Consider the following 144,179-nt stretch of genomic DNA (forward strand, 5'->3'; position numbering starts at 1 on the left):
AACCACTGGAAAAAGTGACGATGTGCATCTAGTACACGGCATGATGATTTTTTATTTGTTCGGTCTGACGTTGTTCGTTGTGCACTTCCAGCCTTCCAGATTCATTTAATCGAACGTACTCATACTAGAACTGAATGACCCAAGTTGCTGTTGCATATGCAAGCTGAAAAAGACATCTAGTTTCCCTGTCAACACTGCTTCCATTGCATTCTTAGCTGTTCCTGAATACCGCGCGTTCTGCACAAAAATCATTGAAAACATATCTTGTCAGTCTATCTATTTAACAATCAGTCCACCTAATTTTCAACATTCGTCTGCCACACCATATCTCAAACGCTTCCATTCTCTTCTTTTCCGATTTCCCCACTGTACATGTTTCACAATTATACAATGCTGTGCTCCAAACGTACATTCTTAGAAATTTCTTACTCAATTTAAGGTCGATGTTCGATACTAAGTAGATTTTTTTTTTTTTTTTTGGATAGGAATGACCTCTTCGCCTGTGCTGGTCTGCTTTTTATTTCCCCCTCACTTCGTCCGTCATGTGTTATTTTGCTTGCGAAGTAGCAGAAATCATATGCTTCGCTTCCTTTGTGGTCTTCAATTTTGATGTTAAGGTTCACTCTAATTTAATTTCTCCTTCTCCTCATTACTTTCGTCTTTGTTCGGTTTACCTTCAATCCATATTCTATACTCTTTAGGCTGTGCATTTCATTCGACGGGTCTTATAGTTCTTGTTCACTTTCACTGAGGATAGCAATATCGCAGCGAATGTTATCACTGATATCCTTTCACCTGGAATTTTAATCCCTCTTTCGAAACTTTCGTTTATTTCCACCATTGCTTTCTCGACGTATGTATTGAATAGTAGGAGCGAAAGACTGCATCCCTGTCTTACATCTTTTTAATCCGAACACTTTGTCCTAGTCTCCCATTCTTATTTTTCTCTGTTGGTACTTATACACATTGTATATAACTCAGATACTTATACACATTGTATATAACTCACCTTTCCGTATAACTTATTCCTATATTCCTAACAATTTCGAACATCTTGGGTCATTTTACACTGTCTAATGTTTTTTCTAGGTCAAGATAAAACGTAAGGATCATTCATAGGCTGTGCCATATGCCTGTTCCGACTGGCCGAGTGCTGCATACGAGACAGTATGAGGAATGGCCTATGATGGTGGGACATGTGATGAGCATGCCGCCAATGCCTCCAGCTGTTATTGTTTTCTAGGTCGACAAGTCTTCATTTTTCTTAACTCTTGTTCCCAGTAGTAAGTTAGTTAATTGTTCCACAGATCATTTGAACGATTATTTTATCGAAATGATATGGAACGAGTCAGGTTGCGGGATATGTAGAGATGACTGATATTAACATTAATAAATACATTATTTTTATGTCTAGTCGTGTAACTACACTAAAAAAAAGTTTTTTCTGGCTACCGGTTTTTAGATGGTAATTCGTCCATGGAATAGGAGAAGCTGTCCATAAGAAATGATTTTAGGTTAGATTTAAAACTTCCTTTGGAACCTGTCATACATTTTACGTTTTTGGGCAAATGATAAAAAATTTTTGTTGCTGCATATGGGACTCCTTTCTTAGCCACTGACGGCTTTAGTGGGTAATAAAGGTCGTTTCTTCTTCTATATTCCGTTCATCATAAGAACAACCCTGATGTAAACAAACACAAACGCAGTCATTGGTCAGAAGCAGTAGCACACGTACACTGGTGTTGATACGCTCTTGGAAGTAATCAGGCGTATTATTACTAAGTTAGGTCAAATGAAACTTTAAGAAACTCAAATGTATCAACAGTCATCAACGTTTTTCTTAATCACGCTTTAGATAGGTAGTTTTTATTTCAAAAATCGAGAACAATCGCAGACTCTGTACTATTGTGCTTTGATTGTCGCGCCATTAATGCGTAGTATGAAAACGGTTGAGGATGCTTATTGTTCCTTAGTAATACACGCGCGTGGAACACGGTTAAAATGAGCCGAGAAATAGGTTGTTCTTAATGTTTGTCATGAATTTCATGACTTTAAAGAGATGATCGGCTTTGAAGTTTTCCCAGGATTGTATTACAAACAATTGAAACAAACATTCGTCGTGGGCGTTTAGCGGAATCGGTAACGTAATGCATAGATGACTTCTGACAGTTCATGTTTTGTTGGTTCAAATCTCGTTTGAGTAATTTTATTTCTCGCTTGGTTTGAAATACCTTCCTCTCGTAGTTGTAAATTTCATGATCATTTTCTATGAATAATGCACGTCTTCTTGTTGCTAATTACATATTGCACGCGAAATTCCTGTTTTTATTTCAAATATAAATTCTTAATTATCATTGTTTTGTGAAAGACTTAATAAAAGTTGTTTAAATTAAGAAAACATAACAATTTAATTTTTTAAGGCAAAATGAAAAACCAATACTCTTTATTTGGACTATGTGCATCGTTTTATACCATGGATGTAGATAAGTGTGGTAGAAACATGAAAAACAATCATTCTCACAGCATCGAGCACACCACCATATAAATGCTGCATTTTTACGTTTGCCACTGTACCATTACGATATGTGAACCCAACAGAACTGACCTGGAGCCAATTTAAGGGATTTGATCCGAGAAGTAACGACACTGTTAAGCCGCCAGACGTACTGTAACTAACGCACGCAGTTTTTTCACGTGTCACTGCCGAACATTTGCAAGATATAGATCGGTTCGTCATAAGAGGAGAAAATGCGGTTCCTGGTTGGCTTCGTAGATTCTGTTGTGGATAAGCTCATTATCAATGTAGCAGATGGCACTTCCAGAACTAAAATGTACTTTCTCGGATTCAGATAAGGAAGGAGCTAAGAGATTACCAGACAGCTGACAGTAATTAATACCTTCAGTGGCTTCAGTATTCAACTGTACGGTGAAATCCCTGTAATATGCATTAACATCACACACGGCTTGCTCGGAAAAACTACACAGTGTTAGAAATTCACTCATTTTTGTAATTAGAATACTATATCGGATGAGAACGAGAGCATTCTATGCTTTCCGACTGGCCTCCGAAAAAGCTCGCGGTATTTCATTCTCTTTAAAAATTAAATGAGATTCGAAGCTATATTGCTGCTTTGCTCGTCTCTTTTTACACCTGAATTGCAACTGCTCACATCATTGCAGGTTAGCAACGTCAGACCTGCCTGTGTGGTGCTTTTTATTTCCCCTAAAGCCAAACTGATCGTCATGTAACAGGATCTCAGTTTTATTTTCTATTGTCTATTCTTCTTGCCAACAACTTTGATGTGTAAGCTGTTAAGCTGATTGCACGACAGTTTTCGCTCTTCTTTGCCCTCGCTATCTTATGGACCGTGTGGACGATATTTTTGCCGAAAGTCTGACGGTATTTCTACAGCGTCATATATTCTAACAACTAAGCCGAGTAGTCGATTGGTTGCCACTTCCCCTAATTCTGAGGGAATTTATCCATCGCTTCTGCCTAATTTCATCACAAGTCTACCAGTGCTCTGTTAAACGCTGACTCTATAGTGCATCCGCTCTCTTCCATTTTGACTCCTGTTTTTCCTTCACGCTCGTCATGACACAAGTCCTCCCACTCATACAGTGGCCCTCAACGTGCTCTTTCTACTTATTTGCTCCCTCCTTTGTGTTTGGTGATGGAATTCCCACTGCGTTCTTAATGTTGACACCCTTGTTTTTAATTTCACCTAAGGTTGTTTTGGCTTTTTTAGACGTTGACTCAGTCCTTCCGATAACCATGTCTTTTTCGATTTCTTCACATTTTTCTTGCCGGCTTTTCGTTTCCTTTCCCTGCTCTTTCTGTTTATTCCAGTTCTAAGTGACTTCTCTGTTGTATTTCTGTCTTCCCTAATCGATGTTCTGTTTCCCTCTGTCGCCGTAAGCTGAAGTATTTTTTAGTTACTTAAGTTTTTTTCGCAGTTACCTTAGTTATACTTATATTTGTCTGTCCAGTTTCTGTGATTGCAGTGTTTATTTATATCCAATCCCCTTCACCTGAAATGCCTACCATCGTATTTACTACCACACTGTCTACAGCTTCAGAGAACTTCAACACAAAAATTTTCGTTTGATAAAAACAAAATAAAATAAATATTTCTCACTTGCCTTTATCAAAAATAATGAACTATTAAAACACTGAGATGGAAGTTAAAATTTCAGACCTCGGAAACATATCTGTTTGTTTCAGATGTCTATGTGCAAAGACAACCAAGCAACACACTCCCCCCGTTTCTTGTCTTTCTCTGGCCAAGTCTAAGATACTCCCCAGAATAACAGTCGCGCAATACTGTGAATGGAATCCCGTCTTTTCGGCTTGCTTTCATGTTTCCTTACAAGTAACACGCTATAATACGTCCACCCCATTTGTCAACAATTGTTTTAAAATATTTGCTTTCTAATATCGAGCAGTTATAAAGAATAATCCGCGACACAACTAAGCCGACTGTTACAGACTACCTCAATACTTTTTTTTTTTTTAATGTAACAGCGGTGTGGTTTAAGATTTCAGTAAAATTGTTTTCACGTAATCTGAATTGCTAGCGATTTGTTGGTTGAGACAATGGCTTTGAAAGACACGAGAGCTTGTATTGTAGACAGAAGGGTTCTTACCGCATTAATAGCTAACACAAAGAAGAGGGCCAACTGACGGGATGCGTACAGCAAAAGCTCTTCGTCGGGCAAAAATTTTCGTCGCTTTCACACGTTGCCCGGTTACTGGACGCGTGAGAAAAGCTGGAACACCATATTGATTGTCGCTTCTATACATAATTTCGAATTCGAACGGTTTCCTAGTCGCTATAGATAAATTTGTCATACTTTGTCGTCATCGTCACAGGTGGATATTGGCAGGTCATGCCAAGAGGGATGTAAAAACACATTTCCTTGGATTCATTACGACAAAAGAATTGGACAAAGCGTTCTGTAGTGTATGTAAAAACGCATTTGATTTCAGTATAGTCCTTCCGTTGGCAGCTGTTACTTCCGCAGACAGAGAATCGTGTAACGCATTTGTTGGAAATGGATTTTCCCAGTGGCAAAGGCAGTTGAACGCTTCAGAGTTCGTGAATAATGTACACGTCACCGTTCGTCCGTAACTGCTCTGGCAACTACGAAATAAGGTACCAATGATCTCTTGTCTCAACACCTAAATTAGAATATATGAAAAATGCCTGCAAGGTAATTTTAAAGATAATAACGTCAGTCCAATTTTTAAGTCAACAAGGAATAGAAATTCGTGGTCACAACGATGATGCATCAACTATTCATCAGTTTCTTCTGCTTAGAGCAGAAGATGCTCCTAACTTGAAATCTTGGCTACAGCAAACTTCATATAAGTGGGTTTCTCACAATATATTGAATGAAATTGTCTCGTTACTGTCTAGCTATATACAGGAAAACAGTGTGAAATCTATTAAGGAGGCACTATATTTTTCTCCTAGTGCAAATGAGACTTCGGACATGCCAGTGAAGGAACACTCCGTCTGTTTGAGATATGTCGACAAAAATCTTCATGGTGAAGAAGTTTTTACGGGTTTCTATAAAGTAGCTTCAACATGTTCTAGGACATTGTTTGAAGTTGTCCGGCATGTCATTAGGCGTTTATCCCTCGACGTAAAATACTGTCGTGGCCAATGCGCGAGCAAAGCTAGTGGACGTTTAACAGGACTACAAAGTAGGACTACTCAGTTGGAGCCGAGAGCTATATTAGTTCACTGTTCGGCACGTAATTTGAATATGGTAGTACAAAATGCTATGCAAGGTATTAGTTACCTGCGAGACTTTCTGGTGATTTTTCGTGAATTAATATCTTTTGTAAGAAATTTGCCAAAGACCCCCTAGCGGTGTTTCAATCGCTACAAGAAGACAACGAAGATAGTGTTGTAAAAAGCGTCCACAGACCGACTTTGCGACCATCAAATCCATCAGCTTGGAGGGAAGTGGTTCAAGATAGGAGGTGGCCAACTAGAAACATAGTGTGACACGAAACTATATGCAAGTCTGAAGGCAACGGTGTATTCAGTTTGCGCTGTAAGTAAACCACAGTTGACTCCGATGTGTATTCATAACTATATAAGGAAAAGTGAAAAAGTGTAAAAATAGGTGCTCGAGTTTATTTTGAATTTGACGATAACACTGGAATCCATTAGTCCAGCTTTTTGGGAACATAGGGATAAAATAAGAAAACCAAATACTGAAAACTCTACACTAACCATCAAACTTCTAGCAAGGTACAATCTGGTATTACGTGATCTAATAAATAAACAAAGTAAGTTTTACACGCAAAAATACCTTAGCCCTTCAATTTAAACTGTCCTGGCTCGTGCAGTTGAAAAAGAAATTATTAATGACATTAACACTGCCTCATTACATTCTATTATTATACATGCAACATAGGATATTACAAAAAGAGATCAATTAACTCCTTTAAGATATGATACAGTGGAAAGCCTTGTAACGTGAAGATAAATGAAAGCTTTTTAAGATTTCGTGAAACAAAAGATCAAAGTGCGTTAGGAACAGAAAAGGAAATACTAAGTAGAAGAGATGAAAAGGGACTTTGTAACCAAATGCTGAGGTCAGGGTTATGACGGTTATGTCTATATGTCAGGCATACACAAAGCTATCAAAACGAGAGTTCAACAAAGACAAAAGACTGTATGTATGTGCATTGTGCAGTGCGTACATTAAGTCCAGCACTTACCAATGCTACGTATGGAATTAAAGAAATCAGGTCCTTTTACGAAGCTGTAGAAATGTTGTATCATTTCGTCAGTAATAAAATTAAGGGGTGGGAACTTTGGTATCTTTCGTGTACCTTAAAAACGCTTGATCCAACACGTTCGTCTTCGAGAGACTAGTCTGTAAAAGCCCTTCGTTATGCTCACGTCCATTAGGCCACTTAAGGCTCTGTAAAAAAATAATATTGACATCTAAGTAAAGGGAAGAAAGAGAGCAAGCTATTGTTTTGAAAAACCATTAGAGAAATGTGATTTCATTTTTCAGATAGCGCTGCAATCAAAGCTTTGCTGTTTAGCATCTCAAATTATGCAACCGGAAAATGTAGAGCTTGATAAAGCGTGTTGTATTGTTCAGATGTAGCTGACAATTTATCTTGCTACAGACACAGTTTTTAAAAAGCAATGTCATCGGTTGCATCTTTGGCAAAGAAATGGAACATGTTAATGGCTGTTTGCATATCATTGTTGCCAAGTAAAAGAGCAAATCTGTTGGTATGCATAACGTTAACCATTTCTTCAAAATTATTTTCCCAAAATTTATAAATTCTGCTTCCAACGAAGAGAGTCACATTGCAGTAATAATTTGTGGCGACGTCATTTATCCACTGCGCCAAAAACAGCGGGTGAAAGCTGCAGCTGATAGATATTTATCTTTGCCGTAGTCGGCTTGGTTTACGAGTTGTTTATTCTTGTTAGTTTTTGATCTGTGCTTGAAAAATAAAATGTTTTCTCATCTCATGAAAAAGCTGTTACTTCATAAAATATAAAGGCTCCCATAGTGATGACCCCGAAAAATCGTAGCAGAAGCATAAAGAAAATATATATACCGACGAGAATAATGAATTCAGAGACAAAAGCATGGGGCAGTGGAATCAAGATTGAAGACTACAGTCTGTTCGACCAAGGATCGCGGTCCACGCCCTTTGATTCGCCACAAAACGGAACGACAGATGTTAGCGCAAAAGATGGGAGTACCTACGCGCGACACGGAAATGTTAAGCTTTCCGCGTTCTGGCCGACGCGCCCCCAGCTTTGGTTTACGCAGGCTGAATGCATATTTCGGCAGCGTGGGGTGTCTAACAACATTGACAAATTTAATATAGTGGTTTCACATCCAAATTTAGAAGTGATAGAGCAAGTAGAAGAAACCTTGTCGCAACAAAATTACTTTGTGCTAAAGGAAGCTCTCATACGTTGTCACCAGATTTGCGACTACAAAAAATTTTCGCATATGAAGATTTGGGCGACAAGACTCCGTCACAAGTACTCAAAGCCTTGCGTACATTAGCCGGCCCGGAACTCCTACCTGAAGAGTCTTTACGTCTAATATGGCTTCGTAAACATCCTGCCAACATCCGTGCCGTCATTGCAGCAGAAACAGACTTACCATTGCAAGTCTTAGCAAAAAAGGCAGACACCATCGCAAACACCTTAACCGAAGTATCTGCGTGTTCCAAATTCAACTACAGCCAGGATAGAGGCCCAAGAACGTGTAGTGTGATGGAATCTGACGTCAGTGAGCCAGGAACATGCAATAATACTTCCCAACAGCAGTGCTCATCGACCAACCCACCCTACAGCAACTGGCAGCGCAAGTGGCAAAACTCAACGTGCAAGTAACTTCACACCACCAGCAGCTACGAAGTCGCAGTTGGAAAAGACGAAGAAATGCTACCCAACAGGATTTGACAGATCAATGGTGCTGGTACCACAGACGCTTCGGTAACACTGCCCGTCAATGTATTCAACCCTGCAGCTACCCAAACTTAAAAGCGGGCGTTAAAGGGCGCTAACGTTCGTCAACAACAACATAGGCGCCCGAGTCATAGCGTGATTCAAAGAGGTAAAAACGCAACGGTATCTGCAGTCAACCAATCACACCGATTGTTCGTGTTGGACCTCTCTTCAGGTGAGAAGTTTCTGATTGACACGGGTTCAGAAGTCAGTGTTCATCCGAGAAAGAGAGGTGATATACTCACGACAACAACGCAATATGTGCTGACTGCGGCAAACAATTCCAGAATATCTACTTATGGTGAGAAACAGTTGGCATTACATCTGAATTCCAACTTCCATCCAAAATGGACTTATGTGGTTGCTGATGTGCCGAGTCCTATAATTGGAGCGGACTTTTTACAGAACTACCGACTTATGCCCGACCTGGTTAACCGTCGTTTGGTGACAGTTCCCACAGAAGGGATATTGCCTACTGCGTCTTCCGCGTCGGTTCAAGTGCAGTGCGATGTGCCCGTGTCTTTCTCACGAAGATTTCCGGCTCCTCTATCGCGTCATCCGCGTCGGGATATTGTGATACGATTTCATACTCGCAACTAAGCGGGGCGCGCACACGTGTGCGTCACGCAAGAAGACACCCGACAGTCGTAACGATTCGTATGCTGTAAGCAATATCAGAGCACTGTCGGAGGAATCACTTTTTCGTAAACTGCTTCAAGACTTTCCAGCACTTACCGAACCCGTCAACGCAACCAGGAAATGCAGACACAATACTCAACACCACATCAGCACAAGGTCAACCCGTTGCCTTCCGCCAGCGGCGTCTGCCTCCAGAGAAGCTGCTCGCGGCGCGAGCTGAGTTCGACAGACTTCTAAAAACAGGTATTGTAAGTAGGTCTGATAGTTCATGGGCATCTCCAATTCACATGGTCCGTAAAAAAGACAATTCATGGAGAGCATGTGGAGACTACAGGGCACTTAATGCCCGCACAATTCCCGACCGCTACCCAGTACCCAATGTGACTGATTTTAACAGTACGATTAGCAATGCCAAAATATTTAGTGTGATTAATTGCGCCAAAACACTTTCCCAGATTCCCATGGCTCCATATGACATTAAAAAAACAGCAGTTATCACACCATTCGGTTTGTCTGAGTACAATTTTATGCCATTTGGCCTCAGAAACGCTGCCCAAACACGGCAAAGATTCAGGCATGAGGTGCTTCGAGAATTACCATTCGTATTTTATTATATGGATGACATTTTAGTATTCTCTGGTTCTGTATATCAGCATGTCGAACATCTGCGATAGCTTTTCCGCCGTCTGACAGAGTATGGCATAATTATTAACGAAACAAAGTGCACGTTTGGAAAACGCAAGGTTAAGTTCCTGGGATATTTGGTTTCAGCAGCAGGCCTGTCACCTTTGCCTGAGCGGGTTGAAGCAGTACAACAGATGCCCCTTCCCACAACTTACAAAGGACTTCGCAGATTTTTAGGCATGCTCAACTATTACAGACGTCACTTACCTAAATTAGCTGCCGCCCAAGAGCCACTCACAATGTTACTTGCAGGTAAAAATACAACAGGAAATCGTAAAATTCCATGGAGTCCAGATGCTGAAGCAGCTTTCCATGACTTAAAGAAATGTCTTTCTCGGGCAACACTACTGGGACATCCAAGATTGAGCGCTCCTTACTGCTCATGGTTGATGCGAGCCAAACAGCAGTGGGTGCAGCGCTACAGCAAGAAGTTGATGGTAGATGGCAGCCGCTCGCATTTTTCTCTAAAAACCTGACTCGACAGCAGCAAAAATGGAGTGCTATTGACCGTGAGTTGCTTGCTATTTACTTAGCCATAAAGCATTTTCGCACGTCTGTCGAAGGGAGGCACTTTGCAATTTTTACCGATCACAAGCCGTTAGTAGCTATATTTCAACGAGACACAGAGCTCAATTCACCACGTCAGTGCAGGCAAGTCGAGTACATTGCACAGTTCATAACTGACGTGCGTCACATTTCAGGAAAAGACAACCTGGTCGCAGATTGCCTGTCTAGGAATTGTGCCAGTTTAAATTCAATTCGTTGGACCGAGTTAGCGTCTAAACAACGAGAAGATCCTTTCTTGCGCCGTCTAATAGAGGAACAGAAACTGCGCTGCAGCTCAGACGTGTGTCTGTCCCAAATGTTCCAGACGGAATTTGGTGTGATGTAGCAAAAGGAAAGGAGCGACCTTACATACCAGAACAATATCGTCGCGAGAGTTATAGTGCACTACATAACCTATCACATCCAGGAGTACGAGCTACAGCCAAGTTAGTTTCCTCCAAAGTAGTGTGGCCTGGAATACAAAAAGATTGTCGTGCATGGGCGCGTGCATGCCTAACATGCCAGCGTAATAAAATCAGCAGACATGTCTTTGCGCCTATTGCTGACTTCCCGACGCCATCTGCAAGATTTTCACATATACATGCGGACATTGTGGGCCCGCTATCATGCTCTTCAGAACAACGCTATTTGCTCACAATCATTGATCGTTTTACCAGGTGGCCAGAAGTAGTTGTAATACAAGACATTTCTGCGGAGTCGGTTGCAAAAGCACTGTTGCATTCATGGTTCTCCAGGTTTGACGTTCTGCAAAGCATAACAACAGATCGCGGAAGGCAGTTTGAAAGCCAACTTTTCAAGAGTCTGTGCGGGTGCAACCACCTACGCACCACAAGCTATCATCCATCTAGTAATGGAATGGTGGAACGACTACACCGCACGCTCAAAGCTGCATTAATGTGTAGTTCCACTTCATGGCCTGAAGCACTACCGCTGGTCCTACTCGGATTGAGAACGACCGTGAAGGAGGACTTACAATGCTCTTCCGCAGAATTGGTTTATGGCGAGCAATTGAGGGTTCCTGGAGAATTTATCGTTCCAGCATCTACACAGCCGTTCGCCCCTGAGCTATGCACGCAGTTAGAATGAGAAACATCAAACCCACAAACCCTGTCAGACATGGAGACCGGAGAGTGTTTGTACATAAAGACCTGCAAGCAACGTCCCACGTGTGGCTTAGGGATGATACGGTGCGCCCGCCGCTTGTTTCGCCTTACTCTGGACCATACAGGGTAATCACAAGAGGAAGCCACAGCTTCAAAATCGATAAGGATGGTAAAGAAGAGACAGTCTCAATTGAGCGGCTTAAACCTCCTTACACCGAAAAGGGTACACTCCTTCCTCGGTCTGCAAAATCACTCTCAAACGTGGAGGCCAAAGAAACAGCAGATAGTCTCGCCGAGCCCTCGGTTTCAGAAGAGGACAACGAAGCAGCAAGTGCAGAACAGGAGCAGCCATTGCCTGCACCAGGTGTTTTCACGAGAGCTGGTAGAAAAATCAAGTGCAAGTTTCCCCACATACCTGGTGCACCCGGTTTCAAAAGGAGGGGGGCTGATGTGGCGACGTCATTTATCCACTGCGCCAAAAACAGCGGGTGAAAGCTGCAGCTGATAGATATTTATCTTTGCCGTAGTCGGCTTGGTTACGAGTTGTTTATTCTTGTTAGTTTTTGATCTGTGCTTGAAAAATAAAATGTTTTCTCATCTCATGAAAAAGCTGTTACTTCATAAAATATAAAGGCTGCCATAAATTCTTCAAAATGAATATGAGGAGGATTTATCCAGTACATTCCCAGACCAAAAAAGCTGTGAGAAAAGAAATAGCCTCATTAGCCTCGGTAGTTGAGTACCAAAATACCGTAAAGCAGGGTGACTTTGAACGGCGAGGCGACTTTGAACAGTAATTTAGCATCTTTTTAAAGTAAATGCTGACCTCTGTTGTGTAAATGTGGAACTAAGAGCAGAATCATTAAATATTGCCAAAAGTCGATACCTTCAGATGTTATGACAGTCAATATGAAATAACATTGTATACCAACGCCAGAGCCGGCCGCGGTGGTCTCGCGGTTAAGGCGCTCAGTCCGGAACCGCGCGACTGCTGCGGTCGCAGGTTCGAATCCTGCCTCGGGCATGGATGTGTGTGATGTCCTTAGGTTAGTTAGGTTTAAGTAATTCTAAGTTCTAGGGGACTGATGACCACAGAAGTTAAGTCCCATAGTGCTCAGAGCCATTTGAACCATTTGAACCAACGCCAGGCAATAAAATAATTTTCTGGAAATGTAAGTTCCTTCGCAACAACAAAAACATTTGCCTATTATTATAAGCATTTTTTAGTTTAGAATTTGAAATGAGTTTTTATGGGGAAGGGTAACACTTGCATGAACATTTACATAAATCATAAACACCGGCACGGTAGCTCAGCGTGTTCGGTCAGATGGTTTGCTACCCTCTGTAATAAACGAACTCAGTGAACGGATCAACGAAGAACCTGAACGGGTGCCATCGGACGTCCGGATCGAACGAATTGAACTAACATTTTGGAACAAAATGAGATCTACCAGAAAAAAAGGAAAGATGCCCTCTGTAATAAAAAAAACTGAGTTAATGGATCAACGATGAACTTAAAGAAGCGTCATTGGACGTCCGCCACGAACAAATACAACGAACAGTAATGAACAAAATAGGTGACTTGAACAGCGCCTTCCGTATTCTTTGACACATCAGCTCCATGGAAAATATGTTTTAGTGAAGTTTCCTTCAAAGGAAAGTGTAAAATATTATGTTGGACATGTTCTCACTGAGATGAAATTACACTTCTGAGGAAATGGCATTCCAAGGTGGAATCAGGTGAAGTTTACACAAAGATAATTTTTGTAGGATTCTACCTGATTATAAGGTAGATAGAAGGGGAAGGCTTCAGTTTGAGTTTAAATTTGATGTGTATGACATCTGCTAGAGTGGACACACTTTCCTGGCAGCGTCGTTCCTTGTAGAGTGTTTACAAATGTATTTCTTTAAAATGTGATAACTTTTTTCATTCCTTTTATTAAAGTCATACAGACTGTTCTGAAAAGATATGTTTTTAAATAATTTTCTCATTTCATAAGTAGCTCAGCACTTGTGGTGTCACCGCCAGACACCACACTTGCTAGGTGGTAGCTTTTAAATCGCCCGCGATCCATTAGTATACAACGGACCCGCGTGTCGCCACTGTCAGTGAGAGCAGACCGAGCGCCGCCACACGGAAGGTCTAGAGAGACTTACTAGCACTCGACCCTAGTTGTACAGCCGACGTTGCTAGCCATGGTTCACTGAGAATTACGCTCTCAATTGCCGAGACGATAGTTAGCATAGCCATCAGCTAAGTCAATTGCTACGACCTAGCAAGGCGCCGTCACCAAGTTATATTGAGATGATAATACTGTATCAACAAGACCAATGTTCACCAATTGTGGATTAAAGTTAAGTATTCCAGCAGCTATGTACTTTTCTTTATAGCATTCATTACGTATCCTGTTTCAGACCTCACGCCAGCCTGCGTGAGCTTATAGTGTGCATTTCGGCCTTCTCTAGCTATACAGCAGCACTCATTTCCATTACGGTATTAGCAAAATTAAGCTGTAATCATACAAGCAGTTTCAGATGATTAAAGAAAACTCATAAAAAATACTCAATTTTTTCTGAATATGTTACTTTGGAAATTATATTTATATAAAAAATACCATACTGTTTCATATGATGTTGTTGTTGTGGTCTTAGTCCTGAGACTGGTTTGATGCAGCTCTCCATGCTACTCTATCCTGTGCAAGCTTCTTCATCTCCCAATACGTACTGCAGGCTACATCCTTCTGAATCTGTTAAGTGTATTCATCTCTCGGTCTCCCTCTATGATTTTTACCCTCCACAATGCCCTCCAATACTAAATTGGTGATCCCTTGACGCCTCAGAACATGTCCTACCAACCGATCCCATCTTCTGGTCAAGTTGTGCCACAAACTCCTCTTCTCCCCAATCCTATTCAATACTTCCTCATTAATTACGTGATCTACCCATCTAATCATCAGCATTCTTCTGTAGCACCACATTTCAAAGGCTTCTATTCTCTTCTTGCCCAAACTATTTATCGTCCATGTTTCACTTCCATACATGGCTACACTCCATACAAATACTTTCAGAAACAACTTCCTGACATTTAAATCTATACTCGATGTTAACAAATTTCTCATCTTCAGAAACGCTTTCCTTGTTATTGCCAGTCTACATTTTAAATCCTCTCTACTTCGACCATCTACAGTTATTTTGCTCCCCAAATAGCAAAACTCCCTTACTACTTTAAGTGTCTCATTTCCTAATCTACACTCCTGGAAATGGAAAAAAGAACACATTGACACCGGTGTGTCAAACCCACCATACTTGCTCCGGACACTGCGAGAGGGCTGTACAAGCAATGATCACACGCACGGCACAGTGGACACACCAGGAACCGCGGTGTTGACCGTCGAATGGCGCTAGCTGCGCAGCATTTGTGCACCGCCGCCGTCAGTGTCAGCCAGTTTGCCGTGGCATACGGAGCTCCATCGCAGTCTTTAACAATGGTAGCATGCCGCGACAGCGTGGACGTGAACCGTATGTGCAGTTGACGGACTTTGAGCGAGGGCGTATAGTGGGCATGCGGGAGGCCGGGTGGACGTACCGCCGAATTGCTCAACACGTGGGGCATGAGGTCTCCACAGTACATCAATGTTGTCGCCAGTGATCGGCGGAAGGTGCACGTGCCCGTCGACCTGGGACCGGACCGCAGCGACGCACGGATGCACGCCAAGACCGTAGGATCCTACGCAGTGCCGTAGGGGACCGCACCGCCACTTCCCAGCAAATTAGGGACACTGTTGCTCCTGGGGTATCGGCGAGGACCATTCGCAACTGTCTCCATGAAGCTGGGCTACGGTCCCGCACACCGTTAGGCCGTCTTCCGCTCACGCCCCAACATCGTGCAGCCCGCCTCCAGTGGTGTCGCGACAGGCGTGAATGGAGGGACGAATGGAGATGTGTCGTCTTCAGCGATGAGAGTCGCTTCTGCCTTGGTGCCAATGATGGTCGTATGCGTGTTTGGCGCCGTGCAGGTGAGCGCCACAATCAGGACTGCATACGACTGAGGCACACAAGGCCAACACCCGGCATCATGGTGTGGGGAGCGATCTCCTACACTGGCCGTACACCACTGGTGATCGTCGAGGGGACACTGAATAGTGCACGGTACATCCAAACCGTCATCGAACCCATCGTTCTGCCATTCCTAGACCGGCAAGGGAACTTGCTGTTCCAACAGGACAATGCACGTCCGCATGTATCCCGTGCCACCCAACGTGCTCTAGAAGGTGTAAGTCAACTACCCTGGCCAGCAAGATCTCCGGATCTGTCCCCCATTGAGCATGTTTGGGACTGGATGAAGCGTCGTCTTACGGTCTGCACGTCCAGCACGAACGCTGGTCCAACTGAGGCGCCAGGTGGAAATGGCATGGCAAGCCGTTCCACAGGACTACATCCAGCATTTCTACGATCGTCTCCATGGGAGAATAGCAGCCTGCATTGCTGCGAAAGGTGGATATACACTGTACTAGTGCCGACATTGTGCATGCTCTGTTGCCTGTGGCTATGTGCCTGTGGTTCTGTCAGTGTGATCATGTGATGTATCTGACTCCAGGAATGTGTCAATAAAGTATCCCCTTCCTGGGACAATGAATTCACGGTGTTCTTATTTCAATTTCCAGGAGTGTAATTCCCTCAGCATCACCTGATTTAATTCGACTACATTCCATTCTCCTCGTTTTGCTTTTGTTGATGTTCATCTTATATCCTCCCTTCAAGACACTGTCCATTCCGTTCAACTGCTCTTCCAAGTCCTTTGCTGTCTCTGACAGAATTACAATCTCATCGGCGAACCTCAAAGTTTTTACTTCTTCTCCATGGATTTTAATACCTACTCCGAATTTTTCCTTTACTGCTTGCTCAATATACAGATTGAATAACATTGGGGAGGGGCTACAACCCTATCTCACTCCCTTCCCAACCACTGCTTCCCTTTCATGTCCCTCAACTCTTACAACTGCCATCTGGTTTCTGTACAAATTGTAAATAGCCTTTCGCTCCCTTTATTTTACCCCTGCCACCATCAGAATTTGAAAGAGATTATTCCAGTCAACATTGTCAAAAGCTTTATCCAAGTCTACAAATGCTAGAAACGTAGATTTGCCTTTTCTTAATCTAGCTTCTAAGATAAGTCGTAGGGTCAGTATTGCCTCACGTGTTCCCATATTTCTACGGAATCCAAACAGATCTTCCCCGAGGTTGGCTTCTACCAGTTTTTCCATTTGTCTGTACAGAATTCGTGTTAGTGTTTTGCAGCCGTGACTTATTAAACTGACAGTTCGGTAATTTTCACATCTGTCAACACCTGCTTGGTTTGGGATTGGAATTATTATATTTTTCTTGAAGTCTGAGGGTATATCGCCTGTTTCATACATCTTGCTCACCAGATGGTAGAGTTTTGTCAGGACTGGCTCTGCCAAGGCTGTCAGCAGTTCTAATGGAATGTTGTCCACTCCTGGGGCCTTGTTTCGACTTAGGTCTTTCAGTGCTCTATCAAATTCTTCACGCCGTATCATATCTCCCATTTCATCTTCATCTACTTCCTCTTCCATTTCCATAATATTGTCCTCAAGAACATTGCCCTTGTATAGTCCCTCTATATACTCCTTCCACCTTTCTGCTTTCTCTTCTTTGCTTAGAACTGGGTTTCCATCTGAGCCCTTGATATTCATACCAGTGGTTCTCTTTTCTCCAAAGGTCTCTTTAATTTTCCTGTAGGCAGTATCTATCTTAACCCTAGTGGGGTAACCCTCTACATCTTTACATTTGTCCTCTAGCCATGCCTGCTTAGCCATTTTACACTTCCTGTCGACCTCATTTTTGGGACGTTTCTATTCTTTTTTGCCTGCTTCATTTACTGCATTTTTATATTTTCTCCTTTCATCAATTAAATTCAGTATTTCTTCTGTCACCCAAGGATTTCTACTAGCCCTAGTCTTTTTACCTACTTGATCCTCTGCTGCCTTCACCACTTCATCCCTCAAAGCTATCCATTCTTCTTCTACTGTATTTCTTTCCCCCATTCTTGTCAATTGTTCCTTTATGCTCTTCCTGAAACTCTCTACAACCTCTGGTTCTTTCAGTTTATCCAGGTCCCATCTCCTTAAATTCCCACCTTTTTGCAGTTTCTTCAGTTTTAATCTACAGTTCATAACCAATAGATTGTGGTCAGAGTCCACATCTGTTCCTGGAAATGTCTTAGAATTTACAACCTGGTTCCTAAATCTCTGTCTTACCATTATATAATCTATCTGATATCTTCTAGTATCTCCAGCGTTCTTCCATGTATACAACCTTCTTTCATGATTCTTGAACCAAGTGTTAGCTATGATTAAGTTATGCTGGGCACAAAATTCTACCAGGCGGCTTCCTCTTTCATTTCTTAGCCCCAATCCATATTCACCTATTATGTTTCCTTCTCTGCCTTTTCCTACTCTCGAATTCCAATCACCCATGACTATTAAATATTCGTCTCCCTTCACTATCTGAATAATTTCTTTTATCTCATCATACATTTCATCAATTTCTTCGTCATCTGCATTGCTAGTTGGCATATAAACTTGTATTACTGTTGTAGGCGTGGGCTTCGTGTCTATCTTGGCAACAATAATGCGTTCACTATGTTGTTTGTAGTAGCTTACCCGCACTCCTCTTTTTTGTTCATTATTAAACCTACTCCTGCATTACCCCTATTTGATTTTGTATTTATAACCCTGTATTCACATGACCAAAAGTCTTGTTCCTCCTGCCACCGAACTTCGCTAATTCCCACTATATCTAACTTCAACCTATCCATTTCCCTTTTTAAATTTTCTAATCTACCTGCCCGATTAAGGGATCTGACATTCCACGCTCCGATCCCTAGAACGCCAGTTTTCTTTCTCCTGATAACGACGTCCTCCTGAGTAGTCCCCGCCCGGAGATCCGAATGGGGGACTATTTTACCTCCAGAATATTTTACCCAAGAGGACGCCATCATCATGTATCCATACAGTAAAGCTGCATGCCCTCGGGAAAAATTATGGCCGTAGTTTCCCCTTGCTTTCAGCCGTTCGCAGTACCAGCACAGCAAGGCCGTTTTGGTTAATGTTACAAGTCCAGATCAGTCAATCATCCAGACTGTTGCCCCTGCAACTACTGAAAAGGCTGCTGCCCCTCTTCAGGAACCATACGTTTGTCTGGCCTCTCAACAGATACCCCTCCGTTGTGGTTGCACCTACGGTACAGCTATCTGTGTCGCTGAGGCATGCTAGCCTCCCCACCATCGGCAAGGTCTATGGTTCATATGATAGGGGTGTCATTTAACATTAATTGACATGACCCCCACAAAATAGGCAAATGTTTCCATGTTCAAAGTAACCCCCACTCAGGGGATGAAACTAAACAGTACAAAATTTTAAAAAAATAAACTAAGCATGGGGGATAAAAATGTATAATGTGCCTTATCATCATAAGTAACACGTCTTGCAACTTCCCAAAAAGTTTCTTGTCAATGCCTTGAGCAGTTTGTTTAATTTACAAGAATGAATTTAAAACATTCAAAGTCACCCCACTTTACGGTATTAGTAACGGTGAATTCAATTGTAGCTTTAGCGTTCCAAATTAATGCACAAAATTTTACCTGTTTTTAATATCTCTGTTGCTGTTTCTTCAGCTGAACATTTATTTTCAAAGCTCATACTTAAAAAAGAACTATCTGTAGAATTCTATGACCCAACCATTGATGTCAGTGAAATCATCAATACCTTTCACCACAGAAGTAAGTTACCGGTACGCTGCAGGGTCCAATTTCACTAGAGTTCAAGGTGAGTTTCTATAGGTACAAATCAGTCAAATAACAGATAGAACTATAGATCTGTTCTTATTGATAATGACTGTCAATCATTATAATGTTTTTCATTTTAATAAAATTTATCAGTATTAATAATTTTTGTTGAATACTTTGAATACAATAAATGAATGATATCTTTGTTTATATTACATGGGATTTTACAAAACAGTCAATTAAATATGTATGTCTGACCGGTGTAATGAAAGTTATGTTAGTTATACATTTTATGTTGGGGTGGGGGATCAAGATCTTTATTTTTGCACACGGGTTCGTATCGTGTACCCACCTCTGGGTTAGTGGCTTCGCCCAGTTACATTTGAACCCGAGTTTGATCTCATTTCTGTTGCTTTTAAGTCAGCTGTCTTACTGACTGAGCTAGGGCAGTCTCAATGTATGCTTAGAGTACCAGTAGGCTATATTTTACTTTATCATAGCACAAATCTTTGTGACACAGGCAGTGTCCATAAGAGATGTAAAGGAAAGATAATCATTTTAAAAATATTGAGGCTCCCCAGAAAACATATAGCACTTTCCGCCATTGATAGTTACCCACAGAAATTTTGGGAAGTCGATGACCAAGTTCATATCCCACTTCGTCCCACGCTGGTTATTCCAGGAGTTTTTTTTCAGTTACATCCTGTTCCTCATATTTACTAAACTGTGAACTGAATCTGTGTCTGCTCCTGGCACATCTTACAATCACATATCTGTTTCCAGAATCACTGCCTCACCATGATCTAAACGAGCTGAAATCTTCCCTTATCTTTAGCCTGTTCCCAAGCGTGCCTCCTCCTCTTGCGATTTTTGAACAATAATTCTATTTATTCTTTTATATGCAATGCAAAATACATATTTCTCAGTGCAGATTTGACTGGGCATAGACACATCTCAGTCAGCAGAGGAATAACCGTTATATCTTACCATAGGTGGATGGTGTGGTGTCACATGGCTGTCAATCAACAGCTAGCAGCTTATATTTCTGCATCTCCATCTCCATCTGCATCTCCATGTAACCACACCTTTATGAAGGACAGTCGGAGCATCCTAATGCACTCTCTGACCAATGTTTCGATCTTAATTACTCTCCTGGTAAAACCAATGCCTGACAGTCAGCACTGCACTATTCATCTTGCCCCAGCAGATGTTTGCTGTCTTCTGATGTTCATGCGACTTCTTTTGTCTGTATTATTTTATGCTGTTGAAGCAGCCACCAAGTCATATTTGGTGATATGGGTAAGATAGCAGGAATGCAGCTAAATGTTCATGGACCATCCAACTTGGAACGGAAACTGAGGATGTCATAAAATGACAGTAGACACTGGGAGAAATATAGGAAAAAGTCCAAAAACTGAGCAGAAAACAGACTTGACATGCATTGAGAATACAAAGTCAGAATGTCATATGTGAAAAAGTGTGCAAACCACTTAGAACGGCGTCAAATGAATTCCTAAATGCTGCTGCTTGAGAGTTTTGTTCTTTCTCTCCCATTCTCATTCCTCAGGACACTGAATTGCCCATTGTATGGTCTTACCATTAGTGGAGTCAGTTTGTGATGTCCCCCAATGAACAATTGATGCTGAGTAACCGCAGTCTGCCAGACTGGGTTGCAGGCAGTGGTATGTACTTTTTGTTAAGGTAAGCAGTTACAATAGAATTAAGATGTCGTTTTTAAATATCTAATTTGATGAATTTCAAGATCATCAGGTCATAAGACTCAGAGTTCAAATGCCCCAGGAGATGGCTTTCAGTTAATAATAGAACTAAGTTTGTAAGCTGTTACGAGTGTGAACTTCATACATATTTTTTATCTTTTTTGTGGCTGAAAAGCTTCTCTCAGCAGAAGTACTGGATGCTGAAATATCAAAATAAGAACAAAGAGTTTTACAATTTCATCATACACAGTCTGGAGGCCATTTGACAATAAACTTCAACAAATCATCAACACTTTTGTGGCACATTTCTCCAGGAATATATGCAATCACTCACTCTGGTATTAAACAAAAAATATGATTCATTGCAGCCTATCAGTGATTGTAATGCAAGTTCAGGGTAACATTTTTTATGATGTTCAAAATTATGCACATAAGTTAAAACAAAAGTGTGTCCAAGTATCTAACTGAATCCATCTCATCCATTATAATTATCCGGGCTGTTATGCCGTGGTCGGTTGATGAATTCTGTGGTGATTCCCAACGTTTCATCTCCGACTGCGGGAGACATCTTCAAGGGGTCCGTACCTTGATGGAAGGTCCAACACACACACTGGCTCGCTACTGACTGCTGCTAAATTCAGTGTCCGCGCGCCCCCGCGCCGCGGCGTGACGTCACGTGTTTTGAAAACGTCAGTGCAATTGGCCGCTGTCCGTCGCTGTCGATCGCCGTTGCCATCACCCAGTAGTGGACGAGTGGTACACATCTTCTTTAACACCGGCATCCATATACCATTTAATTTGACGCCCTCCTCCTTTCGGTTGAAATTATTTGGGTGTTTAGCGATTTCGATTGCATCCCTGTAGAGCCTTTCGTAGTATCCGCTCGTGGCCGCTAGTACTTGCGTCTCCTCGAAACGAATATTGTGGTTCCCTGGCTGGAAAGCATGCTCCGCAACAGCTGATCGTTCCGTTTCTCCTCTTCTACAATTTCCCTTGTGCTCTTCCAAACGTTTAGAAACAGTTCTTTTGGTGGTACCCACATAAACATCACCACAGCTACATGGGATCCTATACACTCCAGATTTTTCCAATGGTTTGCGAGCGTCCTTGGCAGGCCTAAGGTATTCCTGTATCTACCTGGTGGGCTTGTAAATTACGGTAATATTCCACTTCGTCAAGATCCTCCCTATTCTTTCCGTTACATTTTTAACAAACGGCAGGAAAACCTTAGATTTTGCAGTAGCCTGTACGTCAGTATGATTTCTGCGTGGCTGCCTCAACGCATGTTTTATTTCGGCGGACGAATATCCGTTCTTCGTTAGTGCATTGTGGAGATGTTCCATCTCAGCGTCGAGCAACTCAGGTTCACAAATATTTCTAGCTCTGTCCGCTAACGTCTTGATAACACCCCGCTTAAGTTGTGGGTGGTGGTTCGAATCCCGGTGCAAATAACGGTCCGTGTGCGTGGGTTTGCGGTACACTGAGTGGCCCAAACTACCATTTTCGTTTCTAAACACAAGCACATCGAGGAAATGTAGTTTGCCGTCTACCTCCTCCTCCATTGTAAACTGAATTCTTGAGTTTATACTGTTCAGATGTTCGTGGAACCGGCTTAGTTCCTCCCTACCATGTCACCACAACACAAACGTGTCATCCACGTATTGGAACCATACATTTGGTTTCTTGCTGGCGGTACCTAAGGCCTGTTCTTCGAATTTCTCCATAAAGAAGTTTGCAATTACGGGACTTAGGGGGCTTCCCATAGCCACGCCATCCGTTTGCTCATAAAACTGTTCATTCCACTTGAAGTATGTGGTCGTCAAACAACACTTAAACAGCTCTAAAATATCGGCAGCAAAAATTCGATCCAGCTGTTCCAATACATCATTAAGTGGAACCATGGTAAACAGCGATACCACATCGAAGCTGACCAATATGTGCTCCAGCTGGACCACTATGCCATTCAATCTGCTAATGAAATGTGTCGAATTCTTTATATATGAGTCCGAATGGCCCACATGTGGTTTTAACAGCGTAGTCAAAAACTTGGCTAACGAGTAGGTGGGCAAACCAATGGCACTTAGTATCGGTCTTAACGGAACATTTTCTTTATGAATTTTGGGCAATCCATAAAGCCTCGGTGTTAGCGCAACCGAACTGCAGAGACCTTTCTGTACACTCTCTTCAATGGAGGACTTTTTTATTAACTGCGACACAGTTCTGAGAATGTTGTTAGTGGGGTCCTTATTCAGCTTCCAATATGCTTGCGGATCCAGTAGATCCATAATTTTTCTCTGATAGTCGGCCACATCCATAACCACCGTTGCGCTTCCTTTGTCAGCTGGGAGAACCAAAATACTATCATCGTCATTCAGGAGTTTTAAAGCTCTTCTCTCACCCACAGTTATATTACTTTTCGGCGGTTTTGCATTAGCTAATATTCTCACTGTTTCTATACGGATTTCTTCAGCTGTTACAGAATCTACACTGTGAATTCCTGCTTCTACATTGGCTATAATTTCTTCCGTGGGCACAAAACGCGGACTAACAGCAAAATTTCCTCCCTTGGCAAGCACAGATGTCTCATCGTCAGATAACGAACGTTTGGACAAATTGATAACGGTCCGGGAAACGTCTAAATGCCGAACAGTCTGATTAGGTAGCAAATTATCAAACTTCTTCTTCTGTCTACTAGACGTCGTCAACATACGTTTCCCCATGGTATCATGCAGTAGTCTATCAATTTTATCCCAGTCACCGCTGCACAGTTTATTACTGATCGTAATATGGAGAGACATTAACTTACAGTTTGTGCTTGCCAAGTCCCGTCGGGTCTGCTGAATGCGCTCTCGTAGTAAGGCCTCCTCAGTCCGTTTGAAAATGCGTTGTGCCTTTCCCGAATAGAACAGTCGCTTTATCTTCAGAAACTTCGGTATAACGCCGACGGCTCTGCAACGAGACAGGAATGTGAGGGAACACGAAAGCTGCACTCTCTTCTTCTGGAGTCCTTCCAGGCGTCGCACTTCTCTTGACATCTCCTCCCCTTAGAGGCGTCTGATACTAAAATGTAAACTTTCATGGCCGGAAATATCATGTCCATTATAATTATCCGGGTATATGGATGCCGGTGTTAAAGAAGATGTGTACCACTCGTCCACTACTGGGTGATGGCAACGGCGATCGACGGCGACGGACAGCGGCCAATTGCACTGACGTTTTCAAAACACGTGACGTCACGCCGCGGCGCGGGGGCGCGCGGACACGGAATTTAGCGGCAGTCAGTAGGGAGCCAGTGTGTGTGTTGGACCTTCCATCAAGCTACGGACCCCCTTGAAGATGTCTCCCGCAGTCGGAGACGAAACGTTGGGAATCGCCACAGAATTCATCAACCGACCACGGCATAACAGCCCGGATAATTATAATGGACATGATATTTCCGGCCGTGAAAGTTTACATTTTAGTATGAATCCATCTTGTAATTACCACATCACTGCATATCAAATTTCACAGTAGATTCTTCCAAAGTTTTTCACCAAATTGATTGCAGTATTATTCCTAGAAAATTTAATTACTGCTTCAAAAAAATAAGTGTGTCTAAGTACCTAACTGAATCCATCTTGTAATTACCACATCGCTGCATATCAAATTTCACAGTAGATTCTTCCAAAGTTTTTTACCAAATTGATTGTGGTATTATTCCTTGGACATTTAATTACTGGTTCACCCGTATACTGACTGTGAATGACTCTTTCCCATATTATTTCAAATTGTCACACTGAAGATGCCTTGCAAAGAATAAAAGCAAAACTCATATGGTGCAAGAACTATGTTCTATTTAATTGTGACTTGACATCTGTAACCATCACGCTTGGTTTTCAACATTTACTCAAATTCATTAATTTTGTCACACTTTAGCCAGTATCATAAGTTCTGTTTTGAAATATATCAAATAAGCCAGCAGTGACAGAAAAAAATATCTAGAATGAAATTTAAACTGACATCTTGATTTCAAATCCCTGCAGTATTATATTTTCACCAATCACAGACCTCCACTGCATACTGCACACTTTAGGCAGCCATTTCTTTACTTTTTGTTCTAGAGCCAAGTATATTTTTGTTGGCCAGTAAGAAAAGGCTGCATGACTATTCAAAGTGAGGAGAAAAATTTTATGTTCTTAGATTATTGATAAAGCTTGAGACAGCACTGAGTTCAGTCTTTGAGCAAAACAGTGCACGAGCTCTGCAGTAGGAAACATTCAGTTTTGACTGCAGTCCATTCAATGATTAGACGACTGCAGTTCCATCGTATCCCTGAGCAAGTTCATGAATTTTAGTAACCTTTAATGGATGACACTAAAAGCTGTGTCTCAGCAAAGTAGTGATGAGACACCTGAGCAATTACACTCACCGTTGCTTCATCCAGAACAATCAAGGGAAAATTGGATTCTCTTTTCTCCTCTCTTATTTTATTCATGAATGTGTTTGAAATCTGGGCAGGCAAGTCATTTTGTATTAAATTTGACACATCTGTAAACACAGAAGATTATATTAAATAATGTTTCAACTTTTCATCACACTCACTGAAAAGTAGTATGTGTTCAGCATAATTGTGCTAGTTCAGATTTTGCTTATTAGGACATGCTGATAGCCACTCATTTTTGTTGTAAAGTTGTTGAAATCTATATTCAAGATTTCTGATTATGATGCATGATTCAATTGTAGGTCTGCCCATCCGTATTATGTTCTTCTCCTTTTGGAAAATGCAGGCAGCAAAGTTGTGAAGCGGAGACGAACATACTGGCACCCCACTCTTCTGATTTGCATGATTTTTGTCTCTCAATGATACAATACACCACAGGCCCAGTTGCTTACCTTCCTGCCAACTGTAGCCCACCTACGCATCATTTACTATAAACTTTTAAGGCTGTTTATAGCATTGAGATAACATAAAAATATACAGGGTGTTAGGGGTGATGGAGGATGATGTAGTGAACAACGTTGCACAGTATTTACTTCATTTTGCAGTTAGTAACTACAGATATTAGGAGGAGTATGTTTTGAGATTGGTTAGTACTTCCAAGTACATGTGCCAAGAGCAAGCAATTAATGTTTATTTTCCCCTGGGCAGCAGGCCATATCTGAAATGTGGATGCGTGGGCACAAAACAGTTAGTCTATTCTGACAGCCAGAGTCCACTTACTGGTGCAGTTTCAACCGTATAGAAAACAACAGATATGAAATTATATGATGTGTTTGCAGGAAGACTGTTTTACTCGAGGAAAAACAACTAACACACTGCAGTGAATACATATTAACGTAGGGGATCACAATATCTGCACTTATGCCCCTAACACCCTGTACGTAATTAGTCATTTGTCTTATCCATTAGTACATTTCCTATAGCCCTAGAAAATAAATTATAACTTTTAGTTATTACCTCGACTAAGGTCCACAGCTGGTGGCTGGTTGTAGCAGCCTGCCTAGCCACCCCTCACAGAGCTCCAGATGCGGCTTGTATAGCCAATTCAGATATCAGTCCTTACCTGAATCATAACTCAGAGAATGTGAACTTATGAATTTTGCTGACAATCGTGAAAAATCAGATGGGCTAATCCAGAAATATTGTATAATTTTGCATTTGTCAGACCATGTAATGATGCTTTTAAACTTCAATGTTTGTATTAGTTTCAACATTGTTTCCAGTTTATGCTAGTTAAGCAGTGCTTAGATTGCATCCATGGAATACACACCATTAGTTACATGGTACCAAATGCTTTTGATCATTCTTCGAAAAATCCCAAGACAGTGGCCGACGTGGTGTATTTGAACTCGACCATGTTTGCACAGTGGTCTCATGCTGTTTCAAGTCATGGTGCCAACCACTACCCCTAGAAAGTTCCCTACAGGTTTGCATACCAGATTTTCTCGAAAAAATCTGTGAATTCATCCAGGTGTCCATTCACTGCATTCCTGAGCCACCAAGAAAGCTGCATATTAATTGCAGGTTCATTTGTTTGAAATGGAAAGGCATTTAACCCTCAATCTTAAATATCTCAGGTTCCCAATCAGGACCTAGGGAATGTTGCTCAGCTGTCAGTCAGTCCTCAAACAGGACACTCTTTTCAGGTATAAACCACACACGTCTGTATTCTGTGACTTTAGGGAAACTATCATGATATCAAAGCATGGCTTAGTTCAGAGCACCAGCACTAAAGTATTACCTTGTTCCTTGGCATGACTTCAGATTTTAGTACAGAAGCTTAAGATTCATAGTAATCTGACCCACCTATTGCTCACTAGGATCATAAATGCTACACATGACTTACATATGCACTTGACATTTCATCTCTTCACATCCATACTAATACATTGTTTTTGCCATGTATACAACAATAAATACATGCCAATCACTACTATGAGAGAACTTCAAAAAGTAAATTACACATTATTGTTGTAGGCTTCATAACTTTTATTGAATAGTGCACTGCACTTCAAATTAACACAGATACATGACACTATTTTTCAACAGGATCACCAAGACTGTGTAAACAGCAGTCAGGACATTCTACGAATTGTTTCGTTATGCAATGACAGATGCCTGCTCCTTAGTAATAGAGTCATTTGAGAACCTCATTGTCCTGATTATTCAATAATCTATGATTGCTGTGAATCAGTTCCTCAGTTGCCTGGGGATTTTCATGTGTGGTTGATGTTAATAGCCTTCCTTCCTGATCAACATTACCCTCGTCTCTGCTGCCTTGGTCAAATTGTTGGCTCTGTTTCAGTATGGCTGGATACAGCATTTCATTTAGTCCATAATCTGCCAGAATTTCACAGAGAATTTGTGTGCAATTTAGTTGTCTTGTCCAAAATAATGGTAGTCTTCTGCATACTTCAAGTTTGGAATACATTTCCAGTTGCTATGTCATTTCACTCCCACACTGTGATGCACTGGATAACTGTACCACAGAGGAACTGTGTCTGCAGAAAACTCAAAACATGCACTATCTTCTGATAAAATGCCTTCCTTGTTGCACAATGGTCTTAGCATGAGATGATATGTACCTCCTGAAGTTATCTCATAAATGTAATATGTACAAAATGCTGGGTATTTGCAATCTCCACAATTATTTATACATCTACTACTATAAACTGATCTACTGAGAGATGTATCATCTCAGGCTGTGGATGTTAAATACCCACACGTTGAGCTTCACATCATAATGTAGGCATTTAGATCATCCTTATTCTTGCTGTCATCCAACAGGCAATCATCCCTGTCCAAGTGAGATATCAGTAGCTGCTGCTGACACTGACTCATCGAGAAACTTGCTCTCACAACTGTCTAATGTGATCAACATTTTCCTCTGTGGACAGATCAACATTGACTTCTATATATTCTATACTTTTGAAGAGCACCTGAGAGTGTTTCTGCATGACACTGTGATCTCTCTAAGATTCTCAGCCTTATATGAATGGCTCCGCTGTTATGGGTGCTTGCTTCCAATAGTCAGTTTATCAGCTTTTCCCCCCACAATTTGAGTAGCACTTTATACCACATACTAGCTTGTTTTTCTTGGTCTGTGGCTTCTGCGTCGACAATGGTGGTGTAGGGTGTCATGTGAGCACACTCATTAATGGCCTCTGGTACTAAAAACTCTTCAAGTACAGATGGAAGACTACTTAGCCATGAGCAGTTCCAACATGTCTGTCAGATTTCCCTTCTTCAGTCAGATGTGTGGAACAATCATTGCACCCGCAGATGGTAAACTGGCCTCATCTGGAACTCTTGTTCCATCTAATACAAGATTACCTTTTAGCTCCCATGGCTCATCTGTAACATTTTTGCTTGCCCTCTGTACACTACTGCTTGCATTCCATTTGTCTGGATCTTTAAACAAGTTAGTCACAGTTTTTGTGGTCCAGTCCATGACCATTGCTCTGCCCAAGAATTGCAATTACTAGAACGTTGCTTCTCCTGTTGCTCAGTGATACAAAGAACTGTTTTTCTATGCATTTATTTTATGCTCAAAATGTGGGAATCTGTTAGAGCCCTTTAATGGGTACCTCAGCCAATTTACTGACACACTCCACCAGTTTGTAGTTTTTTATTTCTATTAGAAATTTATTTATGAATGATTATGTTTTAAAGAGTTATATTTATGTATTAAGTATCCATTTCTTCAAATCACTGATATAGAACATGGCATATTTTACACTTAAATATGCAATTTTAAATACATGATAAAGTACAGTAAAATAATTCTAAGTATGTAATATAATACAGTAAAATAGTGAAACAGAACATCTTACAGTAATAATACAATCTATTATGCAATTCAATAGATACCAAATCAATTTCAGATACATAATAAGAATGGGGAAACAATTTAATATGTGCTAGCAGATATTCACTTACAGTATAATAACATAAACATCGCAAATGAGTTTTGGGAGCAATTTTGAATTTTTGGGTATTTTTCATTGTCTTGATATGTTGGGAAAGTTTATTGTTACATTTTACCCCAGCTTGCAGTGTTCCATTTTTTCTAAGAGTTGTTTGCATACTCACTGTGCAGTGTCAATTTTTGCCATGTGTTTTGTACAAGTAGTTTCAAAGTCTTCCCATAAAGTGTCTAGAGATGATATATCATATCATGGAGAACAACTTTTATTGGAGACAAAATTCTTCCTTGAAGTCCCAGGTTCTTGTTCACCGAATAGCGAGTCATATCTGTATCTGAACTACTGTTATGGCCTGAGAAGTCTGAATCTGACTCTGGATGAACTAGTTACTTTACCTGTTTTCTCTTTTTCTGGCACTGCTGCTGTAAAATCTAGTGCATGTCATTTTGTTTCTATAGCACACACTTTTCTTCCTTTGGCATGTCTTTTGTTTCCAGCAGCAAGCTTTTCTTTTCCCATGGATTCTTGTTCCATTTGTTCTTTATTGGGTATTGACATTAGAAGCACAGATTACAATGCTTATTCAGAATTTTCCTCTAAATCTCTATTTTAGGCAGTGGAATTATATCTTAAGGTGAAATAATCTCACACCGCGTGGACTGTGTGAGAGTCTTCACATTGTTGGGGCCGTGGAGATTTACGACAAACACCTGTGGGACCTCGTCTAATTTCGTCCTTTCTGACAGAAGTGCCATGTTGCTTTTGGGGACCAACTGGAACAATTACTTCCTTGTGAAAGTGAAGCTCAAATGCATTAGTGTCAATGAATAGCTTGTCAGTTCTTTTCAAACCCTACATTAAAAATGTTCAAGTGAAACAGCAGAAAAGTTATATGTAAATGGTATGGGTGTCAGCACAGGAAAGGAGACAGGGTGTATGTGCTTTAGGGGGAGGGGGTCAACGTATATCCCCTGCCCCCCTCCTGCTGAATATTTTTTTAAAAGCAATTTCAATTTTTTAAGTATTAGTTGACAAAAAATGACACTTTTGAATGAATATATTCAAGATTAGCTAATTACATATACTAAGAGCTCTTGTGCAGGAAAAATTAATAGTTTGCAGGATTTACCAACATCCCAGTAAATCAAATCCACTTATATTATTCACTGAAACAATGTTTCAAGTTTTAATGCAGTGTGTTGGTACAACTATCAGTGATGAAGGAGGGGGTAGATGAGCGCAAATCTGCATGGTTTTGCTGTAAGTCTGTAGGCGGGTGGTCAGGAGGCAGATAGCTAACAATCAGATACCATGTGACAACTCTCAAAGAAAAAAGCGTAAGCAGTTGTCTGACGGTGCAGATCCAAATGAATTGCTGTTGCTTGAAGAATTTTATATGCAGGAGTATTTTGAAATCATTGACATGGCTGTCAAAGAGGTTAGATATAAAAAAACTTGAATTGACCAACTGGGCTCTAAGAAACAGGTTTCCTCGGCAAAAGTGTCATTGGAGAACAAAGGAGATGATGTGGTTGCTCCATACCCAGAAATTGATGTTCATTCTTTGCAAGCAGAACTTTAACTCTTTCACATACAATACAATGTAAAATGCCTGAAAGACACAAAAGACTTTTGGATTCTATGAAAAAAGAAGTTCAAGAATTATTTGCTAATGTTGAAGCCTTGGAAAGACTTACACTTGTGTGCCCAGCCTTATGGCATAAAGCCCAACGCAATTTTACTATTCTGTGACAACTGAAGAACCAACTGTATTCGACAGTGATATAGCAGAAGCTCAGTCACACAACAGTTTGCAGTGTGCACAAGTTGCTATTGGATAAAACAGATTTAAGAAATGTTACTAGAATAATTAGATGAAATTTGATAACAGAAGAAAATTTATTTGAATCACTGTAGAATGAACTTCGTTAGATTATTTTACTTTATACTCTTGAAATAGCATTTAATTATAGTTACTGACTTTTTAACTGCTTATATTTTTTATTCTTACTTCTCATGGTTTTCTTTTTGGGGTTTTAAATGTATTTTTCATGTGTGAAGAAAACTAAATAAAAATGTATATGTGATACTGTTTATTTACATTTCCAGAAAGAATCAACTAGAATTTAATTCGAAAATTATTCAATTTGAAATAGTTTTCACATCTATTTAGGGCACAATAATCATGCCCACACAGTCAATAAATTAAAATGCTAATATTTTATAATTTTTTTTATACAGTAATCACAAAATGTTTCAATTCAGGCTTAAATTTGCAGTTTTAAGTGCCATGGAAGTATGTTGTCTGAGGCATCCAAAATTCTCCAGAAGTTGGTTTTAGATCCCAATTTTTTCAATTTTTTTTTTGAGGTGGTCTCTCATTTAGACCCTTTTGTAATCTATAACCTATCTAATGAGTCATCATGCCTCAATAATATAGTGCTAATGATGCCTGTGGTAAGTAGTAAAAACAGACTTATCTCATTTTCTCGTCTCTGAAGCAAACTGGGTCAAACTTCTATGGAACAATAAGTTACAACAAGACAAACCACCTGGTGATCACCTCCTGAGTTGATGTGAGTCACTTCAAAAACTTAGTGCAGGTTTACTGCAATCTACCCTATAACTATGATTACTTACATTCAGCTTTCAAAAATCCTTTTTCATCTGCATTCCCATAAGTTGTTGAGAATCGTGTTTGTAAATAACATTTTTCAACTTTACCAAAACACAATGATAACTTTTAATACAGCTGTTGTGTGTACAGTTCAAATGGTTCAAATGGCTCTGAGCACTATGGGACTCAACTGCTGAGGTCATAAGTCCCCTAGAACTTAGAACTACTTAAACATAACTAACCTAAGGACAACGCACACATCCATGCCCGAGGCAGGATTCGAACCTGCGACCGTAGCGGCCACGTGGTTCCAGACTGTAGCGCCAGAACCGCTCGGCCACCAGTGTGTGTACAGTCCCAATTGGCATTCAATTGTTCTCAAGTTAGTTTGATGCCAAATTTGATTTTTTTTTATCTTCTCCCTTCTCTCTCTCTCTCTCTCTCTCTCTCTCTCTCTCTCTCTCTGTGTGTGTGTGTGTGTGTGTGTGTGTGTGTGTGTGTGTGTGTGTGTGTGTGTGTGTGAAAAAGTGTGTTGTGGCACAGTGTGGTGTAGTCTTTTATAATCTATTTCCTTCTTCTAATGTCTTCTGTATGTGGAAGTTTTCTTGTACTGTAAGTTTCTGGTATAGGCAGTGGTTGGATTTTAATATGTGTAGTATATGGCAATTTTAACATTAATTTTCTTTCAAATAGTAACAGTCATAAAAAACTGGAATCATTGTTTTCAGCTTTCAGTCTACTCCCGGCAGTTTCAATCCCAACAAGACTATATGCACACAGCAAGACCTTGATAAATTACAATGATGTAAAAATCACAATTACAGTGATGTAAAAACACAAGCCATAACAAATGGTTTTTCTGATCACGAAGGTCAATTGACAACCTTAAAACTAATCAGTAGAAAAACTGTAAATGATCACAGCCAGGTTAAACAAGTCAGAGTAATAAATGTGGAATCTACTAGCTTGTTTAGAAATGCTTTACATCATGACCAATGGGAGGAAGTGCACCAGGCAGTGCAATGAGTGAGAAATTCAATTCATTTGTGGACTTATTTCTGAAACATTTTGAAGCCTGCTTACCCCAAAGAGAGATTAAAATGAAATCAACCTGTTGTGGAAGGACAGAGTGGATAATAGCTGGCATCAAAATTATCATGTGCTAAAAAGAAAGACCTGTATATAGAACATATTACACTATTTATGTAGCCAATCAGTGAAAACTGGGACATTTCCAGACAGACTGAAACATGCAGTAGTAATGCCCATCCACAAAAATGGTTCAAGGTATGTACTACCCAAGTATCAGCCCATCTCTTTGCTGCCAAATGTTCTCAAAGGTGTTTGAGAGAGTAGTTTATAATAGGATTTATGGCCATATGACACAAAATGGCTTACTGTCATCTACACAGTTTGGCTTTCAGAAGGATTCTCCACAGAGAAAGTTATATTTAGCCTAACAGATGAAACTCTAGATGAATTAGAAGGTATCCAATGGGGATCTTTTGTGACCTTGCTAAAGCTTTCAACTGTGTAGATCACAACACATTGCTAAAAAAAAAAAGATTCCACACTATGGCATCAAAGACGAAATTTTGACATGGCTAGAATCTAATCTACACGACAAGAAGCAAAGAATTCTCTTCATGGAGGCAGGTGTAAGAGTAAACTCAGACTGGGAAAAAATAAAATGAGTCCCCCCCCCCAGGGCTTGAACCTTGGGCCACCAATTTTCCCGATCTACATTAATGATCTACCAGTTACAATTAAAGACAGAGCAAAAATAGTCATGTTTGTGGATGATAAGAGTAGTGTGATCAAGGGTCCCAACTCCACAATGCTGGATACAAATGGTTCAGAGCAAAAGCCTAACCTAAATTTACGAAAACTAACATTATACAGTTTCAGATAGAAAATAAAATAACTCCGAGTTCCTGAAATGGAGATCAACAACCAAAAAATTTAAGAATGATTAACGGAAAATCTCATATAAAGATGTGAAACAAATACTAACAAAGAGATAGAGGGGCTGGCCAGAACTTACCTCAGCTCAGTACAGCCGATAGATACACAAAACAGAACAGAAAATTTACATTCCTAGCTTTCGGAACTTTGTTCTTTCATCAGGGAGGAGAGAGGGGAAAAAAGGGAAGAAGGGAAAGTGGATTCAGTTACTCACAACCCAGGTTATGAAGCAACAGGGAAAGGTAAACAGGGAGGGTAGCTACCGATACCGCTCCACTGTGGTTCCACCTATGGTATGGCTCCTATATTGTTGAGGCATGCAAGCCAACCCATCTCAGCAAATCCATGGTTCATGGAGGACTTAATTCATATACAACATATGTTGCAAATTTCTGAGATGATATGGCACTTTCAAATTCATATACTTACATTAACTAGCGCTATCAGTTGATTTCCTTTGCCTATACAGCTACCAGTATAGCCAAATTATCATTTTTAATCATAATATTCCTGAATGGACTGCTGTTGAGGATAGAGAGATAGTGAGACTGTTGGTAGTTGAGACCAACATTGTTGTGAAACTTTGATATCTCTTGATATATTTCTGTTGCAATTTTTTTCCAAACCTAAATTTCATCTCGACAATTTGTTGTACGTTGCTAGGTTTTCCAAATCCTGTGATACATCTCTCCTTTACAGTTAACAGTTAAGAACTGTTGTCACACAGTCAAAAGCTGCCTTCACATCTGGAGGAAAGTCCACTGGACCTGACGGGATACCAATTCGATTCTACACAGAGTACGCGAAAGAACTTGCCCCCCTTCTAACAGCCGTGTACCGCAAGTCTCTAGAGGAACGGAGGGTTCCAAATGATTGGAAAAGAGCACAGATAGTCCCAGTCTTCAAGAAGGGTCGTCGAGCAGATGCGCAAAACTATAGACCTATATCTCTTACGTCGATCTCTTGTAGAATTTTAGAACATGTTTTTTGCTCGCGTATCATGTCATTTCTGGAAACCCAGAATCTACTAAGTAGGAATCAACATGGATTCCGGAAACAGCGATCGTGTGAGACCCAACTCACCTTATTTGTTCATGAGACCCAGAAAATATTAGATACAGGCTCCCAGGTAGATGCTATTTTTCTTGACTTCCGGAAGGCGTTCGATACAGTTCCGCACTGTCGCCTCATAAACAAAGTAAGAGCCTACGGAATATCAGACCAGCTGTGTGGCTGGATTGAAGAGTTTTTAGCAAATAGAACACAGCATGTTGTTATCAATGGAGAGACGTCTACAGACGTTAAAGTAACCTCTGGCGTGCCACAGGGGAGTGTTATGGGACCATTGCTTTTCACAATATATATAAATGACTTAGTAGATAGTGTCGGAAGTTCCATGCGGCTTTTCGCGGATGATGCTGTAGTATACAGAGAAGTTGCTGCATTAGAAAATTGTAGTGAAATACAGGAAGATCTGCAGCGGATAGGCACTTGGTGCAGGGAGTGGCAACTGACCCTTAACATAGACAAATGTAATGTATTGCGAATACATAGAAAGAAGGATCCTTTATTGTATGATTATATGATAGCGGAACAAACACTGGTAGCAGTTACTTCTGTAAAATATCTGGGAGTATGCGTACGGAACGATTTGAAGTGGAATGATCATATAAAATTAATTGTTGGTAAGGCGGGTACCAGGTTGAGATTCATTGGGAGAGTGCTTAGAAAATGTAGTCCATCAACAAAGGAGGTGGCTTACAAAACACTCGTTCGACCTATACTTGAGTATTGCTCATCAGTGTGGGATCCGTACCAGGTCGGGTTGACGGAGGAGATAGAGAAGATCCAAAGAAGAGCGGCGCGTTTCGTCACCGGGTTATTTGGTAACCGTGATAGCGTTACGGAGATGTTTAATAAACTCAAGTGGCAGACTCTGCAAGAGAGGCGCTCTGCATCGCGGTGTAGCTTGCTCGCCAGGTTTCGAGAGGGTGCGTTTCTGGATGAGGTATCGAATATATTACTTCCCCCTACTTATACCTCCCGAGGAGATCACGAATGTAAAATTAGAGAGATTAGAGCGCGCACGGAGGCTTTCAGACAGTCGTTCTTCCCGCGAACCATACGCGACTGGAACAGGAAAGGGAGGTAATGACAGTGGCACGTAAAGTGCCCTCCGCCACACACCGTTGGGTGGCTTGCGGAGTATCAATGTAGATGTAGATGTAGAACACGTACCAGCAGTCGAAGCTGTAATACTTTATTGCACATTTGTTTAAAACACCCTTGTTTAAAAAATGAGTATGACTTTTTAATAAGCATTCTGCAAGCATGCAGCTAGAATGCAATTTTTTTCTATTCATGTATTTTCTGTAATATGGTATGTACTAATCATTACAGAAATGGTTATATGACTTGTATGGTTGAAATCCCATATAAGTAAGAAACTTTGTTACATAATTAATCACAAAGCAACAAATCAGGAGGAAAAATATATTTCATGACTTTAGAATCACTCATTAAATTGATTTTCATTGTACATAAAAGTATTCAGAATAGTATAGTTTGTTATGTGATATAAAATCTCCATATTATGCTCAGTATTTAAAACATATGTTTTAATTTATAGCTTAACACAGCTTATGCCTCAAGGATTATTATTTACTTTGTTACTAAGTACTCAATATTTTACAAGAAGATAGAACAAAAAGTTGTAGACAGACAAACTTAGTCGGGTAAAAAAACTTATGTTTTCTGTAAACTAAGAGCTGTCAGTTTAAAGACTCTTCATTGTTTATTCATTCACATTCACATTTATCCATATTCCACATGTCCTTTGGCTTAACACAGTCTTCAGGCTTCCTGCCATTAATGCAGTTACACTGACAGTCACTTGCACTGTATTCCTGAAACCGTGGAGTGATATAAAGCATTAATACTGCCCATTCATATCAACATAAAGAATAGATCAACATACTGCTAATTTAAAAGTTAATTAGTTGCATGTCCCACAGATTATGTTCATGACACCACACAATAATTTGAATGTCTCAATTAGTTTACAATAATAATAATAATAATAATAATAATACACATTTTCAGTTTATCTTTATCTTAGGCTGCATCTGAGACAGTTTTACAATTACAGTAAGTTTAATTATTGGTTAATCAAAACACAAACACAAAATTTCTATTTAAATCATTTTAATTTACTGAAATGTGAACTCATGATGAAGCAATTAATTATTAGACAATGAATTATCAAGTAGAATATTACTTTGATTTGCTGTGAACAATATTGGATCAAGAGAGATCATGAGACTGAACACTCATCTATTACAGTCACTGGCTACCAGCACCAAGACGATAGTTTTGCACCTATCTAAGCTTCCATCAGCCTAACTTCACTTTCAGTTCTCATCCTCCCTTCAAGGTGACAATATCAGAGTTCAGTCCTGCACACACATCATGACAGACACATAAAGTGGTCAAAAAATTCTTATCCGAGATCCTCATTGCAAAGTACTCAGGCTTTCCCTTGCCACACTTTCTCTACACATGAAACTTGGCTCAGTATGTAAAGCAGTTCATGGCACCAAAAGACATTTCCTTCCACTATCAAGAGCATGTGTCCTCGCAGGTACTAGCCGAGATTTAAGATCCCAAGCTTCATGTAAAAAGTGTCTTCCATTCCTCTGAACCTTGCCCAGGCCAATTCTCCCATGAGAGACACATCAGTGCAGCACATCATGTGGGAAAAAAATTGTGTTTCTGCTGAAGAATGCTCCGTGACCAGTTAGTGACTTTCTTCTGTGTCCCAAACTCTTGTGCAACACATGTAAAATGTTTATTTTGTGGATGCATCACCACTAAGGATGCTATTAATACTGTGCATCTTGGTGCCATTATTTTATTAAATGTTATCACATCAGCAAGTGACTTTCACTAAGAACTATTAAGTTTTGAGACTGTTTCTGTGGTCCCTGGAGTAATTTAGTTAGTTGAATGAACCTGTGCTTTGTCACACATCTCTTTTGAACATTATTTATTAAACCATCATCAATGTACCTATTCTCATGTCCTCAGCTGTAGCTGATTTTCTGTGATTATTTAATTAAGTCAGGTAGGGACACATTCCTACAATGGTGACATGACAATAAACTCGGATGACTCAGTTTTCAAATTTGGCGTATTGCTGGCTGCCTTGGTCCTAGCTGCCCCATTAGGCTTGTGTCCAGACCTGTTCTCACACTCATTCTTCATGAGCAACCTCTGTTTCGGTGCTACAAACTCTGTAGTACTGGGCTACTATTTTGTACTTCATGTGATGGAACTGTTTCATGCCATGGGCCATAATTTGTGCTTTGCACCACAAGCTATCTCACTTTTGTGCATTTCATGTGTTTGCCACTGTGCCACCTAATGACCATGGCCTCTGCCACTGGCCTGACCAAAACCTTGCCACCCAGTTGCCACTCCAGCACCCTCTGATGTTGTTGTCAACTAACCGCACTACTTACAGAAGTGCAACACTGCAACATCGACTTGTCCATGAAAGTTGGGGCAGCCCAGCTCCCAGCACTGATCCAGACAGATGCCCACACTGGCCTCTGCATCTGCTGCCAATGCCATCCCACCTAGTCTCACCACTCCGACAACCAAGACCCTTCCGGCCACCCCACTTTGTCTGGCTGTGGCATGGTTTACCCACCACCCTTCAATCCCTAGGACCCTCATCTGTGGTTTTCTATGGTAGAGGCCATCTTCATTGGCTCCAGCTTCACCTTGATGGCACCCATTTCACAACAGTTCAAGCCGACATATGCAATGGAGGTCCCTGATGTCATTTTGTTACCTGCAACTGCCCACCACTACAAGACACTTGGGCGCCACCTCATAAGGCAACTCAAGTCCTCCAAAATGCATCCCAATCTGGTCCTTTCCCTGAAGCAGTGAGACGGCCGGCAAAGCTCCCCATTCCTGTGCCATTTACAAAGCCTGACCGAGTCCCACAAGATCTCCTATGGCTTCCTGTATAACATCTGGCTGGCTTGCCATCTGGCCCCAAATAAAAAGTGTGGCATCACATGCTGATCTCTCCCTCACTGCCACTGCCAGCCTCAGTCACAGGGCACACGAGACAGTGGCCTCCATGCCCGTTACCACCACCACCACCACGTACTGACTACACTCCCATCCAGCACTGCCAGCCAACAATTACACTGACAGCTGGCTCACCACGAGTTCACATTTTTAGCTTATCATGCCACTCCTCTCCCTGCTGGCCCACACCACAACACCCAGCAGCCCAGGATATATGATTTCCTTGTTCACCTTAGTGCGGGCTTGGCAACACTGTAGGGTAGGGTTCTGTTTCTCACCTGGACTTTTACTACCCATGAGTGCACAGCCCTAACCACTGATGCAATTATGGCTGCCACCACTGAAACTCCAGCTGTTCCAGCAATACCCCTTGTGATGTGGTCGGTTTCTGTTGATACTGAGGGAGCTTCAAACTGTACCGCTGCAACTGCAAAGAGCCCTGCTCTTGGGCCCGAAAGCCCAACAGCTGTTAACATTAGGCACACGCAGCTGCTGCGCAGTCTCTCAGTGCCTGTTTGTCAGTGATTTCACTCAGCTATGCCATTCCTGATCGACAACGGCTGAGACCTGTCTATCTTCTTGTGTCGGCTCATACAGGCCCCTGGCATTACATCAGTGATCCTTCTGATGGTGGTGAACAACTCTACAAATCTACTATCACCACCTATGGCGTGTACCATTGCATCTGCAACCTTGACCTGCAATGGGACCTCCCCAACCACATTATGAGAATGGATCTCATTGGGCAGTAATGCCTGCTCTCTGATGTTGGCTGGAAACTTACTGACAGCTGTACTAGGAGATCAACTAAGAGCACCATCCAATGTGCTATCTTCTTCAGTATGAAGCAGGCGACTGGCATACTCTGGCCCATATGTTGACTTCCTGGCATAGTTTCCTGGTTTCAAACTTCTGTCCAGTGTACCTTAGTAGGTCTGTCATTCAGCTGCTCATTGTGTAGATATCACACCTGTACAGTCTGTCTTCTGCTGGCTACAATCTCAAGTTCATCAAGGTGAAGTTTCACAAGCTGACTGCCGCCACCATGCTCCACCCTTTGAAGAGCCCATGGGTGTCTGCCCTTCACTTTCTCAAGATGAATGTCTTCTGCCACTCCTCCAGCAATTACTGTGTGCTAAACTCTCTTACCATTCCTGGCTGGTACCCTGTGCCATTCCTACAATAATGTACAAGCTGGAGCTATAATCTTCAGTACAATCAACTACAGTAGAGCTTTCACCTAGATTCTTGTCACACCCAAGGACATCCCGAATATTGTCATCATCATGTCATTCCACTTGTATGAGAGTGGCTTTATTACCTTCAGCCTCCAAGGTTGTCCTGGTGTTTCACCTACTTGAATGAAATCTTCATTTTCTCAGTGACACTTGAAGAACACTGCAAACACCTTCACATGATCTTTGAATGCCTCCAGGATGCTGGCATCATTGTCAACACTGCAAAGCTTGTTTTCTGTGTCAAGAAAGAGATACTCCTGGGTCATACCATGTCCGCTGCCAACTCTCATTCCCAGCCCAACCTTCCTTGATTTCCCACACCTTGCGACAGTCAAGTACCTCCATCGTTTCTGCAGCTTGCTCAACTTCTGCCACTGCTAAATGAGGAATTCCACTGCTATGCAGGAGCCACTCACCACTGTCCTTTATAGCATCAAAACAAAGGGGAACAAACTGATACCATGGACACTACAAATGAAGACAGCTTCACTGCCACCAAGTGCAACTTGGTGGACACTACCCTGCCTGCTCATCCCACTCCATCCCCCTGGCCCACTTGTCATCAGACTGATGCAAGTGAGGCAGCCATCAGTGCTGTCCTGCAGAAGCATGTTAGTGGTACTTGGTATCCACTCAAATTTTTTCAGTTGCTAGCTCTCTGCCACTCAACAGCACTGGAACACAAATGGCAGAGAGCTCCTCACCATCTACAAGGCAATCAAATACTTTTGGCTGTTGGTAGAGTCCCATTCTTCACCAACCACAAACCTGTAATGTTTTCCCTCTCAAAAGATATTGACCAGTGCTCCCCACATAAATCCAAGCAATAGTCATTCATCTTAGAGTTTACTGCTGACATATGTCATGTTGCCGTAATTGACATCATCACCACCAACTATCTCAGCTGCAGCTGCACTGTCGCTTCATCTCTGGACTATGAGGCCCTCAGCACTGGCCAGGAGCACAAACTGGAACTCACTCACCTCTGCCTGGTTGCTGCTTTGGGCCTCCACTTCATTGTACTTTGGTCCATGGCTCCGACAGCAATACATGGTGTGAAGTATCCACTGGCTCACTGCACCTGTTCCTGCCCACTGCCTTCCACAAGGCTTCAATTGACTTTTATATAATCTGGTTCAAAGCAGCATGCATGCACACTTCCACCACTCTGCTCTGGTACATATTGGCCTTCATATCACTCACAAAGCTGACCTGGAGATTTCAGCTACTGACATTGTTTATGTGCCAGTCACTTATAGTGCCAGACCACTTCCTGAAGCTCACCAATCTGCCTCTCTCCTGCAACCCATCTGCCTCCCTCCAGTAAATGACAAACTCGTAGAACATTCACTCACAGTGACCTCACCTCATACCCCCATGACATGCTGTGCTTCAATGTTCACCATTTTGCCCACACTACTCCCCCCCCCCCCCCCCCCCCCAGCTCCTGAGGCAATACTCCAAGAAATTCACCCTACATCTTCAAGACACACCTATCTGTGTCTCAATCAAATCAATAGCCTGAGGCCTACATGCTGCCTGACCTCACACCACTCAGCCCAACCACCATCCTCAACATTCTACAGCCACCCACCAACGATAAAGCCAGCATCAGTGTCAACACCATTCGCAGTACCCCTGCTGCCGACCTGCAGTGATGCCATCCTACTGCACCACTGCCTTGGACATGGCAGCAATTCCATCAGATTATGCCGGTACTGCTCCCAACTCTGTCCCCAATCCACCAGCCACTAACAATGCAGGCATAAACATCATCGATGTCCAGGGCACTCCCACCCCTGTCCCTCTACCTCTCCTGAAGCCATTTCACCTATGCTATATGCTGACTACACCCCTGATGCCACACTGCCAACCTTGCTACATATGTCACTCTCTTAGTGGCATTATTTCATACTTTTGTAGTGCTCTAGCCCAGACCTGCCAGCCACTGTCCTAAATCTCAGAGTGCCCGATGTGTGCATTTTGCACTGTCAAATGTAGCCTCTAAGTTGTCAGCCACTCCACGTAGTGACCTGGCAGTGCCACACTGTTCCTGCATCTACCATCCCGCACTGCCAACATTACCCAGCACCTGCTCGCTGCATGTGCAGCTCCTGAAATAGGCTGCTCTTCATTCATTTTCCTTTCACCTCCTTGCTCTAGTAGACCTGGCTCAGCACCCCACAACCCACGCACCACCAGATGATATATCACTCATGCACTCACTAGCTCCTCCCTGTCATGCAGTGCCCCTGCACTACTGAATGCCAACTACCTGCCTAACTCATGCCTGTCGTCCTGAAGTCAGTTGGCAGCCCTGAGCCTCACCATTGGTAAAACACACCTTTCTGCTAGGACCAGCCTCCATCACTGCCACTTTGTTCCTTCTCCATGTACCATTCTTGTGGGAGTAGGAACTGTGTGATGGCCCTCCACCGCACATTGGTCTAAGCAACCCAGCCTCATTCCGTTTGTGCCTAACTCACTAGTGCCATCTGCTAATGCAGCACCTCTGCCTACCTCCACCCAAAGCTCTCAGTTCTGTTGTGTAACTGGACAACCGTCTACTATGGTGGTGGCTATGGGGACCAAGACTATAGCTCCACAACTAGCTAGACTTCTATTGGCCTAACCTCACTCTGAGTTCTCATCTTCCCATCAAGGTGACAACATCCAAGTTTGATCCCACACGCACAACATGATGGACATGCCATGTGGCTGTGCCCTTCATATCTGAGGTGCTCATTGCCAAATACTGAAAATCATCCATGCCATGCAGTCTCTACCCATGCAATGCAGGTTGGTATGTAATGCAGTGCATCACACTACAAGACATTCCCTCCAGCTGGCAAGTGCATGTGGCTATGCAGGTACTAACCAAGATTTAACATCCCACCCATCATGGGTGGTACACTCATATCAAAAAATTGTGTTCCATTTCCTTGAATCTTGCCATGACCATTTCTTCCATGAGAGACATTACCTTGTATCAGCAAAAATCATCTCTGTGCTAGTGAATATTCAGCAACCAGTTACTGACTTTGTTCTGTGTCCCACACTCAAGTGGAACATGAGTAGAGCATTTATTTTCCTGGCAAATTGTCACTAAGGATGCTATTATTACTCTACCTCATGGTGCTGCTCTTTTATTTCATTTTATTTTCTCAGCAAGTGACTTTTGCTAAGAAATATTAATTTCCGATACCATTTCAGTGCTCCCTACAGTAACTGAGTTAGCTGAATAAACCTGTTGTTTGTCTTAAACCTATTGTGAATATAACTCACTGTGCTAGTGCTCAACATACTAGTTCTCACATCCACGATCTAAGTTTTTTTTGTGATTATTTAAGTACATTCCTACATGCTCTTTTGCGAAACAATGTTGTATTACTTCCACCTGTTGTGCAATTAGTTGTCAATCTATTACATCCTACAGTTCTTCAATGTGGGACATGTTTTAGTGATTGTTTGCCCAGTGGAGTTGGCAGTTGTATTCATGAGCATATCTGTCACAAGGAAGGTATGTAAGGGATTTGTTTTGCTGGAAGAGAATACATTTTATATATGATGCTAGAGCAGACTGTGTAATGTTCTGATGCATCCTAGACTGTTCAGTTTTCCTTCAACAAACCCCAGAAGTGTAGAGTTATTATAGACTATCGTTCCCCAGCTTATGTTACTCACAATTAACCCATCACTGCCTATTACACCTTAGTCTGTCTTTTCGATACCACACTTACAAATAACCATTACAAATTCAAAGGCAGAATCTACTCATCATCATCATCATATTCTTCTTCTACTACTACTACAGTTTCCAGCCCCTGGTTGGGTTTGTTTGGAACATAAGCCTCTCCATCTTGTCCTGTCCTCCCACCACCAATCTCTCTCTCCATTCTTCTTTCAATTGTGGAAAACCGTGTGGAAACCCTTACACTGTAAGACCTGGAGGAGCACTCAAGACATCACTTCCACAAATTATCAAACTTCTTGACAATGTATTCCTGCCTTGGAGCACCACTGCCCATCATCACCAATTCCACCCACAGAGAACCCCCTTATCAACCCCTCGTAGCAGCCAGACCCTGCATGTTGACCTTGTCAGTTTGCCACATCCTCCAAAACTCCCTTCCAGCATTCCATGAAATAGAGAATTCAGACAAACCCGAAACATTGTTGTTAACATTTCCACCAATCTCACAGAAGATTCAACCCTATAGAAAAGCCTCACCTATAGGCCTGCACACATTTTTAACCACATTGGGCTTGTCAAAGGACTACTTTTCTTCTCTCAATCACTAAAGTTGAAACGCCCATTTCTGCAAATCCCTCCAACCAGTCAATCTAATATCAGCATTTAACCTTGCCTCTCCCAGTTAGTACCACCATCCAATTGTCACGCCGATCTCATTGTCACCTAACCACCCCCTATTCACCTTCCAGGAATTCTTTGCCTCCAGATAGGCCTCACTGTACTACCCCAGGTCTCTCTGTAAGAATACTAACTTCTTAGTAGAAGAAAGGACAGCCATTTACAGCCTCAAAACAGATCCTGATGTAATCATCCTCCCTGCAGAAAAAGGCTCCACCACTGTCATGATGAATCACAGTGATTACCATGGAGAACACTTCTGCCAACTGTCTGAGTCCTTTACCTATGTGGTCATCCATAGTAATCCCATTCCAGAAATCCACCATAATAACCAAATAACCTCTAATCCTGAGTGAAAGCCTTTGGCTCATTCCAGAATCTCTCCCCTGAGTCTATCTGCTTTCTCACCCACAACGATCCCCCCCCTGCCCCCCCCCCCCCCCCCCCCCCCCCCCGTCACACACACACACCAATCTTTTACATGCTTCCCATAGTCCACAGACCTAACAGTCCTGGATGCCTCAATGTAGTCAGTTACTGTGCTCTTGCTGAGAGGATTTCCACTCTTGTTAACCAGCACCTCCTACCAACTCCCCAAAGCTTAGCTTCTTTCATCAAAGATACTGCCAACTTCCTTCATTAACTCTCAATCATCCCCACACCATTACTACCTGGATCCCTACTGATCACTGTTGATGCCACCACCTTGTACACCAACACTGCTCATGCCCTATTTCTCCTGCTGTCCTTCTGACTCCAAACCCAGAGCCACAGTCCTCATACATCTTACCAACTATATTTGCATGCACAGCTACTACTCCTTTGGGGGGAGGTTTGTAAACAAATCTGCAGCACAACCATTGGCATCTGCTTGGCACCTTCCTATGCTAACCTATTTATGGATCATCTAGAGAGAACCTTCCTAGCCTCCTGAAATTCCAAACCCCTTGTCTGGTCCAGGTTCGTTGATGATATCTTCATGGTCTGAACTTGGGGTTGAAGGCACACTATCCTCATTCCTCCACATCCTTAGCACCTTCTCTCCCATCCACATCACGTGGTCCTCCTCAAACCTACGTGTCACTTTACTGGTTGTTGACCTCAAGCTTTCTGACAGCTCTATCTACATGTCTATCCATATTAAACCTACTAAGCACCAACAGTACCTAGATTTTTGATTTGACAGCTATCACCCCTTCCACAACAAAAACTCACTCTCATACAGCCTGGCCATCTGCACATGGGGTATCTGCAGTGATGAGATTTCCCTTGCCCAGTGGCTAAAGGTCTCACATCAAACACAAATTTCTCGTGCCATATCCTCATTTATACCTAATCCTCCCACCATCCCCAAGAATCAGCTAGGAAGGAGTACCCCCCCCCCCCCTCCTCAGCACCCAGTATGACTCTGTACTGGAGCAACTGAACCATATCATCCTCAAGGGTTTTGATTATCTATGACCATGCCGGGAAATGAGGGCATCCTACCCCAGATCCTTTCCACTCCTTCCAAAGTAATACTAGTAGACTTCTCTTGGCCAGGAATGCTTGTTTTGACTGTACTAATCTGCTTTTTATGTCTTCCTTGCTCTGTCCATCATGGTTTATTTTGCTGCCTAGGTAACTTCTTTACCTTCATCTGCTTCATGATTGCCAACCCTTCGGTTATGTTTCTCGCTGTTGTCGTTTCTTCTACTTCTCGTTACTTTCACCTTTTTTTCAGTTTACTCTCAATTCGTATTCTGTCTGTTCATTCCATTCAGCAAATTGTGTAATTCTCCTCCACTTTCACTGAGGATAGTAACGTCATCAGCGAACTATACCATTGATATCCTTTCCCCTTGAATTTTAATTCCACTTTTGAACCTTTCTTTTATTTGTGCCATTGCTTCTTTGATGTACAGATTAAACTGTAGTGACAAGATTACATCCATACCTTACACCCTTTTAAATCTGAAGATTTCATTCTAAGTCTTCCAATCTTATTGTTCCCTCTTGGCTGTTGTACACATTATACATCTTTCCCTACAGCCTGCCCCAATTTGTCTCAGAATTTTTAACATATTGCACCATTTTGCATTGTGGAATGCTTTTTCCAAGTCGATAAATCCTATGAAGAGGTCTTGATTTTTCTTTTGTCTTCCATTATCAACTGCAATGTCAGAATTGCCTCTCTGGTGCCTTTACCTTTCCTAAAACCAAACTGATTGTCATCTAACACATCCTCAATTTTCTTTCCCATTCTTCTGTATGTTATTCTTGTCAGCAACTTGGACTCATGAGCTGTTACGCTAGCTGTATGATGATTCTCACTTCTTGTTGACTCTTGCAATGTTTGGAATTGTGCGGATGATGTTTTTCCGGAAGTCAGATGGTATATTGCCAGAGTCATACACTCTACACACCAAGGTGAATGGTTGTTTTGTTGCCACTACCCCCAGTGATTTTAGACATTCTGATGGGGTGTTATCTGCCCAGTCTGCCTTATTCGATATTAAGTCTTCCAAAGCTCTTTTAATTCTGATTCCAGATCTGGATCCCCTATCTCTTCTATCTCAACTCCTGTTTTTTCTTCTATCACATCATCAGACAAGTTTTCTCCCTCATAGAGGCCTTCAATATACTCTTTCCACCTACCTGCTCTCTTCTCTTCATTTAACAGTGGAATTCCTGTTGCACTCTTAATGGTACAACCCTTGCTTTTAAATTCATCATAGCTTGTTTTGACTTTTCTATATGCTGGGTCAGTCCTTCTGACAACCATTTCTTTTTCAATTTCTTCACATTTTTCATGCAGCCATTTTGCCTTAGCTTCCCTGTACTTCCTATTTATTTCATTCCTAAGTGACATGTATTTTGAAATTCCTGAATTTCCCTGAACATTTTTGTACTTCCTTCTTTCATTGGTCAACTGAGTATTTCTCCTGTTACCCCTGGTTTCTTCACAGTTACCTTCTTTGTACCTATGTTTTTGTTTTCACCTTCTGTGATTGCCCTTTTTAGAGAAGCCCAGTCCTCTTCAACTGAGCTGTCTACTGAACTATTCCTTATCACAGTATTTGTGGCCTCAGAGAACTTCAAGAATATCACTTCATTCCTGAGTACTTATATATCCCATTTCTTTGTGCACTGATTCTTCCTAATTAGTCTCTTAAACTTCAGTCTACTCTTCATCACCATTAAATTATGATCTGAGTATACATCTGCTCCTGAATATGCATTACAATCCAGTATCTTATTTCAGAATCCCTGCCTGACCATGATGTAATGTAACCGAAGTCTTCCCATATCTTCTGGCCTTTTCCATGTGTGCCTCCTCTTCTTGTGATTCTTGAACAGAATATTTGCTCTTACTAGCTGAAATATGCTGCATAACTCAGTCTTTCTCCTCTTTCATTGCTATCAGCAAGCTGATATTTTCCCATATTCCTTTGTTCTACTGCTTCTCCTACAACCACATTCCAATCCTCCATAACTATTAGATTTCCATCTTCCTTTACATACTGAATGACGTATTGAATGTCTTCATACACATTCTCTATCTCATTATCTTCAGCTTGTGATGTCAGCATGTGTATCTGAACTATCATTGCCATGCTGTTGATTCTGATGAGAACAACCCTATCACTGAACTGTTCACCATAACTCACTCTATTTCCTACATTCCTGATTATAATGAATCCTATTCCCAATATCCCATTTTCTGCTCCTAATGATACTACTCTACACTCATCTGACCAGAAATCATTGTCTTCTTTCCATTTCACTTCACTGACCCCACTATATCAAGATCAAGCCTTATCATTTTCCTTTTCAGATTTCATAGCTTTTCTACCTTGTTCAAACTTGTGACATTCCATACCCTGACTTGTAGAATATTATCCTTCCATTTGTTACTCAATGTTTTTCTCATGGGTACCTCCCCATTGTCAGTCCCCTCCTGGAGATCTGAATGGAGATATAATCATGACACTTTTTCAATTACAGGCCACTTGTCTTGTGGATTCACATTGTGTGTCTTTAATGCAGTGGTTTCCATTGCCTTCAGCATCCTCATGTTTTTGATCACTGCTGATTCTCCCACCTTTAAGGGCACAGAGCAAGAGAATGCCCCAGACCTCTGTTCTCTCCTACACCAAGTGTCATATCGCTGTGGAGGATCCAGGTGAAGACCCTGTCACAGGCTTGCCCTATCCCACCAGAGGCAGAGCCACAGGTGAAAGTAGCCATATCATACAAGTTGCATCTGAAAAGTTTGCTGAATAGTCCCAGATGTTAGTTACAATGATGTGCCCATGCATAAGCACTGAGAAACATGTCAACAAGTGCTCTATCATGTAAATCACCAAAGTGATGCTGTGATGTATATTGCAGCAAAGCTAACAGTTTGTGTGAAGACTTGTGTAATTCAAAATGGAGTGCAAAATGCAGCAAAGTCTTAACTGAAGTTTTGCTTCAAATTAGGGAATACAGTGAGGGAGACTCATGGAATGTTAGTCTAAGTTATGGTGTTGAAGCACTGAGTAAAAAGTGTGCTTCAGTAGTTTAAACAGTTTAGAGAAGAAAAGGTGTCAAGGGTGAGCTGCGTTTGAGTCGACCATCAACAAGCACAATCCCAGACAACATCACTGAATGTGACAGATGCTTGCAGATGATCAGCAGCTTTCTGTGAAAATGATAATAAAAGGTGTTGAAGATAAGCCAAAACAGCGTAAGAATTATTATTCATAAACATTTGAATATGTGCCTGATTTGTACCACAAACATTGATAGATGAGGAAGAGCAAACTCAAATGGAAACATCTAGGACTGATCTGGGAAAACATCATTCCTCATCCTCCAATTGATGACAGTGCAAGATCTTGTGGCCAACTCTGGTGATACCAAATCAGTTGCATTTGTACAATGTGGGCCAGATGCTGACAGACTTATCCATCCCATTTCAAAGACCACAGTAGCTGACATCACTTCCATGCTCCAAGAGCTCAGTGCTTGGAGGCAACAGTGACCATGTGTGCATGAGTTGTATATGTATGTGTGTTTGTACATGTGATGAAGGATTTCACTCAATAACTGTTGAACTGTCTATTTTTAAATGTCCCTATCTTCTGCTCAACACCTCCTCTATGTGATGAATAGTATTCAATCGAATTCTTATTCTTATTCCATCCCAGAATTTGAAAAGAAAGAATGAGATGTACTGGCACTGAGTAAATGAAACATTCACATACAACTCCAGATTTCTGATGATAATGCCACTGAGTACAATATTATAACATTTTGGTAGTTGCCAACCTTCCCATGTTGACTTTTCCCTGTTCTACATGCCTGCTAACATGTCTGTTTAAACATTTATTCACTGCAGGAATGTATAATCAGTTTATCAGTCCTTCACTTCCCACAATTATTACACCAGTTTCACTCCCAAGAAGATTATCATGCCACCTCTGTAACTCTATTATAGCCAGTCCTTCTGCAAAGTCAAGTGACTGTATGTCTTCTCTTCAAAACTACCCTGGTCTGAAATGCATCAAGCAAAACTCTCCATCGAAGCTATAATTTCTTTTGGCCATTTCATTAGATTGAGTCCATTCTACCAGCTGTTTGCATACATCATACAAAATAAGATTTCTGATTTCCTGGTAATTTCATTATTTCCTACACTCCTCCTCAACCTACTTTCCAATATATGGCTTATATCCTTGTGTGTATGTTGTAAAAGTTGTTCTGCACATAAATAAAGGAAAAATAAATATTGTTCTATTCCAACAATATTAGGAAAAGGAAAAATTTCTACTCACTGTAAAGATGACATATTGAATTGAAAACATGCACAATGAAAACACTGTTACACATTATGGCTTTTGGCCAAAGACCTCTTCAGCAAAGAGAGCACACACACAAAACATACACACATCACACAAACAAGCACACCTCATGCACACAAAACCACTTACTACCAACAGCTCCACCCAGAATATACAAAGGGCATTCAAAAAGTTTTTCACAGTCTATAATTTTTGTATTTTTTGCAGGAGGAGAATGAAATTTTTTGTGAACATACTTGGAACATTTAGCTATAAGTTGTTATATAAAAGTATTTTCTTTTATTTACAGGTGAGCCATAATGGACTGTGAAATAGACGTCAGGTTGCGACAACGGTCGGTGATGGAGTTCCTCTTCAAGACCAGCGATGACTCTGCCACATCGATTAACAGGACGTTGCTCCCTATTTACGGGGAGGACACAGTGAATCACAGCAGTATCCAGTGGTGGTTGAAGAGTTTTAAAGAAGATGATTTCTCTGTACTGGACAATCCATGATGGGGTAGACCATTGACAGCATGACAGATGTGTGATGACACGACAGCTTGTTGAAATGACACATTTGTCATTGGGTAATATGGTATCACTGGTACAGTCACTAGGGTACAGAAAAATCTGTGCACATTGGGTGCCTACATTATTGAAAAGAGAAATGAAAACGATGAGGAATAATGTGTGCGAGGGTCTCAGAGAGACCTTTACTGAAGAGTGAAAATGGTGTTTTGATGGCATCATTACCCAGGATGCAATACGGTTGTTTTTGTCCAAACCTGAGAGCAAACCCCAATCCATGGAGTGGCATCTTCCAGGTTCCGCTCTGAAGAAGAAACCAAGACTTTCACAAACAGCAGGCCAAAAGGTGAGGGCCTCCTTCTTCTGGGATCAGTGTTGTGTCATTTTCATTGGCATTTTGGAACCTGGCTCCACAATTAATCGGGACCGTTACTGTTTGTCATTGGACAAGCTGCAATGTGCCATGAAGACCCACAGGCCACAGCTTCAGTGTCAGCTGAACAGGCTACACCATGACAATGCCAAACCCCATACAGTCCTTATGGCACAGCAGAAAATCAGGAAAATGGCTTGGACAATTGTTCCTCATCCTCCCTTCAGTCCAGACTTGACTCCAACTGATTTTTACCTCTTTGGTCATCCGAAGGCACACTTGCACGTTAAAACATTTACAGTGAATAAGACATTATTTCCTGTGTCAAACAATGGTGTAAAAGTCAATCCCTAGAATTTTACCGAACCGAAGTGCATTTACATCATGGAAAGAACTTTGGGCCAGATGTGTCACAGCTGATGGAGGCTACATTGACTAGGCTCAATGTATAGCTAAATGTTCCAAGTATGTTCACAAAAAATTCTCCTCCTGCAAAAAATAAAAAAAATTAGAGATGATTGTGCAAAACTTTTTGAACACCCTTTGTAACTATCGCATGAATAACAATCTGGAATGGGGCAAGGAAGGGGAAGGGGTAGCAGGGAAGAGGTGGGGACAAAAAGAGCACTGTCTGGCAGGGCATGCAGGGACTAGATGGCAGCCTGACAAGAACTGCAGGTGCAGCTGGAGTGGGGCAGAGAAGGGGGAGGGGTAGCAGGGAAGGGGTGGGGGCAGAAAAGAGCACTATTTGGCAGGGCATGCAGGGACTAGATGGCAGCCTGACAAAAATTATAGTTGCAGCACCGGGAGGTGGGGTGTTTGACAGAAACAGGGAGCAGAAAAGGAGAGAATCAGGGAAGGGGTAAGGACAGGTGAGTGCATTTACCGAGGGTGGCAAACAGTGAGGGTGTAAGGATGTGAAAAGGGAGGATGTGGTGGGACAGAGGGACAGAAACCATTCAGTGGAGGGAGTTGGGATAGTAGAACACTGTAGGTTGAGGCCAGGATAATTTCAGGAGTGGAGCATGTGTTGTACGGGTAATTCTGATTTGTGCAGTTCAGAAAAGCTGGTGGTGGATGGGAGGATACAGATGGCCCAGGTTGTGAAGCAGCCTTTGAAATAAAAAATGTTATGTTTAGCTGCATGTTGAGCCACAGATTGGTCTATTTTGCTCTTGGCCACAGTTTGGTGGTGGATGTTCCAACTTGATACCTGGTTTGTTGTTTTTGTTGTTGTCATCAGTCCTGAGACTGGTTTGATGCAGCTCTCCTTGCTACTGTATCCTGTGCAAGCTTCTTCGTCTCCCAGTACTTACTGCAACCTACATCCTTCTGAATCTGCTTAGTGTATTCATCTCTTGGTCTCCCTCTATGATTTTTACCCTCCACACTGCCCTCCAATGCTAAATTTGTGATCCCTTGATGCCTCAGAACATGTCCTGCCAACCAGTCCCTTCTTCTTGTCAAGTTGTGCCACAAACTCCTCTTCTCCCCAATTCTATTCAATACCTCCTCATTAGTTATTTGGTCTACCCATCTAATCTTCAGCATTCTTCTGTAGCACCACATTTCAAAAGCTTCTATTCTCTTCTTGTCCAAACTATTTATCGTCCATGTTTCACTTCCATACATGGCTACACTCCATACAAATACTTTCAGAAACGACATCCTGACACTTAAATCTATAGTCGAAGTTAACAAATCTCTCTTCTTCAGAAACGCTTACCTTGCCATTGCCAGTCTACATTTCATATCCTCTCTACTTCGACCATCATCAGTTATTTTACTCCCCAAATAGCAAAACTCCTTTACTACTTTATGTGTCTCATTTCCTAATCTAATTCCCTCAGCATCACCTGACTTAATTTGACTAGATTCCATTATCCTCGTTTTGCTTTTGTTGATGTTCATCTTATATCCTCCTTTTCAAGACACTGTCCATTCCGTTCAAATGCTCTTCCAAGTCCTTTGCTGTCTCTGATAGAAATACGTCATTGGCAAACCTCAAAGTTTTTATTTCTTCTCCATGGATTTTAATACCTACTCCAAATTTTTCTATTGTTTCCTTTACTGCTTGCTCAATATACAGATTGAATAACATCAGGGACAGGCTACAACCCTGTCTCACTCCCTTCCCAACCACTGCTTCCCTTTTCATGCCCCTCCACTCTTATAACTGCCATCCGGTTTCTATACAAATTGTAAATAGCCTTTTGCTCCCAGTATTTTACCCCTGCCACCTTTAGAATTTGAAAGAGAGTATTCCAGTCAACATTGTCAAAAGCTTTCTGTAAGTCTACAAATGCTAGAAATGTAGGTTTGCTTTCCTTAATCTATTTTCTAAGATAAGTTGTAGGATCAGTATTGCCTCATGTGTTCCAATATTTATACGGAATCCAAGCTGATCTTCACCGAGGTCGGCTTCTACCAGTTTTTCCATTCGTCTGTAAAGAATTCATGTTAGTGTTTTGCGGCTGTGACTTATTAAACTGATAGTTCAGTAATTTTCACATCTGTCAACACCTGCTTTCTTTGGTATTGGAATTATTACATTCTTCTTGAAGTCTGACGGTATTTCGGCTTGTCTCATACATCTTGCTCACTAGATGGTAGAGCTTTCTCAGGACTGGCTCTCCCAAGGCCGTCAGTAGTTCTAATGGAATGTTGTCTACTCCCGGGGCCTTGTTTCTACTCATGTCTTTCAGTGCTCTGTCAAACTCTTCACGCAGTATCGTATCTCCCATTTCATCTTCATCTACATCCTCTTCCATTTCCATAATATTGTCCTCAAGTACATTGCCCTTGTATAGACCGTCTATATACTGCTTCCACCTTTCTGCTTTCCCTTCTTTGCTAAGAACTGGGTTTCCATCAAAGCTCTTGATATTCATGCAAGTGGTTCTCCTTTCTCCAAAGGTCTCTTTAATTTTCCTGTAGGCAGTATCTATCTTACCCCTAGTGAGATAAGCCTCTACATCCTTACATTTGTCCTCTAGCCATACCTGCTTAGCCATTTTGTACTTCCTGTCGATCTAATTTTTGGGACGATTGTATTCCTTTTTGCCTGCTTCATTTATTGCATTTTTATATTTTCTCCTTTCATCAATTACATTCAATATTTCTTCTGTTACCCAAGGATTTCTACTAGCCCTCATCTTTTTACCTACTTGATTCTCTGCTGCCTTCACTACTTCATCCCTCAAAGCTACCCATTCTTCTTCTACTGTATTTCTTCCCCCCCAGTCCTGTCAATTGTTCCCTTATGCTCTCACTGAAACACTGTACAACCTCTGGTTTAGTCAGTTTATCCAGGTTCCATCTCCTTAAATTCCCACCTTTTTGCAGTTTCTACAGTTCATAGCCAATAGATTGTGGCCAGAGTCCACATCTGTCCCTGGAAATGTCTTACAATTTAAAACCTGGTTCCTAAATCTCTGTCTTACCATTATATAATCTATCTGATACCTTCTAGTATCTCCAGGATTCTTCCATGTATACAACCTTCTTTTATGATTCTTGAACCAAGTGTTGGCTATGATTAAGTTATGCTCTGTGCAAAATTCTACCAGGCGGCTTCCTCTTTCATTTCTCTCCCCCAATCCATATTCACCCACTATGTTTCCTTCTCTCCCTTTTCCTACTCTCGAATTCCAGTCACCCATGACTATTAAATTTTCGTCCGCCTTCAATACCTGAATATTTGAGACCTGGTTTGTAGTCCCACAACATCGGTGCTTTCACAGGTGTCCTGGCCCCCAATTTACCTTTTCCTTTTTCCAGTCATTTGCATTTGTTGATGCCAAATTGATACGTTACTGATTTCAGAGCCAAATGGCTCAAAGTCATTTGGCTCTGAATTTAATAACACATAATGTTGACATCAATCCATACAGCTGAGTGGAAAAAGGAAAAGAAAAAGAGGGGAATATAAAAACATTAATTTTCCCTCCATTAATGGTAAAGCAGCTTTAACAGAGTGGTCACAATGATAAGACCCATATCGCACAGGAATACACAGAAGAAGGGTGCAGTATATTGCCAGGAGGTTGAGAGCATTAGCTGTTTGGAGAACAGTTGGTAAGGCAATGGAGACATTGCTTGATGCTTATCAGATCAGAGTAATATTGAAGGAGAAGAGGTAAATTCATTTGATTTTTAATAGTACTGACCATAATGGAGCTACTCTTCTGTCTTCCATCACAATGGAAATCATAAGATCGTTCTGTGCGTACTCTTTACAGCTACCTACTCCAGTCCCATCACTAGTTGAATCTGCTCCATCGAAGGGCATCACATTTGAGATGATCCTTGGAGCTGCAACAATTGTCACTGATTACTTATTCACCCTCTTCTCCTCATATCATAATTATCACAATTTTCAAATTATGATTTTTCTTTTAATTTTACATAATTTCTTTCCTTAGCTGCTGTTTCTCTACAATTTCATTTTACTTTCATTCTTTCTGTTGCTCCACATTTCCATATAATTTGTGCTTCTGTTGTTCACTGCCCTTGTCTTTTCTCTAACTTTATTCACCGCCCTTCCTGCTGCTTTGAACTTTTAAGGTTTTTAATCTCATTTGTTGCTAATTTCATTTTCCACTCATCCTATCCTGTTTTTTTTTTTTTTTTCCTTTTAGACTGTGTCATAGACAAATCCTCATCTCCCATTACTCTCATTCTCTCCAAATTTTTCTCTTTTGTAACATGTAGGCATCTTTGATTCAGAAAGCTTGTGTTTCTTATTATTCTCAGTCCTGCTTACTGCTGCTGCATGATGGTAAATATAATACCTTTTCTGTATAAGTTTCATTATAATTCCATTATATAGTTTAATCTTCTCACATACACTTTAATTCATTATTTTTATTTCAGTCTTGTCCTCTGTGAACTCAGGAAACTTGCATTTTCTTAAGTTCTTACTTTATAATGAGCCATTCTGAAGTTGTTACATCAATTGTGTGTACTAATTTCCATTATTAATATTCATATCTTTGACTTTCTGCATACAATATAGATTACACAAGGTACTTATATGTCATTTTTTATTAGTGTTTTCAACATCAAAACAATAAAAGCCTTGAAAGGACAGATTGTCTGTATCTATGTTTAAAACTGATATGCCAATCTTGATTAAACATGTACACAATGTAATGAGATGAGTCAGGAAGCTAATACAATAAATCATTAATAAATTTTGCTATGCTCTTCCCTTTTTTTGTTTGCATCTATCAGAAAAAGAGTTTTCAGCATAGTACAACAGAGCATTCTTCTACATATCATACTGGTCCAAGAAAATGTGAACAGTAAAATGACTAGTACAATTTAATGAAATTTTCATAATTTCCCTCACCTGTAAGTCATTGCAGTCACCGGGCATTACCGTACAACCACATTTGCAGGAGACATGTTCTTCTATTTGCACGTACCCACAAGTTACATAACCAGTGTTTCGTTCGTTACGTCTTACCTGGAAGTTCCACAATAAAATATTATGAAAACAATTTTAATTTATTAAATATGATGGAACCATGGCTTCTCTCTCTCTCTCTCTCTCTCTCTCTCTCTCTCTCTCTCTCTCTCTCTCTCTCTCTCTCTGTTTGTGCGTGTGTGTGTGTGTGTGTGTGTGTGTGTGTGTGTGTGTGTGTGTGTGTGTTGTTGTTTCTTTTCTTGTTTATATGTCTAATATATTTTAAATTAATAAATAAAAATTCCAAAAGACTTTCATTCTCCCATCCTCTCTGTCCCTCTTTAAAATACAAAACACTACATTTTTTCACATGACCAAGGTTATGTAGGCTCCATATACAGGATGAATCATGTAAAATGTAACACCCCTTTCATTTCATGAATGGTTCGAGATATCAAAACAAGGTTTTCGGCAAATGATAGTATGCAAAGGGGCATTTACCTTGGAATGTGATAAGAAGCCCTAACTTCTGTGTCAAGTGAGGTATTGAAGCAAGTGTGATATTTTAAATAGAATGATATACTATACTTAATGACATTGAAAGCTCTTGAAAAGACAAGTACAGTGATAATCCTTGTTAATGTAGAGGCTGAAACTCTTCACAAAAGAATCCAAGAAAAATTCTCAAATTTAAAGGTAAGTCAGCTGGAATTGTGTTGTAAATATGCTCATGCCAATCCACATTGTAGTACCCAGCCTTTTGACTATTTACTTGTCTGCACTGCAGAACTAGCAGAAACTGTCATCTATCAGCAGGTCATTTCTGTTTCAACATTCCTTGCATGCAGCCATCTACACCAATGAGAAAAAGTTAGACATGCAGGTTTTATACAGGAAATGGTGGCACAAGATGCATTTCCAAGGAACGTGGAATCAACCACAGGAGTATCATTCACAACTTGCATCAACATCAATTCCATCTGTATCATCAGTCACCATATCAGGCACTCCTCAGGATGTAATTTCAAAAGTTGCATAGAATTTTGCTGGTTTGCTCTGCACCAGTTGCAAAATGACGCTATGTTTTTACAACGTGTGCTCTTTACTGATGAAACAACTTTTACAAACCATGGTAATGTACAACAACAAAATGACCATAAAGTGTAAACCTATGGTTGGGCCTCATAGGAAATTCCATTTTCAGGCCTTTCTTCATCTCAGGAATGTTAACTGGAAATATGTATAAACACTTTCTTACAGACATTCCATCTGTTCTTCTACAAGATAACCACTGGATAAGCAGTGGTGTATATGGTTCCAACATGATGGCTGCTCAGCTCACTCTTCACAAGCTGCAATGCAAATACTAAATGTAAAGATTCCTGACCATTGGATAGGATGGAATGGCTGACCAGGTCTGTTGACTTGACACCTCTCAATTTCTTTTTATGGAGAGCAACTATGCCATATGATATATGCCATCAAATCACCACAGCATGAAATTCCATGTCACTCATTTTACTTTCATATGTTCATCTATCTCTCAAACAGTGATTGTAAATGTGCATTGCAGTTGATAATAAACAGTTTGAGAACATATTTAAAAAAAGTATAAAATTGCCTTTCATTAAGAAAAGTATTTATTTTGTGGATGACATGTCATCAGTCATTCTGAGTAAACTGTTTATTTAAATTGTATCCAATCTAGTTACAATTTCAAGTAGTATTTACACACCCATTTGTCCAACAGCAGGTGGTTTACTTCAGGAAGTATTCAGGTGTTTCCAGGAAAAGACAGGTCAAGTATTTTTTCCTGAATCTAAATAAGTTATCACAGCAGTTTATTTTTTCCCTGGATTAGGGCTGTTTATCATGAGGAAGCATGAATGAATGATATTTCTGTTTTAGCTTTGACAAGTAAGCAGAAACGGGGAGGGTTTAAATGGAAAACTGCCTGATGAAACACTAGTTGTCTCCACAAAAACCTGGAGACACAAGCACAATTGAAATACTTTTCTCAAGTCCCAGCTGAGGCATAAGAAGCTATCATTTGCTGTAGTTCCATACACAAAAATCATAGATGACCCTGTAACCGTGTCACACAAGAAATGAGGTTTCATCTTAGTAGCCTAGATTTGTCTTGCTGCATTTAACTACAGTGCCTCACATGAGAGCTCTTTTGGCAGTCTTTAAACTGCAGGAGCTGACTCTGGCCACATTCCTTTCCAGTTTTAGTACATTTCTCAGATACTTTTGTTAAGAGTTTCAATCTCAACATTAACAAACATTGTATCGCTGTGCTAATCTTTTTAAGCATTTAAGAATGCTGTTAAAGAGAGTATACCATTTTATTTAAAAAATCATACTTGCTTCAATATGTTGATCACCACAGGAGTTAAAACACTTTATTACATAACAAAGTACATGCCCCTTAGCATACTATCATTTGCTAAAACCCTCATTTCTATACCTGGAACTATTCACTAAATAAAAGGGGATTTACATAAAGTTCAAAGTTCTCGGAAAATGGTAGAACTTTGATTGCACCAAGAAGGGCCCATTGCAGTTATGATTGCTCAGATACAATAAACAGTTATCACCAACATTGTGCTGGCTGGACACATAACGCTCGGATTGCAGTTTTGCAGGTGGCCTGACATGGAGATTATATCAGTTGGTGTGAGTTGTGGGAGAAAGAGGTGAGAAGCAGGAGGATGGATCAAGGATGGTAGGTAGTGGCTTAGAGGGAGGCAACAGATGTGCAGAACTGGAATGAAGGAAGGGCCGGTGGCAGGTGCCAGGGCTAGGTATGTGAGACATGGGCGTTGGAGTCTGTCAGGTGGGGCGCACAATGAAGTTAGCATGGACTGGGAGGAGGTGGTATGATAGAGGTAGGGGAAACTGTTGGGCAGGCGGTATGGGGACAGTATGTTAGCAGAGATAGAGACCAGGAGAATTACAGGAGTGAAGGATGTGTTGCAAGGATAACTCCCATAATCCTCCTGGTCCCAATCACCACCAGTCTACTGGCCAACAACCTTTGCCAAACAGTTTTCTGTTCAGAACATTTTTAGAACACTGTCCTTGGGAAAACACAGTGGTTGATAAAATTATATAAAAATTATTCCAATAACACAGTCTAGATACATTTACGACTTGCTGATGAGTTTTGGTCTCCTATAAGGCCATTACCAGACCTTTCTTTTTTAATCTCGTAACAAGAGTGTTACATTTTATAAGTTGTCAAAGAATGAATACAATCATAAAAGTAAAATAACCTAAAATAAATCATTGTATACCCTTGGTGACAACAGGAACCAGTTCTACAGAGCAGGCTACTCTGAAGAGACGTGTTTGGGCACAACAAATAGACTCTCACAATTATAGTTTTTGGCCATTAAGGCCTTCGTCAACAATAGACAAGACATATGCATGCACTCGCGCACGCCCACGCCCACACACACACACACACACACACACACACACACACACACACACACACTCTCTCTCTCTCTCTCTCTCTCTCTCTCTCTCTCTCTCTCTCATGCAAACACAACTCACACACACGACTGCAGTCTCAGGCAACTCAGGCAACTGAAACCACACTGCGAGCTGCAGCAACACTATGATGGGAGTGGCGACTGTGTGGGGGTAAGGAGGAGGCTGGAGGGGGGAGGGGGAGGGATAGTATGGTGGGGGTGGCGGACAGCAAAGTGCTGCAGTTAGACTGAGGGCAGAGGAGAGGGGGTGGGGGGGGGGGGGGGGGGGGAGGGGAAGAAGTGTAAAAGGAGAGAAATAAAAAGACTGGGTGTGGTGGTGGAATGACGGCTGTTTAGTGCTAGATTGGGAACAGGGAAGGGACTGGATAGGTGAGGACAGTGACTAATGAAGGTTGAGGCCAGGAGGGCTACGGGAATGTAAGATGTATTGCTGGGAAAGTTCCCACCTGCGCGGCTGAGAAAGGCTGGTGCTGGTGGGACGGATCCAAATGGCACAGGCAGTCATTGAAATGAAGGATATCATGTTTGGCAGCGTGTTCAGCAACAGAGTGGTCCACTTTTTTCTTGGCTACAGTTTGTCAGAGCCATTCCTGCGGACAGACAGCTAGTTGGTTGTCATGCCTACATAGAATGCAGCACAGTGGTTGCAGCTTAGCTTGTAGACCACCGGCTTTTGATGGGATAGATGATGTTAGTGGCCAGACTGGAATAGGTGGTAGTGGGAGGATGTATGGGACAGGTCTTGCATCTTGGTCTATTACAGGGGTATGAGCCATGAGGTAAGTGATTGGGAGCAGGGGTTGTGTAAGGATGGACATGTATATTGTGTAGGTTTGGTGGACAGGGGAATACTAGTGTGGGAGGGGTGGGAAGGATAGTGGGCAGGACATTTCTCATTTCAGGGCATGACGAGAGGTAATCAGAACCCTGCCAGAGAATGTAATTCAGTTGCTCCAGTCCTGGGTGGTCCTGAGTTACGAGGGGAGTGCTCCTCTGTGGCCAGATGGTGGGACTTTGGGAGGTGGTGGGAGACTGGAAAGATAAGGCACAGGAGATTTTATACAACGTTGGGAGGATAGTTACAGTCCGTGTCTGCCTCGATAGATGAGTGGTCAGCGTGACTGATAGCCATCCTATGGGCTCGGGTTCGATTCCTGGCTGGGTCGGAGATTTTCTCTGCTCAGGAACTGGGTGTTGTGTTGTCTTCATCATCATTTCATCCCTGGCAAGCAGGTCACCCAATGTGGCGTTGAATGTAATGAGACCTGCACCAAGGCGCCGGACCTGCCCCACAATGGGCCTTCCAGCTAATGACGCCAAACGCTCATTTTCATTACAGTCAGTGAAGGCTTCAGTGAGACTCTCGGTATATTTCAAGAGGGGCTGCTCATCACTGCAGATGCAACAACCATGGGTGGCTAGGTTGTACAGAAGTGACTTCTTGGTATGGAATGGCTGGCTGCTGTCAAAGTGGAAGTATTGTTGGTGGTTAGTAGGTTCGGTATGGACAACCAGCAATGCATCCACAGCTGCCACACTTCCCTACTTCCCCCCCCCCCCCCCCAATTCACTGTCCACCATCCCCACCATACTATCCCTCCCCCTCCCTGCCCCAGCCTCCTCCTTTCCCCCAACCCATCGCCACTCCCATCATGCACTGGTGCTACTGCTCGCAGTGTGGTTTCAGTTGCCTGAAACAGTCATGTGTGTGAGTTGCCTTTGCGTGTGTGTGTGTGTGTGTGTGTGTGTGTGTGTGTGTGTGTGTCTATTGTTGACAAAGCCCATTGGCCAAAAGCTTTCAAGCGTGAAAATCTTTTAGTTGTGCCCATCTGCGACTCAGCATCTTTGCTATATGGTGAGTAGCAACTTTCCTTCTCAGAATTTTGTTACATTCCATTCTGGATTTTCCATTGTTTGAATACATAGTTTGTGAAGCATTCACACAAACATATTTCCCACCCCACAAGGATGTGCATTTGCAGTGCCCTACACTTCATGTCCTTCTTGTGATATATACTGAAGCTGCACTGTTCGTCTTTGGCACGCCAGTGTAAAAAGGGACAAGAAGTCAGCTAAGTTGCAAAATCTGTGCAAGTCAACCATTTATGTACTTATAGTTATGTATATAAGATGACTCCTGGTGTTTTCTTTGTCTTTGAGCTAAATCACATGCATCACACAAATTCATTTTGAAAACTTATGTTCAAAAACTTTACGTACAACTTATGCATGTTTTTTCATCTTGAGTTTATCAAAACTCATGTGGGTGTCATTATATACTGTGTCATATTTGTCAGTTGTAAACATTACCTATGCTTTTCAGGGATGTGATATATTGTGTAGTATTATAACATCGATTGTAAACTTTAACTGTGATTTTCACAAACCTTGACCACAATATCCTCATTCACAACTAACAGTTCTCAAATTTCAATACCAGAGAAGGAAAGTTGGTACTCACCATATAGCAGAGACGCAGAGTAATGATAGGCACAACAAAAAGGTTCACACAATTATAGCTTTTTGGCCATTAAGGCCATTGTCAGCAGTAGACACACATATACACACACACACACACACACACACACACACACACACACACACAGACAGACACACACACACACACACACACACACACACACACACACACACACACACACACACGCACGCACAAACACACACTCACGCAAATGCAACTTGCACACACATCTGCAGTCTCAGAGAGCTGAAACCTGCAGATTCCAACACACCCAGACAACATTGTGAAAACCATCAATGTTACCCTGTTTGAGCTTTTGAAGTACCTATATATGCCATACAGCTTGAATAATGTGGCCCACACATAGCAGTGATTCATTGATGGACACCTCTCTGCCTCCCCCACTGCTACATGTATTTAGACATTTTGATCTACTCCAGTACCCTCTAAGACCACTCAGTTCATTTAGAGCAGGTCTTAGACACCTTCTGTAAAGGAGAGACTATCATTAATGAGGCTAAATCCCAACTTGAACAATTTAAGGTCACGTTTCTGGGCCGCATCTTGAATGGGGGTGGCATCTGCTCCATGGCAGAACATATAGGTACAGTCCAGAATCTTCGTCTACTGGAAACATATCATGACTTATGTCATTTCCTTGGTACACTAAGCTTTTACTACCACATCTTACCACAAATGGCTGCTTCACATGCATTGCTGACAAACACACAAGCCAAAAAGGACAAACACAGCAAGAGGAAGGTCACATGGCTAGCAAGCATGAAAGAAACATTCCTGACCTCCAAAGAATCACTAGTCAGTGCTATCACATTAGGCCATTCCACCTCAAATATGTGACTCACCCTTACAACAGACACTGGCAAATTGTCAATGATGTACTGCAGCCACTAGATTCATCTACAAGAATCTTACATTTCCCCTGTCTAAATGGTCTGCGTTCAATCAAGAGCTGCTTGTGATCTACACTGCCATTAAACATTTTTGAGAGGACATAGAAGGGCACAACATAACAGTTTACACTGACCATAAGCCATTTGTGACCCAATTTAAAATCAGCCTCAAGACATCAGCCCCTGCCTTTTCCACCACCTAGACCTTGTTTTGCAGTACACTACTGACATCCGCCACATTGAAAGGGCAGATTCCCTTTTGCAGATCAGTGCAATTTTGTTACAGTATAACTGTGAACTTATGGCCACAGAGCAAGCCAACAACCCTTGCATAGTGAACTCTTAACAGATATGACAGCCAATCTTTGAATAAAATGCTGAATCTTACCCAGTACAGAGCCAACATTGCTGTGTGACATGTCCCAAAACAGAGTATGCCCCCATAGTGCCACTCAGTATCTGTCGGGGAACGTTCAACAGACTACAAAACTTGAGCCACCCAGAAATCAGAACATCATAATACCACCATCATGATGGGTTAGAGTGACATGGGGTTAAGCAAGACTGCAGGCACTGGGCACAGTGCTGCCTACCTTGTCAATGAAGCAAAACCTGCTGATATGCCCAGCTACAGCCAAGACACTTTCTGATACCCAAAGCATTTTTCAAACATGTACGTGTCGACATTGCAGGATATCTTCCTCAATCTGAAGGCATCTGTTACCAGCTTTCAGCCATTGATAGATCCCTGAGATGCGGTCAAGGCAGTACCCATCCATGATATACAGTAGAAACAACAGAGCACACATTTATAGAGTCATGGATCATGCATTTTGTAATCTCGGAATGGGTCACCACAGACCAGGCCCACAGTTTGAATCATCCCTCTTCACAGACCTATACTGCCTGTGTGACATCAGTCACACGTGCGCCACCTCTTACTATCTCCAGAGCAACAGCTTGGACAAGAAGTGGCACAGGACTGTGAACACGGCCCTAATGTGCCATGGTGGGTCCTGCTATGAAGCACTGACGTGGGTGTTCCTTGGCATTCGGACAACACATAGAGACAACATCCATGTGTCACTTGCCACAGTCCTATAGAGCAAAGTCCTATCGCTTCTGGTAGACTTCATACGACTTAGGTTTGATATAGTGCACACTGACCTTCTTACTAAAGGCATTATTATGTTACGCCACATTGCATTCCATAACGTAATAGACACATCAAAACTGTAAAATAAGCAGGTAACAAAATACCCTTCATGTAGAACAGTGTTAGAAGATGTGATCCTGCTGCAGCTAGAGTCAGGCCGACAACACACGAACGAATTTCTAGATGCAAGAGGCTGCCACTAGGTGGCGCTACATACTTAGTATGAAAAATTTACAAAGACATGCAGTTACAAATGTGCCTGTATCATAGTAATATGCGAATGCATAAAAAAATGCAAGAGGATTTAATTCATAAAAAATATAAAATAACTGTGGGACAGAGCTGCCTGGATATAACCACAAATCTTGCAAGGGAAAAAAATTTGGTCGACCTCATTACAAAAAACCACAATGATTATTTACCTATTATTGTAGGATTACAGCATTCCTTCATGAAGGACATATTCCAATTTTTATAATATTGCAGCAAATTCATTGGTACAATACACTAAACAATAAATAAAATATCTGATAAAATGTCAGCCACATACACTAATAGTGTGTCTGAACGTATGAAATAAAATAAGAGCTGAGACCTGTTGCATATTATAAGATGTTGAAAAATATAAATTACATAACACTTTTTATTGGTAATATCACATAGGGATAACTATATACTTTCTGATTATAAACCAGATATCAGGCTTCATGTTGTATCTAGTTGCGACCTCGACTTGCAGCTAGCATCATTTTTTTCATTGAAAGGCAATGCTCATATGTTTATGCAGTGTTTATAGTCACGTACATAAACATTTTTTAATAAAAGATTTTCATTAAAGTTTGTAAAAATTCTTGTTGTTGTTGTTGTTGTTGTGGTCTTCAGTCCTGAGACTGGTTTGATGCAGCTCTCCATGCTACTCTATACTGTGCAAGCTTCTTCATCTCCCAGTACCTACTGCAACCTACATCCTTCTGAATCTGCTTAGTGTATTCATCTCTTGGTCTCCCTCTACGATTTTTACCCTCCACGCTGCCCTCCAATGCTAAATTTGTGATCCCTTGATGCCTCAAAACATGTCCTACCAACCGATCCCTTCTTCTAGTCAAGTTGTGCCACAGACTTCTCTTCTCCCCAATCCTATTCAATACCTCATCATTAGTTATGTGATCTACCCATCTAATCTTCAGCATTCTTCTGTAGCACCATATTTCAAAAGCTTCTATTCTCTTCTTGTCCAAACTGGTTATCGCCCATGTTTCACTTCCATACATGGCTACACTCCATACACATACTTTCAGAAACGACATCCTGACACTTAAATCTATACTCGATGTTAACAAATTTCTCTTCTTCAGAAACGATTTTCTTGCCATTGCCAGTCTACATTTTATATCCTCTCTACTTCGACCATCATCAGTTATTTTACTCCCCAAATAGCAAACTGACTGTAAGTGTCTCATTTCCTAATCTAATACCATCAGCATCACCCGATTTAATTTGACTACATTCCATTATCCTCGTTTTGCTTTTGTTGATGTTCATCTTATATCCTCCTTTCAAGACACTGTCCATTCCGTTCAACTGCTCTTCCAAGTCCTTTGCTGTCTCTGAGAGAATTACAATGTCATCGGCGAACCTCAAAGTTTTTACTTCTTCTCCATGAATTTTAATACCTACTCCGAATTTTTCTTTTGTTTCCTTTACTGCTTGCTCAATATACAGATTGAATAACATCGGCGAGAGGCTATAACCCTGTCTCACTCCTTTCCCAACCACTGCTTCCCTTTCATGCCCCTCAACTCTTATAACTGCCATCTGGTTTCTGTACAAATTGTAAATAGCCTTTCACTCCCTGTATTTTACCCCTGCCACCTTCAGAATTTGAAAGAGAGTATTCCAGTTAACGTTGTCAAAAGCTTTCTCTAAGTCTACAAATGCTAGAAACGTAGGTTTGCCTTTTCTTAATCTTTCTTCTAAGATAAGTCGTAAGGTTAGTATTGCCTCACGTGTTCCAACATTTCTACGGAATCCAAACTGATCTTCCCCGAGGTCCGCTTCTACCAGTTTTTCCATTCGTCTGTAAAGAATTTGGGTTAGTATTTTGCAGCTGTGACTTATTAAACTGATAGTTCGGTAATTTTCACATCTGTCAACACCTGCTTTCTTTGGGATTGGAATTATTATATTCTTCTTGAAGTCTGTGGGTATTTCGCCTGTCTCATACATCTTGCTCACCAGATGGTAGAGTTTTGTCATGACTGGCTCTCCCAAGGCCATCAGTAGTTCTAATGGAATGTTGTCTACTCCTGGGGCCTTGTTTCGACTCAGGTCTTTCAGTGCTCTGTCAAACTCTTCACGCAGTATCTTATCTCCCATTTCATCTTCATCTACATCCTCTTCCATTTCCATAATATTGTCCTCAAGTACATCGCCCTTGTATAAACCCTCTATATACTCCTTCCACCTTTCTGCCTTCCCTTCTTTGCTTAGAACTGGGTTGCAATCTGAGCTCTTGATATTCATACAAGTGGTTCTCTTCTCTCCAAAGGTCTCTTTAATTTTCCTGTAGGCAGTATCTATCTTACCCCTAGTGAGACAAGCCTCTACATCCTTACATTTGTCCTCTAGCCTTCCCTGTTTAGCCATTTTGCACTTCCTGTCGATCTCATTTTTGAGACGTTTGTATTCCTTTTTGCCTGCTTCATTTACTGCATTTTTATATTTTCTCCATTCATCAATTAAATTCAATATTTCTTCTGTTACCCAAGGATTTCTAATAGCCCTCGTCTTTTTACCTACTTGATCCTCTGCTGCCTTCACTACTTCATCCCTCAGAGCTACCCATTCTTCTTCTACTGTATTTCTTTCCCCCATTCCTGTCAATTGTTCCCTTATGCTCTCCCTGAAACTCTGTACAACCTCTGGTTCTTTCAGTTTATCCAGGTCCCATCTTCTTAAATTCCTGCCTTTTTGCAGATTCTTCAGTTTCAATCTGCAGTTCATAACCAATAGATTGTGGTCAGAATCCACATATGCCCCTGGAAATGTCTTACAATTTAAAACCTGGTTCCTAAATCTCTGTCTTACCATTATATAATCTATCTGATACCTTTTAGTATCTCCAGGATTCTTCCAGGTATACAACCTTCTTTCAAATTCTTATGATACATTGATGTGAATAGTGTACACACACTTTTCCGTGCTGCTCAGTACTATGCTGTATTAACTTCCCGTGATGTGTGGTAATGTGCTGTCTTATGACTTATAATATATTTAACTTCCTGGCAGATTAAAACTGTGTGCCAGACCGAGACTTGAACTCGGATCCTTTGCCTTTTGCGGGCAAGTGCTCTACCAACTGAGCTACCCAAGCACGACTCACGCTTAATTCTTTAAACCTACCTGTGTCGTTTTTTAATGTTTTTGCTTTTTTCAGTTATAACACTTTTATTCTGTAACTCTATCTTATATGTAGGAGTTAGAATATAGTTTTGGGAATTTTAGGTGATTCTGGTAATTAGTCACGCAAATATCCTCCAATTCACATGCTCTACAAAAAGCCTCATGCAAAGCATGCCATAGTGTTTAAAGGGTAACAACAAGACAGTCTGTGAGGAACATTCTCTCACAGCATGTAAACAGCTTTTATTTTCGAGGAGCAGTTCCCGTTAGCTAGATCTCTGTGTTGACATACACAGGTGTACCAAAACATTGACTACTGTCCCCTGCGAGACTAACTCCCACACGGTCATGTTGCAGGCATGTGACACAGTAAGGATCAAGGGAGTGGAGATGAAAGGGGAATCATGCTAGTAATGATATGGTCCTCAATCAGGGAAATGCACTGATGTAAGTGACTTTGATAAAGAGCAGACTGTCAAGGTCCAGCACCTGGGAATGAACATCTCAGAAATGGGATAGATAATCAGCTGTTTCTGTGCTATGGTCATAGCAGCTATGAAAATGGCTGGAGGACAGTGTTAGCCCAAGTTGGTGATAATGTGTGAAAACTTCATCACAGAACGTGGAAGTCAGAGGCTTGTCCACTCTGTAAAGCAAGATAGGCAGCAGTCTGTGGTAGTTCTGATGACGAAGTACAGTGACTGTGTGTTCCCACATTGATCCAATGATATCCTTAGCCACATCTGCGGTAGTCACAGGATCATCACTATTGGATTGTGTATCAATGCAAACATTTTGCCTGATCAGATGAGTCATATTTCTTATTACTCTGGTCTGATGGTTGTGCCTGGATATGCCATCATTCGGGCAGATGCCTGCTCGGGACATGCACCATGCCATAGATGAAGGCCAATGGGGCAATTTTATGCTGCAATGGATATTTTCCTGGGTTTCCAGGAGACCTGTGATAGTAATCAAAGGCACACTGACAGCAGTGGACTGTATATATGAATATTCTCACACTCCACTTCCATCCTTTCAAGCTTGTGTCTTCCTTGACAGCAATGACATGTTCAAGCAGAATAAACTGTCTGTATCACAAGGTCAGAATCATGTTAAAGACATTGAGAAGCATGGTAATGACTCATGTTGAAGTCTGCACCATCAAATTTGCCTGATCTGAACGTGGTGGAACACATCTGGAATGCTATCAAGTTCCAGTTCTGCATTCACAAACCACCAGCCCATAATTTACAGGAATCGTATCACCTGTGGATAAGCATCTGTTGCCACATACCTGCAGAAATGCCAAGGACTCGTCAGATTCATGCTATGCAGAACTGCTGCTGTATTTTGTTGCAAAGGTGGTCCAACATGCTATTAAGCTTGTGGTAATAATGTATAAGCTCATCAGTTTAGTTCTTCACTTGTTCCACATGTTTTAGTATCTTCATCATTATGCGATTGGCACAGTGTTGTGTTATTTATGGTCGATACCTGTTATCTGATGCCATAAACTGAAGGTAAGACTCAAGATTCCAGAAGCAAGATAAATTTGCCATCTACAATTTTGAAAAGTGAGGCCAGGCTTGTGAAATATAGAGCATAGCATTTCAGGAGCTTTGTAGTAGCATAAAGAAAGTATATAGTGAGAAATAATGCTATAAATTTTGGGGTTGCTTATGATGTACAAAATATAACCCATAATTTACTTACTGCAATTGGTGTCATTTTTTTCTTTCTTGGAATACATGTCATGCCCGACATACAATGTCCAGCACATCTTTTCACAGTTACTTTTGAAGGTAAATACTGAAAATATTTAGAAAAATGTCAAAAAAATTGATAAAGATTTAAGCATATTTCATTTTATATCTGTTCTCATAAATGTAATTCAACTTACATATATAAATACTTGAAATATCTGTGCCAGTTAATTTTTACATGGAGTGTAGTGTACTGTTTACTTACAGTGTATGATTTATCTTCTGATAAAATATCAATAATTACATCCTTTGGTTTTCCACACATATTCTTTATGGTAACATCACTTAAGTCTTTCATATGAGTTTTAGCAGAACAGTGTGCTGCACCTAGAACACAATTATAAAATATGGTTGGTATGAAATTTTGGTTTGGAGAGAGCTAAAATTGAATGTACAGAGCAGATAAACCAAACATGTAACTAAAAATTCAAGTTACAACCATCTTAATAACAGTCATGGGGATGCAGGAGAGCATATACTATGTACATGGTAATGAACATATGAATGAACAAAAGATGTAAAAAAAATGGTAGCTTTCAGAACCAGGGGTCACTTCAGTTCATAAAAGGAGTGATTATATATATGCAATATGATATCAAGAATTAAAAATGCAGATTTTAGGTATGTGATTGGAGCCAACAAAATAGCGTAGAGAGAATTCCATGGGCATGGGAGAAGAGGGAGTGAGTAGTGGTGCATATGGAGTAGGAGAGAGGCAATGGCTAACATGACTGATGGCGCATGAAGCAGGCATGTTTGTTGCACCTACAATTCGTCAAACTTTTCCATCCACTTACAGAATAGGGTTTATCAAGCTGAGGGAGGAAAATCGCTCAACAATAAATGAATAGAAATGTATACCTGTTATTAGATGTAATAAACTGAAGGTAAGAATAAGAATACCAAGTGTAGTGACAGATAGCTAGCTCCTGCTGGTCACAATGACAGCATAACCATCGCACAAAGCAGGAAGTAGATGTTTCACTGTTATGCTAACCTTTCTGACTCCAGTACACAGGTATGACAAACTGTTTGGAATCAGTGGTATTATCATAACACGGGATGCCTTCATCACTACAACAGGGAGACAATATGACACCTGGGATGTCTGCACAACATGCTGGATCATGGTCTGTATTAATAGGTCTGTATTAATAGCCCTCTCCCAGGCCAGGATATCAACTCAGTGACTGCTGTAGACTGAGTTACTGCGTGTGTGTTCCTGAGAAGCATCATCACTCAATCACCATTCAATGGCACAGCCATCAACATCAGTTAGCAATAGTTCTATAGGATTGCTTGTCACATGGTCCTTCATGGAGCACCAATGGGCCCAAGGGCCAAATTGGGAATCTACTGGCAGATAACCTGCTTAGAGACTCCGCCAGACGACCACTGGGGAATGGAGTTTGCTTGCTGGATGACTTCAACTTCACTGCAAATCACTGCTATTCACTGGATACTCATGAAGTATGACTGGGGCACCAACACTGATTCAACATTAGCTGTCATCAAGCTGTCTGCCTAGTGAGAATGCTCTGCTCCTTAGACAATGTCCTGCAACAACAGTGGCTGGAATCCTGGCAATGTATGCCACTGATGACCTTGGATTCTGCAGACACTTTTCCCACAACACTTGTGCCTGAAGCATTGGTGTACACTGTATGAGACCAACAGATGAGTCTGTTGGCAATATCGGCAATGCTGAACTTGCTCCTACTCCCCACTGAGTGAATCTGCACAGTCAAAGTGAAGAAGTTGGAATAGCCATGGTGACAAGCTGACACCTGCTCCCCCATCGTCTGACAGGGCTGACACTGCCTAACACAGATGACACTGTCACAGTTTAGTGTCAGAAAAGCTAGCGGGAGCAACACTAAAGCCAGGAGACCTGGAGTAACTTTGTTTCTGGCACGCTATATCACATAACAGCAGTGTGTGATGTAATTATTATTGATTACTGAAACATTTAACAAGTACTGAGCGAGGTGGCCCAGTGGTTAGCACAGTGGACTTGCATCCAGGAGGACGATGTTTCAAACCTACATCCGGCCAGCCTGATTTAGATATTCTGTGATTTACCTAAATTTCTTCAGGTAAATGCTGGGATGGTTCCTTTAACAGGGCATGGCCGACTTCCTTCCCCATTCTTCCCTAATCCTATGGGACCAATGACCTTGCTGTTTGGTTCCCTTCCCCCCCAAAAATTTAACAAGTAACAGAAAGAATGTGCAAGATATATGAGCTGCTTTTGTTTGTGGTATGATATAATGGTAATAGAGAGATTTCAGAACCAGTTTTGAAACTGTAAGACATTTCCAGGGGCACATATGGACTCTGGCCACAATTTATTGGTTATGTACTGTAGATTAAAACTAAAGAAATTGCAAAAAGAGAGTAAATGAAGGAGATGGGTCCTGGATAAGTTAAAAGAACCAGAAGCTGTTGGGAGTTCCAGAGGGAGAATTATGCAACAGCTAACCAGAATAAGGGGAAGGAATACAGTAGAAGAGGAATGAGTAGCTTTTAGAGGTTAAATGGTGAAGGCAGAAGAGGATCATGTAGGCAAAGAGACAAGACCTAATAGAAATCCTTGGATAATACAGGAGATACAGAATTTAATTGATGAAAGGAGAAAATATAAAAATGCAGTAAATGAAGCAGGGGAAAGGGAATACAAACGTTTAAAAAAATGAGATGAATAGGAAGTGGAAAATTGCTAAGCAGGAATGGCTAGAAGAAAAATATAGGATTTAGAAGCAGATTTCACTAGGGGCAAGATGGATAGCAACTACAGGAAAATTAAAGAGGCACTGGGAGAAAAGAGAACCACCTGTGCGAATATCAAGAACTCAGATGGTAAACCAGTCATAAATGAAGAAGGGAAAGTTGAAAGTTGGAACGAGTATATAGTGGCTCTATACAAGGGAGATGTACTTGAGGGCAATATTACAGAAGTGGAAGAGGATGTAGAACAAGACAAGGTGGCAGATATGATATTGCAAGAAGAATCTGACAGAGCACTGAAAGACTTAATAGTCAAAAAATGGCCTTGGAAGTAGATGACATTCTGCCCAATCTACTGACAGCCTTGGGAAAGCAAGCCATTACAAAACTGTTCCATCGGGTGTGCAGTATGTATGAGACAGGTTAAATACCCTCAGATTTCAAGAAGAATACAATAATTCAAATTCCAAAGAAAGCAGGTGCTGACAGGGTGAACATTACAACCATCAGTTTAAAAATTCCTCTTTTGTCTTCAATCTTCCCCTCAACTATCAGTTTAAGAATAATGATACCTTTCATTTCATATCATGTGCCTTAAGTAAGCTTGTTTCCTATATTTCATTGTGGTTAGCAGTTAGCAGTCTCCTTTTACTATTCTCAAGATCTCTTCATTTGTTTTCCTTGCTGTACATGGAATTTTAAGAATTCTTCAATATAATCACATCTTGAATGCTTCCAACTTGTTCACAGTGTTCACTTTCAAAGTCCAACTTTCCACACCATACAAAACCACTGACCACACATTAATAGTTAAAAAGCTATGGTTGCAAAATAAGAACTCAAATTCTTTAAGGAATAATGGAAAAACTGGTAGAAGGTGACCTTGGGGAAAATGAGTCTGGATTCTGGAGAAATGTAGGAGCACATGAGGCAATTATGACCCTACAACTTATCTTAGAAGATAGGTTAAGGAAAAGCGAACATAAGTTTATAGCTTTTGTAGACACAGAGAAAGCTTTTGACAGTGCTGACTGGAATACACTCTTTGAAATTCTGAAGGTAGTAGGAGTAAAATTAAGGGACTGAAAGGCTCTTTACAGCTTGTACAGAAACCACTTAGCAATTATAAGAGTCGAGAGACATGAAAATAAAGCAATGGTTGAAAAGGGAATGATACAATGTTGCAGCCTACACCCAGTGTCATTCAATCTGTACATTGCAGCAAAGGAAACCAAAGAGAAATTTGGAGTAGAAATTAAAATTCATGGAGAAGAAATAAAAATTTTGAGGTTTGCTGATGACATTGCACTTTTCTTAGAGGCAGAAAAGGACTTGGAAGTGCCGTTGCATTGCTCTCTTGCCAGACAAATGCATTTCACTCAGTATGTGTTTATCTACAGCTCTGTGCTTTGCTTGACACCTATCATGCAGTAATCTTGGTTTCTTTAGAAGTATCTTGAAAGGAGTATATAAGATGAACATCAACTTAAGTGAAACAAGGATAATGGAATGTAGTTGAATTAAATCTGGTGAGGCTGAGTGAATTAGATTAGGAAACAAGACACTTTAAAAGTACTAGATGAGTTTTGTTAGCTGTGCAGCAAAGTGACTGATGATGGCCAAAATATAGAGGATATAAAATGTAAAGTGGCAACGGCAAAAAAGCATTTCTGAAGTAGAGAAATTTGTAAACACTGAATATAGATTTAAATGTTAGGCAATTCTTTTCTGGAAGTGTATGAAGTGTAGTCATGCATGGAAGTGAAGCATGGAGAATAAACAGTTTAGAGAAGAAGAGAATGGAAGCTTTTTTAATCTGGTGCTACAGAAGAATGCTGAAGATTAGATGGGTAGATTGTATAACTAGTGAGGAAGTATTGAATAGAATTGGGGATGGAAGGAATTTGTGGCACATCCTGACTGGAAGAAGGGATCAGTTGATATGATGTGCTCTGAGACATCAAGAGACTGACAGAGAAGGTTGAGAAGGCAAGCCTTGCTCATGGAGTTTCAATGGCGCTCACTATTTGCAGCATTGTCCCCTTTGCTTCTGAGTAGAGTGGAAGCACCGGACCAGAGACTGCAAAACATCTGTGACAAGCTAGGCTGCAAATTTCTGGACTTGCACCATAGGGTTGAGAACTGTAGGGTCCACCTAAATAGGTCAGGTGTGCACTACACATCTGAGGGTGCTAATCAGGTAGCTGACATTGTGTGGAGTGCACACATGGGTTATTTAGCTTAGGCAACTCTCCATCCAACCCACATAATGATAGGTTAGCAAATGCAGAAGTATCAGTGTAAGTTCAAAAGAAATGCCTCTCATGGGTGAGAATATAAAAAAACCTAACAGTAAACTGCTGAAGCATTCACAATAAAGCACCAGAGTTTGATGTGCTCATGAAAAGCAGTGAAGCTCATGTAATACTAGGTACAGAAAGCTGGTTGAAACCTGAAATTGATGGCAGTGAGATTTTTGGGGAAAATTTAAGTGTATATCAAAAGGATGGGCAAATGGGAAATGTAGGTGGTGTATTTGCTGCCGTAGACAATAACCTCATATCCCCCGAGGTAGAAATTGAAGCTGCATGTGAGATTGTTTCGGCAAGACTCAGTATCAGGTCAAGCATAAAATGATAACTGGATCCTCGTTCTGCCCACCAGACTCATCTCCTGATGTAACCCACAACTTTAGAGAAAACATCAGTTCACTTGTATTTAAGTTCCCCAATCATACTGTATCATCAGTGGAGAGTTTTATCATCAAACAATTAATTAGGAATATTACAGTTTTGTTAGTGGAGAGTGTGATACGACATCCAGTGAAATTTTACTAATTGCCTTCTCTGAAGATTACCTAGAAGAGATAGGAACCCCACTCATGATGGAAATATATTGGATCTAATGGCAACAAATAGACCCAACCTCTTTCAGGATGTCCACAATAAAAATGATGTTAGTACTCATGATGCAGTTGGGGCAACAATGATTACAAAGTACAACTAAAACAAGCAGAAAGATCTATATGTTCAGTAAACTAGTTAAAAATTCAGTAGGGTCATATCTCAATGAGGAACTTGAAAGTTTAAGCACAGGGTAGGACCATACAGAGGAACTTTGGTTCAGGCTTAAAACAATAGTTGAATATGCATTAGACAGCTATGTACTCAGTAGAACAGTTCGTAATGGGAGGGAACCTCCATGTTTGACAATCACTGTAAAGATACTTCTAAAGAAACCAAGATTACTGCATGATAGGTGTCAAACAAAGCACAGAGCTACAGATAAACACATACTGAGTGAAATTCATTTGGCTGACAAGAGAGCAATGCATGATTCCTCCAATGGAAAGATGAATGAAATAAGTATTAGTGCCAGTGGTGTTGAGAAACAAGTGAAATCATTAAAATTGCACAAAGCTCCAGGGACCGATGGAATCCCTGTCATATTCTATACTGTATTTGCAGCCGAGTTAGGTCCCTTTCTCATTGCAATGTATCATAGATCCCTTGAACAAAAAACCTGCCCAGCTCTTGGAAAAATGCAGAGGCAACACCTGTCTACAGAAAGGGTAGTAGAAGTGATACACAAAACTACCATCCAATATCCTTGACATCAATTTGTTGTAGAATCTTAGAACCTATTCTGAGCCCAAACAGCCGGCCGTAGTGGCCGAGCGGTTCTAGGTGCTACAGTCTAGAACCACGCGACAGCTACGGTTGCAGGTTCGAATTCTGCCTCGGGCATGTATGTATGTGATGTCCTTATGTTAGTTAGGTTTAAGTAGTTCTAAGTTCTAGGGGACTGATGACCTCAGAAGTTAAGTCCCATAGTGCTCAGAGCCATTTTTTTTTAAGCACAAACATGAGGTATCTTGAACAGAATAACCACCTCAATGCCAACCAGCGTGGATTTCAAAAATGCGAAACCCAACCTGCAATTTTCTCACATGTCATACTGAAAACTTTGGATCAAGACAGTCAGGTAGATGCCTTATTTCTTGATTTTCAAATATCATTTGACTCAGTACCACACCTACAATTATTGTCAAAAGTAGAAAAATAGATCATATGGGGTATCAAGTAAAATTTGTGAGTGGATTGAGAACTTTTTGACAGGGAGGACACAACATGTTATCTTGGATGTAGAGTCGTCATCAGATGCAGAAGTAACTTCGGGTAGGCCTCATGGAAGTGTGTTGGGGCCATCGCTGTTCATGCTATATATTACTGACATTGCAGACAATATTAATAGTAACCTCAGGCTTTCTTGCAGATGACACAGTTATTTATAATTAAGTTCCATCTGAAAGATGCTGCATAAATATTCAGTCAAATCTTGATAAGATTTCAAAGTGGTGCAGATATTGGCAACATACATTAAATGTTCAGAAATGTAAAATTTTGGGCTCCACAAAACAAAAAACTGTAGGATCTTATGAGTATAATATCAATGAGTCACTGTTGGAATCAGCCAACTCATACAAATACCTGGGTGTAACACTTTGTAGGGATATAAAATGGAATGACCACATAGGTTCAGCCATGGGTAAAGCAGGTAGTAGACTTTGGTTTCTTTGCTTAAGAATCACTCGTGTGACCAGTTATAGAATGTTGCTCATGTGTGTGGGACCCATATCAGATATGGCTAACAAGGGATGTTGAATGTGTATAGAGAAGGGCAGCACAAATGGTCACACGTTTGTTTAATCCATGGTAGAGTGTCACAGAGATGCTGAATGAACTGAAATGGAAGGCTCTTAAAGACAGATGTAAAATGTTGCTGTTGTTGTGGTCTTCAGTCCTGAGACTGGTTTGATGCAGCTCTCCATGCTACTCTATCCTTTGCAAGCTTCTTCATCTCCCAGTACCTACTGCAGCCTACATCCTTCTGAATCTGCTTAGTGTATTCATCTCTTGGTCTCCCTCTACGATTTTTACCCTTCACGCTGACCTCCAATACTAAATTGGTGATCCCTCGATGTCTCAGAACATGTCCTACCAACCAATCCCTTCTTCTAGTCAAGTTGTGCCACAAGCTCCTCTTCTCCCCAATTGTATTCAATACCTCCTCATAGTTATGTGATCTACCCATCTAATCTTCAGCATTCTTCTGTAGCACCACATTTCAAAAGCTTCTATTCTCTTCTTGTCTAAACTATTTATTGTCCACATTTCAATTCCATACATGGCTACACTCCATACAAATACTTTCAGTAACTACTTCCTAACATTTAAATCTATACTCGATGTTAACAAGTTTTTCTTCTTCAGAAACGATTTCCTTGCCATTGCCAGTCTACATTTTATATCCTCTCTACTTCGACCATCATCAGTTATTTTACTCCCCAAATAGCAAAACTCCTTTACTACTTTAAGTGTCTCATTTCCTAATCTAATTCTCTCAGCATCACCCGATTTAATTCGACTACAGTCCATTATCCTCGTTTTGCTTTTGTTGATGTTCATCTTATACCCTCCTATCAAGACACTGTCCATTCCCTTTAACTGCTCTTCCAAGTCCTTTGCTGTCTCTGACAGAATTACAATCTCATCGGCGAACCTCAAGGTTTTTATTTCTTCTCCATGGATTTTAATACCTACTCTGAATTTTTCTATTGTTTCCTTTATCGCTTGCTCAATATACAGATTGAATAACATCGGGGATAGGCTACAACCCTGTCTCACTCCCTTCCCAACCACTGATTCCCTTTTCATGCCCCTCCACTCTTATAACTGCCATCTGCTTTCCGTACAAATTGTAAATAGCCTTTCGCTCCCTTTATTTTACCCCTGCCACCTTCAGAATTTGAAAGAGGGTATTCCAATCAACATTGTCAAAAGCTTTCTGTAAGTCTACAAATGCTAGAAACGTAGGTTTGCCTTTCCTTAATCTTTCTTCTAAGATAAGTCATAGGGTTAGTATTGCCTCACGCGTTCCAACATTTCTACAGAATCCAAACTGATCTTCTCCGAGGTCAGCTTCTATCAGTTTTTCCATTCGTCTGTAAATAATTTTGCAGCTGTGGCTTATTAAACTGATAGTTTGGTAATTTTCACACCTGTCAACACCTGCTTTCTTTGGGATTGGAATTATTATATTCTTCTTGAAGTCTGACTGTATTTCGCCTGTCTCATACATCTTGCTCACCAGATGGTAGAGTTTTGTCAGGACTGGCTCTCCCAAGGCTGTCAGTAGTTCTAATGGAATGTTGTCTACTCCGGGGGCCTTGTTACGACTCACGCCTTTCAGCGCTCTGTCAAACTCTTTACGCAGTATCGTATCTCCCATTTCATCTTGATCTACCTCCTCTTCCATTTCCATAATATTGTCCTCAAGTACGTCGCCCTTGTATAGACCCTCTGTATACTCCTTCCACCTTTCTGCTTTCCCTTCTTTGCTTAGAACTGGGTTTCCATCAAAGCTGTTGATATTCATGCAAGTGGTTCGCCTTTCTCCAAAGGTCTCTCTAATTTCCCTGTAAGCAGTACCTATCTTACCCCTAGTGAGGTAAGCCTCTACATCCTTACATTTGTCCTCTAGCCATACCTGCTTAGCCATTTTGCACTTCCTGTCGATCTCATTTGTGAGTCGTTTGTATTCCTTTTTGCCTGCTTCATTTACTGCATTTTTATACTTTCTCCTTTCATCAATTAAATTCAATATTTCTTCTGTTACCCAAGGGTTTCTACTAGCCCTCGTCTTTTTACCTACTTGATCCTCTGCTGCCTTCACTATTTCATCCCCCAAAGCTACCCATTCTTCTTCTACTGTATTTCTTCCCCCCCCCCCCCCCTCCAGTCCTGTCAATTGTTCCCTTATGCTCTCACTGAAACACTGTACAACCTCTGGTTCTTTCAGTTTATCCAGGTCCCACCTCCTTAAATTCCCACCTTTTTGCAGTTTCTTCAGTTTTAATCTACAGTTCATAACCAATAGATTGTGGTCAGAGTCCACATCTGCCCCTGGAAATGTCTTACAATTTAAAACCTGGTTCCTAAATCTCTGTCTTACCATTATATAATCTATCTGATACCTTTTAGTATCTCCAGGGTTCTTCCATGTATACAACCTTCTTTCATGATTCTTGAACCAAGTGTTGGCTATGATTAAGTTATGCTCTGCGCAAAATTCTACCAGGCGGCTTCCTCTTTCATTTCTCAGCCCCAATCCATATTCACCTACTATGTATCCTTCTCTCCCTTTTCCTACAGACGAATTCCAGTCACCCATGACTATTAAATTTTCGTCTCCCTTCAATACCTGAATAATTTCTTTTATCTCATCACACATTTCATCAATTTCTTCATCATCTGCAGAGCTAGTTGGCATATAAACTTGTACTACTGTAGTAGACGTGGGCTTTGTGTCTATCTTGGCCACAATAATGCGTTCACTATGTTGTTTGTAGTAGCTTACCCGTACTCCTATTTTTTTATTCATTATTAAACCTACACCTGCATTACCCCTATTTGATTTTGTATTTATAACCCTTTATTCACCTGACCAAAAGTCTTGTTCCTCCTGCCACCGAACTTCACTAATTCCCACTATATCTAACTTTAACCTATCCATTTCCCTTTTTAAATTTTCTAACCTACCTGCCCGATTAAGGGATCTGACATTCCACGCTCCGATCCATAGAACGCCAGTTTTCTTTCTCCTGATAATGACGTCCTCTTGAGTAGTCCCCGCCCGGAGATCCAAATGGGGGACTATTTTACCTCTGGAATATTATACCCAAGAGGACGCCGTTGTCATTTAATCATACATTAAAGCTGCATGCCCTCGGGCAAAATTACGGCCATAGTTTCCCCTTGCTTTCAGCCGTTCGCAGTACCAGCACAGCAAGGCCGTTTTGGTTATTGTTACAAGGCCAGATCAGTCAATCATCCGGACTGTTGCCCTTGCAACTACTGAAAAGGCTGCTGCCCCTCTCCAGGAACCACACGTTTGTCTGGCCTCTCAACAGATACCCCTCCGTTGTGGTTGCACCTACGGTACGGCTATCTGTATCGTTGAGGCACGCAAGCCTCCCCACCATCGGCAAGGTCCATGGTTCACTGGGAGGAGATGTAAAATATCCCAAGAAATTCTCTAAATAAAGTTTCAGGAACCAGCTTCAAATGATTACTCTAGGAATACACTACAACCCCTTATGTATCACTTGCATAGGGATCATGAGGATAAGATTAGAATAATTACTGCACATACAGAGGCATTCAAACAGTCATTCTTCCCATGCTCCATACGTGAATGGAACAGGAAGAAACCCATATAACTGGTACAGTGGGATGTACGCTCTTCCATGCACCTCCTGGTGGTTTGCAGAGTATAGATGTTGATCAGCAATATGGTGAGCCCTATAGTAAGTGATGCAGGCATTATGAGTTTGCAGTCAGTACCAGACAGTCTGTCAGGAACATCATTACATGGCTGTACAGATGTTATGTTTCATTTGATTTTAAGCACTTCGTGTCTGTCAGAAAATTCCAGAACTATTGAGATAATGGGAATACTCTACACCTGAAGACCTTCATTTCTCGCCGGCCGAAGTGGCCGTGCGGTTAAAGGCGCTGCAGTCTGGAACCGCAAGACCGCTATGGTCGCAGGTTCGAATCCTGCCTCGGGCATGGATGTTTGTGATGTCCTTAGGTTAGTTAGGTTTAACTAGTTCTAAGTTCTAGGGGACTAATGACCTCAGCAGTTGAGTCCCATAGTGCTCAGAGCCTTCATTTCTCAGTTTGTCCTCTCACTTCCTTCATAGTGGCCACTCGCGTGCAAACTAGATTTTGTATGTTGGTACCTTGAAGGAAGTGTTGCAGAAATAAGGTATACAACTATGACAATATGCTCACCGTACAAAGAGTTTAGGGATGCATCCTTGGTGAACTGCTGGTCGACCAAGAAGAAGGAATGCATCAAACATGAAATCATCTGATCACCTCAATATTTAAAATTACTGTCAAATTCTTTGAGGATCTGGTCAAAAAGAACCAGTTCCTTGATCTGTGTAGTGATGCTTCTGCCATATGAAGCTCCCACCACTGATTGGCATATGTGGCAATGATATTGAATCCTTTAAAAATATTCTGCAAGAATTCTGATTCATGCTGAGTGAAAGAGTATGACTGAAAGAAGATGCAGACCTGATCACCAATACAACACTTTACAGAAGAGAAACAATTCCAAAGAAGAGCCCATCTAAGCTTAACAACAGTCATGAATAGGGAAATCTGTGGGCATTCACCACATCAGTCACCCAAAACCCTTCATTGACTAGCATAGTATTAGACCATAGGAATTCATAGCATATAGTACAATTATGTTAAGCAGGAAATTTTTTGATATTTTTCCTTCCAATCTATATTACAAATCTTGTGTTTGTTGAATATTGACATATGTTTACAACCCACGTAAATAGATGATGTGTGGTAGCGAGCAGTAAAATGTAGGGTTCTAATTAATGTGTCTACTTGTTAGAATGTACCAGGAAGGAATGCCAGCCATTGCTATAAAGAATGATGCAGAAGACATGCTAGCTTACTTGGTATAGCAGCAATTGTAAAGCATCTAACATTGAGCTGGAAGTGACAGTGGGGTGAACCATCTGATTGCTGTAGGTAATACTGATGAAGATCTTTTGTCTACAGCGAACAGGTTTTCATTTTGTTTTCATGTGTTGTAGATATCTGTGTAGTGCATTTTCAGGGTGTTCAGTTCTGATATAGGAAAGATCCATGCCACCACTGCATGGACCCATACCTTGAGAGTCGAAATTTTGTTTTGTGTACTGTGATGCCAGGGAGCATTGGCATTTATCATATGTAATAGAAATGAGTTTTACTTCTATTGTAGGAGGAGAGAGTATGCAGTATTGTAAGTAAGGAGATGCGGCCTACGAGAAGAAATGATACACCAATGTCCATATCTGCTTTAATCCAGGAACAGTTGACCCTTTTGCACAACAGCATAGATTAAGAAATTTCCTAATGAGATTTTTAACACATGTTCTATTTAGGTTTCTCCGCAATAACATCTGAACCAAAGACAAAGCACCAACAAGGTAGAAGAAGAAGATGTGCATTTTTCTGTCTTTAACCACATAACTTTCATTTACAGGCCCAAGCTACAATTTTAATTTTACTGGTAATTATCCAAAATATGTGAATGTGTGGATATGTACATGTCTTAGGTAGCCATGACTTAGTTAAGGACATAGCTGTAGAATTAGTAATAGTGATTTTGTTTATGTTAGTTCTTGTGTCTCACGTCATGTTGTTGTCTAGTTGTGGAGAATCTAAATGAATAGCTGTAGTATTGTGCAGGTCCAGCCAGACAGCACTGCAACAAGAGCAGCAGTCTGAAATGTGCCCTAATCAGGTTTTACATGGTGGCAGTGACCAGACAATGGATGGAGCCCAGATGTGTGCTGACGCCAAGCTGGCGTAAATACAAGTGGCGGAAGGGACAGTGCCTTTGGTGGCTGACTAATCAAGGCCACCTGGCAAACTGCTTGCTTTTAAGGGCAGTACATCTCAATTTCTGGTATTGAGGCACAATGCTGGGATTACGCCATTGTCTTTCTCCCTTTGGAGAGTATCATAATATCCAGGTTGCAGCCCTGGGCTTTCCAGGGAATCCACATATTTTTCTGTATGAGACGCCTGCAATACTTACTTCCAATGACAGTTCCTTAGATGGGGTACACAGATGTGGACCCCACCCTACTTAATTTCATATGCTATTGCTCATGAGTTCTCAGCAGTTCTCTGTCTCAGTACAGACGTGTTAACCCCACAGATATTGCTGGACTGGGTGAGACCCAGTGTGCTGAGAGGACAGGGACCAGATGATAATCCTAATGTCTGTGCCAGCTGCCACAATTGATGGACGCAGTTGCGCAACTGCTACTGCTGTACATGATAGTGGTGTCCTAGGATGTGCTGCCCATGACTGTCCAACCCTTTGCACCTAATTCAACAGCAATGGAGATGATAGGCCTCCTTACTCCAACACCACATACAGCAGTGCACAGCCCTCTGATTCACCACACTGTGAAAAGAAACACCGACCTAAGTGTAGTGAACCATACTCTTTTGTGTGACCATGTGACAATGTCATGCACCTCTAATGTCTTTGATATACCCAACAAAAGTCTCAATGTACATTACAACTTTTGTTGTTTTCTTTACAGTAGGCTCTGCACAACTGCACAATGTCTCCTTTAACAAGAAAAGTAAAATCATTTTAGATATGTTATTCATAAATGTGCACATTAGGACATGGAAATTCTCATGTCTGTAACAAGAATCTTGCCAAAGTCAACTCTAACCAGCTGCCATGATTGATACAATGTGACCATTTCATATCTACTTGTACGTTATAAACCAACAACTTACTTTAGTATGGTGTTGTTTGCTGTCTGTTTTGAAGTAACATGTCTTTACAATGCTAGTTTAATACTGTCTTATTTACCTAAATTATATATGTGCACAACATCAGTCAACATAATAGCCACACTTGTGATATTTCACTGTTACATGCTAGATAACTTGCATATCATTTACAAGCCCAAAACTTAACTCTCCATGGTGTAACTTGTATCACATTTTCTCAGTAATGCACTTAATACAAACCTCTTTTGTTCCCCTCTGACTTCATTTTCCAAGACTTGTTGTTCATCATGTTTGTAGTAACCAATTTAATGGTCAACTCATCCTTTATACCTATCATTCCAGTGCATGAGATTATATGCATCACATCTTTGAGTAATCAATAGGTCTTACAGATTATCAGAAAGTTTGTCCGTTGCTCTTCTGCTTGAAAGAAGCAGAAATTGTAACTTAATTAAACAAGAATAGCTTGGACTGTAAAGTTGTAGGAACAGAACTTCTGCCACTTTTGCAAAACAGTAAACATACAGTGAGGGCAGAGTTCTAGCTTATTAACTCTGTATTGAATTGTAACTCTAATCAATTATTAATTGACTAGCAGCAATTCCTTGTTATGTTGGTACTGCTGTACTTGTTAGGTCTGCTGGTGCAAGATACTGTGTACCATCAACATTAGACCAGTTTACACTTATTCCAATTGAGTGCAGGAGAGGGATATTCTGTAGTTGAATGTAGAGTGTTTATTCTCCTTCCGTCCCTGTAATACCATTCCATGCTACATGTCTCAGTGTTTTATGTGGGTTCCACAACCAGTCATGGATGGCTACAAGCCTTCAGACTTGCCTCCTTCCATTTATACAGGTGTGCATACTATCAAACTGTCAGTTTAAACTTGTAGAAGCCTACTTCTGGGAATATCAGTTGGGATTTCAGAAAAATGTAGGAACAAGTGAGGCAGTTCTGACCCTACAACTTCTCTTAGAGGATAGGTCAGAAAAAGCTTTTGACAATGTTGACTGAAATACTCTCTTTGAAATGCTGAAGGTAGTAGAGATAAAACACAGGGAGTGAAAGGCTATTTACAACTTGTACAAAAACAAGATAGCAGTTACAACAGTCAAGGAGAATGAAATAGAAGCACTGACTGAGAAGGAAGTGAGACAGGTTTGTAGTCTATCCCTGAAGTTGTTCAGTCTGTACATTGGGCGATCTGTAAAGAGACCAAGGAAAAATTTGGAGAAGGAATTAAATTTCAGAAAGAAGAAATAAAAACTTTCAGATTTGCCAATGAAATTGTAAATCCATTTGAGACAGCAAAGGACTTGGCCAAGTAATTGAATGGAATGTACATTGTCTTGGAAGGAGGATATGAGATGAACATCAACAAAAGCTAAATAAGGATAATGGAATTTAATTAACTTAAATCAGGTGATGCTGACAGAATTAGATTAGGAACTGAGATGCTAAAAGTAACACAAGAGTTTTGATGTTTAGGCAGTAAAATAATTGATGAAAGCTAAAGTAGAGAGGATGTAAAATGTAGAATGGCAATGGCAAGAAAACTATTTCTTAAGAACAGAACTTTGTTAATATCAAATATAGATTTAAGTGTGAGGAGCTCTTTTCTGAAAGTATTTGTGTGGACTGTGGTGTCACCGCCAGACACCACACTTGCTAGGTGGTAGCTTTAAATCGGCCGCGGTCCATTAGTACATGTCAGACCCGCGTGTCGCCACTGTCAGTGATCGCAGACCGAGCGCCACCACAAGGCAGGTCTCGAGAGACGGACTAGCACTCGCCCCAGTTGTACGGACGACTTTGCTAGCGAATACACTGATGAAGCCTCGCTCCTTTGCCGAGCAGATAGTTAGAATAGCCTTCAGCTAAGTCCATGGCTACGACCTAGCAAGGCGCCATTAGCCTTACATAGCAATTGATACTTATCGTATAAAGCATGTCTCATCAAGAACGATGTATACAACAAGGATGGATTAAAGTTAAGTATTCCAAAAGCCACGTACTTTTCTTTATAGCATTCATTACGTATCCTGTTTCAGACCTCATGCCATCCTTCGTGTGTTTATAGCGTGCATTGCGGTCCCCTCAAATCACACTGTGCCGGCACTTCTGTCGACACATCATGGACTGTAGCTTTATACAGAAGTGAAACATGGGCAATAAACAGTTCAGACAAAAGGAATATGGCAGATTTTTGAAATGTGGTGTTACAGAACAAGGCTGAAGATTAGATGGATAGATCATATATTTAACAAGGAGGTACTGAATAGAATTACAGAGAAAAGAAATTTGTGTGTAAGTTGACTAAATACAGGGCTTGGTGATGATGATCGGTTTGTGAGGCATTCAACTGTGCAGTCAACAGCACTCTTACAAAGTCCCAATTTTTACACAGTCCAATTTTTCACAGTCCAATTTAGCCACTGTCTGTATGATGATGATGATGATGATGATAATGAAATGATGAGAACAACACAAACTCCCAGTCGCTGGGCAGAGAAAATCCCCAAACTGGCCGGGAATTGAACCCGGGACCCCGTGATCAAGAGGCAGCAACACTAGCCACTAGACCACGAACTGTCCACTATGGACAAACAGTAGATACTGTTATTCTGAAGAAGGTTGGATTATCCTGACTGAAACCTAGGTAAATTCTAGGTAAACGGTGTAACTGAGACTGTTCATATTTAAAATTAAATACAGGGATTGGTTAATGGGGCACATTTTGAGACATTAAGGGATGACTGATTTAATGTTGAATGGGGGGAGGGAGGGATAAAAACTGTAGTATTCAGAGATTTAGATGCTTACACAGGTTAGACTATCAAGGAGGGCTGCATCTCAACCATTCTTAAGACTGAAAAACACAACAACAACAACATCTAAAATTTATAGAAAGGCAAAGCAAGTAATTTGTTTGCTAATAATATGAGTGTTAATTTTCAATAAATTGTATCACACTTTTATTGTGTGCCATGTGTGGTGGAAGAGCAATTCCAGCTGGTGGTAGGCAGTTGGCTGTTAATTTTTCTGTAAAGAAATTCTAAAGTAATTGTTGTGAAGATGAAATCTATTCTCCTTTAGAAAATTATTTTGGAGGTAAAATACAAAACATAGAAGTAAAAAACTTTGTTAAAATGATTTTATAACTGATATTATTTGCATCAGCCACTTCAGTTTATAAAGATAATTGCAGCATTCATCACCCCTGAAGAAAACAATGAAGCCATGATATAATGAGATAAGCATTAGATTGGGAAAAAGTGAACATGTCCTCTGTATGATCTGTAATGATATGACATACACCTTGGAAGGTTACAAGCCATCTGGATTGACTCTTTCCATTTATACTAAATTTATCTGCCCCTTGTCACGACTGGTGATAGGCAGGATGCTTCAGTTGCTTTTACTTAGTCTCATTACATTGACTTATTACGGGGAAATGTATTTGAGAAAATTTTTGTGGTTGTCAGTAAAGGGGCTAATACTTCCAGTCTGTGAATAAGTGAGAAATGCATGGCCTGCACACTGCTCTGAATGCAGTAGGTGTGTCATGGGCACTCCAAGCTTTGTGCTGACTTGCATGTGTCAAGTGGCCACCAGTGAAGGCTCACGGAGCCTACCAGTCCTTTTCAGTAAGTTGAGGTTAGTGGCATGTCTCGTCGCTTCAGATGGCTGAAGGCAACAGTTTCAAGTGCTTGCTGTGCCATCACAATTTATGATGGAAAATTACAAGTTGTGGAAAATTCAGAGGTATAAAACTACTCTTTGATTTGTCCCTTGCTGGCTGTCATCAGACAGGAATTTCTATTACAAACTAGCAAGGGAGATGTGCTCTGATTGGCCCGTGACATGACATTCCGGGGTGGAGATTTGTTAAATGTGGCATTGACACATTATTGGTGGAAAAGAGTAACATTTTTCAAGATTGACATTTATGGTCAGATTGGTACAAACTGTGAGACGGTCAAAGAAAAATGGACACTCTTGGTTTGATGATGGATGGAGACAGGTCACTGGTATGAGATATTGTGGCACTTGGAGTGGTCAAGTCCTGACGAATGAGATTCTGACTATCCACTATGAACCCACCACAGCTCCACTGAACCCATTTCATGCCTTAGTATCATTTGATGTGGTATTCTGGTATTCACCCAACCACTGGAGTTTCTACATTAATCATTGGATTGGATTGGATTAATGATTTAATGTGCAGCTAGGATATGGGAGCCATCCCTCCATTTGCCTACCTTGTTAGATGTCATCAAGAATTAACTTCCTTTCTTCGTAGAATGCTGATACTAATACTTTGGAATTGGTCAATGTAATAAATAATCTGTATATGTTTCACTTGCACTGTTATTTGAAGGAGCATGTAGTTCCCTTCAATTGACTGATTTATTCTATTGATTGAATGGATATTTGTGTAACAGGATTATTGCAATTTTACACCTTATGATTCTACAGGGTGAGTCACTAACTATTGCCACCTAGAATAACTCCAAAAGTATTATAGTAGCTGAAAAGTCTGTGGGACAAATGTTGCATGGGACAACATGGGCCATAATATGATCGTGTTTTGTTGCTAGGTGGGGTCGCGTCAGATATGTGAAGGTCAACTTTGTTTTTTTTTATTTTTTTAATGGTATGCTATAGTTTGGTACTTACTTTCTGATAGTGGCTATTGAGATGAATCCAATGATGTGTAACAGTAAGGTCTTTGAATGTTAACAAAGGTCAAGAAGGTGGCATGAATGTTCATTTACAGAAGGTATTCAAAGTGATGACCATTGGTATCAATGCAGTGTTTCAATCTTCTTATCATGGACTGAGAGGTATTCCTTATCACTTTGGCACTTATCAAAGTGCATGCTCAGATAATTCTCTCTCTATATCGTGCAAATAGTAAATATTCACTGAATATGGCATATCCACCTAATGTGCTATTGACGTGTAAACACCATTCAATGGTTTCGCAATACAACACTAATAGGAACGGTAAGACTAGTATCGTCAAATCAAGTAAATGTGAAAGACGTATTCCTTCAAAGAAAGAGTCGATATGCTTCTCATTTAAGGGGAATGCCAATGAAATTCAGTGAGAGCTAGAGACTTATATGCTGAACGATATCCTCAACGTACTCACCCTACATGTCGTACATTTAAATATGTGTATGATAAACTGAAAACAACTGGATCTTTAACACATCAGAAACATATCCTGCAAAGGAAAGTTCAAATGGCTCTGAGCACTATGGGACTCAACTGCTGAGGTCATTAGTCCCCTAGAACTTAGAACTAGTTAAACCTAACTAACCTAAGGACATCACAAACATCCATGCCCGAGGCAGGATTCGAACCTGCGACCTTAGCGGTCTTGCGGCTCCAGACTGCAGCGCTTTTAACCGCACGGCCACTTCAGCCCGCAAAGGAAAGTTACTAATGAGGAAACAGAAATTGGTATTCTTGCCACTGTGGTTTTGATTCACCATAAATATCATCCTTACATCAGTCTCCACCAAGAATTCTCATTGAATTATTCAGAGGGATGACACATTTATTAATGTGATTTTATTTACTGACGAGGCTACATTCATGAACCGTGGAAATGTTAATTTGCATAATACACATTATTGGGCAACTGAAAATCCATGTTGGCTGCAGCAAGTTGCACACCAATAACTGTGGTCTGTAAATGTATGGTGTGGTATTCTTGACGACAGAATTATAGGCCCATATTTCATCGAAGGAAGTCTTAATGGTATGAAGTACATCACATTTGTGCAAGAAACATTAGGTCTGTTATTGGAAGAAATACCTTTAGGAACAAGGAACACAATGTGGTATCAACATGATAGGTGTACGGCGCGTTTCTTGCTGATGGCTAGAAATGAGTTGCAGAGACAATTCTCAAATCATTGGATTGGACGTGGAGGAGATGTCATGGCTGGCTCGTTTGCCAGACTTGATGCCTTTGGATTTTTTCCTGTGGTGATTCATAAAAGACATTGTTTATAAAGACATTCCAACTACACCTGAAGGTATGTGAGAGAGAACTGTCAAAGCATGTGCTTCGGTAAGTGCCGATGTGATAAGGAATACCCCTCAATCCATGATAAGAATATTGCAGCACTGCATTGATACCAATGGTCATCAGTTCAAAAACCTTCTGTGAATGGATGTTTATGCCACCTTTGTTGACCTTCAAAGACCTTATTGTTACACATCATTGGATTCGTCTCGATAGCCGCTATCAGAAAATAAGTAACAAACTATAGTATCCCATTTTAAAAAACAAAGTTGCCCTTCATATCTCTGAAGTGACCCCGCCTAACAACAAAAAACCAACATTGAATTATGGTCCCCTTTGACCCATTCAACTTTTGTCCCACAAACTTTTCAGCTCCTATTGTTCTTTTGGAGTTATTCCTGGTGGCAATAGTTAGTGACTCACCCTTTATATTAGGGCACTTCAAGATAGTGATTCCATTGTGTAATGTGCAGTTAACATGGCTTCTTGGGGAAGTGTTATGGAGTCTGGGTAGGTCCACTACTTTGATAGGTTTCACAATCTCACACACCACGTGATACTGCTAGCTGAATATTGAAGATGTGTCATTGAAATATAAACTTCAGTTATTTGTTACATTGTAATATGAGAAAGGTGGAAGGAGTATATAGAGGGTCTATACAAGGGCAATGTACTTGAGGACAATATTATGGAAATGGAAGAGGAGGTAGATCAGGATGAAATGGGAGATATGATACTGTGTGAAGAGTTTGACAGAGCACTGATAGACCTGAGTCGAAACAAGGCCCCGGGAGTAAACAACATTCCATTAGAACTACTGATAGCCTTGGGAGAGCCAGTCCTGACAAAACTCTACCATCTGGTGAGCAAGATGTATGAGACAGGCGAAATACACTCAGACTTCAAGAAGAATATAATAATTCCAATCCCAAAGAAAGCAGGTGTTGACAGATGTGAAAATTACAGAACTATCAGTTTAATAAGTCACGGCTGCAAAATACTAAAGCGAATTCTTTACAGATGAATGGAAAAACTAGTAAAGCCAACCTAGGGGAAGATCAGTTTGGATTCCATAGAAATGTTGGAACACGTGAGGCAATACTGACCCTACGACTTATCTTAGAAGCGAGATTAAGGAAAGGCAAACCTATGTTTCTAGCATTTTTAGACTTAGAGAAAACTTCTGACAATGTTGACTGGAACTCTCTCTTTCAAATTCTGAAGGTGGCACAGGTAAAATACAGGGAGCAAAAGGCTATTTACAATTTGTACAGGAACCAGATGGCAGTTATAAGAGTCGAAGGACATGAAAGGGAAGCAGTGGTTGGGAAGGGAGTGAGACAGGGTTGTAGCCTCTCCCCAATGTTATTCAATCTTTATATTGAGAAAGCTGTGAAGGAAACAAAAGAAAAATTTGGAGTAGGTATTAAAATCCATGGAGAAGAAATAAAAACTTCGAGGTTCGCCGATGACATTGTAATTCTGTCAGAGACAGCAAAAGGACATGGAAGAGCAGTTGAACAGAATGGATAGTGTCTTGAAAGGAGAATATAAGATGAACATCAACAAAAGCAAAACTAGGATAATGGAATGTAGTTGAATTAAGTTGGGTGATGCTGAGGGAATTAGATTAGGAAATGAGACACTTAAAGTAGTAAAGGAGTTTTGCTATTTGGGGAGCAAAATAACTGATGATGGTCAAAGTAGAGAAGATATAAAATGTAGACTGGCAATGGCAAGGAAAGCGTTTTTGAAAAAGAGAAATTTGTTAACATCGAGTATAGATTTAAGTGTCAGGAAGTCGCTTCTGAAAGTATTTGCATGGAGTGTAGCCATTTATGGAAGTGAAACATGGACGATAAATAGTTTAGACAAGAAGAGAATAGATGCTTTTGAAATGTGGTGTTACAGAAGAATGCTGAAGATTAGATGGGTAGATCACAAAACTAATGAGGCGGTATTGAATAGGATTGGGGAGAAGAGAAGTTTGTGGCACAACTTGACTAGAAGAAGGGATCAGTTGGTAGGACATGTTCTGAGGCATCAAGGGATCACCAATTTAGTACTGGAGAGCAGCATGGAGGGTAAAAATCGTAGAGGGAGACCAAGAGATGAATACACCAAGCAGATTCAGAAGGGTGTAGGTTGCAGTAGGTACTGGGAGATGAAGAAGCTTGCACAGGATAGAGTAGCATGGAGAGCTGCATCAAACCAGTCTCAGGACTGAAAACCACAACAACAACAACAACATGAGGTGTGTCACAGATTTAATTCAAACTGACAATTTTCAATGCAAATGTATCCTGTTGCCCTCATGTGCCATTATCAAACACAACAGAATATATTATTGATCTTCTGCCTTGATTACTGGTTTTTACAGCTGCTGTAGAAGATGGGCATGCAAAAAATTTACATCAGAAGCTATTTATTAAACCTTGGCTTTAGAAGAAATGGCTCATGACAAATTTGCTCAATTTGTATTTTGCCTAACTGGACTAGTGGAGTATGTGGCTTGGAAGACATGGAAAAGAACCAGAGTTTCAGATGATCATTCAACTGCTGGATGCAGGTTAAAACTTGGTATGCACTGGAAGTTAAGCATGCATTAATAGCTGACTGGTTACTGTTTGAGCTATGTGTTGACATCTCAACTGCACTATGAGAAACAATTCTGAATGAGCTGTGTGTGGCGCATACAGAAATTGTTAAAATGAAGGGCATTGCTTGTTCCTTAATTTACAGATCTGGTATAAAAGCTGCTGAACATTTTTTTCTGTTTAGGTACCAATATGTCTACTATGCAGAAATGTAGAAATTAGCTTCTAATAGATCCAAGCAGAGGGAGAGCTGGGAATCACTCAAAAGACTGATGATAAAAAGAATATGATGTCTACTGTATATATTGTTATGCAGCTCAATTTAGTTGAGAATAAAAAAGCATTGAGCTATAATTACTTCAAGTAGTGCACTGGGTTTACTCTTACACTGTAGCAAGAAATGAAACAATTAAATAAAGAAAAAAAGAGGTTGACTTCATCAGTACATAGACAGCTGAAAGTGTCTATGTAAAGTTATATGAATTTGTAGTTTTAAGTATTAGATAAAAGCAGATGATAGTGGCTTTTTTAAAAAAAGCTATTGTATTTACATGATTTATCCACTAGTATATATAAATTAATCTAGAAGTAATTTTCTTTGTATGAGTGTCAGTAGAGCAGCACTAGTAATGATATATTGTTAGTATACTTTACAGAAGTAGCCCACAGTGACTGCTTCGTCCTGTTAATATACATTATGAATGAATGACTCTCATTACTGAAGCAAAAGTCGTAACAGAGAATTATACAGGAATCTACAAGACTTCATCAGGTATTAGAAAATCATTCCAAAGATTCACCAAGGCTGTTAGTGCAAGAACTTGACACTATTAAAGATTACCTAGTAGGCTAAATTACATCTGTAAATTGACAAATAGTATTGATATGCTATAATGTGACAATAATACCAATCAATAGTGAAATTAGTTGGTTATATATTCATACTGTGCTAACACATTAATACAATATTATACTGCATTGTGTTTTTCTATATTACTTGTCATTCTTCGTCTGTTATATGATCCAGCAAATTCAAACAAAAATCAATGTGTCGCTTCTCCTATCCATTTCAGAAATTGTTAGGAAATTCATTATTTTGAGATTTGCTTTGTCAAGAGAGTGCCAAGAATACCAAATTTCTGCCATTAACTCTCACCAGATGCAACACACTGGCCAACGGCATTCCTTAATGACCATGAGCAGCAGTGTTTGCATAGAATTGTTGGTGCTAACAGACAAGCAACTCTGTGTCAAATAACCACACAAATCCAAGTGGGATGCATGATGAATGTATACATTAGGGTACTGTTGCAAAATTTGGTATTAATGGGCTACGGCAGAAGGCAACTAAAGCAAGTGCCTTTACTAACAGCGTGACATTACTGTAGCACCTCTCCTGGACTCTTGAGTGTATTGGTTGGACCCTAGTTGACTGGAAAACCACGGCCTGGTCAAGTCCTGATTTCAGTTGGCAAGAGTGGATGGTCAGATCTGAGTGTGGTGCAGACACCCCAAAGCCATGTACCCATGTTGTCACCAATATGCTGTGCAATCTGGGGGTGGCTCAATAATGGTTTGGGCTGTATTTACATGGAATGGACTGGTTCCTCTGTTACAACTGAACCAATCATTGACTGAAAATGTTTATGTTCAGCTACTTGGAGGCCATCTGCAGCCATTCATAGGCTTCTTGTTCCCAAACAATGTTGGAATTTTTATGGATGACAATGTGCCATGTCACCAGACCACAACTGGTTTGAAGAATATTCTGGACATTCAAGCTAATGATATGGCTACACAGATTGCCACAAATCTTGCAGCAGCAACACTTTTGCAATTACAGATGGCTACAGAGGTAGCATGGCTCAATATTTTTGCAGGAGATTTCCAACAACTTGTTGAGACCATGCTGCTGCACTACGTCACACGAAAGGAGGTCCAACATAATATTAAGAGGTATCCCACGACTTTTATCACCTCAGTATATTATTATTTTTTCTTTTTTACTCCTTGTTGTATTTTTTGGCTCCATTGTTTTATTTTACAAACTATGCCTTCTCTCTCTCTCTCTCTCTCTCTCTCTCTCTCTCTCTCTCTCTCTCTCTCTCTCTCTCTCTCTTTTCCCATTGATGCTCACATTATGGTGTCACCTCTACTCTTGCCTTATGTCTCACAGATACTTCTTGATCTCTTTTCAGTTTCTGGTTTTTCTTATTTTCAGACCTCATCTTTATTATCATTTGGTTATTAATATCTCTCTCATATTATTCTGCTATGCCCATCTTGACCTGTGGTTTTGTGCAGCCTTGTTGCTTAAGTGTCTTATCTCCTTGTCCCTTGTACATATGTATATGTCGATCAGTATGTATCTATTAAACTGAGGACCTAGAAACGACTTCGTTCCACTATAGCTCTCAGTGGTTCACAACCCCACAACAGGCCACAGCAGTCCACCCACCCCACCACTGCGCCACTCCAAACCCAGGGGTTACTGTGTGGTTCGGCCCCCAGAGCCCCCCCCCCCCCCCCCCCCCTCTCCCCGGGAATGTCCCATCCCAGACAAGTGTAGCCCCAAATGTTTGCGTGGTAGAGTAATTATAGTATACACATATGTGGAAATGGTGTTTCTGCAGAAATCGGCAACACAGTGTAACTGAGGTGGAATAAGGCAAACCAGCCAGCATTCTCCAAGGTAGATGGAAAACTGCCTTAAGGGGAGCCGGAGGTGCCTATGCTGCCCACATTAAAATCACTAAGTTTGAGGAACATTTATGAATAAACTACAAAATAGAAAAATTTGAATTTTTTTTTACATATAGAGTGGTTTAGTATTGCAATTATGACAGAGAGATTTTGGAGTATCTTTTCTAGTTTCCTTCCAATTATTTTTTTTTATTAATGACCCAAATTTTTTTACAAAAAATTGCTTTATAATTAAACTGAAATGAAACTACTGAACATATTGCCAAATGGCTGTGTTACAATGTAAGTTTGACCACTAGGAGTGCTGCATAAAAATTTCATCTCTCTAGCTTGGGTGGATTTTGAGAAAATGTTCCTTATATTCGAAAAATTCTAATTTACGGGAAATGGCTATCAAAGTTTTTCAATAAATTCCTGCACTATAGGACGGATTATCAGGGTCTTCTTCTTCATCCTCCAAAAGCTTCCTCTTCTGTCTTCTTTTCTGGCCTGTTGTTCCATCATACTTCATATGCCTTTCTCTTCTTTCTGCTCCTCTTATCTTTTCTCTGTCAATATTTCTTAGTGCTCGTACAGTGTTCACCCCAGCTGTAAATCCAAATGCCTTCAGAACTTCACACTGTTCCCTTGGTTGTAGGTTGCTATTGCATCATAAATGCCAAAGTGCAGTGTTTTTATGCTTACAAACACCCTTTTAGGAATCACTTTCCAAATCAAATTGTTTACGCTCTCATTAGGATTCTGCGTCTTTCCGTGTAGACATTTGTGTAACAATTCTGGCTGTGCTAAGTCATGAAAAATTGGTTTTATTGCATTTATCAAAGCTGCTGGCAAACCATGTTTGTGATCATAGTCCTTTTTTGCATTATATTTGGACCAGGAATCTTTTGGGCACAGGCTGTGTTGAGGGTATTCATTGGAAAAGGCAGTATGAAGGAACAATGCCCACACTGCTTTCCGCATGTCACTAACATTACTAGTATTTTGCCTTATAGCATACTCATGGTATCTCTGTAGACGTTCAATCACCTCATCAGTAAGCCTGCCTCTCCCTCCTATTGTCTTTCCATCACTGAGGTTACTTGAACCCAAAGTTTGTCTGAGCCTTCGAAGCCGTGCACCCATACGCTTTTGAACATTCCAACTTTTCAACTGCAAATTCATTTCCATATGGTTTCAGTTCCTCTATAGTCTTGAAACCTTTGGAGTCACCATCCCAAAGGTAGTATTTGTACCTAACGTTGTATCTGGGAACTGAACGTTCAAAAATTTGTTTCACTCCATCCACTTCCATTGCTCCACTTGATCCACTAAAATTTGCCTCACAGCTTCCACTGTGCTCTCCTTTGATTTTATTTTTGCTCCTACAATGTTTTGATAATATTGCAACATCTATCACTTTTGCACTATCACCACAAGTAGCAGTTACAACCTCATTCAGGGATTTATGACCCCCCTTTTGCCAGGAACCATCTAATGCCACTACCAAATACCTAGAACCACCGTTCATTTCTACAGATTCCTCCACTGCTTCCTTCACGGTTTTCAAAGTCACATCTTCAACAGAGGATCCTACCAGTTCACAGTAGTACCCAAATTTGCTTGGATGCGATGGCAAGTTCATAATACCACAAAACAGTTTACCAGCAGAGCCTTTTCCAATGGATCAAAGACCATACACAAGTCGAACATTCACATCAAACACTCTAGATCGTCCATTTTCACCAAAGAGACTGGCATGTGAATTGTGGAAAGTCACTTGATACTTGCAACATGCACAGATTATCTTCATCTCACAAGCTAAACCAAAGTGCTTTGTTATCTCTAGTCCCACTCCTACACTTGAACACATTTTGCACAGAACACTTTCTTTCAGCACAGAAGATAATAATCCAATATTCAGTACTTCATTAATATCATCACTGTCACTAACATATTCACAAAATCTGTCACTTCCACCAGTCAGCTTCATGCTAGAAGATGTCACAGGGCTATGGCCGGCCATGTGTTGCTTAGCAGAAGAACGCACTGTTTCAGTAATTGTAGTATCGCAACTTGGTATTAGTGTTAATTTTCTTTTCCCTACGTTCTTCCTCTTCTTATATACACGGTTACTAAAATGTGGCATCGTAACGAGAACAACGCTTTACACAAGAAGTATAATACTACCAACAACAGGCGCAACACTGAACTAATTCGAAACGGTAAACAGAAAAGAGACGATGTTCCACGCTCTTAGTGCTTCATTTGTCACAGAAAACAATGTAGCCAACCCTTGCACACTCGCTGTATGCATAACATAAGGCGCTGTATGCGTAACAGGCTGAGAAAATCCCAAGCAGTTTGCCAGAAAGTCACGAGAGGGTGTTAGATGCATTCAGCGGCCGCCCATTTCCTCTGCAGGTGTGGGGAAAATGGTAATAACTCCACTTCTAGGGCGAGTAGAACAATAATTCAAAGTTTACATTAAAGAGGAATGTTCCAATTAATTCTCAGTAGCAAAAAACAAAAAACAAAAAAAATCGTAATTTTTTGGATTTGACCACCTCCGGCTCCCCTTAAAAACCATCCTCAAGCTGGCCGGCACACCGGATCTTGACACTAATCCACCGGGAAGCAGAGCATTAGAGCACTTGGCTCGAGTGGGCTCCTTGCCCCTTTGTCTTTTGCATTCCATAAACTAAAAATACTGACTTTCCCATCCATGTGGATACCAAAAACAATAATTTCATTAGTCAAAGGCACCACATTACTAGAAAAAATGCAGATGTTCATTCCACAAGAAATAAGGTCAGCTGAGAAGTATAAGCAAAACAGGTTCACGATATGCAGGTGTACAGCTGGTAAAGAGTTGTCTACAGGACAGTATGAAAAAAAAAAAATGCAGGAAACATGTAAAAGATTACTCAATGGAAGAAGAATTTTATAATGTAGAGGAGTATACAGGCAAAGAATGAGGAATGCTGTTATCACTTGTATGTATTTATTGTAATCCATTGAAAATATTGTAGTATGGAGTATGTAAATAACTTACAGTATGTTGCTTTCTATTGTAATAGGTAGGTTAAGTATTTTAAGATATTAGGTTAAGTTGACCTGTCCTTTATTGCAAGTACACAATCCATACATATGTTCATAGGAATGGTGGTAACAGAATAATATCATCTACAGTTTATCCATGAATAGAGTTGAGATTTATTTCAGGTGTGAAGAAAAAGGCACGTGATATGGCTCTGAGCACTATGGGACTCAACTGCTGAGGTCATTAGTCACCTAGAACTTAGAACTAGTTAAACCTAACTAACCTAAGGACATCACAAACATCCATGCCCGAGGCAGGATTCGAACCTGCGACCGTAGTGGTCTTGCGGTTCCAGACTGCAGCGCCTTTAACCGCACGGCCACTTCGGCCGGCAAGGCACGTGATATCTGAACTGTACTGTTCTATGCCTACATACAAATTTTACCTAGGAATTAGTTACTGAAGGATAAAATGTAATGATTGTACAGCATCAATCACCAAAAGTCCCCACCTGGGGATGTTCAGCTGCTGAGCTGGAAGTCTTTTCAGTTGACACGACTCCAGGTGACTTGCACACTGATGATGATAAGGACAACACAGCACCTAGTCCCAAGTGGAAAAAATCTCCAACCCAGCTGGGAATCGAACACAGACCAATTGCATGGGAGCCAGACAAGCTGACCACTCAGTTAAGGGGGTGGACAATGTCTTTATGTTATTAAAAATAGAAAATGAGCTACAACTGCAAATAAATTATGTGTACTTGTATTTAACTTAGTACATCTAATGATGTGCTTAGGAACTGCACCTTAAAGGTATCTTTACAACAGATTTTACTTTATCTCATAGCAGTTACAATGTCAATGTTAGCAACCATTACAGAAAGAATTATCTTAATACGATGAGAGAATGTCACAATGTTTTCTGAAAGCAGGTAAATACCACAGTCAGCCTAGAACAGTTGAGAATATTGAAAACATATTCGGTATTGTGTTAAATGATATCTACGCTAATAGAGAAGTAACAGATTAACACATTCCAACAACAGCAGATCAATTACTTTTATTTCTATTGCTTCTAGGCCAATTACGAAATTATTATGACAACATAATGCAGGTCATAGGAGAGCTAGAGCTTACCTGTATCTGTAAATTCAGGTGTTTCAGCATACTGCAACAGACAAAAAATTAATGTGGCTTTCTGTTGCTGTGTTTAAAGTTATATGTTTTGTTTGTTAATCTCAGGCAATGTACCATAATGAAATGTAATGTATATTAGTTGACAACTAGGCAAAAGATTTTGAGCCCTGTGAATTATATTGAAAATAGTTTTGTCTTGCTCTGTTATTTACTGTATTGATTGCTGCTGTGCCTGCAGTCTTCATTCAGGCATCACTCAGTTGTATGTGTTGCCACCTAGATGGTGCTTCTAAACTGGGATCTGTTTATGCTTTCTGTCACAAGACCTCTTTAGATTTCATGCCACCTGCTGCAAGTTATGTCAGCCACTGCAGCTGGTGCTGATAGCTGGAACTGCTTTCCTCTTCTGCAAAGTAATGTATATGGACATCATTTTGTTTGTCATGGATCATCAGGGATATGCATCAAATTTGGCCAGTTGCGGTTCAGCAGTTCACACAGTCCCTGTCACAGTTAATCGCCAGCACCAACTCTACAGTTATTGCCTGCTGACACAGATCATCAGTTGCTGCCATTATAGCCAGCTGCTATGAAAGACTGATCATCTTGCTATGAAAGACTGATCATCTCACAGCAACCACTGAGTATTTAAGCGATATTCTCATTCAGAGCCAGACTTATAAACTATTAGAACTGAACTTCTATAGATTAGATAGTGCTCTTTCAGTGTGTGACATTGGCTTAGCACACTGACTACAGAGCCAAGTAGCATTCCTCACGCAAAGCTGAGTTTTTCATTCTGTATAAACTATTTTAATAAATGCTATTTAGTGTTTATCACTGCATTACCCATATTATGTATGTTTTAGATGTAACACTGGAAACAAGTTGGAATATGAGCAATATAAGGAAAAGATAGGTTGCTACTCACTGTAAAGATGACACATTGAGTTGCAGACAGGCACAATGAAAATACAATTACACATTTAGCTTTCACCCAAAGCTTTCATCAGAAAAGGAAACACACACAAGACATTCATTCACACAAGCAAGATATCTCATGCACACATGAGAGCTGTCTCCATCAGCTTGTACCAGAATGCCATTCCATTCTGAGCTGCTGGAGATGACAGTCATATATGCATAAGGTATGTTTCCTTATGTGAATGAAAGCGTATGTGTTTTCTTTTCTGATGAAAGCTTTGGCCAAAACCTAAATATCTAACTCTCTTTTTGTTGTGCATGTTAGCAACTCAATGCATCATCTTTACAGTGAGTAGCAATATCTCTTTTCCATATATTTTAGGTACATCACTCTGTAAGCACACCAGTTGCCAGCATATTAGCCAGATTACTTGCACAATAACTAGTTTTCTGTAATAGAAATTTCACTTCCTGCTACCATGGATGTTGGGCATCTGACTTGTTTTGATGAATAAAGCAGTTGTAAGCTCCTATGAATGATTTATACACTCCAGGATGTCTCAATAAATGTTATATTAGTACTTAAAATCTTCAGAAAATTGCAATTTTTAAGGACTGAGATAAAAAAGATAAAAAGCCACATCATGCCCTTGTAACTTTTTACTCAAATACAACGGAATGATTTAGTGCCACATTTGTGCTAGAAGACAGCACTGAAATTTTAAATTCCCAAAAGTATACACAAGAGCCAGTTTAAAGAGAAACACTGTGATTAGAAAGTGATAAAAAATTGAAAAATCAATCTTTTGAAAAGCACTAAAAGTAACTCAACCAGTTTTCCATAAACACATGATTATTTAATAAGAAAATGTTTAAATCCATACTAGATATCTTTTAGTATACCTGTAAGGCAAGCTTCATTTGCTCAAGCTTCAGAATCTTAGTGGTTACCACTCTTATTCCCTTCTCATTTGTTATTGTGCTGTCAGTTTGGAATTTACTGTAGGAAATATGGTACTCAGAATAGTAGTTACATATCATAACAACTAACAGGTCATACGTTTCCATACACATATATTTTATTGTCCTACAAGATACAAAGCATGTTGTCAAGAACATTGATCAGAGTGAACTAAATGCAGGTCCAGAGAGGTTACTTGAGCTACCTCAGGGCAGTGAAACTGTTCCAGGTGACTCCAGGGAGTTACGTCCCCATATTTTGCATTTATATAAGTTTTTCTTGAAGCTAACAGATAAATGAAACACACACACACACACACACACACACACACACACACACACACACACACACACACACACACACACATTGCAGCTTTATGGATGTGTGTGAGTGTGCTGGGTGGAGGGGGTGAGGGGAACAACTAAAGGAGGTGAAGGGAGGAGTGTGGAAAAGTTCATGATGGATAGGGAAAGGCAGGCTTCAGTGGCTCAGGATAAGAATTTGCCACTGGTGAGTCCAACTTGGAACATGCAAGGGAAGCTGCTTGTGGTACACAGTGAAGTGACCTAAGGGAAACCTCTCTCAAATAAATACATTCTTGTTTAAAATGAACTACTATTATTTCAGTTCACCTGCATTAAAACATATTGCTAAAACACAGGGAGAATAGTATGGATATTTAATGTGTAGCTGAATGTAAGATGTTAAACCATAATTTTACTCTACATTTCCTGAGGAAGAAAGATGGTCATTGTAATGAGGCACTGATCCCTCACTACCAGGACAAAAGAGGAGTCATAACAATGAAACAAGAAATTTACTCTAACCTTGAGATGCAAAAAAATTAATGTTCACCACACCCAATTGTAAAATACGTCCCCCCTTAGATCGCAACTGGCCTCATCACTCATGGAATTTGTATGATATAAGAATAAAACTCAATAGTGTCAATCTAAAAGTAAAAGATTACTTTTAAAGTAAGCATCACACACAAAATTTCTGGGACCAATTGTACCTTACACATAAAAAGGTCTGAACATATCATAATACTTTCACAAGTAAAGCACTACAGCATGCCTTGCACACTGAGTAACTAATCAATTCAGCATAGCAGCTCATGCACTAGAATAATATTCACTGCTTACGTCCATTCCATAATTAGTTTAAGATTAAAAGAAGGATAAGAATCACAGAAATTGATTTTTTCTTTTGAAAAATTAAAACCAGATTTTAGTGCTTATTCCTCCAGCTTCCTGAAAGAAATCTGCAGCCAGTGTGCACCTTCTACAAGATTAGAAAATGAACTAAAAACTGAAAAGTTGTACATAAATAAAGAGTACTTTCCAAGAGTCCTTCTTGTGCAAATCTCTCTATCTACAGCTATTAAATGCAGGAAAGCTTTCGAAAGCTAGCTTGAGGTATGTTGTTTTCTGGCCTGATAAAACACAGTTGATTTGTTATCTAAAATAATACACGCAGAAGAATGACCATAAAAGTAGAGAAAGGTGTTTTCAGAAGCCCCGTGAGTGGAGTTGTCAAAGCATATTACACCTTCAAGTAGTATCATAAGCTTTTTCAAAGGCATAAAAAAAGATGTGACAAGCCACTGTGTGGGCACCGAGCTGAGAGGGATGCCAGGAGTGACACAACTGTTAGATTTCTATACAAGATGTATCATAATTAGTAGCTGCCACTTGTCGCACCAAGCTGAGAGGCATGTGCAAGTTCAAGGATTGGATACAGTGCATATCAAGTCACTTACGTGGAAATACATTCTCAAACCAGCTCTTCCCCCACAAGCCCTTGGTTGATCGCATCATACATGACATGCTGAACTCAGTTTTCAAATGCTCCTTTACAAAGGAAAATCCAGGAATATTCCCCCAGTTTAATTCTCATATCATTGTAAAGATGAGTGAAATAGATATTAATCTCAGTGGCATTGAAAAACAGCTGAAATCATTAAAACTGAACAATGCTTCAGGCCCAAAAGGAATCTCTATCAGTTTCTATGCGGAATATGCAGCTGAGTTACCTCCTCTTTTAACCATAACATATCATACATCCCTCGAACAAAAAGCCATGTCCAGTGGCTGGAAGAAAACACAGGACACACTTCTCTACAAGAAGGACAGCAGAAGTGATCCACAAAACACCTGTCCAATGTTCTTGACATCTATTTATTGTAAAATCATAGTACATATTCTGAGCTCCAACATAATTATAATCTCAAACAGAATGACCTCCCTCATGGGAACCAGCATGAGTTCTGAAACACTGATCATGTGGCACCCAACTCGTGCTTTTTTTTCACGTGACATCCTGAAAGCCGGGGACCAAGGTAGTCAGGTAGATGCAGTACTTCTTGACTTCATAAAAGCATTTGACTCTGTAGCACACTACATTTGCTATTGAAAGTACAGTCATATGGAATATCAAGCAAAGTTTGTGACTATATTGAGGATTTTTTAGTAGGGAGGATACAGCATGTTATCTTGTTGTCTTGGATGGAGAGTCATTGACAGATGCAGAAGTAACTTTTGATGTGCTCCGTAGAAGAGTGTCGGGACCCATTCTGTATGGTTGCTGCTATTGGCCTTGAAGGCAATATTAATAGTAGCCTCAGACTTTTCATAAGTGATGCCATTGTCTACAACGAAACATTTTCTGAAAAACCATGTACAAACATTCAGACAGGTTTTGATAAGATTTCAAAGTGTTACAAGAATTGGTAACTTGCTTTAAATGTTCAGAAACGCAAAATTTTGTACTTCACAAATTGAAAAAACATAGTACCTAATGACTACACGATCAATGAGTCACTGAAAGTTTATTCAGTAGGTTTCAAGAAGCAACTTTAAGTAATGACTCTAGGAATATACTATAGCACTCCTACAAATAACTCCTGCAGGTATTGGGAAGATAAGATTAGTCTAATTACAGAGAACAATATGGTATTCAAGCAATTATTTATCCCATGTTCCATAAGTCAATGGAGCAGGAAAATGTCTTAATGGCAGGTATGATCAGAAGTATCCTCTGCCATACACTTCACAGTGATTTGCAGATTTTGAACATAGATGTAGACATGATCTGCATATGAATACTTCTAGTAAAATGCTACTTACACAGCTCTTTGACAGAAATATCCAATCTGGACAAAGGACTATCCAGCTATGGTCATTTTTAATATTCATTTAGTATTCATATTATATTCCGGGGGATAGAGCTGTAAGTTAGGGTAAATTAAGTTGCAGTTGAAACAGCTACTACGAATGTGTTATCTTGCTGGTTGGACACAATCTTTAGCATGAACATATCTCATTCAATATTCTCCATCACATCAGAAATATCCTCATAAGTAAAATGAACACACATTATCAACACAGGAAATTAAAATGGAATGTTGAAGCTGTGTTATGCTTATCAGGGCATTACTTAGAAATTACAGAAAATAAATGGATAAATCTAGACAGATACAAGGTAATATCAACTCTAAAGGTAACATCAATTGTAGAGCTACTATGTAATGTCCACAAACACAAAAAATAAACTCCATGCAGTTGTATTCTAGTATTATTATCTGCAGTTTTTTTCTTGAATAATTTTTTGACAATGTGGGAAGTTGATTGTTCTCATAGTTCGTCAGACATTAGAATTGTAGAGGCTCTCCACACAGACATTTTATACACACATCATTTAACAGCAGTTGTTCACTTGCAGTATTATTGCCAAGAGGTTTACACATATTAGAAAACTACTTAAAATGATAGTAATATGCAAGGTGATTTTATACCTGTGGACAATGTTGTGCATAGCACAAAGTCCAAAAACAGACAGCAAAAATGACGATAGTACTCTGCATGGCTTCAGTAAATATGTGTTGGTCACTCTGATTGAAGTTCTTGCTTTTACTTCACAAAAAAAAAGGAAACAGGAAACCACTAACTTGATATAAATATCAGAAATGACCACAAGGATGCAGGATGGATACGGTCTGCTGATAACTTAAACCAATAAGAAGGATTACCACAGATTGTGTAATTTAAAAATTGTGAAATATCTTTCATCATTTCGACAGACCTAAAAAAATTAAAAAAATATATTTTTCTAAAATAAACTAAAGTTACATAATACTGACCTTAATTTAAGAAGGTACAAGCAAACTTTATGTTTGATCATACTATTGTAATTTACATTCCCCACTTTATTTGATGATTTAGCAATCAAATGCTTCTGCAATGAAATATAAATATAATTTTTTAATGTTCTGAGCTGAAACCAAAGTATTGTGAATACTGTTCCTAAACCATATCTTGCTGGATTATACATTTGGGAAATTATAAACTGACAACTTACCAATTTGTTCTCTAAGGAAATGGATTCTGGATCCAATGTCATGACACTAATTACCTAAAGATATTTATCTATTGATACCCTTTATGTACATAAAAACTCACTGTCCGCATTTTACAGAAGTTTCTTGATCTCTTATCAGCTCTCAATTTGTGTGCAAACTAAAAGACAAAATTTTGTATTGAGGAATGATTTTAATATAAACTTTAGGTTACAGACAGTGCTTCTTTGTTATACAAAAGGCCTACATGAAACAAGTGACATACATTTCCTTCGCATATGCAAGCATGTTTTGAAAATCAGAGATAATCTCAGAGATCTGCAATTAAATGTGTGTTTTAGATGTAGATACTACATGAGACATTTTTCTAAAAACCCAAATGCTTTTCAGGGAAGTCGATAAGTGGGAACTGAGTGGTGAATCTCACATTGCTTGGAATATACTGTAAAATGAAGAAGTCAAACTTAATTTCTAATTTTTAAATGGGAAATAGTGCAAGTTTATTGAATTGAGTTCTCAGATATGAATGATTGGTGTCTCAGTGATTGTTTTTTGTGCTGATTCAATTAAAAACTCATTCTGGCTATGTGTCATGCAAGCTCAACAGAAGTGAAGGCCAATTGTTGGTGCTAAATGAAGTAAGTTGCATTTCCTCCCTATTATACCATATCTCATGTTATAACAGTGCAGCAGATCTAGCAGGTAATATAACTGCATGGAAGGGACTAAAATCAGTTTGAATTGGAGGGAATATGTTGTCATAACTACTGAATGGCAGTGCAACAATTTCACATCCATCAAATGTTATTGTAGACTTCAGCAATGTGCAATTAATGTACTTGAATTAATGTACCACTTGATAATGTAGCTTTAACAAAAAATAGCTGTGATCCCGACAGTCATGTCTGAGACAACTTAGAGCAATTTTTGTGCCTCCATTTTCACATGGTGTACCTGCTCTACCACATGCCTGTCTATAACTGTCATCAATTTGTCTCATATTTAACAGACTCAAATACTTCTGTTGCTAGATTTGTTTCTCTGTCCTAATTTGCCCCCCTGGAACTCATAGCGATATAAATTCCAGACACTAAAAGCATAAACTACTGACAACAAAGGACAATGCTGATAGCGGGATTACAAAATAATTACATTGCCACAAACGATCGAGTGGAAAAATATGAAATTAAAAAAAGGAAAAATATGAAAATTAAAAAAAAAAGTACAAATTGTTATGACATCCTATGTATGCAATCCGTGTGATTTTGCTGCTTGACAGAAACTGACATTGGCATCTATAGTTACACCTGCAAGACTTAAAGGCAGTATATGTCTCTAGTAAGTTTCTCCTTTACAAAACTGAGTCAAGCTCCAAACTGGGTGGCAAATTTTATGTCTTTACCAAGATTTAGGTGCCAAAAATTATGTCATTCATACAGACAAATATTTCACTTTAATAAAATGCAGATTGATAGCTGAATTTATAGGGCAGTTAATATTAATAGGGTTAATTGTGTGCTCACACATGTTCAGTCAAGTTGTTGATTCCATTCTAAGACAATATTTTCATGACTGACCCAGTCATCTTCTTCAGAAACTACAAGCTGTATCATCATGTATACTTGTTGCCTGGACCCCATCTGGACTGGAAACTACTGTTGATGTTGCACCACTACATCTTTTGATTTTCATTTGCAAGTGAGATCTTAATAAATTGAGTGCCGGACTGTAAACTTTGTTTAAATTGAAACCTCCATTCCAGTTTATTAGATTTTCTGATATCTTTATTTTCATAGACACTTTAATTATTCTGTCTTATACAGTTGGTATTCGTATCACAATACTGGTCCCATTATATTTCATGTCATAATTATATTTGAGGCAGTGTTCAGTCACAGATGTCTGATTTTTTGTTATAGTCAGGAGTGCAGCTAATGTTTCTTGCACTTCTCATTCACAGTTCCAACAGTCTGCCCCATGTAAGACATATCATATGGAATGCAGTACACATACAGGTTTTGGAGGTCTTGATTGTCTTTAACAACATTAAAAAAAAGGATTTTCATCTTTGTTGATGGGGGTAAAATACATTGTATGTCATCTCTCCATAGGAATCTACCAACCTTTCAGGAAACTGGGCCGGCATTAGTCTCAGCCCTTTCTTATGATGTTGATTTTGTTTGCAATACCCACTCAGTCTGTTGATCTGAGGACTCATTCCTTGGGTACACTATTCATGTCTTTTATAATTCTTTGACAAGGCACTCCTTGTATGGCAGCATACAGATATATGTACCATGTATTAGAACGATGTTCCTTTGTAACACAGGGTGATGGCTCAAGGCATGAGATACAGGTTAGTGAGTATGTGTTTTCTACTGCAATCTGACTCAAGGATATGTTTATTCTTCTTTTAACTAACACACTGAGGAAACATAGCTGGCATTCTTTTTTTGAGTTTCACCATGCATTTAATATTAAATTAGGTAGATCTTAAATGTTCTATTCTGGCATAACCACAAGCAACAGAACAAACAAGATGCAGAACACAAGAGCAGAGAAGGTCGTGAGGAAACAGCAGCCAGTGGTGCATGGAACTGGACCGCAGCATGCCAAGAGTGACACCTAGAAGAAGTGAATATCAACACCACTCCTGCTAGCCTCAGCTGCACAGATTAGCACCGGATCACAGACATTAGTTATCAGTGATGGATGTCACCTTGCCTGAACAGTTCACATATCAAGGACTATAAATTATATTACATGTCGCCCCTTGTTTGCAACTACTACATGCAAGTCTCCAAAGTTAAGTATTGTCAATTGCTTTATAGAAATAAAATTACTAACATTATTTGTTTGAATTGTTGTATAGCATTCCAAGAGTGCTGCATCTCGTAGGCACCCTATTAGCGATGAGTAGGCAAGACCCAACATGTTCCATGTGGCCACACAACAAAAGTGTCATCCATGCATTAATAAACCACTGTGATTTGAGAGATCACAATGTACGGATGGTCGGTTTATGATTAAAAGGTTCAGCTAATCCACTGAGCTGGATTCGAGGCTGGTTACTCAAAGTGAATTAATATGTACTCTAATGTTGTTGTGGTCTTCAGTCCAAAGACTTGTTTCTTGCATATCTCTGTGCTAGTTTATCCTGTGCAAGCCTCTTTATCTCTGGAAAACAATTTCAGTCTACATCAATTTGAACATGCTCCCTGTATTCATACATGGATCTCCATGTATAATTTTTACCCTTGCCCCTTCTCCCACATTTCCTTCCATTACCACATTAACTATTCCTTGATGCCTCAGGGCATGTCCTTTCAAACAGTTCCTCCATTTAGTGAAGATGTACCTTCAATTTCTTTCCCCAGTTCAACTCACTAGTTACCCACTACTTTTTCATTATGCCCATCTTATTTCAGCATTATTCTACAGCACTACATTTCAAAAGCTTCTATTCTCTTGTTTTCTGAACTGCTTATTGTCCATATTTCACTTTGATACAAGGCTTTTTCATAAATGATTTTCTTGCTGTTGCCTGTCTGCATTTTATGTAGTCCCTACTTTAGTAATCATAAGTTACTTTCTTTTCCAAATAGAAAAACTCTTCTACTAATTTTAGTATCTCATTTCTTGGATCAAATTTCCTATAGAGCTCATGATTTTATGATATTCCGTTACTCTTGTTTTACTTTTGTTTGTATTTATCTTATAATCTCTTTTCAAGACACTGTACAGTCTGTTCAATTGCAAGTCCTTTGTCATATGTGACAGAATTACAGTGTCATTGGCAAACTGAAGAGTTTTTATTTCTTCTCCTTAAACTTTAATTCCCGTAGTTTTTTTTACTGTTTGCTCAATGTACAGACTGAATAACATCATGGATAAGCTGCAATCATGTCTCACTCCCTTCTCAACTATTGCTCCACTTTTATGTCCTTTAACATTTATAATTGCAGTATGATTCTGTACAAGCTGTATATAACTTTTCACTCCTTATATTTTATCCACACTACCTCCAAAATTTCAAAGAGTGTAGTCCAGTCAACATTGTCAAAAACTTTCTCTAAATCTACAAATAGTATAATGCATATTTGCCTTTCTGCAATGCTGTGTGGTTGTACTTGTGTAGACCAGTGTGTTCATCCCTTCCAAATGCTTCTCAGTCCAAGTTTCACCTCCATATGACCATCGCATCAATTTTCAAAGTGCCATCAATGAAGTTGTGTTTATGCAGTATGTACGAAAATGGATCAGCAGAATTTAGAGAAATATTATGCCATCAAGTTTACTGTTAAACTTGAGGAATCCACAAGTATGAGCTCTGAAAAATTGAAACAGGCCCATGGCAAACATTCTTTATCAAGAGCACAAGTTTTTCACTGACACAAATCATTTTTGGAAGGCTGAGAACATTTTGAAGATGAACCTCCCTCACTCAGGGAGACTTCGACTTAAAAAGCTAATGAAAACATCAAGCATTTGCATGCTTTTGTGAGATCAGCCAGACTAAGAATAAGGATGATGGGTGACCTATTAAAATACACTTTTACCATACATCAAATTTTGACTGAAGTTTTGCACATGTGAAAGGTTTGTGCCAACAAAATGCTGCTGAAAAAACTCAGAACTGAGCAGAAGGACAATCAAAGAAACGTGTGTTCTTAAGAGGATGCCAATGACCATGAATGGTTCAGTCATGTGATCACAGGTTATGAATCCTCATCCTGAGGCAAAGCAGTGAAGTAAGAAGTGGCACACAGAGACATCTCTTCAACCAAAAAAAGTCCAAATGACCAAATCAAATATCAAAACAACACTGATTTGGTTTTTTGACAGAACAGGTCTCACACATTAAGAATTTGTTCCTCCAGGACAAACTTTCAACCAAGTGATTTACAAAGATGTCCTTGAAAGGCTCAGGAAAATGGTGAATTGAGTGAGACCAGACATTACAGACAAGTGGCTGCTGCATCATGACAATGCCCCATGTCACACAGCCACTTCCATCATGGAATTTTTGAACTCAAAAGGCATTCTTGTTGTTCCGCATGCCCCCGCCCATCCCAGTTCACCCAGTCCTTGTGGCTTTTTTCTTTCCAAGAAATTGAAAAAGTCTTAAAATGATATCATTTTGGGGCTCTAATGAACATTCAAAACATTGTGACGAACATGTTAAAAGCCCTACCAATTGAAGAATTTCAGCATTGTTAGCAGGACTTTGTTGTTTGAAAATAAATAAATAAAACCTTTGTTGCGAAAGCTTGAATTTTGTGTGTATGTTTGTGTTTGTTTGTGTGTCTTTCGACCTGCCAGCGCTTTTGTTCGGTAAGTCACCTCATCTTTGTTTTTATATATAATTTTTCCCACGTGGAATTGTCTTTAAATATGTCTGCTTGTGTCTGTATGTGTGGATGGATATGTGCGTGTGTACGAGTGTATACCTGTCCTTTTTTCCCCCTAAGGTAAGTCTTTCCGCTCCCGGGATTGGAATGACTCCTTACCCTCTCCCTTAAAACCCACTTCCTTTCGTCTTCCCCTCTCCTTCCCTCTTTCCTGATGAGGCAACAGTTTGTTGCGAAAGCTTGAATTTTGTGTGTATGTTTGTGTTTGTTTGTGTGTCTTTCGACCTGCCAGCGCTTTTGTTCGGTAAGTCACCTCATCTTTGTTTTTATATATAATTTTTCCCACGTGGAATGTTTCCTTCCATTATATTAAATAAAACCTTTGGTAGATAAAAATCAGTTTCATTTCTTTTCTCACACAATTTGTACCTTTCTCCTAGTAGTGCATATTTTCAAAGTCTTGCATTTGTCCTCTATCCATTCTTCTTTAGCAATTTTGCATTTCCTGTCAATCTCATTGTTCAAAATCCTTCTTGCCCCTTACCTATTTTCTACGTAATTCTTTTGTTTCATTCTTGCCACTTATCCCCTGTCTCATTTTTCAGTGTCAGTATTCCCTTTCACCTGCTTCATTTTTACATTTTCTCCTTTCATCAGTTAAATTTTAGGGACTTTGCACAATAGCAATACTAACCCCTCTAGAGTGAAAGCACAATGAAGCAGCATAACTGAATTTTTAGTCCGGTCTCTGACCTTTATGTGTGTAGATGCATATATCAAGTGACACAATAAATCACATGTATTCTAGAGTGTAAGTGTGATTTGACACCGTTACTGATACTTGGTGCCAACATCAGTACCTTGAGTTTACTCCTCTGACGAGTTTTTGTGACAGTGCAACTTTTGTGCATTTTCTTTGTTTCTTTTTTCTGCATTGTCTAATTTGGTCTGCCTTTTGTGCAACAGCAGCATGGATGCAAGAAAATATTCACAAAATTTTTCGAATTCACTGGACAATTTTTCTTCTATGAGTGTGCAAACTTTAGTGACTTTCAAGTGCCTATCATGACAGACATTGTGCAATGTAAATCTCAACAACATTCATGTCAGTATCCATTATTGGACTACATTAAGAATGAGCTCACATTAAACACAATGAGTTTGAACAATCACTTCTTGGCAAGTTTCCCCTGTCAAATTCATCTCACGATGACTGCCTCATAGTCGCGAATCTCGGACATCTGTGCCTTACACACTGTGTCAAGATCCATTCACTCTGGTCAGAATGCAATGTCCAACCATATTGCTTCCCACAGCAAGCAAAGTTTAGGCCAATGCCTACTGACCCTGCATAAGTTCCACCAAACATGGTGTTGACCAAATGTCTCCCCTGTGCCAGTCACCATACGTCACACACTGTTGTGTCAAATGGGGTCCACTGCAATCATCAAAAATGGATACAACATGCCTTTTAACAAGGCACACCTATAGTGTGGTCTTCCAATGAAGGACAAACCTCTATAGCTTGCCTCACTGTAGCTATTACTATGTCTCTGCAGGGATCACATCCTGATACAGCTTGAACTACCAGACTTTAGTACTGAATTGCTGCAACTTTAAAATGAGGATCCTATGATATAACTACTGGAGTTCAACCTCCATGTCAATGCATGGTTCTCCGCAGTGGAGTTAATAATGGAGCATAATAACATCCTTAATGATCAGGTGAAATTTGTGATGCTGATTGCACACCAAAATGGCAACAGCACTTTAATCAATGATATTGTTCTCCACCCTCCAGGTTGTGACAAGTACATCAAAGTGAAACACACCATATTAGAGTGCCTTTCTCTTTAAACAGATACAGATCATCTGTTATGAAGAAATGTGTTTACCAAGACGCCACTGCAATTATGGAGCAGGCTCCGAGTAATTGCAAACTATACTGTACTGTCTGATGCTATGTTATGGTGTCTTTGGCTACTTATGTTTCCACCACACATCTTGTCATCAATCCAGATACGAGAAGTGTGTCCCGATACAGTGAAGTTTGTCAGTGAGAATGATATGTTCAGTCATGGGGCAAACTTCTCGTATCTGGATTGATGACAAGATGTGTGGTGGAAGCATACACACAACAACAGAATAAACAAGCCATCATTCTTCAAAGATGCCACACTCCACAGCCAATGGACATGTAGTGCAGCACTGCACACACCACCAGATCTCAACCGGCTACCCATACCAGCACCTTCATTAAGCACAGCTGACCACAGGCAACTATCTCCAACACTCATTCAGTCTGAATCCAACCAGCAGACTACCATGTTCGGCAGCAAAGCACATTGTGGACCAATTGACAGTGCAACAAGCACTCCATCCAGCATGTGCCATTACTTGTTTCATGCATGTGCCAGCTCAGATCTGCAAGCCATCATTTCATTACCCAAACTGATATACTAGTCCAATGAGGGCACACCAGGCTCTTGCAACATATCCAGCTACCCAACCTCCACATCTCATCTCATGACACTGCCTTGAATATGACACATCCACTCGCCTCACACACATTATATCTTAAGGTTTTCACAACAGTGTAGCAGCACCACCGTTTAAGATAGGAAAAAGCTAGTTTCAGTGCAATATTTCTGAGCGCACAGATTACAACCGGGCATGGCTACACACAGCAGCAGATTGGGTAACAGCGTTCCAGTCCACGGTGGGTTGCTGGTTTGACCCTCTGAGGCTAACGTGATGTGGGGTCCGTGGCCAGCCAGTGGCGGGCCACTCAATGGCTCGCTATTGCAGGTAGTCTTGTTGGTTCCCAACACACACCGAAGGCATCTCGAGATGAGGGCTGCAGATTTGGCTGTCAAATCGCAGGCGCTTGTTGTTCAAAAAATGGGTTCAAATGGCTCTGAGTGCTATGGGACTTAACTTCTGAGGTCATCAGTCCCCTAGAAATTAGAACTACTTAAACCTAACTAACCTAAGGACATCACACACATCCATGCTCGAGGCAGGATTTGAACCTGCGACCGTAGCGGTCGCTCGGTTCCAGACTGTAACACCTAGAACCGCTCGGCAACTCCGGCTGGCATGTGCTTGTTGTTGCCACGATCTTAATCACAACGACGAAGAAGCACACAGCGGACCGCCCTGCAGCTCCCAGTGACCAGCGCTGAGGCAACAGGAATGAAGGCTGCTGAGGCAGCTGCCAGCACATACTGACATCGTCAAAACTCCGTGGCTGTACATGTCTGGCACACCGCAGTACATTACATGGGTCACTGAGGTAGCCCTTCCATGCCAGAGGAACATGGTACTGTAGCTGGGAATAATAAAACACCTGAAGATCATGGCCGAGTTTTAATGCGGCGCATCCTGACAGTTTCCATCCACATCCAACATTCCTCCACCTCACGCCAACATCTACATTTCACAGTGACAGCTACAACAGGAAGATTTTACCTCATGGACACAGATTCTGATATGAGTGTACCCCCTCATATACTACTTCTCCATCTTCTTGTGCACTACCAGCTGCCTTATGAGCTACTAATTATTCTGTGATCAAGGTTCACAGTTCTAATGTTGCCACTATCGACTTGGTGCCCAATCTACAACTCCACTGTGATTTCCTTGGCACTGCAGTCACTGAACCAGTCATTGGGGCTGACTTAATGGCTCACCACAAGTTGGTTCCTGACCCCACTTGATACATGGTCATGCACATTCCCACTGGATTAATTATCCAGGGAATTCCATCCACTACAGGTGCTGAAACACCACCTGCTATTTTTCCACCTACATAGCTTGCATTGGAGTCACTTTTTCACATCTCTGTAAGCCAGCAGAATCTGTGGATTTGCTATTCCAATAGCAACACTTGAAACAATTATGTGTGGATATCCTGGCTGATACCATTTGACTGCATCAGTGGACTGACACCCTGTGTAACCATGTAGACACAGTGGAAACCCCACTTGCCACTGCACATGACATCATTATAAGCTATAACTCCAAACACGGTGCTACAGTGGCACTAGCTCACCTGGACAGAGGTTAGTAAAGTGTTCTGTACAGTGGTTGCCCCTGCACCAGCTGCGTGTGACTTTCTATCTCCTTTGAGCCTGTGCCACTTTGCAAATAATAACCAAACACTCAACCACATCATAACCACTCCTGGACACCCAGCACAGCAGAAAGTGTGCCACTTGTCTCCTGATTCCATTAGGGCTGCTGAAAAGATGGTGAACGAAATGTTAGCTGCTCTAATAGTCCACCCATTTGACAGTCTTTGGGCATCTCCAGTCTGCCTCATGCCCAAAAAGAGTGGTGCTTTCTGGATGTGTGGGGATTACAGGTGCCTTGACATAAAATTCATTTCAGACTCTTTCCCAGTTCCAAACATCCAAGACTTTACATCTCCTGGTGGGTGCCACCATCTTTATCATAACAGACTGCCAGATGGCATAGCTACAGATACCACTGAACCCTGAGGATCTCCCCAAGACTGCCCAGAACTATGTCATTCAGACTCTTTGAACTTATATGGTTGTCACACGGTTTAAAAAAAGACCTGGCAGAGATTCATCGATGGCATACTTCATGATATTGATCGGTGTTATGCCTATTTGGATAACATACTAGTATTTTCAGCTCCCTCAGATGAACACAGACTCCACCTCTAATGAGTTTTTGAGACTTGACTACTACTCCTCTAATGAGGTTTTGAGGCTTTAGACCAGATTGGAGTAATTGTTAATGAAGAGAAGTGCCAATACGCAAACATACTGTGACTTTACTTGGACACTTCCTCAGTGCTAATGGTTAAATGCCAACTGATGACTGTACTGCTCTAATCAGTTCACTGTCACCAAGAACTCCATAGATTCTTGGGGATGATAAATTTCTACTGCAGACATAGACAAATCTAGAAAAAAGGTGGTCCCATGGACATCACATATGCTGCACTTTTAATGATATCAAAATGTGTTTCCCATCAGCTGTCAGTTTTGCACTACTGGATCCTCAGGGCCACCTTCTTATTACATCCAATGCAAGTGACACCACCATTGGAGATGTTCTCAAGCAACACGTTAAAAACTTCCAGATTTTGAAAAGAAATGATTAGCATATGACTGGCAGCTTATTAAGCCATCAAGTTCTTTCAGGAAAACATAGAAGGATGACAACAAACCTTGTTTACTAATCACCATCACCTGCAACTGCTCGATGTGGAGGTTCAGAAACTTAAGACTTTATTCCTCAATTCACCACCAACTTCTGCCACATCCTGGTCACAGACTATATGTCTAGAGGGTCAGTGATCATCAACAAACCTAACTTCACCATGGTGGCTCAGCTCCATCTTGCCAATACAGAACTGCAAAACTGTATCTCAGACCTGACTTCTGGTCTTAATATCTCATGTCAACAACTACATTTCATGTCGTCAGCTTCCTTTCTATAATAATGGATTTATACAGCTTCCATAAAACCTCCAGTGCATGTGACTTCAATGAAGTTTCTTGTACCCATGTAGTTCGCAGAATTATAGCAGTTCATTTTCTTATCTTAAAATGTAAAGCACTGAGCGATAGTGAGTAAATATACCAGTAGAGAACGGAATGTCAACAAGTGGATGCAGCACAATCCCTACGAGGCTCTGCCAAGCGAACAATCTATAATTAATACCATAATGTAACCTAAACTCTATGTTCGTACACAGTATATAAGCATTTCTATATACCAAATTAAAGGTAGTCATGACAACAAAACAAAAATGTGTAAATATGCAATCCATATGCAAAGCAGCAAGTATATATCTTACATAATAAATAAGTCATTAGCATCATATCAGCATAAGCAAATAAATGTTCATACGTAATCTTAATAAGTAAACATGAAGGCACAAGCAGATAAATCACAAGTATAACTTACATACTTAGCCATATCAGCACAACTCATCAGGTGACAAATACAATTTAAATAAATAGGCACAGCAGGCACATAATGAAAAATATGATATCAGTGAATAAGCATAGCAGCCAAGCAATGAATAATATAAAGTAACAACCCTGTTCATTAATAAAATATTGTCAAAATCAGCAAATGTATGCAAGCATGTCGCTTCACAAGTAAATTCATAGAGCATAAAATTTAATACAAAGTTTAAATCACATAATTGCGAGCAGCAAATTACGTATAAAGTACATACCTAAGTAGAAATATGTTACTTGAAAAATAAACTCAATTAATAGTTACCTTCGTAGTTTATTACTTTCTTCCTCGAAATTACATTCTTCCTGAAATTTTCTCGATAGCAAGTCTTCTTAATGTAGGACACACAGAGAATTTACCTGTAGTTCTTAAAGATTTTATACAACTGTATCCTGGAAAAACTGAACATTAATAACATAAGTTACCAAGTAACTATAGCTTTATACTGAATTTAACCGGAGAAATTAGACTGTGTATTTGTTTACAGCTGTCAGTGCATTTGCACTGAGCACTTGATCAGCTGTAGGTAGGTGTGATGTTGGAAGTAATTGTTTCTGGTCTAAGGTTACTTTGTGTGGCGGGCGGACTGATTGTAGCTTTGTGTATGTGCTGCCGCTAGAACACGGCGCGGTATCCCTGTGTTCTCTGCATATTTACGTGTAACTGTTAATTTTCTCAAAAGTATGTCATTCCACAAAAATTTTAACGTAAGATATATGATGTATTCCCTTAGAGCGCCGTGATTTAAGAGTTTCTACTTCAACAGTGTTATCATGAATAATTTTGCGAACTCTATATGGACCATTATAAAGCAGAAAAAATTTGCGACACAAGCCTTTTCCTTTGTGAGACAAACGATGAGATTTAATTAACACCTTTTGATCAACTGACAAAGTTTTTAAACGACCAGTACGTTTCAATGATTTCTCTCTTCTAGCAGCCGCAGATGGAATATTTTGTAGAGCCAGGTTGACAACATCAGAATGCCGCAGTTTCCGTGTATGTGGAAAAGGAACGATTTCAGAAATACGACTTGTTGGTGCTTTATTTTTTAATATCAATATAGGTGGTAAAGAAGTTGAATCATTAGGGAGTTCATTCAGAATGTTTTGAAAAATGTGAAGATACTGATCCCACGTTCTGTGATTATGATGACTATAAAGACGACACAATTTATTAATTTCCTTCATCCATTTCTCTGATGGGGTGGATTGAGGGTGAAAAAGTGAAATGAAAATTGGTTTAATCTTACGACGCCGTAGAGTATGAAGATAAGTTTTAGAGTGAAACTGTGATCCATAATCTGATATAACTTTATCAACGTGACCCACTTCTTTAAGAAAATGTTTGATGAAGGCATTAGATACTGAAGAGCTGTTTCTTTGCGTAAATGTGTAAAACACACATATTCTGATGTCAATTCCACTACTACCATAATGTACGCAAAACCATTAGTAGAACGAACCACCGGACCTAACAAATCGACTGCAGCCATCTCCTTTAATCTCGCTGTAATGATAAGAAACAACGGTGCTCTGTGAGAAATAGTTGGCGGCTTAGCCTTTTTGACATAATATTCATTTAGCAAGAACAAATCAAATACGTTATTCCACATTACTCAAGTAGCAATTTTCTCGTAATTTATGAAAGCATTTTCTGGCACCAAAGAGTGCATAGCTGAAATGTGTGTACCAAATCAATTTCTTAACCCACTCACTCATCAGGAATGCAAAATTGCAAACTAACCAAACAGAGTTGTCAACCGATTTTCGTTTAAAAAGAATATCATTACGAACTAAATAATACTGTCTAATCACTACGCTTTCCTTTCTCCTCCCCTTCTCCTTAATGTCTTTCCAGATTGGATCCTTGTTTTGCTCCTTAGCGATGTCCTGGAGCGAAGACGAAATGAAATTTTCAAACGCAGCACCTCGTTTTCTTTGCAGTCTTCCTGACTACTTTGTTTCAAACCCATAGGTGCACGTGATATAGCATCCGCAATAATATTAGAACCTCGATGTAAACAATACTATAATCAAATTCCTGTAGATACAGTGCCCATCGTGATAATATTCCATGTGTTAATTTTGTTGACATAAGAAATTCCAGAGCTCGATGATCGGTGTAAACCTTAGTACAAAAAGATGCGAAATTTTGTGAAAGCCCAAACAACAGCCAAAGCTTCAAGTTCTGTGATCGAATAAACCTTTTCTGATTTAAATAAATAAATTTAGAGAGAACACGACTTCCAAATGCAATAGTTTTGTGTACTACAATGCCGTTTTCTTCTATCTCTAGAAATAAGTGTGCACCTAGGCCTTTGTATGGTGAGTCCGTCGCCAAACAATAATCTTTAGATAAATCCAGGTGTGAAAGAAGTGGAGCAGCAACTAAAGCATCACGAAGTTGTTCAAATTCTAATTGAGCTTCCTCATCCCAAAACCAATTAGAATTCTTTCCAGAAAGTTCAAATAAACGAAGTGTGGCCAAACTGTCTGATCTAACAAAGCGTCTAAGAAAATTACAGACACCAAGGAAACTAAGAACATCAGATCTAGTAGTAGGAACAGCATAATTACGAATAGCGTCTAGTTTCTCTGGATCAGGAAGAATACCTTCTGTTGAAATAATAGGAGCAAGAAATTTCACCTGAGACCGACCAAATTCAGATTATCGTCAACATATGAAGTAATATTGTTATTAAGATAATCAGGTAAAATTAAATTTAGACCACAAATGAATGCTGCTGAAGATACAGTAAGCCCAAACGGTAATTTCCGAAATTGATAACAGTTACCAAAGGCTAAAAAAGCAGTGTATTTTCTACAATCAGTTCAATTTGACAAAAACTTGACGGAGATCAATTGCGGATAAATCTTTAATTCTATGGAAATGTTGAAGAAGTTCATCTAAATTTTGTGGACGGTCAGTTTCAGGAATGATGATATTATTTATGTGTCTGGAATTCAGAACCAAACGAATTGACCCATCCTTTTTAAGAACGACATGTAATGGGCTAGTATAAGGACTGACTGCTGGCTCAATAATGCCTTGATCTAACATGGATTGAAGTTCATTCTTAACCTTGTCTCTATAAGCCAAAGGAATAGCGTACGATTTCCCCCAAAATGGTGTGTGTTCTTTTACTTTAAATAAATACTGTAAGCCTTGTATAGTTCCTGCGTGATGACTAAATACTGCAGTATGTTAAGCCAAAATTTGGTGTAATACTTCTCTTGCAACGTCATCTGTCACATTATATCATTCATCGTGTCTCTGTATCTATTGTCGTTGTCATGAATGAACACAATGTAGTCACAATACTCAGCGAAAATATCAGAAGTAAGAAACCTTAAACAATTTGTGACTGATTCAGATTTTGTTACACACTCGAAAAATTTCAAACATCTCGGCATTCAGGCAACAGTCAAGTTCACGCTTCCTTCCTTAAAGTTTAAAATTGCTTTATATGTGTCAAGAAACTCCATACCTAATATAATTTGTTTACTGAGTAATGGAAGAATAATAAAATTAGCAGAAAATTCATATCCTTGACAAACGAAATTTAAGTTGGTCTGTTGTTTGACTGCCACACTTTTTCCAGAAATAGCTCCTCGAATTGTGGTTTTAGAAACAGTTAACACAGGACAAGCAATAGTTCTTACACATATACGAAAAACTGATTCACTAATAACATTCAATGGGCTCCTAGAATCTAAAACCACAGTGAACTTATTCTTACTCACACATACTTCAATAACAGGATGTAAAAATGCGTCTACATTATTTTCCTTTTCGCCTAGCAAAATATCTCTCATGTCTTCCAAGCGTACGTAGTGTAAAGTCGTAGTGTCATTACTTTCTGACCCGTCTTGTGTTGCTGCCAGAAGCCGAAGCTACAAAGTCATTGTCGATTGTTTGTGTCATGTCTCTGATTATTCGCGTCACTTCGCAGATCAATTTCCACGATTTGCAGTTGTCTCTCTGAATTTTGGTCATGTGGAGGATGCCAGTTAGGTCGTTCCTGTCTGTTAGATGTAAATTCTTGGTTGTGTCTGTTATTAAAATTTCTATTTTCATGGCTTTCTGCATGACTACTTCCTGTGTAATTTCGACTGTCACTTCTGAAATTATTGTTAGGTTATTTCTGTCGTAAGCATCTCTATTATTGTATCTATAATTTCTGTCTTGATGATACCGATTACTGTTTCTGTATGATTGATCATTCAGGTAAGAATTTCTGGTATTATAATTGTCTGTGTAATTTCTGTTAGAACGTCTGTTATTGTCATAAGGCTGGTATCTATTGTCCTGTCTGTTATTCCCAAAATTACCGTTATAACGTCCGTTCCAATCATTATCCCTTTTCTCTGAAAATCTATTGTGATTACCGTTACTGAAAAAATTACAAAAAGTTACATCGTCGTTGTTATACTCAAGTTCTTGTAGCAAAGTCTTAAAAGTTTCAATATCGTCTTTACATCTTCCGGCTAAAGTAATGTGTCTTATCGAATTAATTCAGTCGGGCTATATGGGTTGGAAAGGAATTGATTATTGTCAAGTTCGCGCCCTGGCGCTCTCTTGTTGCATCTCGTAAATGAAATATTATTTTCTTCAAAACCCCCCGCTATCGGTGATTCTAAATTTCTTATACTGTCTTTCCTATGATTTCGTTTTCAATTTGTTTAACTTGTTTTCGTAAAGCCTCAAATTCCCTTTTAACACATTCATTAAATTTTCTCTGATTTTCAACATGTTTATTTATATTCTGGTACTCTGTTTCTGCAAATGGCAATGGAGCTGTATCATCTGAATCTCTGTTCCCATTTATATTAAGATTTGTCAATTTGTCTGAAATCTCTTCAACCTTTTCCGTTAAGTCACCTATTTGTTCTTTCTGTTTATTTACGTCTTCTGTAAGTGTCGCGACTCGGCTTTGACACATTTAGTAGTTAACTGTTCATATTGTTGTGTAAGGTTATTTTTTCTGTCATTTGGTATTGATTCCTGGATTCTTTTAAATATTTCTTCCTTATCGTGTGCACGTTGTAAATTTAACTCTGAAAATTTTTGTACTATCACGCGATCTCTTTCTTCCTGTTCTCTATCCTGTTCCTTTTGTCTATTTTCTATTGAAGTAAATCTATTATTGTGAGCATTCAAAATCGGTTGTACTTCACCTATTTGTTCTTTCTGTTTATTTACGTCTTCTGTAAGTGTCGCGACTCGGCTTTGACACATTTAGTAGTTAACTGTTCATATTGTTGTGTAAGTTTATTTCTTCTGTCATTTGGTACGGATTCCTGGATTCTTTTAAATATTTCTTCCTTATCGTGTGCACGTTGTAAATTTAACTCTGAAAATTTTTGTACTATCACGCGATCTCTTTCTTCCTGTTCTCTATCCTGTTCCTTTTGTCTATTTTCTATTGAAGTAAATCTATTATTGTGAGCATTCAAAATCGGTTGTATTTCTTCTCCAATTTCTTTCTTTAATTCATCATTCATGTTTTCAAAACATGTCCCTATTCGTGAGTCTAACCGTGTTGCCATTGTTCCCATCTCTGTTTTAAATTCAGATCCTAACTGTGTTTTCATTGTTCCCGTATCAGTTTTAATTGTTCCTATTTGTGATCCCAAATTTAATATTCCACTCATCAACTGCTTCATATTAAATGGTTCGAAATTCTTTTCGCCCCTAACATTTCCCGTAAAATTTACTTCCTTCGTCATAGCCGTAAATCCATCTGTGTTCGATACTATTCCAGAATCTTCCATCGTTAATCTCGTATCCTGAAAATTTTCCGATTGTGAAAAAATTTTAACTGGTTCCGGACTATTTTCCCAGCTTATTAAATTGTTTTCTACTTCATTATTCACCATACTGTTCTCCTCTGTTGGCGAGTTCGCCATGTTAACAACTTCATAATTCTGACTATCCATCATTCTTGCCTTTTCATAGATCGCGTAATCATTTACAAAACATACAAAACTCGTCACTATACGAAAATTACACACAATATAACACTTTATCACCAACAATACCATCCACACGAAATGCTTCCCGACAAACACGAATAACGAACAATTAAAACCTTCACAATTGCACAAAATTGTCAAACCCGTATACGACACATAAAAAATTAAATTCTACAAAAATACCATTAGAAGAATGACAAGACAACTACAAATGTTCAATTACAAAATCTACACGTGCAATATAGATTACAATTACTCAGCAAATTACTACAACAATACTATTGTGTATTATTTTTACTATCAAAAGAATTCCATGGGATGATCCGAAGCAGCGGTCGCCACGTGCTTGGGGGCTTAATTAAAAAGAAAAGACTAATATTAATGAATAAATGCAATAATTTTACTACCTGTGTGACCGGTTATGAAGTCTCGTAACCGGTTGGCCCTGACTAGTATTAGCACGCAATCTGACTGCATAAAATAAAAATAAAGAATGACAAGGAATTTCCACTAACACAATTGATTAATTAAGTCCCCTGCAACTATAAAAGCTACGAAACAACAAAGCACAAGTGTAACTGCCCTGTGTGTGGTAGTGTGCCTCAACGTACATGTATCGCTCGGTTTTTTCTCAATACAACAAAATATTTTAAACAACATTTACAATGGACTAATTGAAAAACCAGAAATACTATAATTGCACATAGAAACCAGAATTACAAGTCTAATAAATGAACACGAGCAAGATGCTCTGTTGATTGTACCTGTGAGCAAGAGGGATTGTTATTAATGAAAACTATAATACCTTTTTATCTCATTACATATTGACGAAAATATTCCATTACACCAGCATCATAAATCAAAAGCCCATCTCCTTTCTCAAATATATTCTGACAATTGCATCTTCTTCCATCTATACATTACACAAACCAAACAGTACAACACTCAGATCGTCTACTCTCTCGCCCAAAAGAACAACGACTGCCCTTGACATCCTCTGAACCAGTGTTGCCAACTCGAAAAAACCCGAGTCGCTAGATTGAATATCAAAAGTCGCTAGAAAGTCGCTAAAACTGGTTTTACTATGGGTGTACTGAAAATTTCGTGCTGTGAATGGTGCAATAAGCCAGTGTGTGTGTTTGTGTGTGTGGGGGGTAATAAAATATTAATAAAAATTGTCTCATACATAATTGCTATATTGTCTTAATTCAATGACACATCGGTTGCAACAACATACATATAAAATACACTAACATTTAATTAAACATGCTACCATAATTGACGCAACTCATAAATTGTTGTTTCAATCACAGTAGTCAAATATACTAGAAATATACAACTATATTTGTAATAAAAGAAAGCAAGAACTTAAATTAGATTACAAAATACACTCCTGGAAATTGAAATAAGAACACCGTGAATTCATTGTCCCAGGAAGGGGAAACTTTATTGACACATTCCTGGGGTCAGATACATCACATGATCACACTGACAGAACCACAGGCACATAGACACAGGCAACAGAGCATGCACAATGTCGGCACTAGTACAGTGTATATCCACCTTTCGCAGCAATGCAGGCTGCTATTCTCCCATGGAGACGATCGTAGAGATGCTGGATGTAATCTTGTGGAACTGCTTGCCATGCCATTTCCACCTGGCGCCTCAGTTGGACCAGCGTTCGTGCTGGACGTGCAGACCGCGTGAGACGACGCTTCATCCAGTCCCAAACATGCTCAATGGGGGACAGATCCGGAGATCTTGCTGGCCAGGGTAGATGACTTACACCTTCTAGAGCACATTGGGTGGCACGGGATACATGCGGACGTGCATTGTCCTGTTGGAACAGCAAGTTCCCTTGCCGGTCTAGGAATGGTAGAACGATGGGTTCGATGACGGTTTGGATGTACCGTGCACTATTCAGTGTCCCCTCGACGATCACCAGTGGTGTACGGCCAGTGTAGGAGATCGCTCCCCACACCATGATGCCGGGTGTTGGCCCTGTGTGCCTCGGTCGTATGCAGTCCTGATTGTGGCGCTCACCTGCACGGCGCCAAACACACATACGACCATCATTGGCACCAAGGCAGAAGCGACTCTCATCGCTGAAGACGACACGTCTCCATTCGTCCCTCCATTCACGCCTGTCGCGACACCACTGGAGGCGGGCTGCACGATGTTGGGGCGTGAGCGGAAGACGGCCTAACGGTGTGCGGGACCGTAGCCCAGCTTCATGGAGACGGTTGCGAATGGTCCTCGCCGATACCCCAAGAGCAACAGTGTCCCTAATTTGCTGGGAAGTGGCGGTGCGGTCCCCTACGGCACTGCGTAGGATCCTACAGTCTTGGCGTGCATCCATGCGTCGCTGCGGTCCGGTCCCAGGTCGACGGGCACGTGCACCTTCCGCCGACCACTGGCGACAACATCGATGTACTGTGGAGACCTCACGCCCCACGTGTTGAGCAATTCGGCGGTACGTCCACCCGGCCTCCCGCATGCCCACTATACGCCCTCGCTCAAAGTCCGTCAACTGCACATACGGTTCACGTCCACGCTGTCACGGCATGCTACCAGTGTTAAAGACTGCGATGGAGCTCCGTATGCCACGGCAAACTGGCTGACACTGACGGCGGCGGTGTACAAATGCTGCGCAGCTAGCGCCATTCGACGGCCAACACCGCGGTTCCTGGTGTGTCCGCTGTGCCGTGCGTGTGATCATTGCTTGTACAGCACTCTCGCAGTGTCCGGAGCAAGTATGGTGGGTCTGACACACCGGTGTCAATGCGTTCTTTTTTCCATTTCCAGGAGTGTATATACATACCGGTATGTGAGCTATTCATCGTCGTCACTCAGAAAATCGAATAACTCTTCTGTTTCATGCTCTGACAGAACTGTAGTTGATGTAGAGGGTTGAACGTCACTCAAAAGGTGATGTTGCAGTTCGACTGGTTTTGTCGCAAAAGAGTAACTTTTCTTCATTCCAATAAGCTCCAATACATCTGGCGGTATGTCAAAAGATACACAATCCTTATTTTGTTTCTTCAGCTGGTCTCTCAATATGATCAAAGCATTAGTTGTCTTTAACGATAATCTGTTACGTTGTTTAGTTTTTATAATGTTCATAGAACTGAATATTCTTTCCACTTCTGCGTTTGAATGCGGTAGGCATAGAACAGTCGTTGCTAGCTGTGAAATCAAAGAAAAAGGATTCTCTCCTGCAGCATTTTTATACTGCAAAACCTCACTCCAAAATCGAACAGTGTTAGTAGTGTTATTCCACCTAATGAAGTTGATATTATGCCATTCTTGCAGCACACCGTCTATGAAATCGCCACTAAAACCCAATTCTTTGGCTACATCTGCTACAGCATTATTTTTATTCACTTTTAGCGTTTCTTCAACATTCAGCATGACATTTTTTTCAGGATCGTAACGTTACTTGGCAGTCTTTGTTGAATTTCTTTTATGAGTTTCAGACTTAACTGAATGCATCTCTTCTGCAAATAAACTCTATTTTCTTCAGACAAACTTGACTCAGACAATTTCTGTTCAAAGATAAAACCAAGGTTCGGATTTGTGTAAATACATTCATTTGGAACTGGTGTTGTCAACAAATCAACAGTTGGAAAAACTATGTTTTGTCCGAGTGACTGCATGAGAAATACAATTGTATCTAGTAATTTAGTGGGGTCATTGTCTTCTCCTTCAAAAGCGTTTATTGCTATTTTTACGTCTTTTAAAGCATTGTTTAAGGTAAAACATGTAAAGATGATTTGAGTCGTCACAATACATCTTGTACAAAAGCTCGACAGTGTAACAATTGTCTTGAACCATGGCAAGTGAAAAATGTAGCTTTAGTTCTTCCCACTGCTCCAGAATTGTCCGTATTGCTGGTTCAATTGGAAGCCAACGTGTTGCATAGGCCTTCAAAATTTTTAGTGGCTGTTTCCAACAATTTATTGTCTCATAAACCTTTTTATGTTCCTCTTGTCTTTTGGGTGCATGGAGAACCAATTGTAGGTTTCCCGTACAAGAAACTATGTTTCTAGGTATGGTATTCACTGAGGCGTGCGAAACAGCAAGCTGAAGAGAGTGACAAATGCAATGGATCAATACCAAATGCTTCAAACCATATTCTCTCTTGAGTTGTTCGAAAAGCCCATTGTTTATTCCAACCATTGCAGAAGCATTATCTGTGCCAATTCCTGCCATATTAGCGATTGGAAGTTTGAGATCTTTCAAAGAATTCACAAGAACAGCAGCCAGATTTCTTGCATCTGCAGTTTCTACTACAGCGAGTTTGGAAATGCTGATCTGATGGTTTGGTTGTTTACACTACAGTTCCCTATAACGATACCTAGCATTTTAGATATTGATACATGATACATGATTGTGTAAAATATGGAGCCAAAACTTCAGTTATAATGTCAGTGCACTTTGTACGATGTAATTGCATGTTTTTAGCGCCCTCATCACCGGAAAACACCTTCTTGCACAGTATTCCTAAATAATCTACAACTAAAATAGAACAATGTTCAGCAATAAATAAAGAAAGGGCGCCTTCTGCTCTCAAATTTCTTCAAACGTCGTGGTTCCCATGCTAAGGTTGATTCAGAAGTTGTTTCTTATATTTGTCACCGGTCTGGTAAGTTTGTGTCTAGAGGAAGAAACGTGCGATGTTTTAAATTGCAAGGTATTAGTAAGATTGATGCACTGTGCCCTGCTAAGATGAGAGTAGATATGAAAAAGAATGGAACCTGCTGTGTGAAATATGTTTCAACCCATGTTGGCCACAAATCCGAGTTATGTCATCTGCAACTAACAAAAAGAGAAAGGGAAAGTATTGCTGCAGATATAGCAAGTGGCATACCATTCTCTGTCATATTAGACAAAATTCGAGATACGGTTGTAGATTCAAACTTGGAAAGGATACATTTGATTACGAGACAGGATCTACATAATATAGATCAGTCTTATAATTTGTCCTTCAAGTCAATAAGACACCATAATGATGCAATAAGTGTAGAAGCATGGGTAAATGAAGTAAATGGTGGAGACAGTCCTTGTGTGCTTTTCTATAAACCACAGGATGTAGTCCTTGATTCGTACCCACAATTAAAGCGCTCTGATTTTGCATTGATAATTATGAACAAAGCTCAAGGCGAGATATTAAAGAAATATGGGAACGACTGCGTTTGTGTTGATGGGACACATGGTCTTAATGGATATAATTTTGAACTTATAACTCTACTAGTGCTAGACGATCTAAGACAAGGGTTTCCATGCGCGTTTCTAATATCTAACAGGAATGACTCCCAGATGCTGTCCATATTTTTCCAGCACATAGAGGCAGGTTGGATCAATTTTGCCAAATGTTTTTATGTCGGATTTGGCCGAGTCTTTCTTTATTGCATGGAATGATGTCATGGCAGCTCCATCTATGCGACTTTATTGTACATGGCATGTTGATAGATGTTGGAGGAAGAATATCAAATGTAAGATTCAAGGTGTAGAAAAACAAGGTGAAGTATACAAGCAAATCAGAACTTTGATGCATGAGCAGGATGTAGATTCATTTGATGAGATGTTAAATATTGTGCTAGAGAGATTGGAATGTGATCCTGATACAGTTCAATTTGCCACATACTTCCGAGACAACTATGTTGGGAATGCAAATTGTTGGGCATATTGCCATAGATTGAATGCTGGAATCAATACCAACATGCATATAGAAAGAATGCATCGCACTATTAAATATATATATCTAGGTAGTAAATGTGTCAAGCGTTTAGACAAAGCTATTTTTGCATTGATGTCATTTGTGAAGCACAAACTGTTTGACAGGCTTATTGTGCTAAATAAAGGTAAACTGACTAGTAAACTTAAGGACATTTGCCTTCGGCATAAATCAGGGAATAATATTAAGGAGGACTTCATTACTATGGAGTTTTTGGGTTGGAAAGTGCGTTCTTCTTCAAGAAGGTCAACAGATTATTTTGTATATGATAATGACTTTCAGTGCAACTGCAGATTGATGTGCATTAAATGCAGGGCTTGCATTCATAGGTATTCTTGTACATGTATTGACTATACCATCAAATGGAATATGTGCAAGCACATACGTAGTGTTTGCCAGATTCAGTTAAAGCAGGAACCTTCTGAACACCTAAGAAATAGTGAAGTTACACTTACTGAGAGTGAAGATATTTCTGTTGTAGATGAGAAAACAGAAATACTAGCAGAGGTAACGAAAAAAAGTGTTAATGATTCTGTACCTTTGTCAGTCCAAAGAAGGGAACTTATCACAGAGTTTTCTGGTATTGTATCTGAGCTGACCTCAAATGACTTGGAAACTGCTAAAAAAATGTTATCATCACTAACGGCAACTGTAGCTGTCGGAATGTTGCAGCAAAAACAGGCACCACTGCAAATAGAAAGGAAACAATCACAAAAGATTTTACCTCAACGTAGACTGTACTCTACAAAGAAAAACAAAAGGAGTAATAATGCATCCCTGGTGCTACCAAATTCAGAAGAATCCAGTTTGATCAAATTATCTCTACTGGCAGACAAAGAAGATGCACTTGTGGAAAAAGGTATGTTACTAGTGCCCCCGCCCCCTTCCCCTCCCAACAACGTACATCCCTGCAGCAAAAAATGCTTGTAATGAAGCAGTCTGGTAAAATTCTACGTATGACTGAAGTGGCATAGTGTGCTGCTGATGGCAATGATCAATTATGAAGTAAATAATTAATGCTGTTCCTGTTCTCTAGTTGCCAGGTTCTCGTATGTACCCTTGTTTGCTCAGTAATTTAATTATCCTTGTAAAGCAAACATTTAGAACAAGTATTTACAAGAAACAAAATATACAGAATAAATAAACGGTCATTGCCAGTATCACAGCACCGCGCCGCCTGAGCTATAACTAAAACTTAACCAGTGCTCTATTATCTGTTAATGTCAGCAGTCTAATATGATATACTGTTTGCAGGTTCAGCTGTTCAAAAGCAACCAACAATAAAAAATACAGAGGGTGTAGCAGGTCCATTCCCCATTACAGCATGTGCCCTACAGCACAGCCCGACGAATCGTGAGTATTATAAATCCAGGTATTAATGTACCTTTTTGTTATAAAATATCATTCTAGTTTTATGCCATAGTTCCTCGTAAGTTACAGCAATCCGGTTTGCAATTCTGCTTGCAGGCTCAACTCCCATGATTCAGCCAATAGCAAAACAGGCTGAGGTGGTATCTAGTCCGTCTCTCGCTACATCGTATGTGCTGAAACACAGCCCGAGGAATAGTGAGTACTATGAATCAAGATATTAGTGCACCTCTGTGTTATGCCATTGTTTATTTTTGTCACAGCTCCTTATAAATTACTTACTGTAACTTAGTTTGCATTTCTGCCTGCAGGCTCAACTTCCACAATTCAACCAATACCAAAACAGGCTGTGGTGGTACCACATCCGTCCATCGGTACAGTGCGTGTGTTGCTACACAGCTCAACAAATGGTGATTTTCTATGAATTCAGGCATTAGTGCATCTCTTTATTATAAAATGTTATTCCAGCTTTATGCCATAGTCCCTTGTAAGTTATTTATAGCAATTTGGTTTTAAATGCTGATTACAGGTGCTGTTCTCCCACATTTAAACCAGTGACAGGGCAGGATAAGATGGTATCAGTGCCTTCCCTTACTACAGCGCATGTTCTGCAACACGGCTATGGAATGGTATTATAAATTCAGGCAGTATTTGTGGATCCTTTCTGATCTGAAATTTTGCTTGTCAACTACAACCTTCCTTATGACATTTCATTTCTGATTTATACCAAAGACAAGTGCCCTTTTGTTTAATTGAAATTTTTTTACCACTTGTCAGACTGGTTTTTCTTCACAAAATATATTAGTACAAATATAGCTATATAATAGTGTGATACATTCTTTCTGTATTGATGATGTTATGGCGAATATTTCACATTACAGGCATAGCCAATTGTCTTGGTTACGAATTAAACTGTATCAGGATCACATACATCCTTGTTGTGAATCATGTTGTCTGCACTGGCGATTTGTTCACGTGTCCCAGTACACCTCGCACATGAAGTACACTTCACTAGGAAAATTAAAAAATGCTGTAACTTTTAAATCACTGCAGATAGGACGTAAACTCTTTCACCTTAATCCATAAGAAACACTACAGTTTATATACTTAATGGACATTACATGCAAGTTACACCAAGAATTATATTTAGCAATAGTTTTTAAATGAGGCTAAATTTCACTCCATAGTCTTCCTTATAATAATATCATACACACTTTATTTTACTCCTCACTAAACTTGAATTCAGAGAATCTTACCTTGCTTACTGAGGAGAAAGTGTCAGATGCAGTAAACACCAAATGAAAAGGCTAAATAAGACAATGCAGTGTGGTAGTCAGCACTCAGTATGATATAACCACCACTAGATATTGACATCTTCAGCCTTTAGAGCATAATTTCAAAAGTTTGATTAGTTGAACAATCTTTTTAGCTTGAAGTAAATGAAGTTGTCAACATAGAAAATACCCAACATTTTTATAATTTTCATTCAAGTTATGACTCACTATAAATAGATTTTTAAAACACAGGTTGGTTGTGAGACAGCATGGATGTGATAGATGGAATGTGCCTTACGGTATATAGGCAAGATTGTGAACTCACTTTGTATGAGTGTTTTTCTCCATAATTCTCTCCCATGCCGCTCAGATGTCTAAAAATGTACTCTTTGTGAAGACTGTCTCTGTAAGTTGAAGCAGTGACCAGCAACACAATATTCTGTTTACTCTTGATTCAATGCTTAACATATTCTGCAATTGGCACTTATTACAAGTTAATAGCACATGCATAAGCCAACAGCGAATGTGTTAATTGCTAATATTTGAAACTTGTGAGTAGCTAAATGACATAATGCTAGATTAATGGCTTCCTACTGCCCTCACAAATTGTAAACATTAGTTTTTGAAATTTTTTCCCCTTCACACCACTTTTCAGCACCTGATATGTGCTCGCAACATTTTTGCTGTTTGGAAAGGTTTTAAAAAAATTTATTTCAACACAGTTAGCCAAGATATTTTTAGCCAAAATAATCAAAGTTTAGTTCTGCTAGCTGCAAAGGTATGCAGTGAACTCTTTAAATGCTATTAGTAGACCTTACATGAGGATTGATTGTTGGGGGATATGGTAGTTACTTTATGCATTGATTATCTCTGTTCTGTGTTCAGGAGTGTAACAGGCTCGTACTGTATGTGATGAGACTAAAAGTTTTCCAATGAGAGTGTGGATGTGCAGTTCTTAACATACTAGACTTCCATTTGTTGGTGTGACGTCAATTCCTAATCTAACAACACAGGTTCATTTTTTCACTATTTTTGAAACTCCCTCCAGACTAATAGCCAGAATGCTTCTTTTGAGAATTTAGGGATTTTTCCTCCTAACTTTGGATGCCTGTTTTGTTGTTAGCCGTTTCACCCTGTCAGTTACATATAATGGTAAAATTTTACTTGCGGTTCAGGTGGCGTGCTGTGCTGATGTCAACAGCGACCAACCATGAAATAAATAATTAATCCTGTTCCTACTCTATGGTTGACGTGTTCTTGCATGTACCCGCGTCTGCTCAGTAAATTAATTATCCTAGTAAAGCGAACATTTAGAAAAAGTGCTTACAAGAAATGAAATATTAGAGAATAATTTCCAGCACTGCACGGTCGTTGCCAACATCACCGCACGAGGGCGCCTAAGCTGTAAGTAAAGTTTAACCCATATAAATGTGATATCTTCTTGTTTCCTCATTGTCATGCCACAAGGAGCATGAGTGCACCAGCTAATGCGCAGCAATAAGTTAGTAAGTTACTTGTCCTGTGACGAGTCGGAGAATTAAAGTGCCATTAGATTACACCAAGCTTCCTGGTACGACAGTGGCCACCAATAGACACTGTAGTATTCGTGAAGATGAGTGTGTCAAGTTGACAGATTCTCAGTATGTCCTACAAATAATTATTTGATAGTGTGCACACTTGATTGTATTTGGGCCTAACTTTTTGTTCTTAGTATTGGTTACGTTGAGGCTTCTGTGCATCTCATCTCTACTGTGATTTTCAAAGCAACTGTATTACCTAAATTTCTAATCCAAAGTTCCATTAATGTGGTTGCTCTTGAATCCTGTAGTCTAAGATTATCTTTTCACACAATTTCTTATGGTATTTCCAGTACTTGAGAAGGAACTCACAAATTGTTCATTGTTTTGAACACATATTATCCACTGCCCACTTACTGTTCCATATTGAAGCATTACTACTGTTTTGTAATGGGATTAGTTACATTTGGCTTGTAAATGTAATGTGACGTTACACATTGTGCCACAATAATCTTTACTAATCGTTAATTGTGTCTAAAATTAATAAAGTCTTAGCCCAACATTCCTTACTAGTTCCAAACTGTTTGTAGTTTTCACCACTGGCTTGTGAAATATACTTGATTACACTTTCGATACACATAAGGTACTAGTGCTACCATTGTGTGTCTGTGCCCAGTGCATGTCAGGAGAGCACCAAACTGGGCAGTGACTTTTAAGTATTTTATTTACTGCCAAAAATATGTCAATAAATGTGATCTTTAAAAACAAATAAATCACCAAAGTAAAAACTGAGATTAACCCATCTGGAACTGACAAACTTCCAGCTCGACTGATTGCTGTGGGATGTTGACAGTTGGATAAAATGGTGTCTTTTTTTTTCCTTCGCAACATATAGTGTAAACCATCATCCCATCCCCTGTGTTAGTCTCACCTGCAAAGTTAACAAACATCCAAAGGTTATACTTGACAGTATTACATTTCCAGATCAGGATGATCAGTATTTAAATTATGGTTTTCTCTACATTTGAGGTGCAATGAGTCTTATGTCTTATGCTGATTTCTCTTAGACAGGTAACTTTTGAAACTGAATAAGCTCACTGCACTGTTCATGGTAACAACTTATTTATAGTTTCCATCAGATAATACTAACCTTACAAGAATTCTTGAGGTATAGTTTATGGGTTGAAAGGCTGTGGTCAGTGTATAAAACTACTACTACTCCAAGTGCGGGAGACATCTTCAGAGGTACAATTGTAACTTCCATTCTACCTCGGAAGATGTCTCCCGCAGTTAGAGATGAAACGTCAGGAAGAAGTAATTTTATACATCAACCATGGCCTTTTAACCTGGAAATTTTGACTCAAGAAAATGTTGGCCATGAAAGTCTACATTGTATGACTTTACAAAAATTGTCACCTGCTGTGTCCCTTAGAAGTAAATAGTTAATAGTAGTAATGTTTAAGCACATACTAAATAAATCAATTATATTCAGCAACATGTTCAAGCATATTATTTAAGGATGTATCATTCAAAATTAAGCACAATTTGTTTTCACTGAGAAAGAAATAGAACTACACAAACAATGTATTCTACACTATGCTAATCTTTATTTTACCTCTTTGTGATGCTGTGGATTGGAAATAATACCTGGCAGAAGAGATATGGTGTGATTTGGATCCATTGTCTGAATGGAAATGTTGGTATACTTAAAAGCTTTATAGAAGAGGTCAGGACATGTCAAATTAGCAACAGATAAAATATTTTCGCACCGTTATTTCTAGATACTATTTTTGTACTACAATATGCTAAGAGGGCAGATTCTCTATATTGATCTGTTTCACCTTGTTCAAGTACTTAACACTATGTTGCCTACTATGTAGCCTTTTGACATTACATACAGCTAAACAAAAGGACACTTTCATTTTGGGAACTGCTTTTCAACAATGAAATTATTTCAGAGATAGTACTCGGAAACATTGAAAAAAGGACTACATCATTGCCAGATAAGTAAAGCAAAATTCTGTCTCAAAAGTAACTGACAATACGTAAATCAAGATAATTGTTGGTTTTTGTTATTTTTGGGGGGCTTTTAGATAAGTGTGTGAAAAACTGGATTGGTTGTATGCTATAAACGGCACTGGTAGACTGAATTTTGGAGCAACTATACCCTTGAAATGTCTATTATTTTGCCCTTGATTTGATGTTTCAGCAACCTTTGATGCCAGGAAACTCACAGATAAACTAAATCATGTGCCAGATGTCGAGCACCATTGTGTTTGGAAGTTCCATTGTTCTGTGTGCGAACAGTTTTGGAAGTTTGGATGAATCAAGTTTCTGAAACTGACTGGAAAGAAACTTAATTTTCAAAAACTAAGATTTTATTGCAATTCATGATACTGTGAAATATTTTTATAATTGCTGTACATTCAGCTAAAAGTTACAGTAAAATTTTCTTGTAAGTTATGCCTGCAGAAACTTTTGTACTGAATTTAATCTTTTCTTTTGGTTTATAATTTTGATTTAAAATCTATTTTCTGTTTATATATGAAGTTTCAATTGTGTATCTTAATATTTGTAGCTGATGTGTAGAATATTTGAAAACTTTTTTTTCACGTTCTGTATGTTTTGTACGTCACTGTATTACTTCATAAAGTCTATAAGATATGATGACAAATTATGAATGTAGTCTTAAAATTGTATTAATAAATCATAATTAAAAATTTAATATTTAAATTCCAATCAACTGTTTAATTTTTTCCCATAACATACTCAAAATGTAAATGTGTCCTGATGACCCTGGTGTATCTTACGTGTTGCAATGTTTAAGTGTGCCAAGTAACAGGTAATAGTGAGACAATTCGTATGAGTGACTGCATTGGCAGTGTAAGCTGTGAACGCAATTTCATGTTAGCAAAAGCAAGCATCATCTGCAGGGAACCAGCGACTGTTGGATATTGAAATTGTAGACCAGCCACAAGTTACATATAATTTTTCTTGATTTTGAGTAGTTTCACTCAACAAATGTGAGCAGCTTCATAAAATTATGTGGCCAACGGCCACACATTACTTATGTCAGACTGTATACAGCACCGATGTCATACAAAAATAAAACAACAAACAAATGGACATCCATGTTAGTTTTTGGGATTTGAAATAAGTCGCTGATCTCGACCTGATACTTTGATTCTGTCTTTATTCAATGCCAAAGAGCCTATGCTTTGAAAGGACCTTTTAATTTGCAGAATATTTCTAAAATTTTCCAGCTTGGAAGTTTTTGAATAATGAAGTAAAATAAATTTCTGGTAACATGAAACTCTTGCAGTTAGGTGGTTGTAACCTGCATATAGTTCATTGCACTTTTAAAACTGGAGTGTCACAAACAAATTAGGAAAGACCACTATTTTCAGAGCCTTGTATTGTGTGTTTCACAATTTGCCTACGCGAAGGTGTCAATATACAGAATATATAGTGTCTTCAGGTTTTCCTTTGCAATTCTGTGGCACAAAATGGATTGTAAATGTGGCCCAACTAGCTTTTAAATTCTCCCACATCTAAGAACTTATATTTCTCAATTGGCTTAGAATTAAACTCTTACCTGATTCAGAGTGTTTGAAAACTCTATCTTAACAGTTGGAGACAAATTCTTAGGTCAAAAATTGGCTTTTTTTTTCACTGACAGCACATCCTTTCAAAAAATTTTATGTGATTTTCTAACTGATGTACCTATGGCTTATTTTTTGTGTAATGAGTTGTTCACTTGTACCACCTGATCAATGCAGCAAGTTGTCAGTTCAGACATTTTGCATAATCGGAAAATCCCTCGTGTAGGCTGACATGAAGAATGTTAAGAATCTGATCACTGCACAATGCTTCGTGTATTTTGGATTTCACTGCAAAGGTACCAAAAGAAAGTTAAGGACTTGACTGACTGACATCTTGAGGCTAAAAGAAGAAATGTATTCCTGTATTATTGGTATAATACAAAAGCTACTTGAAGGCGAACCACTGAAATATAAACCTACTCATGCAATTTCATGTTTGGACCTATCAGCAGCATTAAATCAAGAAACACCTGTATAAAGATTGACATTATGACTTTAAATTCTCTTTCTGGTGAAAATTTGTGTTTGTGTCAAACAACAATTTGTCAATATTTGTAACGATGCTCATATTCAAAAAGAAAAAAAATTGGCATTTTTCAAAATAAGTGAAACTTGGTTGGATGAACCTCATTACATTGCCACAAAAGAATGTTGTAATTTTGTAGAATTTCTTAAAATGTCAGTACTTTTGCCTGGAAATGCTGTTGTAGAAAGAGGTTTTTCAATAAACTGAATGTATTTCCAGAATTGATGCTCACTCTGTAGCAGCGTGTGCGCTGATATGAAACTTCCTGTCAGATTGAGAATGTGTGCCAGAGCTAGACTCAAACTTGAGTAGGCAGTGATGTACTGGCAGAAATGAGGTTGGGGTTTGAGTTGTACACGGGTAGTTCAGATAAGAGAGCACTTGCCCGAGTTCGAGTCTTGGTCTGGCACACAGTTTTAATCTGTCAGGAAGTTTCTGAGTGTATTGTTGAGAGTTAGAGTGAAAAGTATTCTTGCTCATAATGCTTGTACAGTGTTGACAATTTTAAAATCAACAGAAGTTTAATTCTGTCTATGTGTAATCCAAGTTGCTTGTACATAGATGACAAAAGAAGCAACTAAGTGAAACTGAAAAACAACAAGGACAAAAATTATCCAGAAAAGGAATGAAATCTAAAATTAATGTGTTACAATCCCTGAAAACAAAAGTGTCAGCTGAAGCACCTAAAATTATGTCAGAAATTGATGTTTGAGAAAGTATACATTGGTAAGTGTGCTACAGAATGGTCGGTCAAAGTCAAACATGCAGGGAAGCTAATGCAGATGGGCAGGGATATGCAGGGTGTATGTTGTACCTGTTACACACACTTTATCACTTGTCTCAACAGGCTTGATGGGATGAAAAATCAGCTTTCCTGACAAACATTCAAACTGTCACATCACCAAGTAATCATTGATGAGTCGCCACAGTTTATTCAAATATAGCTAATACACAGTTGTGTAACTTCATATTGCATAGTGTAGGTGTAATGACAATTTGCTGCAAAAGGAATTTTTTTTGTAAACAAATCAATGTAAGATTATGAATACCTTAACAAAATTCAATGAGAAACTTCAAGTTTTCTTTCAAGATTAACTGTAACATTCTACCATCATTAATCCATGAGATGTGACTGTGGATTTTAATCTCTCTCTTCTGTGTCACTATTTTCATGTACTGGCCATTTAACCCTTCAGTTGACCCTAATATGTCTGGCTTAAACAAACAGACAGTGTTGCATAAATGCAGCCATGTGACATTTTGATGTGCACTATCCTTCAGATGATCACTCCACTTGGTCAGTCATGCTGTATGTGGTGTACATCTTGACATGGTTCATATCGGACATCATATATTTTTAAAACAAGCAATTTGTTCTTTCCAGTGTAGTATGTATGCCTAAAACCATACAGTAAATATAATACATGACAACATTGAATTTGAAAATTCAAATTTGGTGGCCACCCTGATGTTTGTACAAAAAATAAATTACTTTTCTGCAAATAGATTCTGAAATTATGTAAAGCCTCAGTTTCATTATAATAGGTAGCAGCCAAAATCAAGGAAATGTCTGGCCATAGTGAGGTTTAACATGGCAAAAATTGGGGAAATGTGCCATTTCATTTTCAATATTTTCGTTTGCTTTTATTATATAATTTAGAACACTCGCTCCCCACAGAATTTGAAACTATAGAATTACTGAAGTAATCTGTAAACTAATTTCTATAGCAATTGTCCTTAATCGGGCCGTCAGTGGTGCCTCGACCCTACTTATGTTAAGCTACCATGGAACATGCCATATCCCAGTCAGTTTGCTGCACTAATTGTAACACTTACAGAACAAAAGCCACTAAATATTACATGCAGTACATGTGTGTGAAGCTACAGTTAGGGAACGAGACAACTTTGCTTTACACCCTTTACGTGTAAAATCTTAACCACTTTCACTAGGCCCAAATATAATGAGAATTAAAACATGTCTAAAGTGCGAAAATTACGGACAAACCAGAGTCGAACACCTTAATCTCAAAGTCCATTCTCTGTTGTGTACAAAATTGTTTCTTGTGATACGTGCTGACACTGCATACAACATAATGAGTTAAGTTTGTCACAGGAATAACTTTATTACCAATCTAGAGGGATATCGAAAAAGTTGCAGAAGTGGATGGCTTTGAATAAATCCACATGAAACTAAACTGAAACGTTCAAAGGAATTTTACATTGCAATGTTACAAATTATTTTTCTACCAGCTTTATGTGATTTTTTCACGGCATATACACTGCCATTTTTTTGTTATAAGATAAATGATCATTTAATAACAAAATAAACACATAATTGTAGCAAGCAACAAAGTTCGTCAAGACAGATATTCATTAAACTAAGTGCTACAAGTTACAAAAATATCAGTGGATCTAAACAATACGTGAATGTTCCAGCACAATAAGCACACGCATATTAACAGAAGAATGTTGAAGATTGGGGGGGTGGATCACGTAACTAATGAGGAGGTATTGAATAGGATTGGGGAGAAGAGAAGTTTGTGGCACAACTTGACTAGAAGAAGGGATCGGTTGGTAGGGCATGTCCTGAGGCATCAAGGGATCACAAATTTAGCATTGGAGGGTAAAAATCGTACAGGGAGACCAAGAGATGAATACACTAAGCAGATTCAGAAGGATGTAGGTTGCAGTAGGTACTGGGAGATGAAGGAGCTTGCACAGGATAGATTAGCGTGGAGAGCTGCATCAAACCAATCTCAGGACTGAAGACCACAACAACATTGACAATATGAACCACGTTATGTTTACCTCCCTTTTTCCACAAAAATAACATCAGTGACAAAATACACCATTGCACTTCTTATAAAAAAGTAACGAAACATTTCACTAGTATAGTTGAAAAATCGTCAAAAAGCTGTTGCCAAACAGGTATTTTGTCTTCCTCTCCTAAGTAATCGTACCACTAAAAGACTGTCAGTGCAAGGAAAACAGGTATTTACTGATGATGCGTAGTTTTGTTGCTCGTAAAAAGAGTTGTCAACACGTTTCACTTGTTGTTGTTGTTGTGGTCTTCAGTCCTGAGACTGGTTTGATGCAGCTCTCCATGCTACTCTATCCTGTGCAAGCTTTTTCATCTCCCAGTACCTACTGCAACCTACATCCTTCTGAATCTGCTTAGTGTATTCATCTCTTGGTCTCCCTCTACGATTTTTACCCTCCACGCTGCCCTCCAATACTAAATTGGTGATCCCTTGATGCCTCAGAACATGTCCTACCAACCGATCCCTTCTTCTGGTCAAGTTGTGCCACAAACTTCTCTTCTCCCCAATCCTATTCAATACTTCCTCATTAGTTATGTGATCTACCCATCTAATCTTTAGCATTCTTCTGTAGCACCACATTTCGAAAGCTTCTATTCTCTTCTTATCCAAACTATTTATCGTCCATGTTTCACTTCCATACATGGCTACACTCCATATGAATACTTTCAGAAATGACTTCCTGACACTTAAATCAATACTGGATGTTAACAAATTTCTCTTCTTCAGAAACGCTTTCCTTGCCATTGCCAGCCTACATTTTATATCCTCTCTACTTCGACCATCATCAGTTATTTTGCTCCCCAAATAGCAAAACTCCTTTACTACTTTAAGTGCCTCATTTCCTAATCTAATTCCCTCAGCATCACCCGACTTAATTAGACTACATTCCATTATCCTTGTTTTGCTTTTGTTGATGTTCATCTTATATCCTCCTTTCAAGACACTGTCCATTCCATTCAACTGCTCTTCCAAGTCCTTTGCTGTCTCTGACAGAATTACAATATCATCAGCGAACCTCAAAGTTTTTATTTCTTCTCCATGAATTTTAATACCTACTCCGAATTTTTCTTTTGTTTCCTTTACTGCTTGCTCAATATACAGATTGAACAACATCGGGGAGAGACTACAACCCTGTCTTACTCCCTTCCCAACCACTGCTTCCCTTTCATGCCCCTCGACTCTTATAACTGCCATCTGGTTTCTGTACAAATTGTAAATAGCCTTTCGCTCCCTGTATTTTACCCCTGCCACCTTTAGAATTTGAAAGAGAGTATTCCAGTCAACATTGTCAAAAGCTTTCTCTAAGTCTACAAATGCTAGAAACGTAGGTTTGCCTTTCCTTAATCTTTCTTCTAAGATAAGTCGTAAGGTCAGTATTGCCTCACGTGTTCCAGTGTTTCTACGGAATCCAAATTGATCTTCCCCGAGGTTGGCTTCTACTAGTTTTTCCATTCGTCTGTAAAGAATTTGTGTTAGTATTTTGCAGCTGTGACTTATTAAGCTGATAGTTTGGTAATTTTCAAATCTGTCAACACTTGCTTTCTTTGGGATTGGAATTATTATATTCTTCTTGAAGTCTGAGGGTATTTCGCCTGTTTCATATATCTTGCTCACCAGATGGTAGAGTTTTGTCAGGACTGGCTCTCCCACGGCTGTCAGTAGTTCCAATGGAATATTGTCTACTCCGGGGGCCTTGTTTCGACTCAGGTCTTTCATTGCTCTGTCAAACTCTTCACGCAGTATCATATCTCCCATTTCATCTTCATCTACATCCTCTTCCATTTCCATAATATTGTCCTCAAGTACATCGCCCTTGTATAGACCCTCTATATACTCCTTCCACCTTTCTGCTTTCCCTTCTTTGCTCAGAACTGGGTTTCCATCTGAGCTCTTGATATTCATACAAGTCGTTCTCTTATCTCCAAAGGTCTCTTTAATTTTCCTGTAGGCGGTATCTATCTTACCCCTAGTGAGATAGGCCTCTACATCCTTACATTTGTCCTCTAGCCATCCCTGCTTAGCCATTTTGCACTTCCTGTCGATTTCATTTTTGAGACGTTTGTATTCCTTTTTGCCTGTTTCACTTACTGCATTTTTATATTTTCTCCTTTCATCAATTAAATTCAATATTTCTTCTGTTACCCAAGGATTTCTACTAGCCCTCGTCTTTTTACCTACTTGATCCTCTGCTGCTGTCACTACTTCATCCCTCAAAGCTACCCATTCTTCTTCTACTGTATTTAATTCCCCCATTCCTGTCAATTGCTCCCTTATGCTCTCCCTGAATCTCTGTAGAACCTCTGGTTCTTTTAGTTTATCCAGGTCCCATCTCCTTAAATTCCCACCTTTTTGCAGTTTCTTCAGTTTTAATCTACAGGTCATAACCAATAGATTGTGGTCAGAGTCCACATCTGCCCCTGGAAATGTCTTACAATTTAAAACCTGGTTCCTAAATCTCTGTCTTACCATTATATAATCTATCTGATACCTTTTAGTATCTCCAGGGTTCTTCCATGTATACAACCTTCTTTCATGATTCTTAAACCAAGTGTTAGTTATGATTATGTTGTTCTCTGTGCAAAATTCTACCAGGCGGCTTCCTCTTTCATTTCTGTCCCCCAATCCATATTCACCTACTATGTTTCCTTCTCTCCCTTTTCCTACACTCGAATTCCAGTCACCCATGACTATTAAATTTTCGTCTCCCTTCACAATCTGAATAATTTCTTTTATTTCATCATACATTTCTTCAATTTCTTCGTCATCTGCAGAGCTAGTTGGCATATAAACTTGTACTACTGTAGTAGGTGTGGGCTTCGTATCTATCTTTGCCACAATAATGCGTTCACTATGCTGTTTGTAGTAGCTTACCCGCATTCCTATTTTCCTATTCATTATTAAACCTACTCCTGCATTACCCCTATTTGATTTTGTGTTTATAACCCTGTAGTCACCTGACCAGAAGTCTTGTTCCTCCTGCCACCGAACTTCACTAATTCCCACTATATCTAACTTCAACCTATCCATTTCCCTTTTTAAATTTTCTAATCTACCTGCCCGATTAAGGGATCTGACATTCCAGGCTCCGATCCGTAGAACGCCAGTTTTCTTTCTCCTGATAACGACATCCTCTTGAGTAGTCCCCGCCCGGAGATCCGAATGGGGGACTATTTTACCTCCGGAATATTTTACCCAAGAGGACGCCATCATCATGTAATCATACAGTAAAGCTGCATGCCCTCGGGAAAAATTATGGCTGTAGTTTCCCCTTGCTTTCAGCCGTTCGCAGTACCAGCACAGCAAGGACGTTTTGGTTATTGTTACAAGGCCAGATCAGTCAATCATCCAGACTGTTGCCCTTGCAACTACTGAAAAGGCTGCTGCCCCTCTTCAGGAACCACACGTTTGTCTGGCCTCTCAACAGATACCCCTCCGTTGTGGTTGCACCTACGGTACGGCTATCTGTATCGCTGAGGCACGCAAGCCTCCCCACCAACGGCAAGGTCCATGGTTCATGGTTTCACTTGGCCGCATGTAAAAACGGTAACTATCGTACTAACATAAGGAATTTCGCAGTAACTACGTTAACTGTACATCTACATGTGAAAAGGCAACATGACAAGACTATTTATTGTTAAAATTAATGCCAAATTTCAGCTATAAATGAGAAAACCAATAACTATTTCAAAAGATTGGCGCGTATGCAGTCCATGTTATTGAAGATGACATGTAAACACCAAAGATAAAGTTGTTCACGCCAGGTTCATCCAAAGCGAAGCAATCCTATTGGCTCTAGCCACCTTGAAATTCTATTGGTTGGTCTCGTTTCGAGCCGAGCTGTCCCCAACGGCAAGTGCCCAGTGGAGGCGGCAGAATAATAATCTTTGGCGCAATCTCTGGCGCTGTGACTCAGTGTAGCAACTTTTCAGTGGTCTCACCGATTCTTGATTGGGTTTAAATCTAACAGAGTTTGACAGCCATCCTGATGCTCTTCAAATCATACACATATAATGCAAGCTGTGTGACATATTGCATTGTCCTGCTGGTAGATGCCATC

General features: G+C 39.9%; 2 protein-coding genes across 3 annotated transcripts; one reads left to right on the forward strand and one right to left on the reverse strand.

Annotated features, from left to right (window-relative positions):
- Window positions 1-36,495: 36,495 nt before the first annotated feature.
- LOC126475269 (vascular endothelial growth factor A-A-like) lies at window positions 36,496-105,511 on the reverse strand. Of its 2 annotated transcripts, none has more exons than XM_050102984.1 (6): window positions 105,381-105,511; window positions 99,700-99,730; window positions 70,272-70,393; window positions 70,017-70,112; window positions 56,796-56,912; window positions 36,496-36,922 (listed from the first exon to the last, which is right to left on the reverse strand). In XM_050102984.1, the coding sequence occupies exons 1-6, from the start codon at window positions 105,447-105,449 to the stop codon at window positions 36,815-36,817; spliced, it is 543 nt and encodes a 180-aa protein (XP_049958941.1). In that variant the 5' UTR covers window positions 105,450-105,511; the 3' UTR covers window positions 36,496-36,814. The 2 variants fall into 2 exon arrangements, with proteins under 2 accessions (XP_049958941.1, XP_049958942.1); XM_050102985.1 differs by lacking the exon at window positions 105,381-105,511 and adding an exon at window positions 99,912-100,082.
- A 23,190-nt stretch (window positions 105,512-128,701) lies between these two features.
- LOC126474598 (uncharacterized) lies at window positions 128,702-131,080 on the forward strand. Its single transcript, XM_050102073.1, has 5 exons — window positions 128,702-129,872; window positions 130,268-130,366; window positions 130,481-130,579; window positions 130,693-130,791; window positions 130,911-131,080. Exons 1-5 carry the CDS (start codon window positions 128,702-128,704, stop codon window positions 130,937-130,939), a joined length of 1,497 nt encoding a protein of 498 aa, XP_049958030.1. The 3' UTR covers window positions 130,940-131,080.
- The last annotated feature ends 13,099 nt before the right edge of the window (window positions 131,081-144,179 follow it).

The sequence above is a fragment of the Schistocerca serialis genome, chromosome 4 (assembly GCF_023864345.2).
Source record: "Schistocerca serialis cubense isolate TAMUIC-IGC-003099 chromosome 4, iqSchSeri2.2, whole genome shotgun sequence".
NCBI classification, from domain to species: Eukaryota; Metazoa; Arthropoda; class Insecta; order Orthoptera; family Acrididae; genus Schistocerca; species Schistocerca serialis.

What these genes read in the sequence shown, in the direction of transcription:
- LOC126475269 (XM_050102984.1), bottom strand. Translation starts at nt 105,449, where the DNA reads ATGCAGAGTACTATCGTCATTTTTGCTGTCTGTTTTTGGACTTTGTGC. An exon ending in ACCTGAATTTACAGATACAG is followed by an intron (nt 70,394 to 99,699) that starts GTAAGCTCTAGC and finishes ATTGTGTTCTAG; the next exon opens with GTGCAGCACACTGTTCTGCT. An exon ending in CAGAAGATAAATCATACACT is followed by an intron (nt 70,113 to 70,271) that starts GTAAGTAAACAG and finishes AAATATTTTCAG; the next exon opens with TATTTACCTTCAAAAGTAAC.
- LOC126474598 (XM_050102073.1), top strand. Translation starts at nt 128,702, where the DNA reads ATGGCAGCTCCATCTATGCGACTTTATTGTACATGGCATGTTGATAGA. An exon ending in AGATGCACTTGTGGAAAAAG is followed by an intron (nt 129,873 to 130,267) that starts GTATGTTACTAG and finishes TACTGTTTGCAG; the next exon opens with GTTCAGCTGTTCAAAAGCAA. An exon ending in GAAACACAGCCCGAGGAATA is followed by an intron (nt 130,580 to 130,692) that starts GTGAGTACTATG and finishes TTCTGCCTGCAG; the next exon opens with GCTCAACTTCCACAATTCAA.